Genomic DNA, 144,179 nt, shown 5'->3' with positions numbered 1-144,179 from the left:
ATGCAATATTCTATGTGAGTTGCACCAAGGCCATATAGGGTGGGACTCTTAGCTCTTTACTCCATGATGTGATGCTTTGCTATTGGCTGACCAAAGTTCCACTGGCTATTACTGAGGCCATATCTTAATTAAATGTCAGGTTCTGTTTTCTGCTCACTGCCATCCCTAAGTATCTTTCCACGTTACTGCTTTCCAGGTTTGTCCCAGCTAGAATACTTTGCACTTTTCCAATTGGAATCTCCTTTTTTTTAATTTTGCACATAGGTATTATTGATTACTTGAGTTACATGAACACTCTCCATTACCTCCCTCTTAACCTTCTCATTGTCAAGGCTTCATCACCAAGTCTTATCCAGTTTTGAACTCAGGAGGTGTTTAAGTGGAGACTATTTAATACAAACATCACACAAGGCATTCCATGATCGAATCCAGAACTCTTCTCTCCACACTACTGGGGCATCCAGGTCTTGATATCCCCTTTTGGTAATTTCCTTCCTTCAATCTTGCTGGGCAATGAAATGAATGAGAAGATCATCTCTGCCAATATTAGCTTCATCTCTGTTCCCAGGAAAGTGAAGTCTTTTTAGAATTAGTGTTGTATTGTCTTCTTCTGCAGTGTTGTTTGTTCCCATGTTGACTACTTTCAGCATCCTGGTCATGAGGACTCTTGTCCCATCACCTGGAAGGCAGTGTATCCACTTGTTCTCTTTATTCAAACTACAGTTTTCTATGGAATTGACTATCCATATTTCTTCCCTAATTTTCTTTCTTTTTGGTAACTCCTGTTCAGTGTTTGCACCATTACATGTGATTGTACCACTGACCTCTCTCCATATTTTCTCAGTCTGCCTGTTCTATGTTTTGCCCAGGTTAGAATAATATCACTTGTAAATATCCAGGTTGAATATCTCCAGATACAGTTTCTTTTTTTCCTAGCTCTGCAAGCTCAAGAATTGGCCTTCTCCTCCCATGTCAATAAGTCGTTCTGCTGCCTCTGTCTATACCATGTTCTCCCATTCAGCACAGTCAGTGCAATTAATTCAGCTCACGCCGTGGCTCACAGGTGCTCCAGTTTAAGTGGGCTGGGGTTCAGATGAAGTTAGAAATGGTTAGCTCAAGATAATGTTTTCTTAGTTTCAAACCGTTCTCTGCAAAACATTCAGGGCTTGACTCTGATACCTTGAGTCTCAATGAGTCTCTTTGTATGTGAGCATCTCTTTGGGGCTGGGTATTAATTCTTATTATTATTATTATTATTGCCTTCAATTTACAAGGATAATGAGATTATATGTTCATAGCTGCTGAAGTAAGGGTGCTGATGCACATCCTGGCTTGAAGTGGTTTCCATTATATACAGACTTTACAGTTTACTTCAATGGCTCTCAGCACCCCCACTACACAAATTGTTCCAGCACCCTTGACCATTTTATTCTGGGAGTATGATGCAGTACTGAACTGATAGTAACTGTCAGAGATAGCAGGGAGAGGAACAGAACTAAGATGAGCATGAGAACAAAGCTTCACTTTTTTTTTTCCAGCGAAGGAAATTGGTGGAATGACAGCATGTAGGGCTCTAATCTGAAGCCTGAAATAGCACTTTTCATAGTCTTTGTGTGTCTCTATATAATATATCTATTCAAACCTTGTTTCAGAGATTAAGAGAGTGCTTTCTTCTCTTTGGAGCTCTATTTTGTAATACTTTAGCTGACAGCAGTTGGGGAGGGTGAGATATTTTTGTTAGCCTCAAACAACTTGCCGAGTGCTTTTAGGTTGGAGTGCTGTGCTGTTTTATTGGAGCTGACACTAATTAGGGTAAATAGAGAAAATTCTGATTTTGGATCCATAAAATGAAGTGAGTAAGTGACTTTAATTTGGAGTCACAATATATAGAGGACAAAGCACAACACAGGAAAAAGTTGGTCCGACAGACACTCCTGATTTTCTTCCTCAGCGGTCTCTGTAAATATTGTGCAGTCTCTGCAAATATTGGTCTAACCTGAGCAAAAGCAGCACGTTAGGTGCTTTCTCGCCTGTTGGATTTTGTGCTGTATCTGCTGTCTTTGGGAAACTGTTCAACAAAAAGAAACTCTGTGGTAAAAGAATGACCACTTCCCACAGAGATCCAAAAAGGCTACATTTAAATGTATGTATGTAACCATTAATATTATTTGTTTGTTTGTTCTGAGGTAGCTCCAGGGCCCCAGTCATGGGCAGGGACCCCATTGTGCTAGGTGCTGTACAAACACAAAAAGATGGACCCTATCCCTAAAAGGGTACAATTTAAGGCAAGGCAAGATAAGACAAGTGCCTAACGGCTTAAGGCACCCAACTCCTATTGACTTTCAATGGGAGTGAGTTGGGCACCTAACTCTGTTAAGCTCTCTTGATAATTTCACTCTACAACTTTATGAGAAAACAGGTGGCTACAACAAATGTGCCCAGAGTAAAACTGAGACACTACTGGTAGGCATGAAAAGCTGATGTCACAGCACAGCAGCGGCCTAACTACTGCCAAGTTGTTTGTAGTCGTCACCGTGCAGGAGGGCTTTGATGGCAAGATATGATAGTTCAGATGCTGAGCTTAGTTACACCATTGTAAACCCACTGCCATTAGTGGAGTTACTCCTGATTGACACTGATGTGGCTGACTGATGTGGCTGAATCTGGCCTTGCTGTGCCTAAGGTGGGTTATAATGAGACTGGAGCACACATCCAAACGGACTTGCTCATATGAAGAGATGTGAGGAACGTTTGTAATGAAATATGCAACTGTTTACAGTTCACAGTTTGTCACAGCCCATTGCAAATTCTTTTTCAAAGAAAATTTTGCAAAGGCACATTAAGCAAAAATGACCCATTTTTCTGATTAAAAAATGACTTGACAAACAGGCCTCTTTCTGAGTGAGACTATGTGGAATTGAGCCCATTTTTCAAAGGAAGATGCTTTGTGAATTGAAACCATGTGAAAATTGACACTGCCCCAAGACTCTGTGGTAAAAGTAGCCAAGTTGTCAAAATCATGAATAAACAGAAATATGGAGTGCTTCAGAGAAATGCATAAAGGCCCCCAATTCAGGAAAGCATTTAAGCACATGCTTAACGTTAATCATGTGTTTACGTAATTTGACTTCTTTGGGATTTAGGCATCTGCTCAGGAGCAATTTTGAATAGGGGTGCTTCCTTAAATTAGGGATTAAGGTGCTAATGGTTCACAAAAGACTATACACAGCCAGAGGGGAATAAAATTCATCATTCCATTTAAGTACTGAGCCTGTTGTCAGAATAGCTTGTTTGTGCCAATGACCTATTCTCTCTCTGTCTTTCACTCTTGTACACAAAATACCAGTCAGTCCTTTGTAAAATCTACAAGCTTCATGCCCCAGTAACGGCTTTGCTTATGGTACTTAAGATGAGCGATTCGTTTGGAAGGAAAACTAAAGAAGATCCTTTTTTTTTTTTTCCCCCTGCTGCCCTACATTTCTTCCTGACTTTGAAATACTCTCTTGATCTTAGTGTAACTAGCTTTGCACTGGTCTTGGAACTTGGCATACTTCCTAAATATAAAAACCATGCCCCTTTAGCCTCGTTGATTCCCCAAAAATCAATGTACAGCCCTTGATCCTACATAATTTTGTGCACTCAACGCCCAGGAGAGTGTGAAGTGCCCAAGAAACAGCAAAGCCAAGAAAAGCTGCACTTTTCTTGCTATTTAGTGGTGGTTGTGTGACTTAACAGTGACATCCAGTGGTCAGTGGGGTTAGTCAGTCATAGTCATGACAAAGAAAACACACCTGACATGCTTTTTTCTGTTTAAAAGTAGTGGGCTGCCTTTATGTCAGTATCTTCTCACCTGTCTGTAAGCAATGCTCACCTCCACATATAGCCCTAAGTGAGATCAGCTGAGATCAGCTGAAAGATCTCTTAGCTGAAAGATAACATAAAACTGTGTCACGTGAACTTCCATTTTATACCCTGGCATACAGAATAATTTAAAAACCACCCTGTTTTTCTTCAGCTTTGTATAGTTGCAGCATCACTAATATTATTCATAATTAAACTGCTAAAATATAGAAATATATCCAAAACATATTAAACATTAAAGTAGAGAAACTTTTCCTTCCAATAGATATTATGCTAAACACAAAAATAAGCAGTTTTCATCTCAAGTTTAACATTACAGGCATATTTTAACATGGTAATTTGGCTTTCAGAAAAAACCCTCTCACTGTGAAGTTTAATATACCACATGAAGAAGCTTGTCATTTCATATTTATATTCAGATCTGAGCCTTCACAGCTCCTACTGTTGTTCTGCAGCATTTCACTGGAGATGTTCTGATGGTCTTTTTCAAAACAATCTCTAGGAGAAACAGCATGGGAACTTGCAAACAAATGAAAAGCTTCCTAAATGCATGGCTTTGGGTTTATTTTGAAGCATGAGTTGGATGTGTGGGTTTCCTAAATGTTAATGACGCTAAAGCTTGAAGGGTGAAATGTTTGGTCAATGTAGTGTAGACCTTCTTACCATTCTGTTCACTTGCTATAAACAGTGAAGTAAGTATCTTAGATCTTGGAAACCCCTGAGGTTTGGAGAAGTTTGGACCCATGTCCTCTGGGCAGGTTCAAGTAATGCTGAGAAACCTACAGCCTCAAGAGGCCACCCACCTGGAACAGGTGCAAATCCCTGTCCCATGGGGAGGGAGGTAGGAGTGACTTTGTGATGACAAGGATCTGTAGAAAGAACCACTTGATCCCTCTCTGGAAGGATGTCGGCCTCTTGATCTTGGCCCTGGGTGGGACACATCTTAGGTTCCATCCTCCCTGCCTTACTTGAAGGGAGATTTCCATCTGTTACTCCCATAACTCCCTCCACAAACACACACCAGATCTGGGCATCTTTCAAATGGCCCGTCTAATTCCCACCCCTTCTCTTAGCTGACATGGCAAAGGAAGAAAGTGCAGGGGACGCACGCTGAATCCTGGGCACTGCCACAGGGTGGGGAAACCATGGGGCTTTGCGAGACACTCATCTGACTTTGCCAGTCCAGATCTGAATTTTACAACTAGCCCGATCTCACTAGCTATCCTGGACCTGAAACCCTGCCTCTTAGAATTGGCAACATGAGCTCCTCTTCACTATAAATTCAGTGAGCTCTGTCAGATCACTGAAGCACCTAAACTTCCTGACCTGCCCCTCTTTAAGACGGATGTCACAGACAGTCCAATTACCCGCTCAGTTGTCAAGCTTCACAGGAGGCTTTTCTTTTTCATGGAAATATGGAAGTGTTAGAATATTTTTAGCTGCTGTTGCTCTACAAAATGCCTTTCATCCTTTTGGCATGATAAGGTCCTTTCACACTCTTTTTAGGTGAAAGCTGTATTTCATGATCTTTTATCCACCCAAACTGCAAAGCAACTTTTATAATTCCAGCAAGAGAGAGGCTGGGAGGCCTTTATAAGTATACATGACTCCTGCTGATTACTGTAGAATTCTTATCATGAAAAGATTTTGACTGCTCCTTCCTCCTCTTTTCTTTAGGCTCACCTAGAGAGGCAGCTGTGGTATCATGGATGAAGCAGCAGTCTGGGTGTCAGGAGCTCTAGGTTCTAGTTCTGCCACTGACTAATTGCAGACCTTGGGTAAGCCTCTGTGCTTCTGTCTGTGAAATGGGAGGAACACGGCTTGGCCACCTGTGTAAAGTACTGTGGGCTAGCCTGGCTCCTTCCTATCTGCCCTGAGAAGGGGACAACACATAGTTATGCTGCCCTAGGAGCACAGCAGATTTTCTCCCATCTTTTCCTGATGCTGTTTATTGCCTGTTCCACCCAGCTCAGCTGCACTGGTTAGCATGATCGGGGGACAGAGTGCTCCTGATTACCCACTCGCCACACTTGCATGGAGTGGCCCTTTGGCAGCTGCTCTCACCTCCCCAATGTTGGGGTAGCCCACTGAATGGAGTAAAGGAAATACCCAATGATTCCTTAATTCCCTGCGTGGGCCAGCTCACAGCTGAGCCCTATGGACTCTATGGATGTAAAGTGCTATATACATGCAAAGAATTATTGCTCATCGCTCTCATCCATCTAGCTATCTGTTTTTCCATTGTGCCCATCGTTCTGGGGTCTGAGCACAGCAACCCGCTATTAACAAAACTTCCTCACCTCAGCGGCTCTCAGAAATCCTAACATTGTTCAAGTTGATTCATAATGTGCTTTCAATTATTTCAAACTCCTCTTCAGAGCCCTCGACAGGATGTAATATGTAGATGTAAGTTAGCTGTAGGGACATGTGAAAAGGTGCCTGTTTATCAGGCAAGGAAAGACAACTGCCAGGTAAAAAGCTGAGCCAGCAAATTGATCAGGTAAACAACTGGGTCAGCAAACTAATCTGAGGGCTAGGCAGAAAAGTGTTTGTACAACTTACAATGAACAACTTTGTGACAGTGTCTTTGAGGTGAGCACCTGAATGTGGCTGGGCACTTGCGTTTAACCCTATGCTGTGCCCTCTTTCGGTGGACTGGTCACTCACTGAAGCAACAAATAAATGACCTATTTCTTCAGCTCCAGAGTCTGTCTGTGGACCTGTGCATTGGGTGGCAGGGAAAGAACTGGTCAACCCCCTACTAAAATCTGCATTTATCCCAAGGTTACTGCACCCAGATCCAGTTCAAGGGAAAGCAAGCACTTCCAAATGACAAGTCAATGGCTAACACAAGCTAACAGACAGATAGCCATAATATTTTGTTTAAAAGGTAACATATTTTCATAGTTTGTAGATGCTAATTATCATGAACACTGTCAGATGGTTCAGCAAATTGAAACTGACAACATCAACCTGTTCGAGCCGTTTAAAATCTCTCCAGGATTGTAAGAGACCTTGCCAGCCACACAGTGTTGGCATCCCCTGTAGTAAAACCATCTTGCTTCTTATTAATGACTGGCTTTACAAATTAACAGATTTTCTTAACCCGTAACATCCCATCAGAGTAGCCACTAATGGCACACAGTGCATGTAAGAGAATCGGAGAGGTTTAAAAAAAGAAAAGAGAGAGACACACTTTCACCCTAGTGCAAACTTGATAAAGAGAAGGTCTGAATAAAAAATGAATAGGGCCAGAGTCACACAGCTGGGATACCAGCTTAGAGCTAGATATCTCGATATCCCACCATCATCAAAGTTCGGAGATGTCGTGTGGAACAGGGTGGCTTGCCCTGGGGCTGAGCACATGGGTATAAGACAACCCTGGTTACATAGTGAGCCTGAAAGAAATCAGAGGTTCCAATATAACGGCAGCAGGAAGCTGCAGGGAGGGAGGGTGGTTGATAGAGGTAGCTGAGACTGCCAGAGGCAGGAGATGAGCAGTGATCTAAGTAGTGCTAGGACAGGAGACTGGATGGAGCTGGAGCTGAGGAGAATCTCTGTGTGTATTTTGAGACATTTTGGGGTTCTGTTTTGGACAAGCTCTATCACTACTTTAAGGAAGATTGAATTAAAGGACTTTGGACTGAGAAGGCAACCTGAAAATGCCATGCATTTATAAAGGGCCCCTGCTGAAGGGGAAGTAGACACAGGTGGTGACCATAGTACCACACTGTGATTCAGGATTCTGGTTAAGCCGATTATGGAGAGGGGGTCAAATTTTCAAAAGCACCAAAGTGACTTAAGAATCTAAGTCCCATTTTCAAAACCGGAGTCTCAGTTCCAATGACTTTCAGAGAGACAGTGGCAATTTCCTGCACTATGCTTGGAAAACCTGACTGAATAATGTTTAAGTATCTTTGGAGTCATAGTCCTAGAATGTAAGGCCAGTAGGGACCACCAGACCACCCAATCCGATTTCCCTTATATCACGGACCACCAACTCCACCGAGTACACACGTACTAAACCCAACAGTAGAAATGAGGCCAAAGTAAATGAGACTTACAGGAGACTAGACTATTAGGTGCCACAGGCAGAAAATTGGAGGAGCTCAAGTGCCACTGTACTCGAGGCCCCAGTCATGTCAGGGGAATATTTAAATGGGCTGTACCCAGATAATCCTGACAAGTGACCTGCACCCCCACCTACTGCCAACGAACAAGGTCACTGCCAATCTGACCTGGGGGCCCATTGTATTAAATGCAATGCTTATATGTTATTGTGGTCCTGGGTGATCAAAGGACTGTATCGACTTTGGGGACAATATGTGTGAAGTGGAATTTCTGGGAAACATCTAAGGGAAGGTGAATGCAAATGCCCTCCACTGGTAAGTCACAAACCCAAACTTTTAAAGCTACACCCTGTCTGCTGATTACCTCTTCCTCAGGGTTGGAGATCGGAGGCCCAAGCAATATAAACACTGGCTGATCTGCACAGTCTGGGTGCTTGTTCTGAGCTGAGGCTGTTATGAACTTGTAGCCACAGAAAAACCCCACGGTGGGGTTTGAAGGCCTGACTCCTACTAGAGCACCTGCCAGGCGATCTCTGGTAAGCTTATTTGCATGTGTCTGGGGTCTGCATTTGTTTTAATGTTTTCTCCGTAACGTGCTTGCTCAGAAAGAGCTGTGCAGTGACCTAACTACTGGCAATTACACTGTTCATCGCTTTGGCAGAGAAAGCAACACACTGACACTGGCCCCTTTAGCCAGTCTGGCTTGTGGGAATATCACTGTGTAGGCAGGGAACTGGAAAAGCCCTGGTCAGGAGGGAGGGAGAAGTCACGGCTGGGAGGCAGGAGCCTCGAAGTGGGTGCCTTTGGTGAACCAAGGAGGAGGACTATGGGTACAGTTGCTCTGCACTGTGACACTGAGCACTACTATAAAATAATCTCTCGTCATCAGATAGACCATCTCTAGTCAAAATTAATGTAGTTCCCCCCTCCCCTTTGCTTCTTTGAAGATATCCTAGGAATAACTGGATGGTTGGATGGATGGATTACAGACAGGCAGACTTTGTTTAAAACAGCAGTGAAAGAATATCAACAAGACAGGTTAAAAGCATGGGGCTGAATGCTGCCATCAATTAAGTCAAGAGCAAAACTCATTCCGTACTTTGCCTTCTCATTGCTCTCCTTTCCCTTTCCCATCTGTCTGGGGGCTGGTTTTTTGTTTTTTTTACTTTTTCTCCTTCATGCTGTAGCAGCCGTGCTTAATATTGAATAAAGCAGATTAGCTTGAGAAATTATAGGGGGTAATTAATTCAGGTAGCAAACACCTGGCAGATACTTTTTTCAGGCACAATAAGCACAGAAACCTAGTGGAGCTGCACCGTAGCCAAAGGGCATTCTGATTCCTGCCATCTGTAATGTAGCAGGGCTGGGGAATATTTCCCCAGAATAGCAGCTTTGTTCCTTCAGTAACCCCAGTAACTTCATGTTAGTGTCTCCCAAGCAAAGCCAGTGCTTTGTGAGTGTCACAGCCTGTTTATACTACTTTACCTTTTATTTATGGAATCTCGTTTGCTCTCCTGGGCTGATATAAGCCAGGCTGACATTACTGACTGGAGATTTATTGTGCAGCTTTATATACGCTTTAATTAGATCTCCATTCGTCTCTTTTTTCTGACAGTTATATAAGAAATCACTCATCAGGTGCAAAACCATACGGGAATTAATGCATGTTTTAAATGCATTGTGACACTCAAGGTGAAATTAAGGGACTTCAATTACTCAGGGAGTGTCCACCTGCTGTCAAGCCTATATTTAGGTTTTTGCACATCAAAGTTCAGTCCCTTTAGTTTAAATAAAAATACTTGATTCCACCCAGGCACGCGCCGGCTCTAGGAATACCACTGCTGATCTGTTCCGCATTAGTTCTAGTGTTGAGACATCGAGCAACCAAACCCAAGGAGTTACATGAAAATTAACACTTTTAGAAGGAATTGTTGGGTTTTTTTGTCACTTCAATTTTGGTTTTATTAGGCTTCCTGACAGCTCCAATGTCTGGTGTCAATGGTGGTTGAAATACAGTACTATTATATCATTGTCACTTCAATTTTCGCATTCTGTTTCTATTAGAAATCTAACTGATTAGGTGTTTAACTTTCCGGCTCTGCCAGCCGGAGCAGGAAAATACAATAACCCCCCTTCTTTCTATCATAAGGTCTAGAGAGGGGGAAATGTTCTTTGCTGGGAGAAGAGTCACTTTTAACTCTTGGTTTGTATTTATTTGTGGTGGTTTGTTGACTGAACCGGGTCTCCAATGTAATGTGCCAATTGCAAAGAGGTTCCCTTCACACATGGGTTTGTGGAGATGACGGATTTCTGTCCCAGCTTATCTTGGGGAATATTGTAGTTATTGACTGATGATTATTATTTGTATTACGGTGGTGCCTACAGGCACCAGCCCACGCAAGGGCCCCACTGGGCTGCAGGCTGTTCAAGGACATAGTAAGAAACATACCCCACAAGGGTTGCAGGCTGAATGCAAAATTCCTACTTACTCTCCAAGCACAGGAGGGTAAAAATTGTAAGATGCCCCTTTGTTTCCTCTGTGCTAGCTACCCAATCACAGGTCAGTACAAGGGAGGGGAGCAGCCAGTGCAGGGCTGTTCCTCTCAGGGCTGTCTCCAGGTACCAGCGCAGGAAGCAAGTGCTTGGGGCGGCCAATGAAAAGGGCACGTCTGGGTCTTCGGAGGCAATTCGGCGGCGGGTCCCTCAGTCCCTCTCGGAGGGAAGGACCCACTGCCGAATTGCCACCAACGAATGAAGCAGCATGGTAGAGCTGCCACCGAAGTGCTGCTGATCGCGGCTTTATTTATTTATTTATAGATATTTTTCTGCTTCACTGCTTGGGGCAGCAAAAAAGCTGGAGCCGGCCCTGCTTCCCCTCTCCACTTCCATGCAGGGGAGAAGGCGGGGGAGGAACGGGGGCAGTGGTTCTGTTCTGCCTGTAGCGTGCTGGCCAGCACAGGTGAGCCTGCATGGAGGAGAAGGAAGCAACCTAGGGGAGGTATCAAGGTGTCTCAGAGTACTTCCCCCACCTGCAGCTAAGGTGGACAAGGGACCAGATTGAAACTCTGTCAGTCACAGTCTTGGTCTGCTCCTAGCACTGCCCATTACTCAGGGTCTGTGGCAGCCGAACCCTCAATAGACAAGGTAGATGGGGGTCTGAGGCAAAGACAAATTAAGTGACTTGCCCACTGTCACATAGGTAGTCTGTGGCAGAGTCAAGGATTTAACCCATATCACCCGAACCCCAGTTGAGTGGCTTAAATCACAAAGCCAGCCTTCCTCTCAGCATAAACATTATATGTAAACAGGCAAGGAAAAGAATGCAGAAGCTCCGCTGCAGTCTCGTAAGCGAGGTCCTATGCTACAGACTAGGGTTGTGATTCCCCTGCCCGTGTACACATGCTTGTGCTAGCTCTCCCTGAGGTGGTGCAAGTATAAACAGAAGTGTGGCTGCAGCAGCACTGGTCGTGGCAGCGGAGGTATGGCTGAGCTGTGCCGTGCACGGACCCACTCGTTTCAGGTGGGTATGTAGATGACACGGCTGAGCCACGCTTCTGCTGCCACTACCAGTGCTACCATGGCTAGCCTACTATTTATACTCTCCCTAGTTTGATAAGAGCAAGTGCATATGTGTACCCGAGCAGGGAATCACAGCCTACTCGCAATGTAGCCTTAGCAAGAGAGACTCTCTGATTCTTGGTGTGATGAGGAAGACATACCCAGCCTTTGAAACAAAGAAGAAGCATTGTCTACTGGTCTTCAAACCCAGGTCTATCGAATATAACTGGATCCGCTTATTATTATAAGCGGTGTCATAGTGCTTCTTATAGCTAAGGTGGCCTGACACTTACCATGATATGCCTCTGTTTTCAGTTGCTTATAACTTCACCAGACTTAAACCATTCAGACTGAAATTTTCCCGTCTGAGAGTGTCTGCCTCAGGCTGAATTTTTTTGTGATGTTTCAGTTAAAATCATTCAGCCATTTCCATGACCAAGTTTAGGGTACATTGTTGTGCCCTTTATCTTGTTTTGTCCATGTTTTTTTGTAAAAATCAACCTTATAACTGTTGATTGAGAAGCTGTAGGGACTTGAAATTTGGCAGAGGGTCTCCCTGGCTTCAGGGATGTTCCGTTTGCTCTTCCCATGAAAAAAAAATTCAAATTCAACCCAATTGTAAGCCTCTTTTTTAAAAATTGCTCATGCTAAGTACACACTTATTAGAGATGTGCTGCTAAATTTTGTGAAGATTCCGTGCATGCTGCATATGCTCCATCCCCACACAGTTCCTGTGTGCCTGCAGGACAACACATGCACCGTTCTGCGGCTACAAAGGCTGAATAGGACTTTCACTGCAATTAGCATTATTTATTTGTATTACCGTAGTGCCTAAGAGCCCCAGTCATGACCTAGGACCCCATTGTGCAAGGTGCTGTATGAACACATAACAGAAAGATAGTCCCTGCCCCAAAGAGGTTACAATCTAATTATGAGACAAAAACCAACAGATTAGACAGACAGACCAACAGGCAAGTACAATGAAACAATGAGGCGATATTGGTCAGCATAATAAGCAGTGGTGTCACACAGCAAGAGCCTACCTGTTGTCATGGTTTTTGTCGGTTTCCTGGCAAAGGACAGTTTTAAGGAGGGGTTTGAAGGAGGATAATACTTTTACAGTTGTTTACCAAAATCTTCTCCTAAGCATTAGGGGCAACATGGGAGAAAAAACAAAGGTGCTTGTTTGAAATTTTAACAAGCTGGCAATGGAGGCTAACATTCTGAGCCGATGTGAGCTCAGAGTCCACCTTTCCATGCTGAACGAGATACGATAGGTAGTCTGGGGATAGGTCGTGAAGGGCCTTGAAAGTGAAAACTAGTAACTTATGTTCGATGTAACAGAGAAGAGGAAACCAGTGAAAGGATGCAAAGAGAGGGGTGACATGGTCAAAGTGATGGGCTAAGAGCCAGGGGGCAGGGAGTGCTGGGCACAGAAACTCAGAGCAGAGAGAATCTCTCTCCTGTGCATCCCCAGGTAGCATAGAGGAGGAAACAGCCTTGCTCAAATGCAGAGGGATAAGAAACAGGGAAGGGAGGGGAGCATGAGGTCACAAAGCGAGGGGGTTATTAACCTGCAATGGAGAGAGATTAGAAGCAAGAGTTGTTGCCATCCTGTAGAATGAGGCAGGGTTCCTGTGGACAAATTAATATATGATCTTGTAATTAGACATATCGCATCTACACAAGGAGACGTGAATGAAGGTTGCAGGGGCAATTTTTTGAGTTTTAACGTTACAGTGCTTGGCATTGCAGTCTGTCTGTTTGCAACCAACTGATCCCACAGCACTCTGCCACATCTTGTCTTCGTCTTGCAAGAGAAATGGAGCCACTTCTGGAATGGAAAGCAACAGCTTACAGCACGCAGCAGTACTACACAACAGAGTGTATCCAACAACAGCTGAAGTATGATCCTCATCAAAGCAATCATTTTCCTTCATGGAGAAGAATGAGAGAAAACAGGTTAGCGGAGGAACATTTTTAATAATTACTGGGAAATAGATGGCTTATCATAAAATATATTTGAAAAATAGTACAAAAATGCACATGACAATTGGTGGATTTCTTTTTTCTCCCTTCAGGAATAAATGTACAGTATAACTCATTCACAGCTTTACCATTTGATATGGTAGTTACCAAGGTAACAATGCTTCTTTGAAAGGAAGATTAACTAGGTGCATGAATTTTGCATATATCACCAGCATGCAAAACTTCTAGTGCCTTAGCAATTTTCTCACTACCTTTTGCTTCCTTTCCTTCATTTCCACTTCTCATGTCCTTCTCTTCACAGCTGTTACATACAGATCTGTAGTCACTTATCCCTCTTCTCCTCATCGGTTTAACTGACCAGCTACCCTCACCTAGTGCCAGAGTCTCACGGGGCATTTGTGCAGGAAGGGTGATAATAAATCAGAGAACTTAATTGTAATGGTTGGGACTAGAATAAAACCTATGTGGTGCTCAGCAATTATGAAAAATCAGACCACTTATTTAGATGCCTAAATGTGGGCTTAGGGGCTTAATTTTATCCTCCCTTTTTGAAACTCTTGGCTATTGGGGCCTGATTTCCAGAGTTGTGACAAACCTACCATTCTAGCTGAAGACAGTGATAAATGTGGGTGCTCAGCACCTCTCCAATGGGTTGGATTGGGAAGCCTTTACTTACACTGAGTAGTACCTTACTCCTCATCTAGTCCCATTGGAATCAACAGAACCACTCGTCAAATAAAGAGCTACTCTTTACACGTCAGAAGAGTACAACAATCTGGACCAAAAATCAAGACCTAGGTCTCTAAACTTGGGCTCTCAAAACGCACACCGATGCTTACATGAACACTACCCCAAAAAAGTTTGCAAGTAAAGCCTCAACCCTGCAAAAACTCTCTCACACTTAACTTTGCACAGTGTGAATAGTTCCATTAAAGTCAATGGGATCACACAGAGTGCATTAAGTTAACTATGTGGATCAGTGTTGAGACGAGGGCCTGATTTAAGACAAAACTAATAATTATTTATTATTAAATCAAAAAAATGCTTAGTCCATCAAAGCTGTCATATGCCCACAACTGTAACTTGTGGCCTTCAAGATCCTACAGCTCTGGTTAGTTTAATTCACGGTATTTTCTGTCTCTGTGAACCATTTGCTTCAAGCTCTGCATGAGCCACATTGGCCGTGGATTACCTGCATATGGACTGTAAGAATTTCTGGACTTTGCATTGTACTCTGAGCCTTATTCACAAAGAATATAACTGACCACTTGCAATTTATTGCTATTATTCTTTCTTTTGCATCCCCATCGCATGAGGCACTATGGAGAACACAGAAGTCACCGTCCCTCCCCTGAAGAGCTGACAGTCCTTACATGGCTCCTCACCGATGCTTTGGATGATGCACGAAAAAGCCAGTTTGACAACAATAACAAAATTGTTCAAACCTCAGTGCGCAGCTGTGATCGGTAAGAATGTGCACAAAGTGTCACCCTAACAAGTATGCGTGGATAGAGAGAAACGTTTCCATTCTTTCCTATTGCACTCTCTCCAAATTAGAATATATTTACAGCCAGTACCTCAGTCATGAATGTCAAAAATAGATAATATAGGCAGTGCTGTTGTAGCCATGATGATTCTGGGATATTAGAGAGACAAGGTAGGTGAGCTAATATCTGTCCAGTTAAATACTACAAGATGTACATATTTTATTCCACAAGCAGTCCATGTGTCTAGAAGTGATTGGCAGGAGACCTGTCTCCTTCTGATGCAGAGGAATCAGCTTAATCCTGAAGGTGACGTGATGCCCGCTTAACAGACCCCCGTGTTGCTTCACATTAGAAGCAACGCTCATCGCTTTACAGTTACGGCAGGGTTATTTTTAAAAGATTACTGCACACTTTTTAAAAATGTGTTGGACCTTCTTACCTGCTGTGCTTCATTTCCAAAAAAACCAAAGCTACAATTTATCTTAACGGAGAAAGATGTTCTTTTATCTCTGCACCACGCTGCCCACGTTTTGTTAAAAACCACAGACATCTGAGGGGGGAACCAATACCTGAGAGTCCCTTTAAGTGACTGACCTATAAATGGTGCGGTGTGCCTTTGATTTCTTTAAGCCCTGAGTTTTGGCCACCACTAGTCATGCCCAACTGTGAGATTAATGTGTCAAAATTACTGGCATGCTGTTCTGATCGTTTCACTGAGCTATAGAAGTCTCTAGGTAGAGCTGGAGAATATCCAATAGAGATAAAAGAAAGTATCAGACTAGTTTGAATTTGAAGTTCCATGCTTGAGATGTCCACACTGAAGCCCTCAGAATCACTAGGGCAGTTCTCTTGGCCTGACCCATGTTCTGCAAGATTAATGTATTTGAAAAGGCCAGATAAATGAGAGGAAGTTGCTGGCAGGGCATATCTGTGAGGAACCCTCAGTTTAGGAAGTCATTCTCCCTCTTGATCCAGCCACAGCCCAGATTTGCTAATCTTCCAGGCATGCTTCTCTTCTCTAAGGCTGTTGAGAAGAAGGGTGGACAGAGCACTGGTATGCCTGCGGGCAATCTTTTTGTATTATTTTGTGATTTTAATTTATGGGCTAGGCACCAATTCAGTTAAGTCCCATTAAACTAATTGGACTTAATCACAGTTTAAAAGTTAAGGTGTTTCCGTACTTTCTTGAATACGGATGCTCTTAATTGTGCTTACATGCTTTTGTCAATCGGGGCCCCAGAGCATGCATACATTTTTGAAATCTGAATGAATGAATAAATATGATATCTCAAGGACAAGCAGATTCTCTCTAGACATTTCTTTCTTGTGTCCACATTGTCCTTCCCTCTGTTTTAACAAGAGAAGGCAAATTATGTCTCATTTTCCTCTGTCACGCCCTTGATCTGGGTAAAGCCCACTATCCATGTGATGGGGAAAACACTCTTAGACCAAAATCTGCTTTGAGTTATACTAACATGGACTAGTGCAAGCAACTGGATTACAGCTGACATGTTGACATTCAAAACCAGAGAGGACACTGCTATGAAGCTTTAGATTTGAAACAACAAATAGAAAGAAAACTGGCACAATATCACATGTGCATGAAACCACAACGAAAACACGTTCATGCAAGGCAAGCATGCTTGAACTTAGACTGGACCGATCTTTCAGCATAATGGCAGATACCTTAATTAAAGCCTAAGCAGTAGTTTTAGATTGATCCTCTTATTCAACCTAAAGATGTCATCAGCCGTTGACTATGCTGAAAGTGGTCATGGAAAGTAGCAGCCTTTTCACCTTCAATTAATACTGCCACTCTGGAAACTCTAAAGATCATCCATAGAATGGATGATAACTTTTTAAAACCTTGTAAGGTTTTTCCTTCTGTCTGCAGATTTCTCATATTAAAATAAATGTTCAAATACCATTGAGATTGCGATAAACCAGTAAGAGTTGGTCAGTTCAGTGCTAAATCTGAAGCTCCCTTTTTCTTGTCCCACTATGTGCAAGCATTACGTAATGAATAACCTCATTCACAGATCTGAAATAGTTCACCTAGTATACAAGCAGACAAGAAGAATATTAGCTGAAGGCAGCCTGCCTGCCGTGCTTGGGGTGGCAAAAAAGCTAGAGGTGCCCCTGACTATTCGTGGTTCTATCAGGGATGCTCTGTGTTGCGTCTCTTTTGGGACTTTGATATGGTGCTGCATCAGCCATCCAGCCATTCTTTCTCAGAGCTTGGGTTTCCAAGGAGCAGTAACTCATGTTGCTGTGCATTGATTTATTGCATGCTGGTTGTGGTGCACTACGGTGGTATAAAGTCAAGTCAAGGAGCCTGACACACATGCTAACTACAAGATTTTATGACCCTTAGAACGTCTATGTGACCTCAAGTTATACTGAACTGTGTCAAAGATGCTCACAGAACCTGAGCATTTGGGTAGCACTGGAGTTAAGTCATCTCTGAATTGATCCACTTTCTAAATCAATTCAACATGACTTGAGATTCGTAATTATTTTTATTATATGCAAACTGACAAAGCAAAACCACACTGCTATATTCTTCTCACCTCACCCTCACTAACAGGTACTCCATCACCAAGCACACGAAGGAAATCCTGTTCAGCCTGAGCTCATGATGCAGCGATTCAATTCTGAACGTTATGTTCCAGTTCTCCTCTCTCTCCCACACTGGCAGGTCAGTCTGATGTGGGTTTGCTCTTTGTTGCAAACTGTCACACATGAGGAAGGAAACTCTGAGGGGTTCTGAAGAGCATCTGGGGAGATCTTGTTTGTCAGAGTTAGTCTGCTAGCAGATCTCAAAAGTACCAACTTCATTGTCAGACTGAATCAGTGTAATCTAACATCTTTTGTGTTAAGCCATCTTGCTCAGCTAAAATTGACTAAATATTGTTCTTAGACATAAAGACATTGCGATGTTTTTCTATCCATCACATACTTGTTTATTGCTTAAAAGCTCCAGATTTTCCATTCAGTTCCAAAACAACCCTCTACTGTAAATATGCATCCATCATTATCACATGGCGTTGATTTTGGTCCAAGCTTCTAGCTTGCCCAATCCACCCATTACAAATGCTCTTTGCTTCTCAATGGTATTGGCACCATTTTCTACACAGTTAAACTGACCAAAGCTTAACAGCCACATTGGCTGATACAGCCAATCTGCAAAAGGCAGTTCAAAATCAGTAAGATAATTTATTTCAGTGGACACTAAACAGTTGTTTTGAAATTGCCCCAGATTAGATCAAATGTATTTTCCACTTTATTAATATATGGTAATACTCGGGCTCTTCTTTCTGTCTGACTGAATTTCAGTCTGCCTATATGTTGTATATTCATGTGCACATGTTCCTTTATTTTTATCAACAGCCTGTTTTGCAGGAGTTTTCAAAGATAAAAATACAAAAGCAGCACAAAGAGCAAGATGAGAGAGTAATTCTTTGTGATCTGCTTGTATTCATTAATTAATCCAGGGATCGGCAACCTTCGGAATGTGACTCAGCAGAGTAAGCCCCCTGGCAGGTCGGGCCGGTTTGTTTACCTGCCCCATCTGCAGGTTCGGCCGATCGTGGCTCTCACTGGCCACAGTTCGCCGCTCCAGGCCAATGGGAGCTGCAAGAAGCCACAGCCAGCACATCCCTCAGCCCGCATCGCTTCTCACCACCCCCATTGGCCTGGATCTGCGTGCCGAAGGTTGACGATCCCTGAATTAATCAAACAGCTTTGTCTGTAAAGACAATTCTGCAGGAAACTTCTGGACAGGGTGAATGAAATATAACTGTGTGCAGAGGGCCAGCAAAAGGCCTGTTAGATTACATAGGTTCCACATAAACCTGAAGCTTTCATGTGGGATGCAAGTGGCCCACCCACATTGTCCTGGCTCTCTGCACAGGGGTGAATTTCACACAGTGTGATTGCTCAGATACTGTGGTGATGAGCACTAAGAGTCTGTATAGTACAGAATTATGATCACCAAAAAAAATAATCCTGCCTCACTGAGATAATGACAAAGTCCAGGACAGTCTAATGAGGAAAAGGTTCACAAGCTCTGAAAAGGGTAAATGCATGGGCTTTGCTACTTTGGCCCCCTTCTAGTTGTGATCTTAGACAAAACACGTGCATGAAATAGAAATACTAGTTGAAATCAGTGGAAGGTTTTTAATAGGAGCCATATCACATTTAATAGGAGCCCTAGTACATTTGTGTCAGACTTAAGAAGCAAAGACCTCAAAGGAAAGATGAGAAGAGAATAAGGTTGCCAACTTTCTAATCCTACAAAACTGAACCTTCTAGCCCCGCCCCCTCCCCAAGGCCTGCCTTGCCCCCCCTGTGCACTACATTCCCCCTCCCTTGGTGGCTCACTCTCCCCCACCCTGATTCACTTTCACTGGGCTAGGGCAGGGGGTTGGAGTGCCGGAGGGCTCTTACTGGGGCTAGAGGCTCTGGAGTGGGGCCAGAAATGAGGGGTTCTGGATGTGGGCTGGGGCTCCAGGCTGGGACAGGGGATTGGTGAGGGCTCTGGGGGTGAAAGCTGTGGGGTGGATCTGGGGATGAAGGGTTCAGGGTGTGGGAGGGGGCTCTGGGCTGGGGCAGGGGGTTGGAGTGTGCGACAGGTTAAGGGATCCATCTGTGGGTGCAGGCTCTGGGGTGAAGCCAGGGATATGGGGTTTGGAGTGCAGGAGGGGGCTCTGGGTTTGGGGGTGCTCAGGGCTGGGACAGGGGGTTGGGGCTTGGGGTTGGGGCATGGGCTTACCTCTGGTGGCTCCTTGTCAGCAATGCAGCAAGGGGACTAAAGCAGGCTTCTTGCCTGTCATGGCACTGTGGACCGAGCTGTGCCCCAGAAGTGGTCAGCAGGTCTGGCTCCTAGGCAGAGGCACGGAAGGTGGCTCTGCGCGCTGCTCTCACCCGCAGGCATCGCCAGCGCAGATCCCATTGGCTAGGGAGCCAGACCTGCTGGCCACTTCCGGAGCGCAGCATGGAGCCAGGATGGGTAGGGATTAGCCTGCCTTAGCTCCGCAGCACCACCAGCCAGACTTTTAATGGCCTGGTCGGTGGTGCTGACTGGAGCCACCAGGTGTCATAACCTATTCCCAGATTTGGACCTTAGCGTCCAAAATATAGGGGTTAGCATGAAAACCTCCAAGCTTAGTTACCAGCTTGGACCTGGTAAAGCTGCCACCACCCAAAAAATTAGAGTGTTTTGGGCCACTCTGGTCCCCCAAAAAACCTTCCCTGGGGACCCCAAGACCCAAATTCCTTGAGTCTCACAACAAAGGGGAATAAACCATTTCCCTTCCCTTCTCCCTTCCAGGTGTTCCCTCCCTGGGTTCCTGGAGAGATACACAGAAGCAAGCTCCGTGAATCTAAACAGAGGGATTCCACCCTCTCTATTTCCAATCCTGGAAACAGAAGTATTTCCCTCTTCATCCAGAGGGTATGCAAAGTCAGGCTAGTAAATCTAACACACACAGATTTCCCCCTGACTTCTTCCTCCCACCAATTCCCTGGTGAGCTACAGACTCAATTCCCTGGAGTTCCCCACCAAAGAAAAACTCCAACAGGTCTTAAAAAGAAAGCTTTATATAAAAAGAAAGAAAAAATACATAAAAATGGTCTCTCTGTATTAAGGTGACAAATACAGGGTCAATTGCTTAAAAGAAATATGAATAAACAGCCTTATTCAAAAAGAATACAATTCAAAATACTCCAGCAACTACACACATGTAAATACAAAATAAAAACCATATAAATCACTATCTTATCTTTTGTACTTACAACTGGGAAACAGAAGATTAGAAAAGCAGGAGACAGAAATCCTCTCATAGCTGAGAGAGAGTACAGGCAGAAGACAAAAACAAAGAACTCAGACACAAACTTCCCTCCACCCAGATTTGAAAAAGTCTTGTTTACTGATTGGTCCTCTGGTCAGGTGTTTCAGGTTACTCCTTTCCAGGTAAAAGAACATTAACCCTTAGCTATCTGTTTATGACACCAGGGTCCCTTTTCGACCGGGTGTTCTGGGCAAAAACCAGACACCTGGTCACCCTAAAAGAGAAGCCCCCTCAGAGTGGTCAAGGCAATGGTGGCTCATGCTGCTTCTGTTGCCCAGCACCAAAACATAGGGGGTTGCAGACAGGGTTTTATCCCTTCAGAGAAGAGCTACTGCTGCATGTGGTTGGCCCAGTGGCATCTGTGTTTGGTCTGCCACTTGCTTCTTGAGTTTGAATTTAGGGGGTGGGGATCATGTCTTATAGCACTCACACACAGTAGCACACTAAAGGCAAATCACACAGGGAGACGTTAAGGCCAGAGTATCTGCTTGTGATGTGGTATACAGGGCCCACTGAGGCCCTCCTCTGAAGGTCCTATCACATCTCGCCCCAGAAAAGGAGCAGTGAAGGTGGGTCCTCCAGGCCTGCCTAGAAAGGCTGCAGGGAATCAGCAAATCAGAGCCCAGAAGGCTCAGTTAAAAGGAGCTGCAGGGCCTGAGCAGCTCCATTCCTGGCTTGGACCAGAGGAGTAAGGAAAGGTTCTCCTTGCTGGAAGATGGGTTCTAGTGGCATTTGCTGAGGAAAGAAAGGAGTTGAGAACTTGAGCCTGGAGGTAAGGGTGAAGCAGAAGGGGTTATGGGTAGGGCCCTACCAGATTCACAATCCATTTTGGTCAATTTCATGATCATAGGATTTTAAAAATAGTGAATGTCATGCTTTCAGATATTTAAATCTGAAATTTCATGGTGTTGTAACTGATGGGGTCCTGACCCAAAAGAGGATGGGGGGGCAGTTCAGAAGTAAGGATGGCATGGGATGGTATTGCCTCTCTTACTTTTGCACTGCTGGTGGTGGGGTGCTGCCTTCAGAGCTGGGCACCTAGCCAGCAGCCACCGCTCTCCAGCTGCCAGCTCTGAAGGTAGTGTAGAAGTAAGGGTGTCAATACCACAACCCTCCCGTACAATAACCTTACACACACACACACACCCAAAGTCCTGTTTTGGATCAGGACCCCCAGTTTGAGAAATGCCGGTCTCTCCTATGAAATCTGTATAGTATAGGGTAAAAGTATACAAAAGACCAGATTTCTCGGTCACTTGTTGAGCCTTTGTTACCCCGGAAGGGGTTCTGTCATGTGCTTGACTGTGTGTGACTTTGCCATAGGCCTGAGCCACTGAAAACCCACCTTAGGAGGGCAACAGCTGACAGGATTTTCTCACAAGTGTTACGCATGCCCTGTCACAAGGCTTTAGCAATGAATGTCCTTGTGACTGAGAGTTTCTGCTATAATCTTAATGTTATTAGAACTCTGGGTCAAACTCTGCTCTCAAGAAGACCAGAGCAACTTCCGTGTCTTGACTAGGCTGGCACTGTTTTTGCAAGAAAAGCCAGCTCATGTCCACAGCTGAATCCCCACCTCCCGTGTCTTCTAGACCCACTCTTTGCTAGTGGTGGCCTCTTGCCACACAGAGATCCAAAGATCTCAGAGTATCAGAGGGTAGCCGTGTTAGTCTGGATCAGTAAAAGCAGCAAAGAATCCTGTGGCACCTTATAGACTAACAGACGTTTTGGAGCATGAGCTTTCGTCGGTGAATACCCACTTCTTCAGATGCATGTAATGGAAATATCCAGGGGCAGGTATATATATGTGTGCTAGCAAGCAAGCTAGAGATAACGAGGTCAGTTCAATCAGGGAGGATGAGGCCCTGTTCTAGCAGTTGAGGTGTGAAAACCAAGAGAGGAGAAACTGGTTCTGTAATTGGCAAGCCATTCACAGTCTTTGTTCCTGGAGAGATACACAGAAGCAAGCTCCGTGAATCTAAACAGAGGGATTCCACCCTCTCTATTTCCAATCCTGGAAACAGAAGTATTTCCCTCTTCATCCAGAGGGTATGCAAAGTCAGGCTAGTAAATCTAACACACACAGATTTCCCCCTGACTTCTTCCTCCCACCAATTCCCTGGTGAGCTACAGACTCAATTCCCTGGAGTTCCCCACCAAAGAAAAACTCCAACAGGTCTTAAAAAGAAAGCTTTATATAAAAAGAAAGAAAAAATACATAAAAATGGTCTCTCTGTATTAAGGTGACAAATACAGGGTCAATTGCTTAAAAGAAATATGAATAAACAGCCTTATTCAAAAAGAATACAATTCAAAATACTCCAGCAACTACACACATGTAAATACAAAATAAAAACCATATAAATCACTATCTTATCTTTTGTACTTACAACTGGGAAACAGAAGATTAGAAAAGCAGGAGACAGAAATCCTCTCATAGCTGAGAGAGAGTACAGGCAGAAGACAAAAACAAAGAACTCAGACACAAACTTCCCTCCACCCAGATTTGAAAAAGTCTTGTTTACTGATTGGTCCTCTGGTCAGGTGTTTCAGGTTACTCCTTTCCAGGTAAAAGAACTTCTTTCATCTGCAAATTTGACACCATCAGCTCAGGATTGAACAAAGACTGTGAATGGCTTGCCAATTACAGAACCAGTTTCTCCTCTCTTGGTTTTCACACCTCAACTGCTAGAACAGGGCCTCATCCTCCCTGATTGAACTGACCTCGTTATCTCTAGCTTGCTTGCTAGCACACATATATATACCTGCCCCTGGATATTTCCATTACATGCATCTGAAGAAGTGGGTATTCACCCATGAAAGCTCATGCTCCAAAACGTCTGTTAGTCTATAAGGTGCCACAAAGATCTCAGAGTTTGCTAATAACACAAATGCATGATCTGTGATGTAACTAAAAAATGCGGGAGCATATAGATATGCATTTTGCCTACAGTAACTCTGCTATCTATTGACAGGCACAGCAGGCAGCGTTGCTCAGCTACTCTGCAAAGTTCAAATACAAGTTCTTGGCCATGATAATTCACAGAGATAAAGAGAAATCAAATAGAGCAGCTTTAGGAAATTACAACCGCATCTCCATTGTTTGACTTCCATAACCTCTATTTCCAGCCATCAAATTCTTAAATGAGGGAAGCTTCATTTTGTTTTTTTAACAGTCTGACTTTTAGATCATTGAGTATGGAGGGACTATTTGGTTCTTAGACCATAATGGCGAGATTGATTGCCCATTCCTTGCAGGCCCATATATTACATAATCAATTGGATATGCTCAAGCACCTTTTTAACCAGCACTTTGATCATAACTACGTGAGTTCTTTATGCTACATCTTCTTTTAAAAATTCAACTTATGAGTAAATAGAAATGATAACATCATTTGCACAATAATTAATATACAGGTGGCATGAGTTGTTCATGAGTGATTAACAGGAAGTAATGTCTTTTCCTATGTAGTTAAATGGCTCGTGAAATGGCATGTGGATGAATTGAGAGTCGCAAACGTAGAGGGATGTGAGCAATTTCCTAAATGCAATATTGATTTTAAAGATTAACAATATTTTCAAAGCTTGTGTATGTCAAAGAGTTTTAGTCGGATGCCCAATTATCTAGTTATGTAACTAGAATAAAGACTGAAATAAAAATCTGAGTTGGAATAAATGTCCCCTTTGTCACTCTCTGCTCCTGTTTGAAGCTCTGGGAATCCTGCAATTCTCAGCACCTTTTGATAGTCATCATGCAATAAAACCCATGTTGAATTAGTGGATTTTATTCCTCTCTTAGGACCTGCACATTTTTTCTTTGCTTTAATGTTCAGACCAAAACGCTTACCACATAATAACGGGAACTTGAGTAAGATACAAAGTGCATAATTGGAAAAAAAAATGCTAACTTCTTCCCAAGTAGCAGCTCGGGCAAAAAGAATCTGACTAAAATTTAAGATTTATGGATTGTATCATACCTTGAACAGGTGCATCTGAAATGTCAGAAAGTCAAAGAGCTTGTACATAATACTAAAAACACTACTGGGAAAATACTAAATGTCCAAGTGTAGCGGGGTGGTTACCCGCTCCTGCCCTGAAGGGCTTAAAACAGCCCAGGAGAGGGCTGTGGCTGGGGCAAGAAGCCTGGGTTGATTGGGGCATGGCCACAGCTGAGCCTACTTTCCCAAATCAACCCAGACTTCTTGCCTCAGCCACAGCCCTCTCCTGGCCTGTTTTAAGCCCTTCATGGAAGGAGCGGGTAACCACCTCGCTACACCAAGGAAAAAAATTGGTTAGATAAATCAGTAATTGATTAGTAACTAGACCGTGAGTTTGTTGGAGCAAAGACTGTGCCTTCTTCTTTGTTTTGTATAGTGCTGAGCATGCTAACAATATTCAAATACAACCCAATTCTTACTCCACGAGTCATCAGAGAAATCTGCTGGGGACTATTCATATAGTACGGTATTAATCAATATGAGTAGATTCATGGATTCCAAGGCCAGAAGGGACATTGTGATCACCTAGTCTGACCACCTGAGAAACACAGGCCATAGAACTTCCCCAAAATAATTCCTAGAGCAGATCATTTATAGATTCATAGATTCTAGGGTCAGAAGGGACCAATGTGATCATCTAGTCCGACCCCCTGCACAAAGCAGGCCATTTAGAATAATAGCCAATAATTTCAAAATTGTCAGGGATATAGTGTCTACCACAACTGCTGGTAAATTGTTCCTATGGTTAATTATTCTCACTGTTAAAAATGTACATCTTTTTTCAGTCTGAATTTGTCTAGCTTCGGCTTGCAACCATTGGATCGTGATATACATTTCTCTGCTAAATTATTAAATATGTGTTCCCCATGTACATATGTATAGACTGTAATCAAGTCGTTCCTTAAACTTCTCTTTGTTAAGATAAATGGATAGACTCAAGAGCTCAATCACTGTAAATAGACTCCTCTAATCATTCTCGTGGCTCTTCTCTGAGCCCTCTCCACTTTAGCATCATCCTTCTTGAACTGTGGACACCAGAACTGGACATAATATTCCAGCAGTGATTGCACTATTGCCAAGTATAGAAGTAAAATAACTTCTCTACTGCTACTCAGAATTCTCCTGTTTATGTAGTCCAGAATCGCATTAGCTCTTTTGGTAACACCGGCACATTGGGAGTTCATGTTCAGGTGAGTATCCGACATGACCCCCAAATCTTTTTCAGAATCACTGCTTCCCAGAATTGAGCCCCCCATCCTGTAAGTAGTCTTTTTATTTCTAGATGTGTACATTTACGTTTAGCCAAATTAAAATGCATGCTGTTTGCTTGCACCCAGTTTACCAAGCAATCCAGATCGTGTTGAATCAGTGGCCTGTCCTCATCATTATTTACCATTCTCCCAATTTTCGTGTCATCTGAAAACTTTATCGGTGATGATTTTATTATTTCTTCCAGGTCATTGATAAAAATGTTAAATAGCGTAGGACCAAGAACCAGCACCCCACTGAAACACACCCACTCCGTGAAGATTCTCCATTTACAATTACATTTTGAGACCTATCAATTAGCCAGATTTTAATCCATTTAGTGTGTGCCATTTTAATTTGGTCATTCTAGTTTTTTATTCAAAATGCTATGTAGTACCAAGTAAAATGCCTTACAGAAGTCTTGTAATCTCATCAAAAAAATATTGTTAATTTGACAAGATTGATTTTCCATACACTCATATTGATTTGCTTTAATTACCTTACCCTCTTTTAATTCTTTATTAATGGAGTCCTGCATCAGCTGCTGTATTATCTTGCCAGAGACAGATGTCAGACTGACAGGCCTATGATTACCAGGGTCATCCTGTTTACCCTTTTTAAAAATTGATGAGAAATGTTAGCTTCTTGCAGTCTTCTGGAACTTCCCTAGTGCTCCAAAACTTATTGAAAATCAGCATTAATGGTACAGCAATCTCCTCAGCCAGCTCTTTTAAAACTCTTGGATGCAATTTATCTGAACCTGCTGATTTTAAAACATCTAAATTTAATTGCTTCTGTTTAACATTCTCCAGGGATACTGTGGTAGAAAAAGTGGAAGAATCAAGCCCATAATTAATAACCAATCTATGTATAAGCATACATCTATTGCCCTCTTCTCTATCTCCTTAAGATCAGTATTACCCTCAATCCCTCTTATTAAACTGCTTCCAGAATTGCATCAGTCTCAATGGCTATCTTACAACAGGAGTATAATTGTGCTATTGTCTCATTGACTATGGAGCAACTATTTGGTTCTTATACTGGGGAAAAACATGTGTGAAGAGATGGCTGTTGCATCGCACTCTGTAGCTGGATAGACTGGAGCTCATCCAGATGTTCTTTTATCCTCAGAGTAACTTATTCTAGGAATGCATTGCAGGTTTATACAATAGATGCATACATGAAAAAGTGTATATTATTGCAAATAGACTCTTGGCTCTGCCACAGTGAGGAGCTAAGGAATAGATAGCTGTGTGTTCTCAATCAAATGCTGAAAAGCTTGGTCTCTTCACACTAGGGTCTCCTTTCTGTGGGTCTTGCTGCTGCTTAAATGTCATTCAGACTTTTCCCCCTTTCATGATTTTTTTCAGTGTGGGAGTGTTCACTGATTTTTCTACCTGATAGTTAAAAGCCAAAATCTACTATCTGTGCTCCGTGGAGTGGCAGCTTACCCCACAAGTACGGAGAACACTGAGGTTGCTCTCAGAGAAAGACGCCACTCACTACAAAGGAGGCAGATGGGGAACCTAAATAAATTGTGTGCTCATTAAAATCAAAAGTAGAGTGAGCTATCTGTGTCTTCTGCCACCATATTGTGCTGCAGGCCTGCTCCTTCCTCCATGAGCTACAGGGATCAGATGAGAAGGAAGCTTTTCTCCAGTTTTGTGTCTTCTAAGTGAGCACCTAGTTGGATTCTGAAGTTGTTTTATAGTAGAAGGTTGTAAAACTTGAGGTCATAGGCTATCTATATTTAATCTTTCCCAAGAAAACCCCATTTGTATGGGCAGCCTGCTGCCACCTCCTCTCTTCTTTTTGTGCAAATCAGCATCAGCGGTATCTCTTCATGCTAGGAAAGCTGTGAAGCAGCCTCTTTCCCAGTAGCTATTGTTGTATGGCTCAGTCAGTAACAGCTATCACAATATACAGCCTGCAATGCTTCTCTCCTTCGGAGCTCATGTCACCACCTCTGAGGTGTGCTCTTCTAATTTGTGTGGTGAACTCCAGTTGATGGTGCCAAGTCGATTCCTACCTCTAAGAATTCTAGACTTTCATGCAAGTGAGAATTCCAGCTGCTTCTGAGGCTGATTTTTAGGATGCACATATAAAATAACAGCACTTTGCATTTCTAAAGTTCCTTCCAACTTAGGATTTCAAAGGCCTTCTTGAACATTTATGAATTCAGTCTTGCTGGCCAGACGGGAAGTGTTATCCTCATTTTACAGATAAGGAGACCAAAGCATGAAGAGGTTGAAGGACTTGTAGATGTCATCGGAAGTCTGTAGCAGAGCTCAAACAAAACTCAGGTCCCTTGTTTCTCAGCCCTGTGACTTACTCAACCCAAAGGAAAATGGTTCCTCTAAACATGGCCCTTAACTTGGAGCTTTGGGGAGAAAGACCAGGGAACTTTCTCTGACTTTGTTTCACTTCTCCATACAAGCACTGGATGTCTTCAAAGTTCTGCACAAACAACAGTTAATCCTTGCAGCACTCCACTAGTCAAGGTAAGTGACTTCTCCCAATTGTGCAAGTGGAGAAACTAAGACAAGTGCCTAATTCTGCACACAGAGGAGATCCCCCATGTGCATTTCTTCCCACTTCCATTGAAAAGAGGGGCGGAGCTGTCTCTGTGGCTTCACCTGCACCCAGGGTCTGAGAGGAAATCCCAGGCTCCAGACCATGCAGCAGTCCCTCCATGTGTTCCATGGTCTATACTGAGGGGGAGGAGTGGAGACTTCCTAGGCTGGGGAGAGGCATGGAAAGGGCCTGGGGTGGAAACCAGGAGCATGCACATGATTGCCCAGCCCCATGCTCCATGGAACTCAGAGGAGATAATGCCATCCAAGAACATATTATCTTTTCTATATAGCTCTCCTTTGGGAGCCCTGGTTCCCAGGGACCTGGTGGAGGAAAGACTGCAGCAGCTAGAGCCATTACAGAGGCACATGGGCTGTGTGAGAATGAGCCTGACCTTCTTGTTCCCTCGTGACCACAAGTGTCTATCAAGCTCGGGGGCGGCCCATGGTATTTTCTGCAGGGGTTACAGCCTCCTCCCTGCAGCGGGACAATAGGAGAGATGTCCGCATGACTATCTTGTGGAGATTTCCTCTCAGAGCCCCCTCCTGTAGGTTTTCCCAGTGTGGAGGAGAGGGAGGATCAGATCTGGGGAGGGGACTGAATGGAGGGGACTGAATGACATTCCCTAAGCCACACAGCTGTGTCATTCACCGTTTTTTCATGCCTTCTTATCAATATTATCCACCTGAGCTTTACTTTTTCCACTGTAGTTTGTCACTGCAGCCATCCGGAGAGAGAGGAATAGATAGGCATAGGGAATAAAGATATCAAGCTAGGATGAAACGAGCAGCTATATATAGACCACAGGCTAACCCCTTCTCAAAATAAAGTCCTTAAGGTGGGTTTATTTTCATGAGACAGAAGAAATGACAACTAAAGCTGGTTAAAATTTTCCAAATTTCAAAGTTTTCGTTTTTCATCAAAACTTCACGTTTTGATTTTTAAAAAATCTGGATGATTTCAGGTGTAGAGCTGGTTGACATTTTTCAAGTTTTAATGAAGAATGTTGAAATTTAGCATTTCAATTAGAACAAAAAATGGGGAGGATCAATTTTTTTTCATGCAAATTTTCTACCAGCTCTAGTTGCAACTTACATAGTGGTTTATCATGTGAAAGGAGGAGATGGGCAGGTAACTGGATTTGATTAAAGATTGTGAATGACATGCTGGTCTCATTGAAATCAGTGGCAAAACTCTCATATAATGGGGTCAGAATTTCACCCTGTGTGAGCTGGTGTCAAATACAAGCACAAGGGCTACAAACTTCCACTGAGAGGATATACATTGAAGAGGAATTTCTTGAAATGGAGAATAGTTTGTGTGTGGAACAAACTGACCTGTTCAGAAATAGGGAAAATTTGTTTAAAACAAATCATTTTGTAAAGGAATTTAGCAAATATTTGGAAGGAAAGTATATTGTAAGAATGACTCCAGGAAGGAACCAAGTATGATTTTTTTGGCATCTTTCCAAATTATGATGATGATGATATGATTTTGCATATTTATAAAGCCTTTCATTTGAGGATCTCACAATGCTTAATTATGGCTCACAATACCACTTTGATGTTATTAAGTATAGTTTAATAAATATGTAAACTGAGATAATGAGATTAAATGATCTAAGATCATAGAGTAAATCAGTAGTAGAGTCAAAGTTAATCCCTGAGGCTCCTCACTAAATCCCGCTGTTTTCTTAACTCCTAAATTGTGGTATTTATCATTAATAGTGGTAGTAGTACTAGAATAAAAGCATTATGTAGCATGTAAAGACCCAAGATCACAAGTCTACTGCGCTAGGCACTGTACAGATACAGAATCCTAGAAATATAGGGCAGGAAGGGACTTGAAGAAGTTAAAGTCCAGCCCCCTGCATGGAGGCAGGACCAGGTAAACCTAGACCATCTCTGACAGGTGTTTGTCTAACCTGTTCTTACAAGCTTCCAAATGCTGGATATTCCACAACCTCCTTCAGAAGTCTATTCCAGAGCTTAACCACCCTTATAGCTAGAAAATTTTTCCTAATATCTACCCTAAATCTCTCTTGCTGCAGGCTAAGTCCATGACTTCTTGTCCTGCCTTCAGTGAACATGGAAAACAATTGATCATAGTCCTCTTTATAACATCCCTTAACATATTTAAAGAGGGTTATCAGATCCCCCGCCAACCCCAGTCTTCTTTTCTCAAAACTAAATGTGCCCAGTTTTTTAACTTTCCTCATAAGTCAGGTTTTCTAAATATTTTCTCACTTTTGTTGCTCCCCTCTGGATTCCCTTCAATTTGTCCACTTCTTTCCAGAAGTGCAGTGCCCAGAACTGGACACAGTACTGCAGCTCAGGCCTCACCAGTACCAAGTAGAGGGGGACAATTGTGCTATGTGAAGCAGCCCAATATGTGGTAAGAGACAGTCCCTGCCCCAAGCAATCTAAATAGATAAGGCAAATAAAGGGCAGGAGAAAGCAAGTATTATCCCCATTTTACAGAAGAAGAACTGAGGCACTGAGAGACTTAAGAGGCTTGTCCACAGTTAGTCTGTGGCAGAGTGATAAATTGACCTCTGATTTCCTGAGTCACAGTTTAATGCCTTAAGCACAAGGCCATCCTTCTTTCCTTATGCTGCTTTTAGTTTAAAGAGTACAGAACAGTGATTATCTCCTCCCCTCCATCCCCCCCAAAGGATGAGTCTGATACTACATTAAAATCAGATTTTGTATGCATGAGCTACAGCCTTGTGCAAAGTGATCCTCACCGCATACTTGTCACTCTTTAATTGTGCTGCTTTTTTCTAACTTGTTGCAAGACTGCATGAAAATAGATGTATGACAGTAAAAGTCTACTAAGTAAATGGACATTGTGCTAAATGAGTTATTTCTTTGCTGCTATTATCTCTAAGTCATCATAGATTATTCAGACTGTGGGCTTTTAGAATCATAAGTGGCTAAGATCATTTTTCAGCTCATCATCCCATTACCTGTAATGAGAAAATACTTCCAAATGTGAAGATTACTCTTCCAAAAGATCCCTAGTGAATGATTCCACCAACATTAACAATATTTTTTTAACTCCTGTCTTGCTGCACGAAAGGGACATAGAGAAACTAAACTGCCCAAAATTCTGAGTCCTAAAAAAGATTTTGAAACATTCAGTGTCTCTACATTTAATATCCTTCTCCTATGGCAGGAAACTACCTTCACTTCTGCACTTCAATCCTAAAATCATTCTCTGTGTTTGCATCTCATTAGCTGCATTTCTGCAGCATGTAAACTCTGTTCCTCATGCTGAACCCAGCTTTCTGACTGGAACACAGTAAAGCCTTTTAAAACTCCATTTCATTATTTTTAGTCGACCCTGTTTTACCCTGGTTTTCATTTCCATTTCATCAAGGCCCAGTTTTATTGTTTCTCCAGCCGCCAAGAATTTCTTCTTGCATGCTCAATACAATGACAGTACACAAAAAGTGTCACTAATTATCATGTGTTTCCTCTTCTGTCCTTTCCTTTTTCACCGTGTCAGTGGTTGATTTCCTCATTGGATATTTCTACACTTCAGCTAGGAGCATGCTTCCCAGCACAGGTAAACAGACATGCTAGCGTAGTCTGCAGTAGCACAGGCAGCAGCTCAGGTTAGCTGAGGACAAACCCATGGCTAGCCCAAGCCATTGAGCATGCTACCCCTGGCTACACTGTCATGCTAGCTCAAGCAGAACTAGCCTGTTGTCTGTCTACTCACACTGGGAAGCGCAGTCTGATCTGTAATGTAGACGCACACCCATCGTGTGGGTAGAATTATTTGATTTACTTATTGGGCTGCACATTTTGAACATGGAATCCATCTAATGTACAGTTTCATGGGGCATTTTTCACAGAATGCAAGCCTTAAAACTCCAATTCTTACAGGGGATTCCGGCCTTGCATTTTAGGGTGACCAGATGTCCCGATTTTATGTGGACAGTCCCAATTTTTTGTTCTATTTTTATATAGGCTCCTATTACCCCCCACCCCAATTTTTCACACTTGCTGTCTCGTCACTCTACTTGCATTCCACTGAATGACACAGAGTTCCTGTAAAATATACAGTCCCTTCCTGCAGGGCAGATGGAAATTTAAGACACCAGTCCTGGGGTCTAACCTCAACCTGAAGAATTTTTTCTCTTCTTCCTGGGCTGGGTTTCATTTTGTTTCTAGAAAAGAAACATGGTTTTGTGGTTCAAAAGAGGACTGGGAGTCAGGAAACCTCTGTTCTATTATTGGTTCTGCTTCATACTTCCTGCATGACCTTGGGCGTCATTTAGCACCAGATTCTTCCACTCTCATTCACAGTAAGTAGCACCTTTCTCCACTGATATCAGTGGGACTACTCATGAAATTAGGTACTACTCAACTTGATCGGGGGGGGGGGGGGGTGCAAAATCTGGCCCTTAATACCTGTGCCTGGGGTTCTAGATCTTTAAACCATGGACAATATTTTAAAACATAGTTGCCAACATGTCAAAAATGTTGTCTGTGGTAATTCTCCATCTCTGTCTGTCAATGACTTTTTTTCCTCCTAACTACCTTTATGAAAAGAAGATTTAGGCTCCTAAAGCAGTTAGTCATTGTGACACTGAGCACAGCGACTCCTAAATATCTTTAAAAATCTGAATATGAAGTATGTCTTGCTCCAGTGGGAGAAATGCTTGATTTTGTCCACTCACATTACAAGTGTAAATATAAATTATTTTGCGACGACAGATGTCCTTTCTAGACCCTAGACTGACTTGGCATGAGAAACCCTTTTTTAAGGATATGCTTGCTGCATAGAATGACATTGCAGACCCTGAGAAACTTGATGCAATGGAACACATTCTCCACTGGTGTCAAGCAAAGGTTCTCTTTTGAACTAAAAGTGTTGTCTAACCCAAGATGCTACTGTATCATTTCCAAGATGTTCCCAGAGGATGCTTAGACAATACAGCCTGCTCCATGTTTTTCTTCTCGAAGACACAGCACTTTAGGGTTGCCAGTCAAGTTTGTTATGAAATGCAAAACACTTTAGAAATTACTATGCTAGTGTTTACCAAATCCAGCACAGAAAGCAACATATTCATATAAAAACCCATTTACATGAATTGAACATATATTATCTTTTCCCCATTTAAAACTAGTAGTCAGGAAGATTCATATGTGCCTTTGGTTCTAAGTTACCTTTGATCCTTTAAGACAAGTTCCAGGTAACACGCACGTAAGTCATAAAACACACATAAAGAGAAGAGTTACTATCCCCAGTTTCTGGCAGTCTTTTCCAGCCAAGACAAAGGGTTATGGTGTTTAGCAATGCATTTTTAGTTTTGGTGCACTCTCTCAATGAAAGATCATGTATGGAGCTAGGCAAACTATTTGGTGCATGCAATATTATTTGGTGGATTTAAACTTTGTTTTCTCCATTTGGAATGTGACTTGAAACAGCTCATAATTTTTGTGAATTAATTAGTTAATTAGTAAATAAATCTGAGCGGCTCTTCATTTAAGGACAAATTGTGATACTCTTTATCACACTACATAGTACCTTATACCTTGAGTATCCCCACCTGTGGAGTAAGGTACTATACACAATGTAAGTGAGCTATGACAATCCAGCCCTTCATTCTTTTCTAGCCAGAATTTGCTATTCAAGCTGTGTGATTGGTCACCTGACACTGTATTTTTTTCTTTTCCCTGTTGGATGACCTGACTTTAATATATTATACTTCTGCTTCCATTGGAAAATTAATTTTGTTTCACCATAAACTTAATAGTCTCTTGTTGAACAAATTTTGGCTACAAGCCCAAAATTCACTTGCTATGAACATTCACTTAAATGAAAAGTTGCTTGTATGAGCAAAGTAGATGGAACGACAACTGAGATTTAATGCGGGGGACAGATTATCTCACAGCTGCATCCTGCAAGGTTCTTGCATGTGCCTCTGAAACACCTGGAGCTGGCCACCATCAGGGACAGGATATTGGAGTAAATGGACCTCTGGACTGATTCAGCCTGGTAATTCTTATGGTCCTGAAGTGGAATGTGATTCAGAATTTGTAAAAATGTTCATAGATACTTGTTTCCACTGTTTGCCCAGCCATGATTCTATACAGGCATTCAAACATAGGCCCATCTCAGCTAGTGCAGCTCATTTGACTTCAATGAAACTATGGGTGACAGTTCACACCAACTGAGGATCTGGTCCATAGCATCCATGCACAGGCGCACGCTAAAACATACTATGGTAAGAGATTCATAAAGTGTCAAGTTTAGTGTTAAAATGATATTGAATTATTGGTAAATGTCAGTCTCTTTCGACTTCATGTCATGCTATCATTTTGTTTCTCTTCTTTGAAATCATTCTGTCTCCCCCATCATCTTAAACTTGAGAAATGGGGGACTGTGTTCCAACTTCAGACATTAATTTACTTCTGCTGCCTGTGATATAGTCTCCTTATCACTTCAGAATTTTCTTAATTTTTATTTCAAAACTAAAATGCCCCCCCCCAAAAAAAAATCACCATCAAAGCAAGTATTCAAGAAGCTATTAGTAAGTTTGGCCCTTTCTTCTCTCCGTGTGCCATCTTTTATAATGGTGTCATTTCCCTCGGTCATTGTGTGGCATCAAATCTATTCATAAACAATATATCACACAATATTAAATCTATGTTGCTTCATCAGTTACACCAAAATTGGTTGTAGAAGTTGTAACAATCTTTTTAAACAATGCCTGAAGTTGGGTCAGAACCTGAAAGTTTTTACAAGAGCTCTAGAACTTCATTTTGATCACTGTACAAAAAAAAAAAGGTCCTGATATTGTATTTTGGGAAGCCCAAAGGGAATACAGGATTGGGCCAAAACCAAATAACTTGGGGAGTGTAAGTATACTTTTAATAGCTCTAATCAAGAAATGGTTCTTTTGGTTCCCATGAAAAATGTAAATGAAAACAAAAAAGTTTCACTTTTGTTGAAAAACTGAAAATCCAAAACCTAAACATTTTCAGTTTCCAGCAAAAAATTTTTTTGCTTTGATTTTCCAGTGCAACCCCCACCACCCCAAAAATATTTTTCTTTAATCATACTAGGACTCTGCTTGTGGAAATGTCCATTTTGACAAAAAAGGCCATTTTTCATACAAAAACATTTCAATTAAAATGTTTAACTAGCTTTGTCATAGACTCATGGATTCTGAGGTCAGAAGAGACTATTATGACCATCTAGTCTGACCTTCTGTATAACACAGGCCACAGAACTTCCCCAAAATAATTTCTAGAACATCTCTTTTAGCAAAATATCCAATCTAGATTTAAGAATGGTCAGTTATAGAAAATTCACCATGATGCTTGGTAAATTGTTCCAGTGGTTAATTACTCTCACCTTTAAAAATTTCCACCTTACTTACTTATGTCTGAATTACACTTCAGCCTCCAAAACATTGGTTTTATACCTTTTCTCGGCTAGACTGAAGATCCACGATTAAATATTTTTTCCCCATGTACATACTTATAGACAGGGCCCCACTAAATTCACAGCCATGAAAACACATCACAGATGCCCATGAAATTTTGTGTGCTTTTACCCTATACAGATTTCATGGAGAAGACCAGTGTTTCTCAAATAGGGGGTCCTGACCCAAAAGGGAGTTGCAGGGGGGTTGCAAGGCTATCTTAGGGAGGTTGTGGTACTGCCACCCTTACTTCTGCACCGCTTTCAGAGCTATGCGGCCAGAAAGTGGCAGCTGCTGAAGGAAGGCCCAGCTCTGCAAGCAGCAGTGCAGAAGTAAGGGTGGCAATACTGTACCATACCATCCTTAGATCTGCACTGCTGCTGGCAGCAGCTCTGCCTACAGAGCTGGGCTCCTGGCTGCCAGCAGCAGCGCAGACATAAGGATATCAGTACCTCAACCCCCCCCCAATAACTTTGTGACCCACAACTCCTTTTTGGGTCAGGAGCCCTACAATTACAACACTGTGAAATTTCAGATTTAAATAGCTGAAATCATGAAATTTACTATTTTTAAAATCCCAGGACTGTGACATTTACCAAAATGGACCATGAATTTGGTAGAGCACTACTTATAGACTGTAACTAAGTCACTCCTTAATCTTCTTGTCATAAACCGATAGTAGGAATTAATAGAACAGAAGTACTTTATATCTCTTTTGCCTGTAAAGGGTTAACAAAATTGGTGAGCCTGGCTGTCACCTGACCAGAGGACCAATCAGGGGACAGGATACTTTCAAATCTTGAGGGAGGGAAGTTTTTGTGTGTGCTGTTAGTTTTTGGTGGTGGTTCTCTCTGGGTTCTGAGAGTGACCAGATGTGCAACCAGGTTTCTCTCCAATCTCTCTGATACAGTCTCTTATATGTCCAGAATAGTGAGTACTAGATAGATAAGGGGAGTTAAGCTTATGTTTGTTTTCTTTATTTGCAAATGTGTATTTGGCTGGAAGGAGTTCAAATTTGTATTTTGCTGAAAGGATTTTCTTCGTACTTGTATACTTAGGCTGGGAGGGTATTCCCAGTGTCTATAGCTGAAAGACCCTGTACCTATTCCATTTTAAATTTACAAAGATAATTTTTACTGTTTTTTTTTCTTTAATTAAAAGCTTTTCTTGTTTAAAAAACTGATTTTTTTTTTTATTCTGGTGAGACCCCAGGGGACTGGGTCTGGATTCACCAGGGACTTGGCGGGGAGAAAGGAGGGAAGGGGGAAGAGAGAGGTTGATTTCTCTCTGTTTTAGGATTACTTTCTCTCTCAGGGAGAGTCTGGGAGGGGGAGATTCAAGGAGTTTGAATCACAGTAATCTTCCAGGGTAACCCAGGGAGGGGAAGCCTGGGAGAGGCAACAGTGAGGGAAAGGGTTTTCTTTCCTTGTGTTAAGATCCAGAGGGACTGGGTCTTGGGGTTCCCCGGGCAAGGTTTGGGGGGGGACCAGAGTTTACCAGGCACTGGAATTCCTGGTTGGTGGCAGCGCTAGAGGTCCTAAGCTGGTAATCAAGCTTAGAGGAATTCATGCTGGTATCCCATCTTTTGGACGCTAAGGTTCAGAGTGGGGAATTATACTATGACACTTCTCTTTAAGCCAAAATAGATTGAGCTCTTTGAATCTATCACTATATGGCATTTTTTCTAATATTCAAGTCATTTGTGTGTCTCTCCTCTGAACCATCTCCAATTTAGCAACTTCTTTCTTGAATTGTGGGCACCAGAACTGGACACAGTATTCCAGCAGTGGTCACACCAGTGCCAAATATAGAGGTAAAATAAACTCTCTACTCCTACTCAAGATTCCTATGTTTATGCATCCCAGGCTAGCATTAGCTCATTTGACCATAGAGTCACACCAAGAGCTCATGTTCAGTTGATTATCCACCCATGATGCCCAAATCTTTTTCAGAGTCACTGCTTCCCAGAATAGAGTCCCCATCCTGTAAGTATGGTCTACAGTCTTTTTCCCTAGCTGTATAAATTTACACTTAGACATATTAAAATGCATATTATTTGCTTGTGCCTAGTTTGCTAACCCAGTCAGATAGCTCTAAATTATTTACCATTCCTCCAATTTTTTTTTGGTCATCTGCAAACTTTCAACAATATTATATTTTTCTTCCAGGTCTTTGATAAAAATGTTAAATGGTGCAGGGGCAAAAATTGATCCCTGCAGTACCCCTTTGGAAATATGTGCTCAGTGATAATTCCCCATTTATAATTGCATTTTGAGCTCTCTCCATTAGCCAGTTTTTAATCTATTTAATGTCGTTGTAGTTTTTTAATCAAAATGTTGTGCAGTAGCAAGTGAAATGCCTTACAAAAATCTACATGTATTAAGTCAACACTATTACCTTCGTCGACCAAACTTATAATCTCATCAAAAAAAGATTGCAAGTTAATTTGACAAGATCTATTTTCCATAATCCTAGGCTGAGTTGCCTTAATTACATTACTCTCCTTTAATCCTTTATTAATTGAGTCCTGAGCTGCTTCTTTATCTTGCCCAAGATTGATGTCGGGCTGACAGGTCTATAATTACCTGGGCCATCTCATTTACCCTTTTTAAAAATTGGCACAACATTAACTTTCTTCCAATTCCCTAGTGCTCCAAGACTTACTGAAAATCTGCTATTATCCACCTAATAGGCAGTACCATTGTCAGGATTCTTTTTGTTCTTAATTTAAAAACAAAAACAAAAAAAACAACCTCTCCTTTTTATTCCCCTTAACTCTGCTGGCCATAGAGTGCTCCTTGTGTCCCTTTGCTTCCCTTATCAAATTTCTACAATTCCTATGTTGTGATTTATATTTGTTGTTATCAGCTTATCCTTTCTTCCTTCCCTCCCGCACCTTGACTTCCTCTTTAAACCAGGTTGGATTTTTAAACAGTATGGCCTTCTTTCTTGAATGTGGCTTTGGGGGCATCTAGTAAGGTGTTTTTAAATGATTCCAGATGTTGTTCATATTTTTTTGGATTAACTTTTTCCTCTCAGTTGATTTGACTCATAATTATTTTCAGCTTTGTGAAATTGGCCCTATAAAAGCACTAAGTGTGATCAAGTCATGATCACTTGTACCTAAACTACCATTAATTTTTAGTTCTGTGATCAGTTCCTCTTTACCTGTTAAGATAAGGACTAATAAAGAATTCCCTCATTTTGGCTGCAACTCTTTTTGAGTTAGGAAATTGTGATCTATAATGTTTAGAAATTCAAAGGATGTTTTATTGCTGGCAGCATGAGACCTCCAGCATATGTCACTCAAATTGAAATCTCTCATGATCACACAGCTTTTTTTCCTACACACTGTAGATAGGTGCATAAAGAGGTGGTTATTCTGTTCCCTCGTGTGATTCAGTGGTCTGTAGCAGACACCAACTAATACCCCATCTTGTGATTTATCAGTTAGGACATTGATCTATAAACATTCGGATTATTTTTTTGAGTTATCAGTGACTCAGAAACAGATACTGCTATTTTTGACAGAGTGCCTCTCCCCCTCCCCTTTTGTCCACTTGATCCTTTCTAAACAGATTATAATAATCATGAATTTAAACATTCCAGAAGTATGAATCACCCCACTGGCTTTCAGTAATACCCAGTAGATCCAATTTATGCTCACAAATGAGTGATTCCAAGCTCCTAGCACTGGTGTATAGGCAATTCACGAATTTTTTCTCTTCATGTCCTTTGGTGCCTTGATTAACTGTGTTCTCAACATCTCAGTTTTGTGCTGAGTGCTCATATCTTCCCTCTTTTTACAGTCCCCTTTCTATACTTCTTTAACGCCTTCCTGACTACTCCAGCCAGCCTATCCTGAGGACCCTGTCTACTGAGGTGGAGATTATTAGAGCACAGTTTAAACCATACATTGCTCTTTGTTTTGGCAAATCTGTATTTGCCAACCTGGCTATAATAAGCAGGATTCCTTATATAGGCATCCTCCACACATGATCAGAGTTCAACGCATACTCCTGATAATATTTTGGCTACTGCTGTTATTATTCTATCCTATGAATGCAGAAAGCTCTATATTGACTATGCATTTGGGGAGGCTTAGGTACAGTGTCTGTTCCATTCAGCATATGAAATAGCTAGTGCTCATGAAACATGCCCCAGAAACAATGGTTTTAAGCAAAACTCTGAAAACCCTGGTGGGTGGGACTAAGACCTCACACTTCCACTCATACAGCTCTCCTTTTCAAAACCCTTGAATGCTGTCCATATGCCTTTCAGAGCTCATTATAACCCCAGCACCATTGTCGTTTTGAAGCAGAGGCCATTACCAGCCTCTCAAATGCATGTGATGTTCTGCTTTTTTATATAACTTACAGTCAGACACAAGATTGACACTGAGGCCCTATAGACTAACGGCCAAATCCTGCCCTTTGGATGTAGACATGGGCAACTCCAATTTGGGTCAGCTCATTTGCTGATGGGAGTTCTATGAATGCATCATTGAAAGCTCACTGAAATCAATGGGAGTCTTCATGGACTTCAGTGGCCTTTGAATCAGGCCCTAAATGAATTTTCCCACTATATAAAAATGATTTAGTTTATAATTGTATAATAAAGTGTACAACATAGAAAAAATAGATCCTGGATTTTTCTTCTTGAATAAAATACATCTTACTGAATAGTAAGATTCTATGTATTATTTCATCAAATTTTACAGACATATAATAGATGACAGACATAAGTGAAAACACAAATCACTGGGTGCTACTAACTAGAATATAGTCCTGTCATGTCCTATCAAAGAATCCTTTCAAACTATTTAATGTAGTCTTGAGTGGGTTTTTTTTCTTCCAACGCACATTAGATACTTAGGGTGATTTCAAAATGTAAAATAAATAAATAAATTAACAACCTTGGGTAGCATTTGAGACAATTCCATTTTGCTTTTATTGTGCCATGAAGGTTACACAAATAAAGTAAATTATGGACTAAAAAAAAAAAGAGCAACTGGTACAACTATCTGTGTTTTTTTTCTAAAGAAATTTAATAACTTTAGGAAGCTGTAAAACCTGGCAGGCATTGTCTTATGAACATTATCCAATAATGTAACATAAAACGTTACAGGAAGAATATCTCCATCATAAAGATGATTTTATATTGATTTCCCCCCTTTCATTGTTTAAGAGTAGCAAAAAAAAGGCAAAGATTGTTTACTCAGTACAGCTACAATGCCAACATGTACTGCCAAAATCTGTAATTGTCACTCTTCCAGTGGGACTAGCGGATTTAGAAATGTTTATATATTATCAAAATTAGGTTTCAAAATGAGCTATGGTATCTATAAAAAAGGGACAATATTATTTCAGAGAAACTAATTGGAAACTTGTTTTTGACTCAAGTAGTTATTTCCATTATGGTGAGCTGGAAGTATATGAAATTCACCTTTATCTTTCTCAGACTGGTGTCTGACGTTATTTATTCAAACTGAAATTAAAACCTGACAAAATCCCAGTGAGGCATTTCATACCAGTTAAAGATTATTCTTCCGGAAAAGAACTTTTGCTCAAAAATTTCATTATGTTGTTACAATTGTATTTATTAAAAAAATGTAATATTTAAGTCAAAGCTATCTGGTCTTTATTATATATTTTCTTAAAGCTGAGATTTTATTCCCCCCATGAAAAAAAAAGTTTATAGAAGGAGGTAAGCTAAATTATCAGCACACCTCAACATAATCTAGAATAAAGTGTGGTAATGCAAGTAAAACTCTCACTGCTTCCAGTAGCAGTGAGTGCCTCAGTTTCCCCCATGTGAGTTATTCTCACATAGCAGAGTGGAATCTCTGAGTTTTAATTTGCAATCTCTCCCCTCTGGATAGGGTTTGTTTTCTTGGAAGAAGAGAGCCATAGTTCCACCTCTAAACCTGTAGACCTCCACCAGTCTACCACTGGGAAGGAACTTCCATCTGAGGTCTCTCTTCTCCATATTGTTGCCCCCTCACTTCATGTTTCTGCCCATGGACAGTGCTTAACCCCAGGAGCCATTCCTACCATGGAAGAAGGGGTGTTCTTCCATGTGGAAGAGGATGCTGTACAACTGGAGACTTGTCTGTATTAACTCCTGAGGCTTTACCCCACAGGCTTATGTAAAGAATCTTCTAGACCCTAGCTTCCTCCTCCCTGTGGACTGAAATCTCAGCAGTCACCTGCAGAAAGATTATCTGAAGAAGCACAATCTACTTTATACAGTAACTTACCTTCCAAATGGTAGTGAAACTGCTAATTATTACTATTGTGGAAGAATAACACAGTCTTCACTCTTAAGTTGGTTGCATCATGTCAGAGACAGTTTATTCTCAAGCAATATTGCAAGGGGGAGAGTCGCAATGGCAGGTCTCCCAAAAGATAAACTATTAGGGCAAGCATTTATACCTCTTGTTACATACAGTAATGATCAACAACTGCATTTTGTTTATACATATTCCTTCCTGCTATCTTACTTTTCTCAGCAGTTCTTGCTATAGTCTATGTTCCACTCTTATCTAACACAAGGTTAACCCTCTCTTACAGTTCTTTTCCGCTCACCCAAGCCCTGCCTGGAAGTCTCGCGTTATTAGTTGCTAGAGTTAACCTGACACTTGCTCTTCTTAGAAGACTAAGATGTCTGTGCTTTTTTCCCACTTCCACACCCTGCTTTGCCCCTTCACCCCCTGCCCTGCTGTTCCTCCATATCTGCCCCCGGCGAGGCACATCCCGCTCCCAGAGCTGTTTGCTGAAGCAGCCCCTGGTTGGAACCCTTAGCTCACCAACAGCCTGGCTGGCAGGCTCCTTTCTTCCCCCACTGCCTCTGGCTGGGCCAGTACCCTGGGAAAGCCCAGGATCCTCTGGCCCAGGGTTCTGGCCAGGAGGAGCCAAGCCCTGCATGTGCCAAAGCCCCACACAGGGCAGCCTCTCCACCCCTCAGCTAAGCTCTGGAGTGGTGGGGGGGAAGCAATTTCCAGCCTATTCATTCCCCAACCCTGCAGGCTCCACAGCAGCCTCCCCAGCAGGGGCTTAGCACCCTCTTCACCTGCCCCCCAACCCTGGGTCGTGACCCCAGGAAACCTGAGGTTGCTTCATCCCCTAGGCACCCTCCCCTGCTGAGCCACTTCTCTGGCCAGGTTTGCTCAAGCCCCTGCAGTCAGGTTCCCTAGGCCCTGGTGCACAATGCATCCTTAGGGCTTAACCCCTTCCTGCCGCGCTGTAGCCTAGGGACAGGAAGCGGCTGGGTTATGTCAGTAGCCAGCAGCCACCTGGAGGTGTTAGCTGCCTTTCCACACTGTGCAGGGAGGAAGGGACAAGCTGCTTCCAGCCACAGGAGGGGACTGCAAAGACACAGGTCAGGTCATTCCTTCTCCTTTTTTGCCCCCTGTGGCTGGAAGCAGCTCTAGTCCCTTCCCTCCCACACAGTGCTGAAAGGCTCCTGCTGGCCACATTCTTGTATGAACCCTGTCAGAAATCTGGGGGGGGGCATGTGACCCCATGTGCCCCAATACGTGTTGCTATGGGGAGAGGCGGCGCCAGGTACCAGAAGAGGCGGGTCCATCCTGGGGGCCCAGACAGGCATGAAGGGCAGAGAGCGCCAGGCAGGGAGAGTCAGGTCGGTTGGTCACCCCCACTGTGTGAGAGAGGTGTACAGGAGTGTGTGTGTGTCACCTCTTCCTGTGTGAACCCTAAAGCCTTAAAGATAAGATGGTAAATAAAAAGAATCCAACTACGCAATATTTATTTTTAACAGAGGCTCAGCCAACTTGATGATAATTTGAACATTAGAACTGCATAGTTCTGATTGATTGCTGTTGAACTCGCTTGAATATGAGTAATTTTACCAGGTGTCCCGTATTCAGCATAGGAAAATATGGTCACCCTAGATATGTGTCTCTCTCAGAGTGGGATTTGCCAGGTTGGGGACAGTCACCACAAGGTTCCTGGCTGCTGCAGCTTTTTCTGTCCCTCCCTGTGCCATGACCCTGCTGGACCTGCAGTGTTGTTCATGGGAGGCGAACGTAATCCAGGACTGCACATTCAGCCCAACAAGGACTTTTGGCTACCTCTGTCTCCTCCATAGGTTTGCATAGGAGAGGAATGTAGCAGGTTCTGAGTTTGTATATGTAATGGTTAAAAAAGAGCATTGAGTTTAATAAATTAGTGGCTGGCTGTAATGACCTGCAACCTATACGCATTTATTATGTGAATTTAGAGTGGTCACATCAGAGCTGACCTTTGGGGCCTGCAGGCCAAGGAAACCAACCTCAGCATAAGGCTCTAATCGTGGGTGGTGGAAGTCAATTTTTCGGCCCTTTTCCTTCATATATAACTGTTTCCTGTTGCAATAGCTAAAGATATTTAAAGGGGTAAGATCATGGATGAGTCTGAGATCCTCCTGCGTTTCAGAGGTGCTAGCTAGTTTTCACATTTGGGAGATTGTTTTACCTAAGTGTAAAATGATAATTACATGGGCAGAGGGTTGTCGATGATTTCTCCCTCTTCTCCCCTTAATTTGAGCGCACAAAACTTAATTGCAGTCTGAGATAATTTCTAGAATTCTGCTAATCCCCCGTTTTAGTTGCAGGGCACTGAATACTAATGTGATACTCTCACAAAAGGATAAATCCTGAATCCATTGATATCAGTGAGTTTTTTGCCTGGACTTCAGTGGGAGCAGGATTCAATTTAGATTCTCTTAACTATTTACGTGTGAATGAGTGAGCTGGTTTAGATAAATGAAGAGCCATCATGAACCTTCTCTCAGAACAGAAGCAAAACTTTCTTGGATGTTCTGAAAAGTTGGGAAAACTTCCCCCTCCTCCTCCCAAACCACTCTGCACTTCCTGATTCAGGACACCACAAAAGAGGCTTTTCTTTTTGTGAAATTCCCAGTCCAGCTCCACTGCCTAACTAATTTTAACAAACAAAATCAAAAGAAGTATATTTAAAAAACAAGAGAGGCATAACAAAAATAGTGCCATCCCTAGAGCAGTGTCTTCTCACTTTCAGTTGTCTCTCTGCCTTCCCTAACTTCCATCCCTTCACCAAACTCTGGTGTCAACCCACATTGCATTAAATATCTAATTTAGAACCAAATCTATGACTGTCTTAGTCCTCTGAGTACGCCTAGTGAGGTCACACCGGGAGACAGAGAGATATAGTGGACTAGCTACAGGGATCCTGAAGTTTTGCCCTTGACTTCAGTGTGTGCAAGATCTAGCATCAGGATGGGGACAGGGCTTTGATTTGAACCTCTTATATTGACTTACTGTGTGATCTTGGGCAAATTCTTTTACCTCTCTTCTTCAGTGTTCCTCTCTATGAAATAGGGGGAAAGCTACTCTCATTGTAAAGTAATTGGAGATCTATAGATACAAAGTACTATGTAATTGGTAAGGGGTGTTATTTGTCTGAGTAGGGTGAGCAGGATTTAACCCTTAAATTGTAATGTACATGTGGTAGGCATCTTGCCTTCATGTATTCATAATATATAAACACACTCATGCATACATATAGTCAAAGATAATTACTAATATTTCTAGCCCAACCAGATTACCTGAAATCTCACAAGAAAACCTACTTAGGCTTTCCACAACTTTGCAAATTTGGATAAGGATACAAGCAGTGACATTTATCTGATGTGAATGAAACCTCCAAACTTTTTGAATTTCAGTGATCATTGACATTTAAACAGTGGTTTGGCAATTTCTACTATTTAATACAGAAAGGAGAACCAGATCAGCTGCAAATTCTGTAGACTGTTTCCAAATAGTGCCCCCCATAGTAATTATTTAGAATGCAATAAAAATGCTGTTCGAATTAAAAAGATTAATTTACAACTCATGGCATGAGAAAATAGGTATATAAACCCAGATTTATCTGTCTGGATTGGTTCCCTCAGCCATGGTTCATAGTTCTTTGGCTTTAGCCAATTCTCCTTGGACCTTCAAAATGTGGAAGCAGAGATGCTCTGAGATTCCTAATGAAAGAATTTTAATGTCACAAGAAATGTCATTAAAACCACTCATTCTTTTAATAAGATTCTTCTTTGGAGAATGGGTTTCCAGCCTCTTGCAGCAGTGTTCCATAGAATATCTACAGTTAAGATTTGTGCCAGTGTCTGTATTACAAAATCTATTTCTCAAGGGTTTATAATTATAACATGCTGGGGGGAAAAATTACTGCTGACTGAAAATGAGTATACAGTGCCTCAGACTGGGAGGAAATCAATTTTAAGTTTAAAGAATCCAAAAATAATAAGGTCTGTGATTTTTATATCCTTTTCTCTGTGGTTCTGTAACTCAGTAAAAAAAAAATCACTTTGTAGAATAAAATGTCACACATTTGTTTAAAAAACAGATTAGAGAGAAAAATAAATAAGATACTGATTTTTAAGTGGCTACTGAATATTGCAAGAAAATAATGTAAAGATGAAATTTCCCTATAGAACCTTAATATACAAATCTTGCTTTAAACAGATATCATGATATATACCTTAAGGACACAGTGGTGATGTGGTTCACAAGCATATAAGACTACTCCAAGCAACCATGGAAATGGAGGATAGTATGTCCTATGTGAAACTTCTTACATTTCAGCTGCTTAGATGAGGGATAAAGAAAGTAGAGTTTCTTCTATTGCTTCCCAGCAGTGAAGAAGTGAGGAGGGAAGAAGCAGAGATGAATGAAGATGCAGAGAGCCACAGAGCTATGACACCATAACATTGCATTGCAGTATATCTGCTTTGTGACACTGCCTAGTCATAATACAAAATTGTATAGTGTTACAACATCACTACGATACAACCGTTGCGACATAACGTGCCAAGATGTTGTAGCTCTCTCCATTTTATATTGACTGAAGAGAGAACAGAATCTGCCCATGTGTTTCTAATAAAGACATCAATAACTGCACTTCAAACTACTAAAAGCTCCAGTTAATGCAAATATCACGATACCCTACAGTATTTAGCCTTTAGGTTTTAATTTATATCAATAAGAACAATAATGCTGCTGCTAAACTGCAGTATTGATGAAACAAAGACCAGCAAAAATACAAGAAGAGACAATGGAAAAAAGGAACTGCGTAAATTGCAGTGCAATATTTTTAATTTTATTTTGAATGTAAATCAAGTCAGTTTAATCCAATTAAGTATTATTCATTCTGCAGGTGTCAGCTCTTCCCCATCAGACAAAATGTTCTACTTTTCAATACAATATCCTACTTTTGTCTCACATTGACGGAGTCATTTTTCACACTGCACAGTGGGATTTAGGAGCTGATATTATACCATTGTACAAAGAACAACTAATATCATGTTTAAAAAAAGATACTCATTTTCTTTCGTTGCTGTTAATCATAGGAGATTTTGATGTATTTGCCAGTTATTTCAGAAGGTTTCTGTACATCTTCAGTTCTTCCAGGAACACAGAAGACCAACTCTATTTCCCAGCTTTGGAAATCATGCTTGGAGCTGTGATTCTTAAACCACTGACCCCCGGTAAGCCTGATCCAAAACCCAATGAAGTTTATCTGAGACTTTACTTTGTCTTCCATGGGCTTTGGAACAAGGTGTATATTTGCAGTTGGTTCCTCGCCAGAGTGAGTTGATTAATAACTGATGGTATGGAGTCCCCACAATTAAAAAAATTGTTTCAGCTCTCCATATTCTCTAAACATCTAGGTTTGTATAAGGTCACCCATCACCAGGGTATCTGGGACTTTCATCAAGGAAATTATCTGTTCAGCCTTTCTGGAGGTTCATACGGTTGACTTTATTTCTGTCCATGCATTGTATTTAATTAGTTTCTGTGTTTGTAATTTACCTTTCATGCTTGCTATTTAATGTGGCATCTTATATCAATAAACCATTGACAATCTGAATAATGTTTTGCATGTATTCTATTCTATTCAGGTTCTTATTCTGTGCCTGCCACCATGCTCTCTAAGAGCCTTCCAGAAGTGAATTAAGTGACATGAGTATCAGTTGTCTTGTGTGTTTCTCTTCCCCTCACCCCCACTTGTATTTCTGGTAGAGGGTGTATATTTTAATTAATTTTTATGTTCATTTCTATATAGTACATTTATGACTTTTCAGTGAAAGCATGTGCTCTACAGTGTAAGTCAATTCTGTCTTCAATGGTTTTGTGTTACATTACACAATGAAAATATACACTTTTTCATTTCCATTAAATGACTAAACAAATTATTTAAAAAGAAACCTCAAGGTGTGACACATGGCTAGAAAAGGTTAAACTGCAAAATAAAGGGTATTTCTGCAAAATAAATAACCCTCAAAAGACATGTGGGGAGATAATGTCTTATTGTTTATTTAGGTATGTATGAGTACGGTCAACTGATGTAATCAACAGTCCCTGTCTTTACTGTATTCTGATCATTCAGAGATCAAAAGAACATCCTAGCATTTAAATGAATTGTAAACATGGGATATCTCTGTATTCATCACTCTTTGAGATGTATAGCAATCTGTGAATGGTGGAGGAACAAGCAAATTGCCTTATGTTAATTCTGTAGCTAAGTACCAGTGATGGACCTCCTTCAAAGTCATGCTAATTATCTTTTGAACTATAATTTGTCAAAAAGGACATGAAATTGGATAAAAGATCCTTGAGTCCTGATTCTGTTATCTTAGATCTGCTTAGGCTTCATCAGGGGAAGTCTGAGTCACAAGATTGAGATCCCAGTTATGCTGGTATGCCCTGAATATGATATTTGCACATTGGTCTATAACCCATTAACTGAATTCTAAAGGAATTCTTTACAACTACAAAGCTCACCATCTCTGTTCTGAATCTGAACCTCAGTGAACTGAACTCATGTCTGTATGTATATTGATCTTTTAACCATTCTCTCTCTCTCTCTCTCTCTTCTGTTTTTTAACACATTTTAGTTTAGTTAATAAGAATTGGCTGTAGCGTGTATTTGGGTATGATCTGGAATATTCAACAACCTGGGAGGTAATGTGTCAGATCCTTTGGGGTTGGTAGAATCTTTTCTTTTATATGATGAAATAAGATTTTCAGGAATCTTCATCACATTTGACTTAGGTACCTGGGTGGAGGCCTGAGGCTGAATCACTTTAAGGGAACTGTGTTGTTTGGACTTCTGAGTAACTAGTAAGGTAATAAAGCAGCTGTTTTATGCTAGCTTGGTAAATCTAAGTATTGGAATATCCACCAGCTTTATGGGGATTGTCTGTCCCTTTGTTTGCAGTTCACCATAATTGGGTGAGCATAGCTGGCCCCCTCTGGGACCCTGGTCCCACAAGGGAACAATCACAAATGTATTTTACTCCTCCTTGAACTTTGAATGTTAGTGTTGCCAATTTAGGTCCCATTTGAAATGAAAATATATATCGTATGTGCGTGGGCATAAGGGAGAATATGCACAGCAGAAATTCAGGTTTATTCCTAAATCCAAAAGAAACTCAGCACACAAGCCATTCTTATGCACGGTGTGGGAGGATCATTGCTATATGGGTGTAGGTGGGCTCTAATGAACAGCATTACCGTACAACACCATGCATAATGACGGAAGAGTGTACTAGAATGGTGAATGATTGCACTGATAAACCTCCGTGGTGTTTTATACTGATTTGCTTGTTGCTCAGGAGCTTTTAAAAGACGGTTGCTATGACAGGCCTGAAGCTCAGAAAGGAGCTGTTGGGTTATGGAGGTGTTTCAGGATCAATATATCGGACACATTCTCAGCATTATTTTTTCAGACTTAGAGCTGGACTTGCAATTCAGTGCTATCAGGGTTACAACAAAAAAGTTGAATGTGTGCGGACGTCTCTGTGTTTATGGAGATACTAACCTTCACCTGCAAACTTATTCAACTATGACCTCATAAATCCACCTTTCAGGCCAAATTCAGCCCTGCTGTAAGGTTGCAAGGTTCCAGTGAAACCAAAGGCTTACACCACGGCTACATTTAATCCTTTCATAGCTAGTCCAGTAAAGAAACCTTCATTTATAAAGCAACACTGATAGATCATGCCATGTTTGTCAGGGGTGATGGAAAGTTCAAGTTCCAAAGAACAGAAAGTTGATCACTTATGATATTCTCACTATCCTCTGACCATGCTATGTCTGTCGGCAAGCAGAAGAAAAACTTTTCCTTTACTTGGAGCCATTTGCCATTTTTTGAGGACATTTCATTCCTAATCTGGGTTCAAACCAAATGGCAAGAGCCTAGACAGTTACTGTGATCTGCACCACCATGAGACAGACCCAGGAACCAACCTCAATTGCGCAGGATGAGAGATGCAGAATGAGATTCTCATCCCTTGGTATAGTTTGGTATAGACACAACATGTTTTACAATGAAGGAACCTAATTGACTGCTGTTTATCTCTTCTCTTATAGTTTGACCTGTTCTCTTTAAATGTCATAAACTGAGTAATCCTGTTTGCCTAACAGGAAAAACCCTTCATCATCATTGTTTTGCCTCCTAGCTTGGCAGTTGTGAGAACAAAACATATATGCAGACATGCCAAGATAAAGTCATGTGATAGCCCACCCACAAGCGCATGTTGTGATCAATGATTGAAGAACAAAGTTGAAACAGAAGAATTTGGAAAAACTAACTTTTCATAAGGTTTGTTCATCAGTCACGCATCACTCATTGGCCAGAACCAACTTCCACCCCATACTGAAGGTGTCTGGGCCCTAGCTCTATAGCTCAGGAGTTACCACATTGGTCTCATAAACCAGGAATCCCAAATTCAAATCTCACTGAGGCCTGGGTAGCGGTTTCTGGCCTGTAGTCTTGTCACTCATTCAACAGACACTCTTCCTGAACTGAATAAGTATTTGTTCCTGCTTCTCTCTTCTTTCCTAGTGCAGATCCAGAGCATCTCAGCCAGCCCTTCTTCATATTCTTTCTCACATTATTCCATTGCTTTCATTCCCTCTTCAGATGCTGAGTTCTGTTAGCTGGTACTGCTGAGGGTCACTGCGGTTCTTCTTTTCTCCTATACAGTGCAACTCTGAGCCAGTAAAAAAGGGCTTTCTCATAGTTTTGTAATGAAAAAATAACTTGGGCCTCAAAAGTTTAGCTACCTTCAGATGTATTTCACCTAAATGTCTGAACTTTTTTAGGGCTTATCTAAATAGAATGGAGCTTTGAGCATTTGTCCAGCAGCAGACAGGGCTTGTAAAACTGTGTGATAAATGTAAGCCTCCCTCTCTCCAAGACTACTGTGGGGAAAAGTTAAGTTAAAAATGATTTTTCAGTCCCTAGAAAGACAGACAGAAAAGGTTATTTAGGTTAATGGTCTTATATGTGTAAAAATTATTTGGGCTTATTAACATTCATGAATTGCTTATTAGCTTCCGTGAAAAAAGATGAGTTGTACCTTCAGACACCTTCATTTGAAATCTACAAGATGCTAATCACAACAATTCATAGCCAAAATGTTCAAAATTCTTGCTCTTTTTCATACCCCTAAATCCAGACTGAAGTCAATAGAAATTGTGGGTACGGTGATCAGTACTTCTGAAAAGCAGGCCACTTACTTAAGTGCTTTGTTGTAGATTTGGGGATCTGGATTTTCAAACCTGTCTGCCTAAAGTTAGTCACCTAACTCTGTATTTAGGCATCTAAATAAGTGGGCTGATTTTTTTGGAAAGTGTGTTGAGCACCTACAACTGTGATTACCTGAAACAAGAGCTATGGCTGCTCAAAATATTTGAAAATCAAATACTGAGTAATGTGTCTTAGTATGGATTTCAGGGCCTAACTTCAAGTGCTTGAGTGTTCAAATTTTGGCCCAACTTTCATTTACGGGGTTAAATGAAACTCATATTTTCAGAGAAATCAAGCTTTTCTGGACCTTCCTTTTAAAAATCCAGCTGAGTTTAATAATATATTCATATTCAGAGGCTTCGTCGCAGTGGGTTTGCGTTTGTCACGGCACCTCAATTTTTCTAATGAGCTGCTAATGAGAGGTCAATTACTTATGCAAATTAGGAAAACAGTCACTGAGGGGTTGCTGTTTTAAGAGGTGAAGTAGACTATCTCATAATGTTATGATATAAATCATTCTAGTTTTAATGAATGTTTTACCCTTTTTTGTCACAGCTTATTTCCTATTACTGACAAGGGTTTACAGATTATTCTGAAGACACATGAAAATGACTACCCTTGACTACATATTACTTTGTTATGAATTATTTACTAATAAATACAGTAAAATACCATACCATCCACTGATATCATTAAAAGTTGGTTCATATACCAATATCCCATTGTGCTGTCCTTCATGGATTAGCAACACAGGTGTTAGAAACACAGGTTTTGCCACATTGGATCAGAGCAGTGATCCATCATCTAGCCCAGTATCCTGCCTCCAGGAGTTACCACTGTTGATACTTCAATGGAAAGTTTACACACCCATAATGTAGCTGGCTAGCTGTGCAGTGTTCTAAATTGGTGATTGGAAAGTTTCTTCCTGGCCCATGAATGGATCCGCTTATCCATACTTGTAACAGCTAGTAGCTAACAGCAGAGTTTCAGTTGGAGGGGGAGATTGTAGGGGGGATTCTTTTTTTTCCTTTTTTTTTTCTCCTCTTGCAGTAGGGACTAGGAAGAGAAGACAATCGTGGCTACCGAGGCAGCATTAGGAGTGAACTAAGGAGTAGAGGAGACAAAGAACTTGATTAGATGCAGAAGTTGTGAGATGTATGTATCCTTGAATGGATATCTGATGGAAGGTACAGACGCATGAAATGTCACATGGCAGAGAGGATCCGAGGATTAGAGATGGAGCTGGGAACGATGAAGGAACGCATACGGGGAACTGAAGGTATAATGCAGGAGAGATGAGAGACAACTCAAGACTTGTGAACACCTGACAAACAAAAGGACCCGGAGGGTGGGTTGCCAGGAGAGGAGAGTGATCCATGGAAAAATGTGACCATGAGGATAAGGCAGAGGAAGAGACTGGCTAGTGGAAGTGAAATAGAATTGAGTAACAGGTTTGCTGCACTGGGGAACAAGGAGGAGAAATAGGGAGAAGACAGGGTGGCAAAGAAGAAAAGAAGGGAAGCCAGTCCCTGCAGAAGGGAATAAGGGACCATGGAGATAGTCAGGGATCGGAGCCAAAGGAAATGAGGATGATGTTCACAGGACTGTGACAGAGAACATAAGACAAATTCTCAACAACACCAGGAAGAGAGAGGTATTTGATCGGGGGCTCCATACTAAGAAGAATCAACAGGACTGTCACTGGACAAGATCAAGAGAACAGAAGAGTGTGCTATCTGCCGGGAGCAAGGATACAAGATGTGGACAGGAGGCTGAAAAGGATCCTAGTGGGAATGGGGAAGAATTCACTGACTGTGCTGAATGTCAGGATGAAAGACACGGCTAGATTCCCACTGGTATGGATCAAGGATGATTATGCAAGGCAAGAAGTGAAAGGTCAGGTGATCTTCAGCAGAATACTTCCAGACCCTGAAGAGAGAGAGGATAAAGGTGTGCCAAGATAATGAAGATCATCAGATGGCTCAAGGATTGGTGCTATGAGGAAGTTTTGGGGATGATCGACAGCTGGAAGGCATTCACATAAAGAAAACTCTTCTCGACTCATGGATTCCACTTGAGTACCTTGACTACCAGCTGCAAAAAAGGCAAATGTGATCCTAGGATGTATCAGGTGAGGCATTTCCAGTAGAGAGAGAGAAGTATTAATGCCATTCTACAATGCACTGATAAAGTCTCATCTGGAATACTGTGTACAATACTGGTCAACCATGTTCAAGAAAGATTAATTCAAACTGGAACAGGTGCAGAGAAGAACTACTGATCAAGGGAATGGAGGGCTCATCTTATGAGAAGAGACTGGAAGAGCTTGGCTTGTTTAGCCCAGCAAAAAGAAGGCTGATAGGGGATATAATTGCTCTTTATAAATACATCAGGAAAGTAAACAGCAGGGAGGGTAATGAGATATTTAAGCTATTAAAGGACAATGTTGGCACAAGAACAAATGGGTATAAACTGACTATGACCAAATTCAGGCTGGAAATTAGAAAGTTTCCAATCATCAGAGGAGTGAGGTTCTAGAACAGTCTCCCAATGGGAGTTGCGGGGAAAAACAACTTAATTAGCTTTAAAAGAGAGCTGTACAAATTTATGAATGGAATTGTATGATGGGGTTGCTTTTGAGGGTAGGAAGCAGGGCTTTGCCTTCCTCGGGATCCCCTTTGGTATGTGTCTCATATTCCTACAGCTCATGCTTCAGAGCTTCAAATAGTCACCTGCAAGAGTCAGAAAGGGACTTCCCTCACCCTGCCCAGTGTATTCTAGGGTTTATTTGGTTTTCTTCCTCTGAAGTTTTAGGGATGGCCACAGCTGGAGATTGGCCAGTTTTCTGAGATAGCACCAAGAATTCTCTCTCTCCCATACTTAGCTGGCTGGTTCTTGCCCACATGCTCAGGGTGTCATAAACAGATAGCTAAGGGTTAATGTCTCTTTCACCTGGAAAGAAGTAACCTGAAACACCTGACCAGAGGACCAATCAGAAAACAAGAATTTTTCAAATCTGGGTGGAGGGAAGTTTGTGTCTGAGTCCTTTGTCTTGTATCTGTCCCTCTCGGCTATGGAAAGGATTTTTCTATTTCCTGCTTTCTAATCTTCTGTTTCCCAGTTGTAAGTACAAAAAGATAGGTTTGGTTTTTTGTAGTTACATGTGTGTAGTTGCTGAAGCGCTTTGAATTGTATTCTTTTTAAATAAGGTTGTTTATTCATATTTCTTTTAAGCAATTGACCCTGTATTTGTCCCCTAATACAGAGAGACCATTTTTATGTACTTTTTCTTTCTTTTTATATAAAGCTTTCTTTTTAAGACCTGTTGGAGTTTTTCTTTAGTGGGGGACTCCAGAGAATTGAGTCTGTGCTCACCAGGGAATTGGTGGGAGAAAGAAGTCAGGGGGAAATCTGTGTGTGTTAGATTTACTAGCCTGACTTTGCATACCCTCTGGGTGAAGAGGGAAGTACTTCTGTTTCCAGGACTGGAAATAGAGAGGGTGGAATCCCTCTGTTTAAATTCACGGAGCTTGCTTCTGTGTATCTCTCCAGGAACACCTGGAGGGGGGAAGGGAAAAGGTTTATTTCCCTTTGTTGTGAGACTCAAGGGATTTGGGTCTTGGGGTCCCCAGGGAAGGTTTTTGGGGGGACCAGAGTGCCCCAAAACACTCTAATTTTTTGGGTGGTGGCAGCTTTACCAGGTCCAAGCTGGTAACTAAGCTTGGAGGTTTTCATGCTAACCCCCATATTTTGGACGCTAAGGTCCAAATCTGGGACTAGGTTATAATACAGGGTCTAACTGATCACCAGATGTGGGCTCAAAGGAATTATCCCCCAGGTCACATTGGCAGTGAACTTGGGGGTGGGGAGGATTGCCTTGCTCTGCAGCATGAGATGCCGGTCACTTGGCTGGATTATCTGGGTAATCTCACAATCAATTACTTGCCATTGCAGGTCCTTGGGCTGGTGCACCTCAGTCCCTCCTACTGTCTGCCCATGGCACATAATAGTTTAATTCCTGTGAGCTGTAATACTTTTGGTCTAATTTTGATGGTTTGGTTTAATATGCAGGTGCTGGGTGGGGTTGGTGGATGATGATATACAGGAGGTCAAACTAGATGATCTGGTGGTTCCTTCTGGCCTTAAACTCTGTGACTCTACGTTGCAATGATCAATGGTCATAAAACAATCTACCTGCAGCATATCAGTCTATGACCTCCAATCTCAGTGAATTCCACTGTAACCATTTTAGCAAAAGACCTGCCAGGACATAAGGCATATAAGAAGTTTGAAGTTAAATGTCACCATTGGCTTGATAAAAGTAGTGGTTTAATGATACAAATGCTTTCTTATGTACTTATGGATTTATGTAGCATGCTTCATCCAAAGATTCATAAAAGTAGGCAAGTATCTCATTTGACATAGTGAAACTGAGGCAAAAACAGCTTAATGGAATAACTAAGATTACGTTGCAAGTTAGTGACTGACTTGGGTTTACAGCTCAGAGGTCTAATTTACCACCGTGTTATTCTAACATAAGCAATTACATCAGATAAACCTGAAGTAACATAGGTATGAATAAGGCCAAGGTTTCTAGACAGCCACTCCCTGCTCTAATCAGTATCTCCCCTACATACATTGTTCTGCTGCCACTGGTCTTACATTAAAGACGAGCATGTTTGTTGTTTGATTTGCAGACTATGTGATTGTGGAATGCTGATTTAAATCAGGTCAGGGAGAAATATACTGTGCAGGGGCTTGGAAGCAAACAGCTAGCCATATGGAGAACATGTGTGACCATTCATGAGAGTAAAAAACATCTGCATCGCATGGACATGAGATTCTTTGCATCAAAAATGATGAGCCTTCTACCTGGACTTGGATAGCTGGTTCAGGACTGGGCGCACTCTGGGAGGTGCTCAATAACCTCAAGTCTGGCTGAAGTCAAAGGAATTTGGGGATGTTCAGAAGCTCATGGCTCATCATTTTGGTGCAGAGAAATCCACTCCCATGTGGTGAAATAGACCTCTCTGACTGATTTATAGCATGATCTTGAGTAAATCCCTTAAACACTTTATCTCTGTTTTTCCATGTAAAATATGATACTTGCCTACCTTTATAATTGCCTTGTAATGTTTGGCTGAAGCTTGCTATGTAGACGAAGGATTGTTGAACGATTAGGATGCTCACTTTAGATTCAGGAGACAGGAGTTTGATTCTCAGCTTTGCACAAGCTTCTGGTGTGACCTTGGGCAAGGAGTTTGCACAAGTCTCTCTGGCTCAGATCCTTAAAAGTATTTAGGCACCTAACTTCCATTAAACTGGGCATATGGGCCTCAGTTCCCTACCTGTAAAATTGGGATAATAGTACTTGCCTATCCTGTTGGAGGATGAATCCAATTAAGATGGTAAGGTGCTCAGATACTATGTGGAATCCATATAAGTACCGTATATAGACCAGGCCTATGATATGTTAAAGGAGTAGGTTTGAATCTGGTGTACTTTCCGTTTGTGTCATAATCTCTACATTATTTTCCAATGCTTTTTTGAAGTAGTGGCAAAAGGCTGAGTACACACAGCGAATTAGAGCTGCTTTTTCTACTTTAAAATTATCCGCTAGTTTGCTGTATCAAAAAGCTGTCTCTTTAAACAAATCACACTGTTAAAAATGCCAAGTTATAATTCAGCAACTAACTCAAACAATGACAATTTAATCGATCAGGACCAACCCTCCTGAGGAAAAAAATACAAAAAGCCTCCAACTTTTCATGCAATGATGCAACGTGAGTAGCTGAAACTATTAAAAGGTTCAATTGTTCTGGAACAAGCTTCCAGCATCAATGTTAAAGTCATGGGAGCCATTTATTGACCTTGGAAATTGCAAACCATCACCATTTCTTTTGGATTGCATTTTTGTACTTAACAAATGGGTTGTGGTGTTTTCCTTTTTCTTTTTTAATTGTGATTATGGCAAAGCCAGGAAGCTTAAGCCCTCTAGCTATTTTTCAAGGAAAGCAAAGAGACTGGCATTACATAAAGGCTTTTGGCTCTAGGCGCCAGCATCAGAAGACAGGCAAGTCATTGCAACATGGGACCAAACTTCTAGGCTTGTCTACATACCAAAGGAATAACAGACATCTGGAGCACTTCCAGTGTAGGAGGGGCGTTGAAATTAGGGAGGCAAACTGCTATTATGAGGCTGTTGCTATCCGTAAGCAGAAAGGAATTACTGTACTTGTTATACATAAATAGCCTCCCTGCCGTTTGGGCTGACAAACACTTTAGAAAAACTGTCGTTTCCCAGATTGAGAACAGATGTTTCCTCAGATTAACAACATCTCTTTGTCATTTTGAAACACTTTGCCGTATTTTGTTCCAAGGTGTATTCTAAATTCATGACTCTTCACTCTATATTTTGAGGCACAAGGTTTTGAAAATGCATTCAGAGGGAAACACAGATTCGACATAAGCAACAGGAACATGAAACTGTACATACGAGTCTATTGCCGCAAAAATGTTTCAGTTTAACTCCTATATAGGACTTAGCACTGCATACCGTGTGCACCCCAAACTCCCACTGCCATCACAGGAGTTTAGAGTGCACAGAGGAACGCAGGAGCTTGGTGTAAGATAATCAGATGTATATGTGTGAAAACTGCCATGTCAGCCAACACCCAGGATTTGAACTGGGGACTTCACAAACTAAAAGCATGAGTTCAAGCTAACCATTCAAACAAAGAGCTATAACAGACCTAATACTCTGCTGATTCAGAACAAAGCAAATTGCATACTGACCACTGAATTACACGTGCATGCATCAAAGGCTAATAATATTTTAACAAATCTCTGGCCACCTAGGACCTTCAGAGGTGTTAGAATGCTATACCAGCGGTTTGCTCAGAATTTCATGTCATATCTGTGAGAGAGAGAGAGAGAGCAGCTCTTCCCCTTTCAAAACACAGCACTCTACCCCTAAAGCTGAAAGAAAACTCATTTAGCTGCTATTTCTCTATAGAGCTTAGGATACACAAATAAGCAGTAGTATTGCATTCAGTGGAGGGCAGTAGTATGCAACCTACAGCCCATTACATCATCTTTCACAGTTTTCAAACTCACCACCAACACCTACCGCTGTCTCATTTGCTTGTTCTTAGACACACTTTGACGGGGTGTACTAGCCCTACTCCTTGCTGGCGGCATCACCAGCCCAAAGGAAAAGTATCACTGGGAAAGAGGGGCAGTAGTTTAGACCTCTGAGCACTGCCTAAAAAGGCCCCTCAGGCTCTGAAACCAGCAGAACTAACAAGATTTAGACATCCAGTGGCTAGAAAGGCCAAGAAAAGGCAGTAGCCAATCAGGATGCAGTAGGTGAAATTTTAAAAAAGTGCTTAAATCTTCTTAAGGGGAGTGTTAGGTGAAGTTGGGACAGTAGTGTCCTTGTTCTGAACCTAGACCTGGGCTTAACAAACTGACTGCATCTTCAGTTATACCATAGGACAAACTATTTATTTGTTGTGGAGTTTAAAAGCCCAGGTGGTCATTTCAATCAACTATTGAATTTCAATTAACTATTATATGGCTAGCCAGGGGCTTGCTGCACAAGGATCTTAGCACCTGGCGAGTACCTGGTATTATCCCTAATTACAATATAGTTGAGGATTTTGGCACAAATTAATGACCTAGCTGCCATACGTTAAGGGGCTTGTTTTTAGAGAAATAATCAGTTTAAAATATTCTGATGCCTTTAAAAGGCAACTCAGAATCCAAAGGTAGTTCAAAAGGAATCCTAGTAAATTCAAAGGCCAGTACAATGCTTGAAATAGGTATAGTGTGCTAGAATTACAATCATTCTGGAAGTATAAATGCACTTTTTAAAGGAGAGAAATAATATTAGCAAGTAGGTAACCTTTGCGCTATCTAAAACTGGAACCCAGTTGGCATGAAATCAGTTCACAAAGATCATTTAAGAACTATTTCACATTGTTTAAAGAGAAACTGCTCTTTAAATAATGTTAATTAAAACTTTGATTTAACTTTGATATTCACTGAAGAAAAGGACCTTCTGTCTCCTAGGAAATAACATCTTTGATCTGTCCGTTTAATGTAGCATCTTTGATGATTTAGGTTTTCTCTCCCCTGTGCTGTTTTGTAGGTTGAAAGCAGAGTTGCAATTTTAGCTGCCAGAAGGGGGCGGGTCCACTCAGAATCCCATCCCATCATTAGAGCCACTTCTTTTAATTCTTTCATTTAGACTAACCTCATATCATCAGAGGTTGAAGTGCTAGAGCCAGATTCTGCTCTCCTTGACATAAGTGTAAATTGTGAAGAGCTCCACTGAAATCAATGGAATGTTTAATCAGTGTAATACACAGCATGATCTTGCCCAAAATATCTGTCTAGCCTCCTCACCATCCAATTGAGGGATATAGATGCTCAGAGATGCAATCTAAAATTTTTCTTTGATGCTCTTTTACTGCCCAAGTAGATCATATGTTGAGGCACCCTTTTTACAATCTCTGCCTCTCCAGAAAAACATAACATCTACCATACTGTATTGACTACAAAACAGAGTGCTTTAGACTTGAACATATTGGGCCAGATCTTCATTTGATGTAAATCATTATACAACTACTTACACAAGCTGGGGCTCAGGTAAAACCAGTGGATGGTGGTGTGGAGGGGCACCAACACAGTGGGAGCTCTGGAATGGCACAACTGTCCTGGAGCTCCCCATTGGGCTGGCATCATGGCCCTGAAACCGCCCTACCCCACAAGGGGTGCAAGCAAAGAACAATCCCTGTCCTTAGGAGACTGCAAAGCCTGATGTTCTGGCTGGCCATGTATGAGAATGGGGTCAGATTTAAGGTGAGAAAGTTGCTCATCTTCCCCACCATTCCCATCCCTTAGCACATCTGCAGTTGATAACAGATTTAAAGGACAACCCAGTGGTGTAAATTATAGTACAATTGGCACCACCATGGTCCCCATGGCATCAACAAAGTGATATGTGCATCAACTGCATACAGAAAGGATGCTACCAAAGGAGCAGGGTTCATTGATCAGTGGGCATGGGCACAGGAATTCTAGCAAAGCAATAGCTCTACTACCAATAAGGTTTCGACCAGCTTTCTGTTTAAAGCTTGACTGTTCTAAGTGCTCTAAAACTGTATGGTTAAACGGATTGCCTTGAAATTTGGTGTGCCTCATGGCGCTGTGACGTAAGGCCAGTGATCCAAATTTGGGACCATTTGATCAAGGGGTCCCAGGATACAGCTGCCAGGGAAAAAACAGCTTGCATTCTGACAAAGTTTTGTTGCTCACAGATAGAGATCAACCCAGGGGTCAGATCATTGCACCAGGGTTTCAAATACCCAACAGTGCAAGGTACCTATGATAGCTAGAGCAATTTCCTGCAATATCTTTGTTGATCTTACTATATTAAATGTATGTATCATTGTGGGTCAGGGATTGTATGTAATTTCTCCCATAGAATTAAGAACTGGGGGTGGGGGAAGGGGGAGTGCTTAGGCAAATTCACTCAGGTTGTAACATCCCCAGAGAAGTATCACTACCTGGAAAGGCTCAGGTATACCAGTTCAAACTGGATTCCCCAGAGACTAACAGACAAAGAAAGAATTTTGGATAAATAGCCTGAGTTTAAACTGATACATGGCCTTCTTTCTGGTCCAGCAAATGGACAGGACTTTCTGTCCATAGGGGGCCTCAATCATTCCTGGGAGGTATTGGAAGGACTTTGGCCTACTGAGACCCCATAAGACTGATGGGTGACCTCTGGTAAGGTTTTGCATGCATGTAGGAAATCTTATTGTTTTTAATATGTTTTCTCTGTAATGCTTTCACCTTAAGAATAAATATACTTGCTTCTAAAAAGCTGTGTGGTAACTTATAACTGCTGGCAATTACATTGTTTGTAGCCTTCAAAGAAAAAGCGAAGCACAGATGACGGCCTGGTTAAGCAGTCTGGCTTGCTGGGAATAACACAGTGTAGGCAGGGAACTGTGCAGCCCAGAAAAAAAGCCCAGTCAGGAAGGAGAGAGATGTGGGTCTCGACCAAAGAGAGATGATGTTGAGGAGCCAGCGGCCTGGAGTGGCTGCCCTTAAGGGACCATGGAGGCGGGGGGAGAGGAGGATAAATTAAAATGTTCTTTGAAAAAGAGTTTGCTTCTTCAGCTAGGCACGCTAAGGCTTGTGGGTCCATTTGTAGCACGCTAAGGCTTGTGGGTCCATTTGTAATCCTAATGGAGTACACTGAGTATATGCAGAGAGACAGGCTAACTGTCTGGAAAATTATCACCGTTAGAACTTGGGTGGCTCTGAGGGGACTCTAACAATTATTAAAACTAAATAGCATCCCAGGTACTGTGAGGTTTGAATCCAGCTCCGGGCAGAAATCTCAAGTTTTTTTTAAAAAAATAGGAATATTGCTCCAATCTGCCTCTGTCACATAAGAATTCTTATTTGGGGAAATGTAATCTGAGTACAGCAGAATGTTGAGAAGGTGCTAAAACTGTGTTTTGAAAAAAAAAACTACATAAACAAATGCTGGCTGGGAGGGGAGGGTACTTGGGGTGGGAGAGTAGGTGGGAATAGAGGGAAAGGGACTAGGAGCTATGGGGATGGAAAAAGGAGGGGGACTAAGGAATGTGGGAGGGGAGGGGTGGAACAACAGGAATGGAGAAATGGGAGTGAATCACAGGAGGACTCGGGAAGAATAGGGACAGAGACACCTGTCCGACTCACGTTCCCCAGCCATGTATGTGCCACGCTCTATGGGCACCCCATGGACAGCTGTGTGACCTCCCCTTTCCCTGCACCCTGCATGTGCGCCAGGTTCTGGAGGGGTCTTACCTATCTCGGAGGGTCTGAGCCCCTCCCCTATGTGACCTGGGATCTGTAGGTCCCTGTCCCCAAGGTGTGTAAGCCTCTCCATACCCCTACCCATGTATGTCCCAGGCTCTGAGGCTCTCCAGTCCATCTATGTGGGTCTGGAGCCCCCCCTCCCCCCAGTATACCATCTCTGTGCCCCTCACATGAGCCAGGTTTGGTGGGGTTGCTGTCCTGAGGTCTCTGAGCCCAACTCTCCAGGATTGCCCTGGAGTCTCCAGGAATTAAAGATTAATCTTTAATTAAAGATTGTGCCATGGGATGAAACCTCCAGGAATATGTCCAACCCAAATCAGCAACCCTATCCCTCTTTATGTGAGGTAGGATCTAGGGGGGTGTCTCCCCACCTCACATAGTGCCTGAATTCTGCTCCCATATCTATGGCAGGCTCTGGGGGGCCCCACATCTCTATGGGATGAGACACCCCCCACCCACGTGAGCCAGGCTCAGGGCAGTTTGCTGGGGGAGGAAGGAATCTGAGCCCCTCTCCCTACCCCTGCCGGGGGGGGCGGGGTGTCTCCCCGTGTCTGAGCCCCACTCCCTGTCCCCGTGCATAAGCCAGGCTCTGGGGGGCCCTGCCCCTCTATGGGATGTGACCCCCCCGCCGCGTGTCGCGGGCCTCTTCCGCTTTGAAACACCGCCGTCCCGGTGCAAGCGGCTCCAGGCCAGTGGGGCGCGCTGGGCTGGGCTGAGCCAGGCGCGTCCCTGCTTCGCCTGCCGCTCCAGTCCGGCCGCAGAGGCCCCTGGGCGGAAATCTGGTCCTGCCCACCTCGCCAGCTCCCGGCCCGTGTGCGTGGCTGCCGGCCCGGCTTCTGCAGCAGGAGAGGGCGGGGATCGAGCGGGGCCTGCCCGCGGCCCAGGCCCGGCACCGCAATGGCCGGGGAGGTGAAGACCAAGCTGTCCAAGAACCTGCTGCGCATGAAGGTGAGAGGCGGCGGCTCGGCTCGGCTCGGCCGCCGGCGGGGGAGGCCGCTAGCGCGGGGCAGCAGCAGCAGGCCGCTGGGTGGGCCGCCGCTGGGAGCCCGGGCGGGTTGGGGGCGGATCGGAGTGAGCGATGTCAGGTCGCGGGTGGGGCAGCCTACCCCCGGGGGAGGGGAGAGCTGGGGCCCGGGGGCAGAGAGTGGGGGATGCGGAGGAGATGGGGGTTATGGCGGGAGCTGGGGGCCCGGGGGCAGAGAGTGGGGGGGAGGAATGGGGGTTATGGCGGGAGCTGGGGGCCCTGGGACAGAGAGTGGGGGGGGAATGGAGTGGGGAGGGGATGGGGGCCCTGGGGCGAGCTGGGGGCCCTGGGGCAGGGAGTGGGGGGGTGTATGGGGCGAGCTACCGCTTGTGTATGGGGTGGGAAGGGGATGGGGGTTATGGCGGGAGCTGGGGGCCCTGGGGCAGGGAGTGGGGGGGTATATGGGGCGAGCTACCGCTTGTGTATGGGGTGGGAAGGGGATGAGGGTTATGGCGGGAGCTGGGGGCCCTGGGGCAGAGAGTGAGGGGGTGTATGGGGCGAGCTACCGCTTGTTTATGGGGTGGGAAGGGGATGAGGGTTATGGGGAGAGTTGGGGGCCCTGGGGCAAAGAGTGAGGGGGTATATGGGGCGAGCTACCACTTGTGTATGGTGTGGAAAGGGGATGGGGGTTATGGGGAGAGTTGGGGGCCCTGGGGCAGAGAGTGAGGGGGTATATGGGGTGAGCTGCCGCTTGTGTATGGGGTAGGGAGGGGATGAGGGTTATGGGGAGAGTTGGGGGCCCTGGGGCAGAGAGTGGGGGGGTGTATGGGGCAAGCTGCTGCTTGTGTATGGGGTGGGAAGGGGATGGGGGTTATGTCAAGAGCTGGGGGCCCTGGGGCAGAGAGTAGGGGGTGTATGGGGCGGGTTGCCGCTTGTTTATGGGATGGGGAGGGGATGAGGGTTATGGGGAGAGTTGGGGGCCCTGGGGTAGAGAGTGAGGGGGCGTATGGGGCGAGCTGTCGCTTGTGTATGTGGTGGGAAGGGGATGCGGGTTATGGGGAGAGCTGGGGGCCCTGGGGCAGGGAGTGGGGGGTGCATGGAGAGAGCTGCCCCTTGTGTATGGGGTGGAGAGGTGGCCGGGATGGGGGTTGTGGGGAGAGCTGGGGCTTAGAATGGGGGGGGGTTGGGGTCGGGTATTGGGGATGTATGGAGCAAGATACCCCCTGGGGAGGGTTTGGCAGCAGCAGGGAATGGGGAGAGCTGGGAGCTGTCAGGGAGGGAGTGAGGGGAATTGGGATCAGGTGGGGGGGGCTAAGGGATAAGCTGTCCCCCTAGATAGGGAGTGGGGGTGGTGGTTCCCAGGTGGAGAGGTGATTGGGGGAGCCTACCCTGGTGGCAGAGCTGGGGCTGTGGGCTTAGGGAGCAAGGCTTGGGGGTGGTGACTGAATGTCTGGATTTTATAGGGACAGTCCCAATTTTTTAAGCTTTTTCTTACATAGGCAACTGTTACCCCCACCCCCTGCCCCAATTCTTCATGCTTGCTGTTTGGTCACCCTTGTGCCCCCTGGGTGGATTGTGGGACTGTAAGGCAAAGGCCTGGCATGTAGGGATGGAGTAGGGGGTGGTATTTAGGAGGCTTGGAGGGGAGGAAGGGCTAGTTGCACTGGGGTTTGGGGCTCATGGGAAGAGATTTGGGAAGATTCTGTATATGACATGAGACCTGTTGGGATGACAAAGGGAAAGATTGCCCTCCCATGTTGGGGTGGGGGGTGGTCACAAGGGGTCGCAGAGCCAGAAAAAGATTTTGTTTTAAATTGACCTATGCCCCGAGGTACACACATTAAGCTTTGTTTTACCAAAACTACTGCTCCCACATTATGATAAACGCCCCACCCCCACACACATACTGTGAAAGGATTGGGGAGTCACAGAAAGGAGACTATTCCCAGGGGTGGTGCAGATGGGGAAGAATGCCTCTTCAGGGTAGCAGGGGAGATGACCTTGGCCGTGGGGAAGCTGAAGTAGTTAGGGCTCTCCAGAGATGAGAGGATAGGGAGTAGGGCATTGGAATTGGGGGGCTGGCATGGATGCTGAGGGTGAGGAGCTGAGGATTTATGTGTCTGCCTAGGCATTTGTACATTGCTGCTTGCTATTGTACTTGGAAGTATGGGGGGAGGGTATAAAAGACTAAATGGGGCTAAGCGATATGGGGGGGTTGGGAAGCTGAGGGCATCTGGGGGCTTGGAAGGACATGGAGAAGAGCATGTTTGAAGGGAGACTAAACGCATGCAGAACTAGATCATAAAGTGGCTTTTGCAGTGTAAACAGGGAAGAGACATGGCATTATAACCAGCACTCCCTTCTCTGCTACAAGCTCTTCCACACCCAGACCAGCCTGCTCGGACACAAGGCTTGAATCAAGGTGCTGTTTCTGGAATTAGGGCCCTTGTCCTGAGTCAGTGCAAAGGGACCCATGTCATCAAGCTTGTAGGAGGCATAGACACCAGTGGTGTATATAAACTAAGCCAATGTATAAAATAAGCCACAGGGTGCTAAGCTTATTTGCGTAGATAAAAATGTGTAAATACAGTATAAACCAAAAACCTATTGTAAGAATTCTGTAGTAAATATGTAGTGTGGGAAAACCCTGTGTGAAAACAGTGGTCAAATAATATAATGAGAGATGAGGATTAAATGTTCCTTGAGATTTTGAGTGGATGGAAGGGGAGATGGACTCAGAGTGTCTGTTACTGTTGCATGATTCAGGATCCAAGCCTGGGGTCCTCATCTAGGTGGAAATTTGCCTGATTTGGGATTGGGTCCTGTACCGTAAATGAGACCCTGGCGCAGCAAATTAATGGATGAGCCATAAGTCATGGGTAAAAAATACCTGGCAAGGGACGTGCATGTAGAAACCTAGGGTTAACCACGACGATCTAATATGGGTTTAAACACAACTGTCCTTGTCTGCACTAAAGGCAAAATTGTATTTTAATTTTATTAGTTAACATGTTTTCTACCACAGTACATTTTCGCCAGGATAAACAAGGCCACACTTTTAAATTTGCCTTGTCTTGTTGTTGTCATTTCAAATTATGTTCCTCTTCGCCTCACTAACTGACTTAAATATTTCTTGGATGCATGTGGCCATGTTGATCCTAGGATATTAGACAGACATGGTCAGGATGAGGTAATATCTTTTATTGGATCAACTTCTGTTGATGAGATAGATGAGCTTTCAAGCTACATCTGAAGAAAAGCTTTGAAAGCGTCTCTCTCTCACCAGTAGAAGTTGATTCAATAAAAGATATTATGCACCCAGCTTGTCTCTTTACATTTTTCTTATTTGTTTTGGTTTATAAGGTCATTTATGTCCTTGTTAAGAATTTTTAAAGATATATATCATTGACCCTTTAAGGAAAAGTTAGTATCAGGTAATTCTGGCTTCGCTTGCTCTCTTCATCAGTTCTCCAGCTTTCTCAGATGTTCATTGTTAGCGCTCTAGAAATATACTAAACAAGAGGGCACTGGCAATGATGGCATTGGAAGGTTTGGCTAAAAAAAATCCATAGTTCTTCTGTGGTAACTACTAAACTGATGACATTAAGTTCCACTTTGTAGTTGTACTACAAACACTAGAAAAAATCGCTGTGCTAACCCCCTAGTGAAATGGCATTTATAACACTGCCTTGAGTACCACGGTATCTTCACTTGTAGCCAAACATCTAACTCCTTAGACTCCCATAAGAAGTCTCCAGTGGTTTTATGAACTATAGGGTTCCTGCTGTTTTGATCCAGGAACATACTGTGAACTGCCTTCCTTATTTCAGCAAAATCTTGCATTAGCAAAACTGGGATTTCTTTGCTGAAAACCATCTGGAAATTCCTTTCTTCCCATGAGCTATCTGTGCTGGCCTCTTTATCATGATCATAAATGTTCAAACTCTTTTTCTTTATATTTTTAATTTAAAATACTCCCTTTGCTTGCCTCATTGGGTTGACCTGGCTTGACTTGAAATATTTCCTAGCCTTGGATTTTGTTGTGCACTTAATTTTTCTGGCCAGGCTTCCTTTGACTGCTAGAAGAATATCCTATAATGGTGTTAACTTAGACCATTGTCATCATCCTCCCCTACCCCCACTCTTTTCCCAACTCATAAATGTAGTAGCATGAGAGAGGGATATTAATAAAGTACCAACCTAGCCATCGCCCTTGGAATTGTGAATCTAGCATCAAGTCCAAAGTGAAATTAGTCTCAGCTCAGTGGCTAATGGACTCTGGTTCATGTCGTGTAATGCAACACATAATTCACTAGAGTACACACTGGCATGATTGATGCTCTCTCTGTTTCTGCAGAACAACACAGAAGCCGTATCGCCATTAATTTTTTAAAAATATAAATATTTAATAAATATTTATAACTTAATATAGCAGAGCCTTCATAGCTTGTTTGCTTCTTTTTAGTTGTGCCGTTCCTCTTTTAGCTTGGTATTTGGGACCTTAGCCCTTCAAAGTACTAAGTGAAATGAGTTTTGCAATCTCAGTTCAATCCTCAGTTGTAGCAGAGTTCACTTTCCATAAAGGTAGCAGAATAATTAGCACAATTACAAGTCGCTGCTCACCAAAGACTTAAATCTGTGTTTCTATGGAGGCTAAACTTTGACCCAAAAAAACACTCAGCATGTTTTATGTGCTTTGCAATTATTGCAATCTGTATTTTTTTTATCATTTTAAATGTAAGTGACCAGATATTTTTATTCAAGAGATCTCCTAGGTCATTTGTTCTTAGGAACGTAATCAATAAAAATGAACATTAATTGAATGCTTATAATAAAATTTCTCTCATTGAGATTCCAGTTTCCTTGATTAACATGTTTTTCCACAGAGTCCCTCATTTTACTCACTTCTGAGAAAATCTAGATACTGTAATTTTAAATGGAAGGCTATGACATGTTTTTGAATTCTTTCAGAATCTAAACTTTATTTAGTTAAGAAACTCACACAGTATGGGTACATATAGCAGTGAAAATGAGATGGCTTATCACTTTTCAGACTATGCTATAGAATTAATATATAAATTAAAAAAAAATACACAATGTTTTCTATAGCCTGAAAAGTGATAAACCAACCTTTAATTTCTGATTGTCCATTTATATATATATTTGTATGGGGGCGGGGAAGTAGTGGCACATTCCAATTTCCATCCACAAGCCAAGCTCTGTCTACTTGGGACACCAAAATGATTTGTCACAATAGATTGTGCAGACGTTTGAAATAGGGTCATGCATGCTCTGCTGTGCTTTGCTAGCATCTTCTCTGGTAAGGTTTGGATGTTCTCATGGTTAATGCCAGATAAAGGTGTAAGCGTGATAGGGATGTGCCTAAGGGCTTGTCTAAATACAGGTTGTACTGCTTTATTAGTGCAGTTAGAGGTACACCTGTCTCCCCTTCCCCTCCTCCTACTCCCCCTACCCCCCCCCACACCCACTAGGAATGCAGTTATACTTAGGGCTCTACCAAATTCATGGCTGTGAAAAATCTCTCCAGTGATATCTGGCTATTGCAGGGGAGGGGCAGGGCGAGGGGTGCTGCACTCGGGGGTTCCTACCATGCGCTGGGCTAGGGAGGGGCGAGACTTTCTCTTTCCCTGCAGTGGCTCCCACCGCTCCCTTACTGTGGCATGAGGAGGTTCCCGGAAATGGGTCTAAACCAGCCCTGGGAGAATCTCTTCCCCTGGTCCTCCCTGGCCTAGCAGCAGGAGCCTGGCACATGGTAGGAGCTCCGGGTTGGGGTGCTCCCGGCCCTGCCACTCCCCGGCTCCAAGCCAAGAACTTGAGGTTTAAGGGGACTATGAGCTGGCGGGAGGGGGAAGGGGACCACAGCACCCCCCAACCATGGGCCCTGGCCAGCCCTAACCCCCCGCAAAAGTGATGACCCCCACATGTCCTGTGTTCTTCACCCCTACCCCCTTCCCCCTGACATACACAGTAGCTTTGTGATCCCCCCACCCCGCCACAACACTCTTTTGAGTTGGGACACACATGGTTACAACACATGAAATTTCAGATGTAAACATCTGAAACCGTGAAATTGACTATTTCTAAAATCCTCTGACTGGGAAATTTACCAAAAAGGACTGTGAATTTGGTAGGGCCCTAATTATACTGGTATAAATGTGCTTATACCAATATAACTTATTCCCCTTCGGGAAGGGGAATAAGCTATAACAGTATAACTGCATTCACACCAGGGCTGGTATCGGTATTCCTGTGGATAAAAAAATCACATTCCCTAACAGACATATTTATGCTAGTACAAAAGCTGTCTGTAGACCAGGTCTGAGGCCCCAACTCCAATCATGGTGATGTCAAACCCTAAGCATTAATTTAAAAATAAATGTTTATAGCCTTTCTAGTTGTGGAGAAGTGAAGCTTCAATGTTTGGTCACTGAAATAGTTAACACTGACTTTTAATTATCAGAGGGGTAGCTGTGTTAGTCTGGATCTGTAAAAGCAGCAAAGAATCCTGTGGCAAGAATTTCTTTCAGAAAACAGGACTCCGCTGGCCATCACATACAGTCCCCAGCTAAAACCTCTCCAACACATCATCAGGGATCTACAACCCATCCTGGACAATGATCCTACACTTTCACAGGCCTTGGGTGGCAGGCCAGTCCTCGCCCACAGGTGACCTGCCAACCTGAAACATATTCTCACCAGTAACTGCACACCGCACCATAGTAACTCGAGCTCAGGAACCAATCCATGCAACAAACCTCGATGCCAACTCTTCCCACATATCTACACCAACGACACCATCACAGGACCTAACCAGATCAGCCACACCATCACCGGTTCATTCACCTGCACGTCCACCAATGTAACATACGCCAACATATGCCAGCAATGCCCCTCTGCTATGTACATCAGCCAAACTGGACAGTCGCTACGGAAAAGAATAAACGGACACAAATCAGATATTAGGAATGGCAATATACAAAAACCTGTAGGAGAACACTTCAACCTCCCTGGCCACACTATAGCAGACCTTAAGGTGGTCATCCTGCAGCAAAAAAACTTCAGGACAAGACTTCAAAGAGAAACTCCTGAGCTTCAGTTCATCTGCAAATTTGACACCATCAGCTCAGGATTAAACAAAGACTGTGAATGGTTTACCAATTACAAAACCAGTTTCTCCTCCCTTGGTTTTCACACCTTGACTGCTAGAACAGGGCCTCATCCTCCCTGATTGAACTACCTCATTGTCTCTAGCTTACCTGCATATATATACCTGCCCCTGCAAATTTCCACTACATGCGTCTGACGAAGTGGGTATTCACCCACGAAAGCTCATGCTCCAAAATGTCTGTTAGTCTATAAGGTGCCACAGGATTCTTTGCTGCTTTGACTTTTAATTGTACTCAGTGGGCACCTGAGTTAACACTTCATGGAGATGAAATGGGCAGCTCAAACTTCAAGCTATTGTTCCAGTCTCTCTGTGAACTCCTCAAACAGCATTGCATTACGCCATATCTATACTACGGTCATAGTGTAGCCACTTTCTACAGTTTTCCCATTGTTGTAGTTAATCCACCTCTCTGAGTGGCATCTACGTAGAGGGGTAAGTCAGCTTAACCGTAGCACTCAGCAGTGTGAATATTTCTTTAACAGTGTAGCTAGGTCTACACTAAAAAAGTTAGGTTGACCCATTTATGTGTCTCATGGGTGTGAAAAATCCACGCCTATAAATGATGTAGGTAAACCGACCTAATCCCTGGTGCAGAGACCGCTAAATCGATGGAAGAATTTTTCCATCAACCTAGCTACTGCTTCTTGGGAGGTAGATTAACTGCAACAACAGGAAAACCTCAGTGGTTTGAACATTGGCCTGCTAAACCCAGGGTTGTGAGTTCAATCCTTGAGGGGGCTATTTAGGGATCTGGGGCAAAAATCTGTCTGGGGATTGGTTCTGCTCAGAGCAGAGGGTTGGACTAGATGACCTCCTGAGGTCCCTTCCAACCCTGATATTCATAGAATCATAGATTATTAGGGTTGGAAGGGACCTCAGGAGATCATCTAGTCCAACCCCCTGCTCAAAGCAGGACCAATCCCCAACCGGCCCCCTCAAGGTTTGAACTCACAACCCTGGGTTTAGTAGGCCAATGCTCAAACCACTGAGCTATCCCTCCCCCCAATCCTTATTCTGTGGTTCGATGCTCTCACTGTAGTGAGTGGCTATGCTGAAGCACTCTAGTGGTGCAGATGCAGCTGGGCTGCTGCAGTGGTTTAAGTACAGACATAGCCTAATTTTGAAGTGAAAACCAGGTCTAACATTGACATAAAGGCTCACTTTGCAGCCTTGTGGGCTAGAGACTAACTTTATTTTTATTTTTAATGAAATCTGAGAATCTGGAGGACAAGGGGGTGCCCTCAAAAGAATAGAGTAAAAAAAACAAACGCTAACCTGGCCTAAGCCAGGTCCAGTTCGTCCTGACCTCTTTATGTGGTGGAGTGTAATCATTTGGCATCCAGTATGCAGCAACAGCTTTGAAATCATTAAATTTTCCTCAGTCCTTTGCCAAACCTCCAGGAATTGCAGGATGGTAATATGCCAAGGAAGTCAAAACTATCTCGGATATTACTAGAGTGCTGGTCACCTGGGTATGTAAGTGGCGATGCAACTGAATTGTAACATTGCAGTTGTTTCTGTCTGTACATTGGCAATTGCCCTAACGTTGAGCTGACTTTTAAGAGAGTCAGGCAAAACTTCTGAACTCTTCATGAAATACTGTATGAACAATCAATGTCAGGCAACCTATTAAATAATTGTAACTTACATATGGGAAAAAGAAACTTTATGCAGAAAAATCTTTGTGCATGTTTCTTTCAGTTCATGCAGAGGGGATTGGATTCAGAAACCAAAAAACAACTAGAAGAGGAGGAAAAGAAGATAATCAGTGAAGAGCACTGGTATCTGGATTTACCAGAACTCAAGGAAAAGGAGTAAGTTTGTCATATTTTTGCATTACGTATATCAACTATCTGGGAGGCAAAGCAAAGTGTTGTGTATTAATCCTTTTCTGTACCAGAAATACCTCAAGAATAGTAGTAACTCTTAGTGACCAGTAGACATTAGTAAAATAGATTGGTAGGTGTCGCATACTTATGCAGAATTTTATTCTAAGGAACCACTCTCAAGGTTTGACCTACTTCCCTTTATTTTTTTTCCTTCATCTGTATGTTTTCCTAGCATCAGTGTAATTATTTTCTTTTTAGTGACCAGGTGATTTAATGCTGCTTTTGCTTTTTAAAAAAAAAAATGGCTGAAACCATATAAATTAGACCCCAATCTTGCAATCAAGTCCATGAGAGATAATCTGACTTCAGCATGGAGCTCCACTGATTTCATTAAGGTTTCATGCGGGTATAGGAGTCAATCCATGAATATCCAGTTGCAGAATTCCTAATGGACATGCAACAATAAGGAAAATATCTTCTAGTAAGGGCACAAACTTCCATTCCTGCTTTCTGAAGAAGTGCTATAAACAGTAAGAAAACTGTTTTAAAAATATGTTTATTTTGTCCTTTAAAAGGGGAAATTTTTTTAACAAGAGAGAGTCTCTTCTTAACATCTGGAGTTCAGAGAATTAATTACATGTGATTAAAGTGAATAAGGTTACTGATATTTAGTATTTTACTTGTGCAGGGTGGGGATGAAGGGGTGGAACGCTTCTGTAGTACACGTATGTGATAATTCCTGAGGGCAGACTTCTTTTTGTTTCTTGTTTTGTTCATTAAAAGAGAAAAGAAAATCTTTGAAGAGAGAGAGAACTACATGATTTTATTTCCTACCAGTCTCTGCTAAGGCCAGCTCTACACTAGAAATTTGCTGGTATAAAAATGTCACCTAAGGGTGTGAGGTTTTGTGTGTTTGGTTTTTTGAGGGTTTTTGTTTGTGGGGTTTTTTTTTGTTGGATGAGTTTTTCAGGTGGGAGGGGAATTGGTGAGGGGCAACATTTTGTATAGCGGCAAACTTTTTCAAACATAGATCTGGCCTAAGACACTTAATTTTTTTGGTTTTGGTTTTGCTTTTTCTTGCCTTTGGTTATTGTGACTATGTTAAGACACACTGTTCAGACAAATACTTGTTTTGTTTGTTGTGCAGGAGTTTTATAATAGAAGAGAGAAGCTTTATGCCATGTGAAGACCTACTTTATGGCAGAATGTCCTTTAAAGGGTTCAATCCAGAAATTGAGGTACTGTCAAGTGTTCTACTTCTGTTAGGGTCATGTAGTGTATGTACCCCACACTGGCCCAGCAACCAAAGGGTTAATACAGGCACTGCCAGCCACTGCTGATTGGAAGCTTCACAGCAGCTGGGAGGGTTAACAGGGCTGGGAAGCAGATGGTTGGAGTGGCTACCAGAGGAGTGAGCAGGCTGGAGAAAGGAGCTCAGGCAGCAAGCTACTAAGGAGCTGCCCTGAGGCAACATCCCAGGAGGTGATGAATGGACCAATAAGCTGGAGAGCCTGCAGAGACCCAGGGGAAGGTAGGAAGATGCTCAGGGCACTGTCAGAGTTGAAGAGCCCTGATCCTGCTTACTTAACTTGAGGGCCCTGAGCTGGAACCCGGTGGAGTGGGTAGGGAATAAAGAAAGAGTTTTCAGACCCCTGGGCACCAGGAATAGACATACAGCCCCACTGGGGGCTGCACTACGCTTGGCCAGAGGGCATCGCACCAATGCACTGCCTCAGTAATGAAGAAAAACTATAAATTGGAATTAGATCTCAATGTGACTTCCATTAAAATCAAGAAGTGTCTTTCTGTTGACTTCAGTGAGAGTGAACTGAGCTTTATATACTTTGTAGCACGAAGTGGATTATTGCCTAAGTGTGTCCAATCTTTGTGCTTCTAATTTCAGCTCCGCTAGGTAGGATGAAAATGGTAATTGCCACCTCAACTCCCCTTCTTCCTCCTATTCAACATTCCTATTGCTGTTCAGCAAAATCAGCTGCTCTTTTAACTAGATTGTTGATACACAGTCATAAATTCATGTGCTGATACCTCTCTCTGTGCTCGCACTTGTTTTCAACCTTAGAAGTGGAGCTGTTTGATTGCAGGAATTTGAAAATAAATTAAAATGCAGGCAAAGCATACTGAAGGATTTTATGAAACTTTTGCAATTCTGCACTGAAAACACAACATTGTGGGGAGTATTTACTCTTGGTCACACTGCCTAATAAGAGCCTAGATACTGGATTAGTATTTAAGAGACTTGTTCCTGGTTCTGCCTTTCGTTTGCCCTGTGACCTTGGTACAAGTCTCCCTACACCTCTGTGCTTGATTTATCCAGCTGTGAAAGGAGGTCCTAATAATTAAAAAAAATCCGTGGATGAAAAGTGGTATATTCACTTGTGTGGTGTATGTTTGATCCATTTGAACAAATGGAGCCTTTCACCTCTGAGGTACTTTTACCCAGGTCAAGAGAGATGAAATCTGTCTGGGGCTATGAAATGAGTCTTTCCAGTCCCAGATTGACACATGTCCATGTCGCACTCTAGCGTCCGTTGGCACCCATGGTATTTATCTCAGCTGAATTCCCATCCTCCACTGAGAGATGGCTCCAGATTAGCAATAAGACATACAAGCAAGTGATATGGAGGAGTTCATGCTGTTTGCTGGTCTTCTGTCACTGCAGTGCTTTCTGCAGGCGCTGTCTATAAAATGTATTTCTACATTGTGATTCAAACCAAGATTTTGGAAATAAAAACTGCTATTTCTGGTAAATATCTGGCTTTTTCCCCCCCATATGTCAACAGCTCAATAGTTGCATGATTCCTATACATTTTTCTCCCCTCAGAGAACAAAGCCTCCATGTTCTGTACACTGCTCAGCAAAACAACTGCCCAGTCTCACTGCTCTCCCACCTTTCATCCAGTCTGGATCTTTAGTCATCATATTGCAGCTTAATTTAATAAAATAAAATAAATACCTGCAAATTCTCAGCCCCGTTTCCTGGAAACTACTCCTGTGAATAAGGTCTTGCAGAATCATGCCTTTAAAATAAAAACTCTTTTGAGCAGAGGTGTCTTTAACTTCTATTCAACGTCACACACGTCTATGATGCTATAATAGTAACAATAACATTGCCATTAATCTGTGTCTTGCAGATAAATAACTGCCTAAAATGAAAAGTTACTGATGCTGAATTCAGATCTAATGTGATTTAGGGGGAATTATGATTACTGTCTCGCCATGGTTGGCATTTTCACTGGCTTTTTTTTTAATGCAAGTAGTATTTTATTGTAAAGCTTTTCAGACATTCTCCCTGCTAAATAAACATTTTCAAGTAGTTTAGTTCCTAAATTTGACTCACCCTTAAGACCTGGGAACTATATACACTAGATTATACTTGACAGTGAAAAAACAGATCTGCTACATAACTTTTTTAAAAGATTTATCCACTGTTTTTGTAGAACCTACGATCAATAGTGCATTGCCACTTAAGTGCCAATAATTGTAAAAAGTGCTAAGAAAACCTAGTCCCAGATTCTAAGCACCCATGCTGGTGTGCAAACAAAAAATAAGTTGTGTTTGTATTAGAACAATTTTAAGATGCAGGAAAATTTTAACAAAATTCATTATTTGAAGTTTTGTAAGGGCTGGGTCATGAGCTGTTTTCAGGGCCATGCTGGGTTGTAGGGGGACAAAGACGCTCCCCTACACAAGCTATCTGAATCACTGTGGAGGTGGGGTAACAGAGGAGGAACTAAGCACCACCAGGTACAGCACTGGTGGAAATCACCACCACTACCAGCCCATGGAGCAAGGGGGAAGCAGCCAGTCACAGTTCATTCCCTTTTTTTCTCCCAGCAAAGCACGGCTATGTGTTCCCTTTTATTCACAGTTCATGGTAAATCCATGACCTAGCCCTCGGTTTATACTACAAACATAGGAAATCAGCTTCAGTTAAAACTCTGGGGGGGAAAGAGTCCTGCATGTCCGTTTTAAAAATGAGTTTCTTATCAGTAATATCTACATAATTGAAATTCTGTGAAAGAGTTAACTGTTAGACTTATTTCCCATTTCATTTTCAGAAGTTAATGATCCAAATGAACGCTAGGTACAAGAAAGAAGAAATTGAAGCAGATGATACAGCTGAGGCTGATGTATCAGATGAAGAAATGGCCAGAAGGTAATTTATGTTTTATGGCATAGTTAAAATTACCAAGATGATGTGTTGCTGCACTCTCATCAGAGTGTTTATAAAAGAGCAAACTTTTGTGTTGTGCACAAGATTTTTTTAAATAAGAATTTTGAAGATCGTGTTCAGTGGAATAGCTTCATTACGTCCTGGGGAAGTAACTTGGGGCCATTTTCTACCCTCTGCTACACCTTTGTATTCTCTACTCTGTCCCATACTGTGTGACAGAAGGCAAAACTGGCCCCTTAATACATTGATATCTTGATACAGGCAGTAGCTGTATCTCTTACAGGGTGCTGTAAGAGGAGTGACATTGGCAGTCCTCTGTTGCACCACAGATTTGTATTGCTGATAGGATTTATGACTTGCTATGCACTAGTTTGCTTTGATTTTATGAATAATAGTGATTGATGTATTAATTTAAATATCTTAACAGATATGAAACCTTAGTGGGAACTATCAGGAAGAAATTCTTGAAAAAGAGAGACCAGCGTGTGCTACAGGATGAAGATGAGAACAGTAACATGAGACCTAGCAAAGCTAAGAAAATGTTCTTAAAACCCCAGGATTGATGTGAACTGCACAACTGAAGCTAATATAAATGTTATCTACAGGGTGGAGTAACATGAACTGGGCAGTGTTTATTTTCCACCAAATAATGTGAGAGATGTTTGTAAATCTAAGTCTATTCTGATTGAAATTTCTGCTGTCCTCATGAGAAACATACTTTCAAAGTGGAGGCGTATTTAATGGATGTCATACATCCTTTCCCGTCTGAGCGCGTTGTACTGACCATGAGGCTCTAAGCCCATTAGCTGTGTAAATGTTGTGCATAAGTAAGATGGCTATCCCGTGTGTTTGAGAGCAACAATCTTTACGTTTTATGATGGTAATTGAACGCAAGTATTTCAACTAAAGATGAGCTATGGCCAATCTTATAAAGCAATTCTGCTTTCAGTGCTTTTTTTACTGTATAAGTTGAAACCCCTTATACTTTTTAAATTGAAAGAAATAGTCTGCAGAAACTTACATGTTTCTTTAAGCAATCTAAAAATAAGTTGAAAAAGGAACAGAGAGATTAAATCCATTTAGTTGAATTTTATTTTTTTTATAAAATCTATTTAAAGAGAAGTTTTTGTAATAGAAGCATTTTTTTCTAGAATAAGCTAAATATTTATACTGGGTGATGTTTTCACTTTGACACTTATAAATCATGATCTGCTCAATCTCTCACGTCCAAAAAAAAATGTTTGATGTTCCTTTGGTTGTGGTTTTCTTTTCTGGCAAAAATTTTCCAATCTTATAAACAAGCTCTGTGATGGCAGGATAATGACCGCTTCAGAAACACATCTTAAAGCTGAATAAAAACTTTTAAAAGACTTTTGTGTCTGATTATTGTGGTTCAGGTAATGTAATATAAACCCGGAGACTTAACATAGCCTGTGAGATGTTTAGTGTATTGTTTGATAGTGTTTAGATTTAGGCCCAGATTTTTAAATGTATTTAGACATTAATGCACACAACATTGCAATACCAACTGATTTAGGACCCTAAATCTAATTTTCAAAAGGGCTTTAGAGGTTGACAGTCAATGGGATTTAGGCTCGTAAATGCCTACATTCCTTTTGAGAATGAAATTTAGGATCCTAAATCAATTAAGCATTTCAACTCTGAGCACAGCAAAACCTCAATACCTTTAAAAAACTAGGCCTTAAGGACATGCCCCAAAATATTAGTTGAGTTGAAATGCCTTTTTTAGTTAGAAAGTAATGAAGCAGTTGGAAGCATTGTTGCACAAAGAGGCAGTACTGGCCTTCCATCAATTGGTGCTCTGGGCATGTTGAAATTTGTTGTCAGCATGTGTCAGATCTAAAATTATAGCAGTTTTCTGTATCCTACCCTTCAGCAAGAAATATGCTCTGTTATTTTATTTCCCTGGCTAGTTGTCCAGGATGCTGGCTGTCTTGAGAAAGGAGGGATTTCAAGGAGTTAGCTAAATTGAAGCAAGTAGTGGCCGTTCCATCACAGACACGAGTCGTTTTTTCTTTTCTTTTCTTTTCTTTTTGGAACAGCTCAGTGAAGCAAGACACGAAACTCAATTATATAAAGTAAGAGGCCGTACATCTACAGTAGTTTGCATGTATGATATATGGACTATAATCCATATATCAAAAGCACCTCATTAGATATTCAAGATGGATCACACGTGGAAAGAGAAATACACTTTTAACCTAGTAAGGGAGCTTCATAAAGGTGGAAGGTCTATGATTCATGATCTCATATAGGTTTTCAGAGCTAATTAAATGCTACTGGTTCAATTACTTAAAACTTGACTATATATAATCATCAATTGAACAAAAGTTAATGATCGCAAGACATTTTTCTTCCCAAATGTGACCTGAACTACAAATTGATTTATTGTTGCTCATCACAAGAAAAACTCATAATATATCCCATTATTCTTTCTTGCTTATTACTAGGAAATGACTACCCTGTTATATGAATAAATTTCTTTGGCGATGACAGGATTTCTGAATAATATTGCTAGGTATTTTGGGGAAACTATATTCTAGTGAGACACTAGTGACCACTAGATGTCACTAAAATTTTGCTTGGGCTTCAGGATTCTTGAACTGATGACGTTCTGTTGCTTTCACATAATCTTTTCTAATAGTTCCTTTGATTGAATAATTATTTGAGGCATGCATATAACAAAAAGAGCATTAATCTTTACACAGAGGCTTCTCTGCACAGAGAATGTATGCAGAGAGGACATCTGTGTCCTCCATTCCAAGGCAAAATAGCTGCCTGTGATTGGGAGAAAAAAAACAGCTCTGTAGTCAGATATCTCAGTCCTGGAGTGTACGCTGCATTGCATGTGTTTGTGTGGAAGGTTTTGAAGGTGAAGTGACATGAATTTCAACAGCTTCACAGAAAACTTACGTTCTGTTACTGGAGGGTTATAAGAAAATGCGTAACCCCACTACAATTATTAGCAGTGTATAATCCTTAAAGGTTGGTGCCCTACTGGCCAGAAGTTTGATTGAACAGCTTTTGATGATGGCTAGCTGAACTCTTCAAATGCAACTTTAAAAGCAGCTGCTGAGATTAGGGCAACCTACTTATTCACTCAGCTATCTTGGAGCATCAAGTGTATTGTAGAATCAGCAAAATCTAAGTGCCTAGTAGAAGTTGCAAAAGTGCCTAGATTCTTGTGAAAATCCCAGAAGGTGTCTCTCTGGTGCCTATCTGCATCTTTAAGTGCCTAGATATCTTTAAAAATCTGATCCTAGGCTCCCAAGTCATCTAGGTGTGTTACAGAATTTCTCTATACATCATTCCTTACTATAACTAGACCACTATGGAGGCTTAAGTTTAGACACAAAATGCTCATGATGCAAATCTACATTTAACCAAGCATTCTTGCCTTTATTACAAACTCAAAAATAGACCCATTGTTGTGGACAGTTTTGTTAAGCTGTGATTTTTAAAGCATAAATGGGCCTATTTCTCAATCAAAGAGGACCCCTTTTCGATTGAAGATGTAATTTGGATTTTAGAATGAGCATTTTTAGTTTGGAAGTAGCTGTTTTCTCAAGCTTGCAAATAAAGCAAAGTTTGAAGGAGGGAGGTGCATAAAACAGCAGAATTGTTTGTGGTGTGAAATGAATAATGTGTGGATTTGGCACAACTCTGACCAAGAATGAGACCCGGGGTGATGGTTGCAGTCTACAGCAGCTGGCATTCATGCGCTCACTGAGAGTTCATAGCAGTCAGAATAGTTTAAACTTTGTCTTCAGACATCTAGAACTATTTGTCCTGTCCTCTTTGAGAGTGATCTCTTAGGTCCAGTATCAGAGGGGTAGCCGTGTTAGTCTGGATCTGTAAAAGCAGCAAAGAATCCTGTGGCACCTTATAGACTAACAGACGTTTTGGAGCATGAGCTTTCATGGGTGAATGACATGCATCCAACGAAGTGGGTATTCACCCACGAAAGCTCATACTCCAAAACGTCTCTTAGTCTATAAGGTGCCACAGGATTCTTTGCTGCTTTTAGGTCCAGATTCATCATCTGTCTAATACTGCATTGCACGAGGAAAGCATATATCATTAGCAATCATCACTCTTCCTGAAGTGTCCTATTTGAGGTACACTGGCTGAGAGGAACCAGAGAAGGAATTCAGGAAAACTACAAAATTAGTTGGCAAGTCATCGGTTTCTTTTGCTGCTTAGTGTTAACAAAGAAACTGAGGCAGGAAACAATTTTGTTTTTATTCACCCTCTGTTTGGATGAGCTAGTCAGTCAATGCATTCAGCATCATTGAGAATGGATTAACAGCTTATCTAGCATGCTGTAAATAATTAAATTGTACTTCTCGGGATCCAATAGTATAATAGAAAACAAGCCAACCTGTGTTTTTATCTTTTTCTGTTTTTCCCCTCCAGAAGAGGCATTAAAACTTGGTGGTTTCCTTTTATGTTTGCTAGCTGTTGCCTGTGCAGTTTGATGAAATGAAGTGTGCAAGAGAAAATCTCTCAAAAATGATTAAATGATTTGTCTGAAATAATAATGCAACAATTGAGCTAGTTCTCTCTTTCCTCTCTGTGGTGCCAGTTGGGTTGAAATTTTTACCACTGCTATAGTTGCCAATGCTGGGAATAGATGAGGACTGCACAACTTCCCTTCTCTTCCCTTCTTCCTATCTTGTCTCTTTTGATCTAATTGATGCTGGACCTTAAAAGCCATAGCGGCAGAGTCTAGCTGAAGTGAGTGCTCGTCCTGTATCTTACCTCCACTGATCCAAGAGCTGATTAAACTTTGTTCCTTGTTGTTTTTTTAATTGCTTTTTCCAGTGGTGAAATGAAGCTTGAACTGGTTTTCTCCTGTTACTCACAGTTCTTTTCTGAAAGACACTCCACATACAATTGTTAATGGATGGTATTTTCCTTTGGGCTTTGGGCATATGTAATGGGCAGTTAGATTGAGATTATTCAGAGCCATCTATGGGTTTTGAACACCCAGCTCCCATTAATTTTACAATTATTCAGATCTCAGCCTGAAAGCAAAGTTGTCTTGTCTTCCTGTAAATCAAGATACCGTGCTTGCCTAATTCCAGATACATTTTGAACGTGCTGGGATATGGTTTTAGCAGTGTTGGTGCCATGTGACTTGCAACAGGCTGCAGCTAAAACGCTGCACAATAGTTTGGAGTCTCATTAAACTAGCCTGAAAGAGAGATGGTCCACTTTAACTTTAAAATGTATCACGGGGGAAAGGTGTCAGCTGAATTGCCCTGTAGACATAAGATCCCGTGTTTATCCGCATAACAGGAGTATAAATCTCTCCTATGCCTCCTGCCAGATCCTTTTAGGAATTAATCATTCCTTTCCCTTTCCCTGTGGGAAGGCACCTATCACAAGGCGTCCCTAATGGTATGAGGCTGTGGTTTGGTGACTCTTCTATTTAATACCATTCTTAGGCCTAGTTATCTGTCTTTCAAGAGGTTTGGGGTATAGTGTTCACAGCTAAACAACTACTATATTTATCAACTCTAAGAGAATTTGCCAGGCTGAAAAACTGATCTTTAGCAGGTGTAAATCAGCAGAGCTCCATTTGACCTGACACTGTAAAGCCAGGACCTGGTAATAATTGTCAAGTCTGGGGCAAAAATCTCTGTGGGAGAGTTGTTATAAATGATCGTGCAGAGGGTGGGTGGGGTGAGGACTGACCCATATGGAGCTCTACAGGGAATAGGCCCTTAGTAGACAGCAGGAGCAGTTAGGTGGCAGCAGAAGCAGAGGTGCCTATGGAGGTGACACAGGAGGATGGAATAACCAGGATGTCAAAGGCTACATTAAAGCCAACCAGAAAAGGAGCCATTATCAGCATAAAGGAGGCTACGTAGAAGAGAAGGGTTTCTGTACTATGGATTGTGAGCACCAGATGAAAATTCCTCCCAGCTAAAGAGAAAGTGGTGAGTTTTATTTGAAACACTTAGTACTTATCTGATATTTGGTGAATAAAAACTTAATTACAATTGATACTTATAAAGACTGTTGTTTTCATTGATTTTTAATATATTTTTGTATTTCATGAGAGTTTTGCATAAATCATGTTAGAACAAGGAAGCTATCCACTGAAAAGAAAATGTCTTGATTCTCTTCTTTAGCCTGCTATAGTTAAAAGCAACATGTAAGATTATCATCAGGAAAAACGACTAGAGAATTATTTTTCTAAGTGGTCTACTCTGTTAACTTTGTTTTGACACTGTTTCCCCTGCACAGTCAGTTTCTCTGTTTTTATGAGTCTTTCACATAGCATCATGACAGAGAGAAACATTTTTAGAATAGGAAACTGCAATTGCAAAACCACAGATATTAGAAGAGGGGACTCGTTAGTTAGACAAGGAGTTTCTTTAAATAGACTTGATTCAGTTGGATGCTTTTTATGCTCGTCACCTTGATAACATTCCCAGTTGTATCTGTCATTAAGGAATTTCAATTTGTGGCCATGTGGAATGGAAGTGGGCACAATAGAGAAACAAGTTTGGGCACCATATTACAATTTATCCTTTAGACAGGATGTGAATTAGTACCACTACAAAAGCATCCTAAGAAAAATGTGGACATACTAAACATAATTAACGTGTGTGGTTTGTTGTAGTAATCACAGAGAGAAATTGGATAATACTTTGCACTTGTAAGTCTGGGGACCTTAAAGTCCCCTACATACATGAATGAATTATTCCTCCTAACACACCCTGGAGGTGGGAAGTATATTATCCCCATTTTACAGATGGGGAAATGGTGTTGAGTGCTTGGTACTTCTAAATCCACAGTTCAGACCTAAATAAGTGGTCTGATCTTCAGGTGTCTAAATTTAAGCAGCCAAGTTTGGAAATTTCAGCCAGTGTGATTTCCCTAATGGTCACAGAGCATATATATGTCAGTAGCAGAAAAACTCCAGTACTCCTCGCCCAGTTGTGTTCTTACGCCACTAGAAAACTTTTCCTCCCTGGACCACATGTGCTCTCAGATCTTCATCCAGCCTCAAACCAGTCTCTAAATTTGTGCCCACAAAAGTGTGTGGGGGCTCCATTCATTCTCTCAGTGGTAACTAATCAACATGGACTCTGAAGTGCCTTTTTTTCTGAACTTGAGTTCTCATTTTAACCTGGTATTAACAGATTTTAGGTCATTTATTGAATGTCATATTAAACAGACTGTGAAAGATGCTGCAATTGCATAGAATTATTGTATGTTTTATGCACTACACTAAATCACGTACAATCCTTTGAGGTTAATTGGGACAAATTTTCTCTCTAATGTGATGCTGAATTTATCTTTCAGTGTCTTCTCCACCTCTTCATCTTTAAGATTAGTGAATTCTACCAGATCTGTGTTGTCCTTGTAGTTGTAAGTTGTCTCAATGAGTGTCCACCCAATTAAAGCTTGAAACCCATCAGTGGTCTGGAGGCTGCAGATTGACTTCTTTGTAAACAGGGAATCTGGAGATGTCTGAAGATATGTACATAGGAACTGGAAATCTCTGATTGTTCGTGGCTCAAGACTGAACAAGTAAATTTTCCTGCACTCACTCCTTTCCAGAAGATCAGAATTAGAGAAGCTTTGGTTGGGAACGTATTGTTTCCTTCTTGTTTTCTCAAAGTACCAAGTCCCATTGTTTTCTGTGAAGCGAAAGATGCCAGGAGTCTGAGGCTGGTCTTTCCCAGAAATAAGTTCCATTGGTTGCCAAATTTGATAGGATACACCAAAGCCTCCATCCAGGATATAGGTTCTATCATCAATATCCACTTTTAGCAGAAGGTGGGTCATGTGGGAAGCATATGTGTTTTGGTGCAGGTTGTATATATATGCTCCTAAAAGAGTGGTGTCATATCCCAGTGTTTTCAGCACCCAAGTTGGTTGTGTTCCATCCACCATCCACCATGCTTCTTCCTTACAATTTTGTTGTAAACCTGGTCTAAATCCAAGGTAATGATTTCCCCACAAAGGATGCTGAGATTTTCAAATGGAACAGCTCGGATGTGGTGCTGGAAGATTGCAGTTAAGGTTTCCAAATCATGTTTTTCATGGGAGCCTTTGTATCCAATTCTTGCTAAATATTTTTCGATGTACATATTGCCTGTAAAGGAAGTAATATTAACAAAAAGTTCATTATTTATGATGATATGAAGGGATTTCTTGTTGAGTTCGGCTAGTACAGATGCTAGGATCTACTGAACCCCAACAGAGTAGTATTGAAAAGAAAACCGATTCTTGTAGTAGAGAAAGGCAGGAGTAATGATAGGGCATGGATATTGGGATCTGAGTTTTGGTCCAGAGCCATCTCTTGACAAGGGTGGACACAATAGAGCAATTACCCCCTTGTGTGCACAGGCATATGTAAGGAAGATTTTTGGTATCTACGTTAGGTCAGTGTGATACCAGGACTCAGTCAAAATAGAACACAATTAAGAAACATTAACTGGTTTTTTAATAAGACAGTTCTCATGTCCATATTATCATCTGAAGAAATGATGAAGGAAGCAGTGTTATCTAGTGGTTAGAGCAGGCACTTAGGAGTCAGGAGTCCTTGGTTCTGTTCTTGAGTCTATGTTTGAGATCATAAGTAATCCACTCATTTTCTGTATGCCTCAGTTTCTTCATCTGTAAAATGATCTAATCCCATCTAGTTTGATACAGTCGTGACACTTTGGTGTTGGAATTAGGATTCTCAGAAGAGGCAGGTAAACTCCCAGAAAGACAAAGACCATAGCCTCTGTTCTCAGCCGTGCTCTCTCTCACGTAGGTGCAGATGAAGGGGGTAGTGGGCTGTTAGCATTCCAGTATCAGACAGCTGCAGTGAGATAAGCCTAGCTATCCACTAGCCAGGAATTGCTGGAGCACAGCACAGTGCAGTCATGTTCTTTCCCCAAACTGGAAAAGCTCACCACACAACCTCTGTGATAACAGCAGCAAGAGGTGGTATAGGAACCCATTACCTGGTTTTATGGCACCCAAGGATTCTCCTACACCAGAAAAATCCTCCGCTGGGGAGAACTGGTCCATATCTGTCCCTTTGAACCAGGCTTTCTCAATCCTACTAAGCACCCCCAGCTGGCATACAAAAGATCTGGACCAGTTCCATTATGTCTTCTTGAGTCTTTTGTGCATATGAAAAGGGAGCAAGATTCAGCCTATACCAAGCAAGCAAGTTTGAACAGCCCAAATAACTGCTCACTGTCAGCATTTCTGCATAGGAATTATTCATCTTGTTTTCCTGCCTTGCTGTGCAACTGAGAAGTCATGCATTGGAATGTTCTGACTCTTCTCAATGGCTTGCTGCAGTCCCAACATTCCAAGGGGGAGAGACAGCAAGTGTCTGTATGTTGCTCCGTTTGAAAGTGGGACCTGTGCACAAAATGCTTTGAAGGTTTTCTTACCGCCTGTCCCCTTGCTAGGAACACAAACCATTCCGAGCACTTCGTGTTGCTTCAAAGGTTTAATTTCTTGACAACTTGTAAACTTCCCTTGAAATATTTCTGTGTACACAATGAGAGCTCTATGGTAAGCTGATGTTTTGACTGTTAGTACCATTCTGTCAACTCAAGGAATCAATCTACTGCATTGAGATAAACTCATCAGGGAGCTGCTGAGTGTTTACTGCCAGATGAAATTTCTCAGGATGAATCATAAAATGGTTTTCAGTGACAGATTCATGCTATGCGTGGTATAGGCAACACGTGCTGGCCAAAGTTAGTAGAGAGTCCCAGCATTAGCAATGTGATGCAATCAACCTCGGCTGAAAGGAGTTTAGTGTTCAGGTACGTTTAAGTAACACCAGAAAATGGCCAAGAAAAGGATCGCGAGAGCAGCTGCTGTGAAAACTCTCAGAACCTACTAGAGTTGGAATGGTTTACAACATATGTTCTGATTTCTGCAGTAGGGACACCTTTGACTGTCCAGTGGAGATGTAACTATCCTACTCAATCAATTTCTGATCATTAAATAGTGAAAATAGGTCACACCAATATAAAGTAGGCCCTCTGGGTAATGTAAAACCTCTCTGCAGCTCCATGCTGTAACTGAACTGCATAAACTCTTAGGAGGAGCAGACTACAGTTATTTTGAGTGTGGAGCTAGTAGAAAGTTTTGGATAAAAACCAGAATATTTGAGAGATGATTTCACAGCTCTGTTGACCACAATTATACAGAGAAAATAATCAACAAAAGAAATTTTGAGGCCTGTCAGAAGTCTAGGAATGCCGATGCACATGCAAAAATGTGTGGGCATTGATGCACTATCTTTGCACATTCAGTTACCATGACTGTACACACTATCACAGTAAATCCATTTGCAAATGATCCACCATGCATCTAACTATTATTAACCCATTGTTCCCAGAAAATGGACCATTTTGCAGTAAGGAAAGCAAAGTCTGATAACTTCATTTTTTTTAAGTTATTTTTAAAAGATTGTCGTGAATTCTTACCCCTTTTCATATGAACTCTATTATTGGCTAGTTTATTTGTCTTTGCTTCCTTTATTAAGAATCTACTGCGTATGCAAAATTTAAAAATAACAAAAGAATTAATAATTTCTGGGAACAGGCTGTAGAATCTGGAACAAGTTTAGATGAATAGGTATGGTGCTAAAAATAAGAGAGAAAAAGCCAATACATATTTCTATTATTGTTTTGCCACTTTTGAGAGATGGCATTAAACCAACATGGCTGTGTTTTGTTTCCATTTCTGCACCATTTTTCATGCACCATTTTTTACAAACCTTAGTCCTATGTACGTTTGGATTGCATGTTTCTCCAGGACCTTAAGTGTACACAAAGAATTTGGTTTTAAAAAGGAGCTTACCTGGGAAAATGACCCAGCAACAATTGTATCAGGTTTTGCACCCGTTTGGGGTTTTTGTTTGTTTCTTTTTGGATCAGTAAATCAGGAACAGCCACGGATTGCAAGTCTTCCCCTCTACAAGCTTCTTTTTCTAACTAATACACATCTGCCTCAGGGCTGTTCAGTATTAGATCTTAAAATCCAAGAGAGGGCAGAGTCCATGAAATGAGTGCACATATTTGGATTTCATTGATCCATGAGCTAATTAAACTTTGTATCTTCCTTTTAAGAGATTTGTTTTGTTTTTTTTCCCACTAGTTAAAACCAGAATGAACTAGATTTTCAGTCCTCTCCCCTCAAAAAAATTCCATAGACATTCCTCTATAGCTGGATGATGTATTTTCTCTTGAACAGCAAACAATAACCACGGGAATTAGGAAAGCCAGTCTTCTCTTTCTTCTTAGTAAACTGAGTATATTGTCCAGGTGGTGCAGGGTCAATTTTCAAAGGACCAAGTACACAGAACCATTCTTCACTAACAGAAGTTCTTTTTTTTGGAATGTTTTTAAAACTTTCATTGCACTTGTCATAACCTTAGGGTTGCTGTTCCAGTTCCGGGCCTGGGACTGGAGATGCTGTGGCTGTTTCAGTGGTAGGCATGGAATCCGGGTCCACTACCTCTGTCTGGGTCTCTGGTAACACAGACGGGGCCTCTGTGGATGGCTCAGGAACAGGAATGGGTCTGGAAGCTTGCCTGGTTTGGCTACGGGTAACCATTCCCACTCTCTTGGCCTGCCTCACCTGGTTGGCCAAGTCTTCCCCCAGTAGCATGGGGATAGGATAATTGTCATAGACTGCAAAAGTCCACATTCCTGACCAGCCTTTGTACTGGACAGGCAGTTGAGCTGTAGGCAAGTCTACAGCTTGTGACATGAAGGGGTAAATTGTCACTTTGGCCTTTGGGTTGATGAATTTGGGGTCAACGAAGGATTGGTGGATAGCTGACACTTGTGCCCCCGTGTCTCTCCACGCACTAACCTTCTTTCCGCCCACTCTCAAATTTTCCCTTCGCTCCAAGGGTATTTGAGAGGCATCCGGGCCTGGGGATCTTTGGGGTGATGGTGGTGTAATGAATTGCACTCGCATGGTGTTCTTTGGACAGTTGGCCTTGATATGTCCCAGTTCATTACACTTAAAGCATCTTCCATCTGATGGGTCACTGGGCCGAGGTGAGTTACTGGAGACTGGTGAGGTGGAAGGGTAGGGTGTCTGTGGCTTTACTTGGGTGGTATGTGGGGTCTTTGGCTGTCCTCAGTTGTAGGGTTTATGGTCTGTGTGCCCCATGGGGTAATCGTTCCCCTTGACAGTAGCTTTCTTGCTTTCTGCCAGTTCCATCCATTTGGCTCCAATCTCCCCCGCCTCAGCGAGATCTTTGGGTTTTCCATCTTGTATGTACCGTGTGATGTCTTCAGGAACACCATCCAAGAACTGCTCCATTTGTATGAGGAGGTGCAGTTCTTCCAAGGTTTGAACGTTGTTTCCTGTTATCCAGGCCTCATAGTTTTTTGCAATGTAGTAGGCGTGTTTGGGAAATGACACCTCTGGTTTCCACTTTTGGGTTCTGAAGCGCCGACGGGCATGATCTGGGGTTATCACCATTCTGTATCTGGCCTTGGTTTGAAAAAGTTTGTAATCATTCATTTGCTGCTTAGGCATTTCAGCTGCCACCTCTGCTAAAGGTCCACTGAGTTGTGGCCTTAATTCTACCATGTACTGGTCTTCGGGGATGCTGTACCCAAGACAGGCTCTTTCAAAATTTTCCAAGAAGGCCTCGGTGTCATCCCCTGCCTTGTAGGTGGGAAATTTCCTGTGCTGTGGAGCAATAATTGGCGCCGAGTTGTTAGGGTTGGCTGGCACATGCAGCCCAGCTTTTGCCAAGTCCAGTTCATGTTTTCTCTGTTTTTCCTTCTCTTCATTCTCTTTTTGTTGTTTTTCCATTTCTCGGCGGTGGGCCGCCTCTTCTTCTGCTTGTTTCCTCCGGTAGGCCACCTCTTCTTCTTCTAGTTTTCTTTTGTGTGCTGCCTCTTTGATTTGTTCTTCTCTTTCTTTCATCTCCATCTCTTTTTGTTTTATTTCCAGCTGTCGCCTGTGTTCAGCTTCTCTGATTTGTTCTTCAGCCTCCATTTTTGTCTTGGTAGACATGGTTCCTGTTTTCTTGTGTTGGGGTGCCCTCCGGTGTTTATCTTCTGAACTGCAGGTTCTTCTTCGAGTGATTGCTCATATCCATTCCAGTTAGGTGTACGCGCCGCGCGTGCACATTCGTCGGAAAACTTTTACCCTAGCCACTCAGTGGGCCGGCAGGTCGCCCCCTAGAGTGGCGCCACCATGGCGCTCCATATATACTCCTGCCGGCCCACCCGCTCCTCAGTTCCTTCTTACCGCCCGTGTCGGTCGTTGGAACAGTGGAGCGCGGCTTAGCTGACCTCCACTTCCCTAGCTACTCGTTTTCTCGTATATAATTATGCAGTTATAACACTTTTATATATGTATATTTGTATGGTTATACGTTTTTCCTTTGCTAACATGGTTAGTTTAGTTAGCGGGGTTCAGGAAGTAGCCCTTCCATGAGCCCAGTGCCGGAGCCATGCATGGCTCACCAGATTTTCAAAAGGGGCCCGGCTTACCAGAAGCCGCGGCCGAAGAGAGATCTACATGACTCCTGTTTGAAGAATCACACTTGACAGATAAGTGCCCCATTTGCAAGGCTTTTAAGCCGAGAACAAAAAGGTGCGGGACTTTCACTTGCCCCTCCACCTTGGGCGCGGAGCGATGTTCAAGCGGCGGGCAGAAGCGCCTCCTCGGCACCGGACCCCGCCGGTACCACCAAGGCCTCCCGGCACCGACCGTCGCCGGCACCGATGTCGACTCGGCACCGTTCCCTTCTTCCGAGGTCGAGAGAGTCTACGATTCCTGCTGGTGCCTGGCGGCTCCCCGGCACGCGCCGTGGTTGAGCCCCCTGCTCCCGCTACTTCCGTGCCACCTGCATCGCAGCCAGAGAGCTCGCCTCAGTTGCGTTATCCGGCCTGCAGAGGCACCGATGACTTCGGCTCCGTCGATTCCAGTCCCCCAGGACCAGGGAATCCGGTGCCTGGCAGCTCCCCGGCTCGCGCCGTGGTAGAGCTTACTGCTCCTGCTGCTTCTGTGTCAGCTGCACCACAGCTAGACAGCTCGTCTAAGATGGCTCGCCCGGCGCCGACGACGTCGGCACCGTCGATCCCGGTCCCACGAGGGCCGTAGAATCCGGTGCCTGACGGCTCCCCGGCACGCGCCGTGGTTGAGCGTATTGCTCCTGCTGCTTCCGTGCCAGCGGCACCGCAGCCAGAGAGCTCGTCTAGTCGGATCGCCATGCGCTGACACCTACTACGGCACCGATGACGTCGTCACCGTCGATCCCGGTCCCATAAGGGCCGTAGAATCCGGTGCCTGACGGCTCCCCGGCACGCGCCGTGGTTGAGCGTATTGCTCCTGCTGCTTCCGTGCCAGCGGCACCGCAGCCAGAGAGCTCGTCTAGTCGGATCGCCCGGCGCCGACGCCTGCTCCGGCACCGATGACGTCGTCACCGTCGATCCCGGTCCCACAAGGGCCGTGGAATCCGGTGCCTGACGGCTCCCCGGCACGCGCCGTGGTTGAGCGTTTGCTCCGGCTGCTTCCGTGCCAACGGCACCGCAGCCTGAGGGCTCGTCTACGTCGGATCGCCCGGCACCGACACCTGCTGCGGCACCGATGGCGTCGGCACCGTCGATCCCGGTCCCACACGGGCCGTAGAATCCGGTGCCTGACGGCTCCCCGGCACGCGCCGTGGTTGAGCGTATTGCTCCGGCTGCTTCCGTGCCAACGGCACCGCAGCCAGAGCTCGTCTACGTTGGATCGCCCGGCACCGACACCTGCTGCGGCACCGATGACGTCGGCACCGTCGATCCCGGTCCCGCAAGGGCCATAGTATCCGGTGCCTGACAGCTCCCCGGCGCGCGCCGTGGTCGAGCTACTTCTCCGGCTGCTTCCGTGCCCACGGCACCGCGGCCAGAGGGCTAGTCTAAGTCGGATCGCCCGGCACCGACACCTGCTTCGGCACCGTCGATCCCGGTCCCGCAAGGGCCGTAGAATCCGGTGTCCGACGGCTCCCCGGCACGCGCCGTGGTTGAGCGTATTACTCCCGCTGCTTCAGTGCGGACGGCACCCCAGCCAGACGGCTTATCTAACTCGGTTCTCCCGGCACCGGCACCTACCGAAGCTCTGATGACCTCGGTACCATGGATCCCGGCCCCACGAGGGCCGTCGAATCCGGTGCCTGACAGCTCCCCAGTACGCACTGTGGTTGAGCCTGCTGTTCCCTGCGCGCCGGAGATGTTACCAACGGCGAGGGCTCTCAGTGCCATGACGGAGTCAGTGCTGCCTGACCCGGGCACCGCCGGTACGGGTAATACAGTCTCTTCAAGGGACTGTCCCCTGTCAGTACAGCAGAGCGGCACCGTCTATGATCACGGTCCCGCAGACGCGCCAAGTCCTGTCGGCACACCGGACACCACTGGCAGTCCCGGTACTGTTTTCCTCGGTACGGGTCACACTCACTGCACCGGTCGGTATCCCGTTCGCCGACCCGCTATCGGCACCGTTCCGACATCTGGCACCGGGGCAGGTACCTTGACTCCTGTAGCTCTTCTCCGAGCCTCGAGATCTCGGTCGACCTCCCGACACCGTTCTGGTTGCGGGTCTGGATCTCGTTCCAGGTACCGATACGCCTCCCGATGCCGGTCCCCGGTGCCGAGTTGGGCAAGGTCCGAGTGAGTCAGGGACTCGGCCCGTGCCCTCTTTTAGTACCTCCATGGCCGTCCGGACACGCATCCGTGTCACCCCATATGCGCGGATTTTATGCTCAGGACCACGATCCTGATATCATGGCCAGCGGGCGCCAGCCCCGAAGCGGAAAGAGCCTTGGCGAATGCAAGGTGTATTCTGCAGGGGCCCTGCGCCTCTGGGGTGCGAAGCAACAAGCCTTGCTTAGCTGCGATACTTATAGCACCTGGGTGGAGGAGTTTCTCCCTCGAACCTCCCACCTAGAGTTCGCTGCCGTCTTGGAGGACGGGGGAAAGGATTTACCCTTTGTTGGTAAAGGCATCTTCGCGGCAGAGACAGCCCCAGACTGCGAAGCCTGCTGGACAATAGGGTCCTAATGCGTCTCAGCATGTATACGCCTGCGACCAAACGCAGGCCTTTATGGCCCCAGCCGCCATACTCTGTGCCTAGCCAGAGGCAGAACTCTGGAAAACGGCAAGGCCAAGGTGGTCGCAGACAAACGTCAGGCCCCCTAAAAAGCCAAAGTCGAGGTCCCTCGCAATTACCACTGGGACCAAAGACGGACCTTCCAAGGTTCACCGGAGGGCGGTGTACCAGTCGCAGGACGGGATCCTGATCCCGCTTTCTCCTGGCATGGCCCCAGTTACTTTTAGGTCGCTGGGTCCTGCGCACGATGGAGCATAGGTACCACCTTAAAATTGCTCCAGCCCTGTCCCCCTTCAGCGGACAAAAGGGGCTAGCGGTTTTACTCCCGTTATGCCCTAGTCCCCCACTCGACCACAGGTCAGACCTTCCTGGTCCTGCATGGACTCAACCGGTTTGGGATAAGGTTGAAGTTCTGCATGGTATCCCTGGGAACCATTATTCCATCCTTGCCTCCGGGGGGCTACTATGCCGCCCTGGATAGGAAGGACGCGTACTTTTGCAATGCCATCTTCCCTCCGCATGGGAGATGCCTCCGCTTTATAGCCAGCGGTGAATACTCCCGGTTTACGGCCATAGTCGCCGCCTACCGTAGCTATGTCGGATATGCGTTTTTCCGTATTGGGACGATTCGCTTATCCGAGGAGACTCTGCCACACAACCCACTCAGCCGTGGGCATCGTCACGGTCTTATTCACAGATCAAGGCCTGATGATTACTATAGAGCAATCCACTCTGGTTCCCACGCAGAGGTTGGGCTTCCTAGGGGCTATCTTGGTCTCCTACCTAGCCGGAGCCTGCTTATCGCAACTGCGGTTTTAGGCGATGGCATCAATCATCTGAGGTCTGAAGGCTTTCCCAACGACCTCAGCTCGTTCTTGTCTCAGTCTCCTGGGTCCATGGTTGCCCGCAAGTTTGTAACCAAACACGCCAAGCTCCGCCTCCGTCCTCTCCAAGTCTGGCCCACCTCGGCGTACCGCTTGGACAGGGAGCCAATGGTCATGGTAGTCACCGTTCCCTCGAACGCCTTAGGCTCCCTAGAGTGGTGGCTAACCCCCTCCTTGGTGTGGACAGGATGCGGTTTCATCCGCCCCAGCCCTCACTGCCCCTGACGGCGGACGCATCATCTCTCTGCTCGAGTGCTCATGGTCACCTCCGAGCTTAAGGCCTTCGGTCTTCTAGAGAGCTGGCATTCCTCATTAATGCCCCAAAAATCAGAGTAGTCCGCCTGGCATGCCAGGGGTTCCAGCGGCAGCTGCGAGGCCGTTGTATCTCGGTGTTTACAGCCAACACAATGGCCAGGTGCTTCATAAGCATTCAGGGGGGACATAGTCCTCCCCCCTTTTTTGTCAGGAGGCCATCCATTTCCGGGTCTTTTGCATGGCCCGCTCGATGGAGCTGGCGACGTCCTTTCTCCCAGGCGTTCGGAACGTCTTATCTCTTTGACTCAGCAGGTCTTTCCTGTCTTACGAGTCATCACTCTGCCCCATGTGAGGCGTCCCGCTTTCCGGAAGTGGAAATGGTTCCTCACACAGACCTGTTCGCTCACCGCGAGTGCAGGAAATGCCAGGTGTTCTGCTCCTTCCAAGGTCTCTCCTCGGAATCGATCTTGGACGCATTCCTGATACCGTGGAACGGCCAACTGCATTATGCCTTCCCGCTGTTCCCACTGGTTCGTTACGTCCTGCTCAAATTCCGCAGGGGCGGAGCGTGCGTCATCATGATCACTCCAGAGTGGTCCAGGCAGCACTGACATACCACGTTGCTCGGCCTGTCAGCCCAGACCTCATCACTCAGGGCAATGACAGGCTTCGTCACTCGGACCTGCAGCCTCTTCGCCTCACGGTGGCTCCTGCGTACCTGAGTCGGGGTGACAGGCAGCCTTCCACCTGGTCAACGTACCGAGCCAGGTGGAAGCGTTTCCTTTACAGCTGCAGTACGCTCGATCTTGCTCCTGCTGAGGTCTCGATCCCCTCTATTTGGCCTGCCTCTGGCCTTCAGCGGCAGGATCTGGCGGTATCATCGCTGAGGATATTCTCAGCAGCCATCCCTACCTTCCAGCAGGCTAAGATGGACGTTCAGTGTCCCACGCTCTATGGGTTCGAGGTCCCTCAAGGGCTTGGAGCGCTTGCACCCTCGGGTGCGCCGCCCAGCCCCGCCCTGGGGCCTCAACCTAGTCTTGGCCAGACGGGTCTCTGAGATCAGAGCTCTTACGAAGGTTCCACAAAGACAAGGTGCAGTTGTGACCGCACCCGGCTTTCCTCCCTAAGGTGTTTTGGCCTTTCATGTTACCCACAGCTCAACGCAATGGGCATAACCTTTGCACTCCTTGGACATCTGTGGAGTGCTCGCATTATCTTGTGCTGACAGAATCATTTCCTAAGGTGCCCCAGCTCTGCCCCGGTAGCGGGCCAAAGGGAGGGCTTGCTTGTTTTCCTCTCAGAGGATCTCATCTTGGGTGATGGCGGACATCCCCACTTGTTCTGATTTGGCTCATATTTCACCAAGCCACATCACCGTGCATTCTACCAGGGCTCAGGCTTCATCTGCCGCCTTGCTGGCTCGTGTTTCTACCCACGAGACCTGTCGCGAAGCTCCATTGGTCCTCGGTCCTTACCTTTGCTTCGCAGTATGCTCTGGTTCAGCAGTCAAGAGAGGCTGTAGCCTCTGGCTCGGCAGTTTTATTCTGCCACATTTCACTCCGACCCCACCGCCTTTGTAAGGCTTGGGATTCACCTAACTGGAATGGATATGAGCAATCACTCGAAGAAGAAAAGACGGTTACTCACCTTTGTAACTGTTGTTCTTCGAGATGTGTTGCTCATATCCATTCCGCACCCGCCCTCCTTCCCCACTGTCGGAGTAGCCGGCAAGAAGGAACTGAGGAGCGGGTGGGCCGGCAGGAGTATATATGGAGCGCCATGGTGGCGCCACTCTAGGGGGCGACCTGCCGGCCCACTGAGTGGCTAGGGTAAAAGTTTTCCGACGAATGTGCACGCGCGGCGCGTACACCTAACTGGAATGGATATGAGCAACACATCTCGAAGAACAACAGTTACAAAGGTGAGTAACCGTCTTTTCTCTGTTGCCTCCTGAAGTCTGCCTAGCAACAGTGCCTTTAGCTAATCTTCAATGTTAAGTAAACCTGAAAAATCACTTTATTTGCATTTATATAGTGCTGGACTCTCAATGGGAGTGCTATTGTGTGACAAAAGACTCTTATTAGCACCTTAATGACTTCTTGCTTAACATGCAAGCCACAAACTGCCAGAGAGAGCAGAAAAAAAAATTCTCTCTGGTTCCCTTTTAAAACCAAACTGTTTCTCTCTGCTAAAAAGCCCTTAGCAGAGAAAAGAAAAATATAATATTCCTACTGGCTTCTGGATTCTGTCTATCTCCCACCGCTGCTACACCATGTCATAACCTTAGTCCCAGATTTGGACCTTAGCGTCCAAAATATGGGGGTTAGCATGAAAACCTCCAAGCTTAGCTACCAGCTTGGACTTGGTACTTGCTGCCACCACCCAAAAAATTAGAGTGTTTTGGGGCACTCTGGTCCCCCTGAAAAACCTTCCCTGGGGACCCCAAGACCCAAATCCCTTGAGTCTCACAACAAAGGGAAATAATCCTTTTTCCCTTCCCCCCTCCAGGTGCTCCTGGAGAGATACACAGACACAAGCTCTGTGAATCCAAACAGAGTGACTCCTCCTCTCCGTTTCCAGTCCTGGAAACAAAAGCACTTTCCTATTCCCCCAGAGGGAATGCAAAATCAGGCTAGCAAATCCAACACACACACAGATCTCCCCTGATTTCTTCCTCTCACCAATTCCCTGGTGAGTACAGACTCAATTTCCCTGAAGTAAAGAAAAACTCCAACAGGTCTTAAAAGAAAGAAAATACATACAAATGGTCTCTCTGTATTAAAGTGACAAAATACAGGGTCGATTGCGTAAAAGAATATTGAATAAACAGCCTTATTCAAAAAGAATACAAATCAAAGCACTCCAGCACTTATATTCATGCAAATACCAAAGAAAAGAAACAATATAACTTACTATCTGATCTCTTTGTCCTTACACTTAGAAACAGAAGACTAGAAAGTAGAAACTACTTCTCCAAAGCTCAGAGAAAGCAGGCAGCCAGAAAACAAAGACTCAGACACAAAATTCCCTCCACCCAAAGTTGAAAAAATCCGGTTTCCTGATTGGTCCTCTGGTCAGGTGCTTCAGGTGAAAGAGACATTAACCCTTAGCTATCTGTTTATGACAGCACTGACTGGATGTTTTATAGATAAACAGTGAATACCATGACAAATACATCTTAAACACAATTTTATGTATATATGAGAAAAAATAAGTCGTGTATTTCAATAATAATACTTGGCACTTTCCATTGCCAAAGTGTTGTACAGACCTTAATTAATTCTATCTCTGTGGAACAGATATTATCCCCATTTACAGAAGGCGAAAGTGAGGCAAAAAGATTGCTTCATCCTACAAAATGCAGGGCATGTTGGCCCTGATCCAGCAAAACACTTAAGTATGTGCTTAGCATTAAGCACATGAACATTTCCATTGACACCAAATGCTTAAAGTTAAACAGATGGTGGAGTGCTGTGCTAGATCAGGGTTATCATCAGCACCTTGCCACGATCAAGCCCTAAGTGATTTGGCAAAGGCTACGCAGTGCCTCATTGGCAAAGCAGGAATTAGAACTCAGGAAAACTTGGCTCCAGACTTTTAGACCATGCTGTTTGTCAAAGGTCCCAAATCTGCCTAGAACACTGAGACCTGACCAAGTGTGTAGCAGAGCCCGGGAAAGAATCTGGTACTTGGAAGATCTTGCAACCCCAAAGATACTGCATGGGGTTGCAATATCTGTTACATTCCCCCCAATTATGCAATCCTAGCTAAACCCACAATACTACATAAACTTAATGTATTTCAAGAGTATTGCAAGAAATGTCCATTTTATAGCTGGCTGAAAATTAGGCATAAAGAGGTGAAGGGTCACATTTTCAAAGGTGGCATCTAATTCTGATTGCCTCTATTTTAGATACCATGGGCCTGATTTTTCAGGAGCATCCTGAGCTCCTGTTTCCTTCTTTACAGTTGTAGGTGCTCAAAGACTTAGAAAATCAGGCCCTTGGCATTCAAAGTTGGGCACCCAAAATTATAGAGCATTTTTGAAAATATGACCCAATGTAAATTGCCCACTGTTTCTGATAAGGAAATGGAATTCAGGACTTCCAACTAGTTTTCAGTGTCATTTAATCACCTCCTACACTGTGGTGTGTTCTGACTAAGTCATAACCTCTCCTGGGTGGTGTTGTGGACTGCTGAAGAAAGACATCTGCTCAGCTATCAATTCCAGTCTGTTCAAGGATGTGAATAATTCATAAAAATGTACTAAGGAGGAGATGGAGAATTATACTGAAAATATTAGGACTTTTGTGATACAGCTTCACCTTTAATTTTGCACTAGAGTTTGGCCACCCACTTTAAAAAAAAAAAAAGGAATACCAGAATGAAAACAAGATCCACAGAAGAGGAACAAAAATTAATAGAAAGATAAGGCAATTTCCATATTAAGAGATTAAAAGGACTAGGAGGATTTGGTTCGAAAAGGGGAAGAAGATTAAGAAAAGACATGATACCAGTACATTAAAATTAGTAAATGCTATAGTTATGTTTATTGTGAATTTATTTGCTCAAGTTGGCAGTCAGTTTAGCATTTTTAATGTTAATTTTATGAAAGGTTTTACCTTGAGGTTATAAAAGCTCTATCTAGCATAGTTGTTTTGAATTAGATAATATCCACTGTGACAGACTGACAATATCCTGCACAAAGTCTTATGGAATTAAGATAAGTTTTATTGAGTGAGGTAAAATTTTACTGAATTAGCACCTGTGTGGTACATTGTATTAAACTGTGACTGTGTATGTGATGTTGTATATACCTTCTCTGACAGGGAGTGGGGATGCCAATGAACATCCCCCATTATCAGCCTTTGAAGCTTCTTCCCCTGCCCCAAGGAAAAATGCATATACTCTAAATACTCCAGACACCAACAGAGAGAAAATATTTTTATATAAAAGCCTAGGATTTAACCTGAGTCAGGGCTTTCTCCCTGACAGGCCAAATGGACAGGACTCCTGGTCCACAGAGGACCCCAATCCTTAGGGGAGGGTTGGAAGGACTGAGGCCATAAGACTGGGTTGTGTTCTGAGCTGAACTGTGATGAACATGTAACCAAAAGGCTGCGCCTAGGGTGAGGGAGTTCAAGTACTTATCCTGTCAGCACCCATGTTAGAGCTGGGGTGAACTCTGGTAAGCTTCTTTGCATGCGCGCAGGTTCTTTTATTGTTTTTGTATGTTCTCTCTGTAATGCTCTTTACCTTCAGACTAAAGTAGGCTTGCTTAGAAAACTGTGTGGTACTTATATCTGTAGCAGTCACTCTTTCAGTCTCTGAAGAGAAAGCAAGCAGCTCTGTTGAGGCAGACTTGGAAATACCCAGGGCCAGGGCCTCTGTGTCCTCTAGAAAGGCATTGTTGAGCAGTTGAGAGATTTTCAGAAAAGAAACAACTCTAAGCCCCCACTGCCTTTTTTTTAGATTTACACAACTCTGGGTTAGTTCCTAACCCCATTACACCCCATCCTCAACTGTCACTTCTTAATTGTTCATTTACTTGAGCGACGTCTTTTCTGTTCACCTTGTCCACCAGTGACTCCTATGAGCCACGGTCACCTCCCTCCTCTACAGGGTGGACAATGAGAGGCCCTCATGCTCATCAGTCTTCCTCATGAGCAGTTGGTTTTCACGTCCATGTGAAGTTCCAGGCTTTTAACCCATCAGTGATCTAGAGGCTGCTTTCTAAACAGGGAATTTGGAGATGCCTGAGTGTACATGTTTAGCCGTTGAAAATAATTTATAGTCTGTGACAGTGAATGAATATGTTTTCCTGACCTCTTTTGCTTCCAGATTATCAAGTTAGAAAAGCTTTGGTTGGGATTGTATTGCTTCCTTTGGATTTTCTCAAACTACTAGATCCCACTCTCTTCTGTGAAGTGAAAGACGACAGGAGTCTTAGGCTAGTCCTTTGCAGAAAGCAGCACCATTTGCTGTCACGTTTGACAGCGAGCACCAAAGCCACCATCAACTATATAGTATTTGCAACCAAAAGCCACCGTCAGCAGAATGATTCATGTAAGGAGTATATATTTGTTCTGTTAGATCATGAGTGTTTCCTCCAAGGATAGAGTCAACCGTGAAAGACCCAAAATAAAAGCTGATTATTTTCCAGGCACCATCCACCACATTTCTTGCTCACAGTCTTCTTGTAAATAGGTTCTATATCCAACTCGATGATTTCTCCACAGCATATGTTGAGATTTTCAAATGGAACAGCTCAAATGTAGTGCTAAAAAATTGCAGTTAAGGTTTCCAAGTCCACTTTTTTGTAGGAACCTTCTTAGGAAATTCTTGTGAAATATTCTCTGATGTTCATTTTTCCTGCATGAGTGAAACCACTCGTTATAGTTGTGCTGATCTCAAAGGATTCACCCGTTTTTGTAACACTGGTTGCCTGACCTGCAAATTTCCCCTTTACCCTTGACTCTAGTGTTTTGAAAGAAAGCTAAGCCCATGCAGGAGGTAAGAACAAAACTGAAACACTAGATTGGCAGGTGTTGCCTGTTTTAGAAACACGTATTTACAAGGCATTCTCAAAATAGAGATAAGGTTAGGAGCTGATGAGAATTGTGCACCACCTTCTCAGCAAACTTCTACAAGTAGGGACCATCTTTTTATTGTTTTTGTACCATGCCTGACTCAGTAGGGTCCTGGTCCGTAACTGGGGTTCCTATTGCTATTGCAATAAAAATAATAATAATTAGTTACTGATCCCTTCTCTCATCCAAACTCTGAATGGATTTGTGGTGTTTGCACTTTTTTCGATTTAATTTAACATTTTTCTGTGACACGATTTTTTCCAGAGCCGTTCAGCAATCTGTTATAGATTATTTTACTTTCAGTAAGAACTGTGGTCACCTTAGGAAAAAAAGTTCTTTTCTCTTCCAGAAAAACTTGCCAAGAATCTGTTGATTAGAATAAGGGCAAAGTAAACACCTCCCAGCTATGTCCATTACACTAACTGCACTGTGTGAATTATAACCAAATTTCATACACAGAATCAGCAACTCAGAGCTGTGCTCCTGCAGCTCCGAAATCCAGCAGGAGTTTTATAGTACTTGGTTGATGTTTTGTTGAGTATATTGTCACACCTACACTATGAGTCTCTGCAGTGTGCATGCATGAAACAGCCCGGTAGCTGAATACACACTCGGGACTGATTTGTACGACATAGAACAAAATGTTTCTGAACAGTAAAATGCTGTATTGCTTAAAGAAATATAAAATGGATTGCTTGGCTTGCCACGTGTATTATTAGCCTGTCTTGCAAAACTGCATTTCTCCAGCTACACTGCATGCACGTTGTGCAGTGAGATTAATGCTGAAGCCTATCACATTACTGGAGCGCAAATGGGCTAGAATGTGATCTAATGACAGCTTATGTGTTGGCACATTGTTCCAGCAAATTTACTATTGTCAGAGAGTGCTTGCAAATGATATCATGCCTTTTGGAGCTAACGGCGGGGAAAAGGAAGCACCACTTGTTTCTCAAAAGATGTTGACTGAGTGGAGAAAACCCAGAGAAGAGTAACACAAAGGAGAGGGTTGGGAGAAGTGACTACTGAGGAAAGATTAGGAGCATTAAATATGGACTGTTTGCCTCAGCAGCAATGAACAGGGAGAAGCCCATGCGTACTTGAAGGTTGTCAGCATTGAGGAGGAAAAGGAACGATTCAGCATAACAAAGGTTGCGGGCGGGGGCGTTGACTAGCAGGAATATAAATTAATATATGGAAAATGTATACTTAGCAGGACAAACGTCCTGATAGTGAGATGTCTCAGGCTATGGAATAGTCTTCCAAGTGAAGTAGTTGAAACTACATCTCTGGGCATATTTAAAGCTACTAAACTTGTGTTAATCTAAATAGAGAGATGAGTGGGGTTTTCAAAAGTCTCAACATTGGCATTGCTCCAATGGAAGTCAGGGAGAGCTTCTCCATGCACTCCCAGGAGAGTGGAGTTAGGCTAATGCTGAGCACTTTTGAAAATCTCACTCCAGGTGTACAGTTGGGAATAATGCTATCTTGGCAGGAAAGTAGACCAGATGATCTAACAGGCCTCTTCATCTGTAGCCTGTACCAGCCTGATGTCAGCTATTGGTTTCCTAGCAGCGTAACTCAAAGGAGGAGCAGGAGAGGGGGAAAATTATCACCTCAGAATAGCCAAAGCGATCACAAAAAATGTGGCAGCGCCTCTTTGACACCACTTCCTGCGTTGCCACCCTTTCTCTCCCTCCCTTTGTTTGAGGAGGGGGGCATTCTGCCACACCCCCTCAGCTATCCAGAGCTGCAGCATTGTCGCTTCACAGTCAGTCCCCAGGATGCTCTAGGACTCTGCAGAGAGTCTGTTATTTCTGTTCAGATTTTTGGTCCAATATTCATCTCTGTGTCATAAACAGATAGCTAAGGGTTAATGTCTCTTTCACCTGAAGCACCTGACCAGAGGACCAATCAGGAAACCGGATTTTTTCAACTTTGGGTGGAGGGAAGTGTGTGTCTAAGTCTTTGTTGTCTGGCTGCCTGCTTTCTCTGAGCTTTGGAGAAGTAGTTTCTTTTTTCTAATCTTCTGTTTCTAAGTGTAAGGACAAAGAGATCAGATAGTAAGTTATATGGTTTCTTTTCTTTGGTATTTGCATGAATATAAGTGCTGGAGTGCTTTGATTTGTATTCTTTTTGAATAAGGCTGTTTATTCAATATTCTTTTAAGCAATCGACCCTGTATTTTGTCACCTTAATACAGAGAGACCAATTGTATGTATTTTTTCTTTCTTTTTATATAAAGCTTTCTTTTAAGACCTGTTGGAGTTTTTCTTTACTTCAGGGAAATTGAGTCTGTACTCACCAGGGAATTGGTGGGAGGAAGAAATCAGGGGGGGGAGATCTGTGTGTGTTGGATTTGCTAGCCTGATTTTGCATTCCCTCTGGGTGAAGAGGAAAGTACTTTTGTTTCCAGGACTGGGAACAGAGAGGGGGAGTCACTCTGTGTAGTTTCACAGAGCTTGTGTCTGTGTATCTCTCCAGGAGCACCTGGAGGGGGGAAGGGAAAAAGGATTATTTCCCTTTGTTGTGAGACTCAAGGGATTTGGGTCTTGGGGTCCCCAGGGAAGGCTTTTCAGGGGGACCAGAGTGCCCCAAAACACTCTAATTTTTTGGGTGGTGGCAGCAAGTACCAGGTCCAAGCTGGTAACTAAGCTTGGAGGTTTTCATGCTAACCCCCATATTTTGGACGCTAAGGTCCAAATCTGGGACTAAGGTTATGATAGGGGGGCATTCTGCCACACCCCCTCAGCTATCCAGAGCTGCAGCATTGTCGCTTCACAGTCAGTCCCCAGGATGCTCTAGGACTCTGCAGAGAGTCTGTTATTTCTGTTCAGATTTTTGGTCCAATATTCATCTCTGGGTAGAAATGTCCACTCACTATGAATAGGCTGAGCTGTTCCAGACAGAACCTGGTAAATCTGGTTGGCCTGATGGGCCTGAATTGTTTTTTTAATGTGTGGCACCTACTTGAGTTTTACTTTGTTCAAGAAGCTATAAGTTCCCTGCTGGATCAGAGGTAGCTTTGGGGAAGAGATTTGATTCTACCTCTTAGTCAATAGTATTGGACTTAGGCTCTGCAGGTTACCTGCATATGTTGTCACTCATCCCGGAGCCATTAGCCGTAGTGCCATGGCCCAGTTGCAAGGAAGGATGGAGCTAGATGTAAACCCACACACCTACACAATCTTGCCAAACACAAGGGCGCACTGTGCTAGCCGATTAAAGACTGGCTTCATGAGTGTAGACAGGCAGAAAACATATAAGCCATGTGTCTTTCATTTTAAATTTCCTAGGGCAAGTGTCCCTTCTTGTGACAGGCTGGATTGCTCTGTGCAACTGTTCTCACCACATTACTGATCATACCGAAATGAGAGCAAGCCCTGGTATACTAGGTAGTCTCTGTGTTACCAGTTTGTGTTCTAAACCTGGATTGCCAAAAGTATAGGCCCTGAATCTGATCGCACTCATTTATTTTTGTTCCCACCACAGCAGGATTTCATTCAGCATTCATGGGATCAGCTAGCAAGATTCACACATTAATTCTCTCTCTCTGCAAACTTCCCTGGGAATATCTGTATCTTCTCATAATTAGAATGAATAGTAAGAAATAATTCCTCACTGCCAACATGCATGAAAAACTTGCAAAGTATGAGTCTCTTGCATGCAACTCAACTGTTCATTTGATGTAAAGTTGCATTGCTTCTGAGATTGGAGCTAATTTTTATCCACTGCCATTGGACATGCTTAATTTAAGTCTCAAATGTTTTAGCTTAAAAACACATAAACTTGATACTTTTACTTAGAAAAGTGTGGCTGCTGCCTTGCAACACATTTCACTCCGTTTATTTTTAAAACTTAAACTTCCCCAAAATGAATAGCAGAAGTAGGTGCAAGCACTGGAATGCTGCAGCCACACAAAAAAAAGTCATTTCTGTACGCCATTGAATGTATCTAACAGATTAAGTTAAGAATAAGACACCTACGCAATCTCCTGTAAACTTGCAGTGTCAGGCTTTCTCCTCTGGCTCTCTCCAAAGTTCCCTGAAAATATTTGCATTGGAAACTCCTGCTCTTAAAGGTGCAGGCCCCTTTTTACCATATAGCAGAACTGAGTGTTTCACTCTCTGGCAGAGCCATTTAGGGAAAGAGGGGTAGTGTCCTCTTGTGTGTTATACATTATTATTAATAATAGTTTGGTTTACTTGTACTGTCATAGCTCCTAGGACCCCTAGTCATGGCCTAGGACCCACTTGTGCTAGATGCTGTACAAACACAACAAAAGGTTCACAGTCTAAATATGTTTAAACTTTCAGCTTTGCACATTGGATCACCGTTTCTTTTGAGGACAGAAGCTCTCTAGCAATCCAAAGAGCGAGTACAGCACAGGCATCACCAGGGTAAATTTTCCTTATGCAATGTTCCAAAGTGCCCCCACAAACCTGCCCTCCAGGGCCAATCAGTCAGAGTAGTTCTGTCTCCATGGATTTCCAGTCCTTAGCCCCCCTGCTCAGTACTCCACAAGCCCCCATGACTGTGATGGTGGTGTTTGCATGGAAGACACCTGCCCAGACTGAGATGGAGAGCTGCCAATTCATTCCACTAAAGTCACTGATCTGCAGACAGGCTGGGCAACTTTTGAATGGGCAGTGTAGTGGTGAGGAGTTCTTGTATCCCTATATCAAGCCTTGGAGGCACCTTTGTTCATTCAATGGAAGGGGGGTTCTATTCCCAGCCAGCCCCTGAGGGTACATCTACTCAGCCGGCAGCAGCCCATGGCAGCGACCCTCCCAGGCCAACTCGACAGACACAGACTCAGGCTCCTGCTACAGCATTAACAGCTGTAAGAGACCGTGCTTTTATGTTGCACCTCGGGCTGGTGCTCAGGGTCTGAAGCCTAGGGATGGGGGTGGACTTCAGCTTTGGAACTCCAGCCCAAGCCTCAATGTCTACACAGCATTTTTCAGCACCATAGCGTGAGCCCACGTCCGTCACCCTGGGCTCAGCGGTTCACTGCTGTGGATGATGTAGTAAGCGTACCCTGAATTATCTGAGCCCATGTGGTTGCTCTGCCTTTAAGACTCCAACAGCTGAGATAACATTAAGAAAAGACCAAACCGTTGACATGTGAGAATGTGGGTTTGCTGAATGACCCAGGCTTGGCCCAGTGATCTCATCAGCTCCTCTCTGAGTATGTTGAGCAATAAGTCCGGAACAGTGGACACCGAAACGAAGTATTTAGCTGTGTAACAGGCCACAGGTTGCAGGGAGAGTGACTGGGGGAAGAGTCAGCTAAGGATATGTCTGCATTGCAGTCCTGGGGTGTGATTGCAGCTCATGTAGACATACCCAGACTAGCTCTAATCTAGCTAGCTTGGGTTCTGGAGGCATGGCCTGCCATGGCTTCACAGCTGGATTTCAGCTTGGGCACGTTTGCCTGAGCTGCCATCACATCTTGTGGTGGTAGGCAGACAAAACTACACAGGATCATTTCAGGGGGCAAGGCAAAGATGCTACATTTATTATGATAACAATTTGATCTATAACCACTAGCTAATACCTTCATACTTACACACACACCCCAAATATTCTGCAGCTGCTGCATAGTTACCAGTCCTGAACATAGCTTGAGTCTGTGGCTTGATTTTGCAGCTTAGGTTCATAGCTTGTGGTGACTAACTGGCCAGGAAAGCCAGGCACAAGAAAGGGTTGGGTCTGCCCTCCCATGCTGGCAGCAGAACGTTACCCTCCAAAGTCTTCCATCTCACCCATCCTTTTTTGTAGGCTTTAGTTTGAATCCAGAGTCTATAGGTCTTGCTGTGTCACACTGTCTCTGGGTTTGATGTGATTGATCACCCATCAATTGCGGACATGACTTTCAGCCTCAGACCTGGCTTTGATCTTCCTTCCATTGTACTTTTGTTCTTTTCTTTTTAGGGTGACCTTTTTTTACTTTGTTAGGGCTGTTGTCTGCATTTTCAGCTGTTGGTGTTTGAACTCTATTTCATCAGGACAGGCTGGTGCTGGAGGTTGATTTAATCATCCATACATACCTCATTCACACATCTAAACTAATAAGATTACAGCAGGGTTTTGCAAAAACGAAGGTTGCGGTAAGTTTTACAAAATGGAGTAAGCGTTGTAAAATGGAGTTTGAATTACAATATGGCAAACAGTGAACAGACGTAGACAAGTGTAGTGAATGGCACACAGTGAACAGAAGTTACAATACTGAAACAGTGCAAGTCTCAGTGATTTAATCAGGAATTGGATTGACAGTGAAACTTACAAGGGCAACTGGCTGAACAGCTTTGGCTCTTAACAAGCATCTTAACCGTCAATTAGCCAGTTATTGGGGTAACCAGTTTTGTGAATGAATGTTGTTTCATTCATAAAACTTTACTTATGAAGTTACATTAATAAAGTGAACAATTTAAAACAATTTCATGCATTAGTTCTACAGTGGCTGTGGAGATACCCTAAGAGATTGGTCCTTTTGGTTCCCTTTGCTAAAGCTGTTTTTGCAGGGTTTTGACACACTGGAAATATCTGTATGACTGTGTAGAAATCTTATGTCTGACTTGGTTTCCTCATTCAGGTTTATACTGCAGCCTGACCAGTTGCATAGAGTTAAATCAAAACAGACTGTAAAGGGGGGTTGTTAAGGAACCCAGGAACAGTAAAACAATGACACAGATAAGACAGTCTCTGAGGTGCCCACTTAAAGGAGTTAAGACAACAAGAGCTTGGCCATCAATTGGGGAAAGAAGCTGGAACCATCCAGCTTAAGATGTTTTTCTCTTCCCAGGGCTAAGACTGAGTTCAAAAGACCCTCAGGGGTTAAAAGCTGCCCTAGCAGAAAGGGAGAGAGGGGGAATACAGTGCAGGGATACAGAGTCAGCAGGGAGGCTGACAGACAGTCCTGAGAGCCAGGGTCTGCAGCTAGCTAGCTGTAACGTGGTACTCAGAGAGAATAGGGGACACTGAGGCTTAGTCATGTCTACCTCAGGGCTGGAGGGGAGTGCCAAGCATAGGTAAAACAGTATGTGTATAGGTATCTCTGTTATTTTTTAAATCTACTCTCAGCTCTGTGTACTGTTTGGGCAAATAAATCATATTTTGATTTAGAGAAATGGCTTCTGTGTCACTGCACAGTGTTACTGGCTCCCAAAGGAGAGCTCTGGCAGGATCAAGCCCACAGGGAGCTGCTGGTATCATGGTATACCAGGAAGGTATAATCCAGAGAGCCAGTCAGAAAGTGGTTGGATTGCACTGCAGACTCCTGCCCCAAGGAGGTGTGGAGGCCTGGGCCTGTCACTTGGAAGGGGTGCACTCAGGGGACTGGGCAAGGCTCTCAGAAGGAGCAGCTTACTTAGGTACTGTGACAGGAGGAGGGTCTGGAACTGCCCCTTCTCGGCCATCATATGAATAGCCCCTTCTCGGCCATCACTCCAGCCCAGGTGTGGGGAACCACATTAGCTGGTGGACTGGCTCACCACAAATTTCCGCATCACACTGGCTTGTGTCGAGCTGGCATGAAGTCCTGGCCCACCCTGTCCAGAGTACTATGCCTACTCCTAAGAAACCTTTCCCACCCACCCCTCAGACACATGGAAGTGCAGCGGTTCCCGCAAGCTGAGGGCATGCCATGGTGCGAGTACTGCTGAGTGAATTCACCGTAAGTGTGTGTAACTTCCCAGGTGCCCCTTGGCCAGCTAAGATGACCAGGTGGGTTCTGCCAGCACATAATCCCCAGACGTCAGTATTTCTGTGAGTAACATGTTATCTGCATGCATTATTTTGGTCGCTTGTAAATATGGGATATTTGGCCTCGTAGTTTCCTCCAGCACTTCTGGACTGAGCATCAGGCCTGTCAAACTGCTCCATCCAGTTTGGGGTGCTGAGGCTGTGTTGCCTGTATTTCCCCCATTCTTTGGAAACCCTAACATTTCCCATGTGTTGTTCAAACCATAGTTCCAACATGCCCACAATAACTTACGTATGTGCCAGAGGAGAGGAGCACTCTGCAGCCCAGTCTTTCAGGTAGCCCTCAGGCCCGCTGTAGTGTATCCATTTTCTATGTGGCCTATTGACTAGGATGCTATTCTGAGACTGAAGAGACCTGACTTCAAATCCTTGCTGTGCCACAGCCCCTCTGTGTAACTTAGACAAGTCACTTAGGCCCAGATCCTGAAAGGTATTAGGTTTCTAATTTCCATTGAAATCCTGAATACCATTGAGGATCTAGGCTTTAGTCTCTCTCTCTTTTTTTGTATGGGGGGAGATATACCTATCTGATAGAACCGGAAGGGATCTCGAAAGGTCATCAAGTCCAGCCCCCTGCCTTAACTAGTAGGACCAAGTACTGATTTTGCCCCAGATCCCTAAGTGACCCCCTCAAGGATTGAACTCACAACCCCTGGGTTTAGCAGGCCAATATTCAAACCACTGAGTTATCCCTCCCTCTCCCCACCTCACTTCCTCCTCTGTAAAATGGGGATAATAGTGCTTTCCTAGATATGGGATGCTTGTAAGGATAAATACATTAAAGATAAGACAGTTATGAGGGTGATATACGTACTTAAGATAGCTAGAGCTGATGTCTCTAATATTATGATGTGTGATGGGATACCCATGTTACTAGCTAGGCCCTGCAAGAATTTCATCTGGAGATCGGGACACCCTGCACTGTGCCTGTTTCTATGGTGATTCACTGTATGTTCTTGCTTTAGAATTTCATTTCCTCTTGTGGCAAGACGAGGGAAGGCATGAGCAGTTGTAAATAACCACCGCGTGTGTGCAGCCAAACTGACTGAATTCGTCATGTGAGAGTCTGGGGGCACTTGAATGTCGCAGCGGATGGTGCAGCAGGAATTTATTCTGTCTACGTGGAACACTTCACATTTCTGTTCCTTTAATCACCTTTAACTGATCTCAGCCCATTTTTGGGGACTGCTCAGCATTTTAATCATATCGTTCAAATGACACCACTGATGGACGGATGGAAAAATACCTGTTAGCTGAGTAAGTCAATTTCCCTGGAAGGAAAGGATACAATCTCCTGATAGAGGCCCTATCTGATAGTAAACTGATATTAAGCTTGATTTTAATGCAAAAGCTTCTTTTTAATAATTCATCATCAACAACCAGAATATTAAATGACTTTTTACGTGAAAAGGAATCTTGGCTGTTGGTCAATAAAACCAACAGAACACGGGTCACTTCCTGTGCCCCTCACATATGGAAGCAATCCCATTAACTCATGTATCAACTCCGTGTATGACTAAGATTTTGTAAGCCAGCAGCCCATTATTAACCAGTGCATACAATGGGTACAACCACGCACATCACACAACAAAATGGGCCTCAGATATTTTATTGTACAAGGCTGGTCTTCATAAAATATTTCTGAACATACAAATAATCATGACAAACAGAACAGTCTTTATGCATGTTTAGTTAACTTGGGCAGGGGAATAACAGCCCTTCCCAAGTCTCAGTGATAAGAGTAGGATCAACTGGTAGGTTGATTAAAAAGAAATGACCAAGTTCTTCCTGAGGGAGAGTAAAAGTCATTAGTATGATGACTAATCATCATAATATGATGAGTAGAAATCATATGCATTTCAAGGGGATGGTGGGTTACAGAAAGACCATGGCTGGGTCAGGATTATAAATGCAAAAATATTTGGTCCGTGCCTCAAAAATTGTTCCCTAGAATTGCCCGTTTGTGGTTATATTATGTGGATGCTGCAGATTTTGTGAGGAGCCACAAATGGGGCAGGAAATTCCTACCCCATGCTGCAGTTGTGTTCATCCATGGCAATTTTGATAGTTGCAAATAGTCAGTCCATAAGTACTAATCCCAGTATATCACAGGTGTGCAGCTATGTGACTACATAATGAAAGACCCTTTTCCTAATGCAATTGCGAAAGAGGGTACATGTAGGGTGACTGGGACAACCTGAACTCTGAATGTCCTAGCATCTCTGGCTATTAAATTTCAGCTATAATGTAGCATTTCTTTAGAGCCTGGGTATGTTTTGCTCTACATGGCAGTGCAGGGGAGCAAGGAGGCATAAGGGTATTCCTGGCAGGGCCTCCTCACTTTGCCTTCTGGAAAGGGCAGCTCCATGGGGTTAAACTTGCCTTCAGCCCACACACCCAACCCCACCCTATGTACCAGCCAGATCAGTGGAGCCCACACAGAGTGGAAAGTACTCTGCTATTGGCATAAGCTTGGAAGACTTAATTTATCAGTTGATGCCAGGGGAGAAGCAGGGAAGAAATTGTAGCTCCAAGAGTCACAATTTCTTTGCTGGGGTAGCACTGCTACATGCCACACCTTGTTTTATGCAAGGCAGACAGTGACAGCCTAGCCTTTCATTTTTTGCAATAATTGGATGCTGGGAAAGAGATTCTATTTGATGTAGCTGTAGCAAATTATATTCTGGCCAATAAACTAAACCATAGACAATCTGCTGTTGTTAACTGGGATGAGTTTATGATCTAGCATTACTCTGAATTTGTCTTTCACTGTTTTTTCCACCTCCTCATCTGTAAGTATCGTGGTTTCCACCAGATCCATGTTCTCCTTGTAATTGTATTTAACCTTTGTGAGTTTCCACCCAACTAAAGCCCACAGGCCATCAGTGGTCTGGAGGCTGCAGATGGACTTTGCTACGAACAGAGAATCTGGAGATGTCTGGAGGTACACATTCTGGGGCCTGAAATCTTCTATCTCTCTTGGCTCAAGGGTAAACAGGTACACTTTCTTACATGCATTTTTTTCCAGATTATTGGAATTAGAGAAGCTTTGGTTGGGATTGTATTGCTTCCTTTTGATTTTCTCAAAGTACCAAATCCCATTGTCTTCCGTGAAGCGAAAGATGCCGGGAACCTGGGACTGGTCTTTCCCAGAAATCAGCTCCATTGGCTGCCACATTTGATAGACCATTCCAAAGCCGCCATCTACTATGTATGCTTTCCCATCCAGGACTACCTTTAGCAACAGGTGATTAATATGATGATTATAATCATTTTCTTCTGGGCTGTAAACTTTTGCTCCTATAATGGTGGTGTCATATCCCAGCGTTTTCAGAACCCAGTATAAGAGATGGTTGTTTTCCATGCACCAGCCACCACGTTTCTTCCTCACTATTTTATCATAAACTGGTTCTAAGTCTAACTCGATGGTTTCCCCGCAGTGGATGCTGAGGTTTTCAAAAGGAACAGCCCTGATGTGATGCTGGAATATTGCAGTCAAGGTCTCCAAATCTGGGTTTTTGTAGGAGCCATTATAAGAAATTCTGGTGAAATATTCCGTGATGTTCATGTTACCTGTATGGTGAGCAAACGAACAATTGTGTGTGTTTGAAATTCTTAGATGAGTGTCAACATCCATCATAGGAGCAGAACCTCTTTACACTCTGATTGTTTAAAATGACTAAGCCCCTTTCAGAAGACAAGGAGACGAGTTTGTTTGTTTTACCATTGTGCCTAGTGACTTCAGGTGTCCTAGGCACTCCAAGTACACATTTTAAGAGGTACTTCCTGTCCAGAAGAGCTTACTATCTAAATAGACCAGTCAGACAAAGGAAGTGGTATTGTTCCCATTTTTCAGGTGGGATATTGAGTCAGGGAGAAAACTGTGGCCCAGATTATCAAAGATATTTAGGTGCATACCTCAGGGAGAGTTAGATGCCTGAATACCTTTGAGGATCTGGGTTTAAAGAACTCACTCAAGGTCATAGTGGGAGCCAGAAACCCAGCACTCCTGAGCCCTGATCCAGTTTTTTAACTGTGAGGCCAGCCTTCTCGGCACTGCTTGGTTAAATATTTCCTGTGCTATTCACACTGGTTGGCAGAGGGCACTCGTCCCACTGTCTTCTGCTCTTAGTGCTGACAGGAGCTAGAAGCAGATTAGCACTCCTGGTGCTGTGGGCTTTCAGTGAGTTTGGCAGCTCCATTCTCCTCTCGTTAGCAGGGGTGAATGGGAGGGGCTCGTTTTCTGCCTCTTACTCACCACCATCCCTGGTGGCTCAGCTCCCCAGCTTTATGCCTCACTGGTCTAAGTGAGGTGTTAGGAGCAGGCAGCAGATGCTCACTTTCCAAAAGAAGGAAATCAAGGACTATGACAGAGCATCATCTCCACCATGGAATTTTCCCCTCCCACTACATAATGTGAGATACAGCAGGGAGGATAGGTTGCCCTTATTCTCCCTACTTGCTTTTCCTTCTCACAATCTTCAGAGGCAACCAGCAGGCCCTGTGCCTGGAAGTCAATGGTCAGGAATGGGCAAGTAGATCTACAACCCCTTTACCGGTCAACAGCAGGACCTGGCTCTTTCTGTCTGCACCGTTGTTCCTGACTCTTAGAAACCCTGGGGCCTGAGTGGGAATGCAAATGCACTGGAATTAGGGAATGCGCCACCCATCAATTCAACGTACTCTGGGGTCTCCCAAACTTCAGTGTACAAAGGGCAGTGTGGCCAACGAGACCAGGTTCTCCTTTCCACTGCTAGGGAAATGAAAGACAAGCCAACCAACAACAGCTGCAGATCAAACCAAGGTGCGCAGGCTAGCTGGCTGTTCCCAGAATATAATGTCCTGGGTGGGCACAGATCACTACTCAAGATCACAGCTCACGGTAAGTAATGTAGGAGAGAAGCCAGGACCTGGTGGAGAAAACCCAGAGGATTGATGACCCTTTGGGAAGGGAACAGGGATTTTGATATGGACAAATAGGCTAATAGTTATACCCAGAGGACCAAAGAGTTAAAACTATCAAACATCAGCCTACTCTGAGGATCAGATTCAGTATGACTGGTCAGAGCACAGATGATTAATCCAAGAGGCCTCAAACATTCTCAGGTACCTTCTGTGCCTTAAGATAAAGGTGTCCGAAGCCCAAGGGATAAAAGTCCCATTGTGCTGCTCTCTAGGTAGCACTTCCTCCTTGGTTTATATGATTTGTGTATTTAAAACTTACTACACTAAGGATATAAGAAGTATTCAATTGGGATAAAGTTATCAGGACGCAGTACTGAAAACCCCACAAAAACCCCATCATATGAAAGAAATGGGGGAAAATACCCCAAATATAAAACAATATTGCTCCCAATTAGGACAATATGCAGGCAGGGTCAGAAATGTTCCCAGCTGGTGCTGTTCAGAACATATAGAAATGTAAATTGTAGCTATCCCAGTATTGTCAACCCCAAAGGTTCAAATAACAGGCCCCCAAAATCACATGATTGGCTTAAAAATCACAAAATTTTAAAAAATAATAAATTTGGGTTCTTTTTATTTACGTTCTGGAACTGGTGCATTTAGGGGTCACATTTTCAAGCTTTTCCACAGCAACCAGGAGGGCTAGAAAAAAGATTTTTTTTTTAAATGAGATCTGAGATTGTCAATAACCTGATTCCAGCTTTGAAATTTTTAAGAAAACCACAAAATATCACAAGAGTTGTCAACACTGCTATCTTCAGTTCCTTTTGTTTCTTTTTTGGTAGAAGTAAAGACAGTATTTTAAATGATTTTTCTGCTTTAAGGGAAATCTTACTGTGTTGTTGCTACTCTAATTTTAAATGTGTTGAAAGTATGTTGGCTTTGAAAACAAAATAAAACGTATTATTGCTTACAACTATCAGGACCAGGCATAACATCAGAAGTGTCTGAATCTGTCCATCTGGCATGGTTATTTCTGGGTCACCTTTCACACTGGCATCTGAACCAAGCCAGATGATGTGAATGTGTATTCCGGCTGAGGCTGATAATTGAGAGAATAAGCCAGTAAGTCTGTTACACTGACACAAGAGAAGTCAAGTCTGAAATTGGCTGAACATTCCCTCTCAATTCTTATGCCGTGTAGCCATTTCAGGCAACGTTTGAATGCACATTTATGACTAAATCAGCCACAAAGATTCTGGGTTTAAAAGATGTCTTACCTGTAAAAACAGTTCAATCACAGGTGTACCAGTTTTCACTTTCTTGCTTCTTTAGGCACTAACCCGTCTGGCCCAGTTTTCAGTCCTTTATGTGGTGAAGTTGGGAACAGAGAACAGTCCTCCAGCTTCTCTTGAGAGAAACGCTTTCTTTCATCCGGTCACTTTCACTCTCTTCTGTAACTGATCAAAGTCAGAGGAGGGAGGAGTTCAGCTGTAGTGAGCTAGCAAATTTTAGTTGCACTAATTGGTTGTCAGGGATAGGGAGATGGGGATAGGGAGAGTTATTTGTTTCAATAACATTATAATATTGGAGGGTGGTACTTTTTTCAGGATATTAGGCAGCTAAGTGTTGATCAGGAATTTAGGGCTGAAAGTTTGTGAACAGTTGATCTGAGAAGATTTTCAGTTTGATATGTCACAAGAATGACAAGATTCTAGCACTGTTGAATACAAATACAACCCCTAGTGCTGATTGGGCAGCAAACCCAAATTCTTGTACTGTAGCGGTTGTCAGACTCTACCGGTGTGGTGCTCTGCTCTGTCCAATGTTGATAACAGTCAGCTGTGTGTTCCCTCTGTGTGCTGCCTCAGCTCTGCGCAAATAGCTGACACAACAGACTCCAAGACAACCCCCGATGACCTCAGACTCTGATAAGACACGAAGGCACCCGGCCAGGTTTTTTGTCAAATGAAACACAGTCTCTAGCTCCCCGAATCAAACGTCAACAGTTCTGCTAGTACATATGTGCTCCCTGACAATGGACACAGCTGTCAGTGGCGGGACACTCCACTGCCCCCTAGGCTGGACAAAGACACCGCCCCAAGGATGCATTCTTGTACACAGGTACAAACAAGTCACACCTCATTCCTTACATATTGAGGTGCAACCCCTCTACGTAGCAAGGTACAACCCCTCTGCATAGCAAGGTGCCGCTTCTTACCATGTCCATGTCAGTTAGAACAAAACAACTCCATCCATCATAGTACCCTTTTGCCCTGTCTTTAGGTGGGTTCACTTGTTCTTTGTTATCTGTGTGTGTAATGTGCAAGTATTGGAGTATTCTAGTATCATCCTGGCATATGTTTGTATCTCTAGTGTCCAGTACCTTTTAGGTATATGTATTTTTGCAACATCAGCCCTTTCCTTGCCAGCTTCTTCAAGCAGGGCCTGCCTCGGGCTCACAGCTTAACTTTGCTTTATGTTAGCAAAGTCTTGACCATTACTTTAGTTCAGGCCTTAGGCCTCATACTGGGCCTCTGATAAGGATTTATGTTTCAGGGCCTCATCTTACTACAGTAGTTTAGTGTCTAATTTGTTATCCCTTGTCTCTGCTACATTTCTTTGTGGATTACAGTAGATTTTGCAGAATACAAATTCTTTGGGGCTGTGTCTTCTTGGATGTTTGAACCATGTCAAGCGTTACGGGACTCTAATAGTGACTGGAGCCTCTGGATGCTACATAAGAATTAAAGAACAACTACTGCTATGTAGCATTCCCCCTGTCACTGAGTATAACTCATATTGCTTTCCACCTAAGGAGTAGTGTGAATCTTTCTAAGCTAAATCTCATTTTGCTATTTTCCTCCCAAGCCTCAGCTATTTCTAGATTCTTTTGTATTAATTCTCTGTGCTCAGCAACATCCTAATTTAATATCAACAAAACATTTCACTAAACTGCTGAATGTGCAGATAAATAAGTTCAGGCACAAATCTCTGTGGTAACCCGCTGCACAACCTGTCACACATCTCAGTACTTTGCTGCTCTTTGTCATTGCCATCTGTGGATGGTCTTTCACCCCATGTGACTGTGCTCAGGTCCAAGCCACGTTATCATCAAGGGAACAGGTGGCCTGACATAGGCAGACATCCCCTGGAAAGCTCCATGTTTGTAAGCAGACAAAAATAATTGTCTGGATTGCAACACTTAACAGATTTCACTGTCCAGGTTAGATCCTGTCGTACTTACAGAGTCAGAACCCAGTGTTTTACTGTAGAGCAAGCCAAACCCCAAGCAATCAGACAGCAATGTCCTCTAAGCATTCTTCTGCTTTTTAAATCTCGCTAGGAATTTCCCCATTTGGGGTGTTGTAGGAACGTGAGGGACTGATAGCACTAACTAGAGCCAGGCTCGGTGCCAGTCCAACACCTAAGGGAACCCATTTCCCACAACACAGTCTTTAACTGCTTCCTCCTTGCAGAACATTCTTGATGTCAGGGGAGATCTCCTCACACATTTCCCCTTCCATCCCTCCTCTGAGCCTTATGAAAAGCCTAGCAAACTTAGTGGGTCTTTCCACTGATTTCAATGGGCATTGGATCATGCCCTGAAAGAACCTGCTTCCCAGTGATATTCTAACTCAGAGGGAAAGGCTGACTGCAGCTCTCAACAGCAACTTCCCTTCATCAGCTAGAAAGTGTCATTCGGGAGCAGCACAAGGTGCTTGCTCCTTCCCCCAGGTCAGAAGCCACTGGCTCTGCAGGGCTGGGAAGAGGCTCAGGAATGGGTTCAAGAGGTGCATGCTGACCCCTCATATGGCAGCTGAGCTCCTGGGCAGCAGGCCCACTGCTGGCGGTGGGGACTATTTTTTCGCAGGGTAACCCCCCTGCTCAGTGTTGCGCTCTGTGTCCCTCTAGCAGTGGCTAGGCATGAGAGCGATGAGCCTGCTGCAGCACTGGCTTACAGAGAGAGGTCTTCTAGCTGAAGTAGAGGCTTATTCAAAGAACCAGAGGTGCCCAGGTACGAGCCCTTCTGCTGATGGCCCAGCTGGGCCCAGGTCATTACACAGGCTAAGTAGAACAGACTCACCACTCTGAAGTGAACAGAGCACCCTCTGATTCTTTACTAAGGATGATCCAGTCCTGCATTCCTTGAATACCTGAAACTTCTATTGCCCTCCGAGCAGTTTGGGTGGATAAGGGATGGCAGAGCGGGTCTGTGGCAGCCCCCGTGAAGGCATTAGGATTCAGTCACCACTGTGGGTCTTAAACAGGATGCTATTTTACCCCCTTGGGGGGTTAAAATGACAGCAAGCACCCCTGGCTCAATGCAGAAGGATACAGCTGAGTCTTATGAGTCCAAAGAGGTCCAAGTTCAGACTCTGTCACTGCCATGTGTGTCCTAGTGCAGGTCTTCTCAGCCCCAAATGCAGGGAGAGTACTCTCCTGCCTGGGATTTCAAACTGACATGCAGTTTGGGGGAATTAAAGCACAATCACTATTTTTAACAACCTGGCATTATAGAGACCGTGAAACTGTTCTATACATTGATATTTGTCTTCTCATGAAATTGTACAGCTCTAGCTATTTATACAGATACATTTAATAAATAGGCAATTGCAAATCTTTGCTACGTTAAATTTCTCCAATTTCTCTTCTTGGGGATAGGCAGGTGATCTGGTGTTTCTCTGACCACAGAGAACTCTCTATTAACCACATTCTCCTGTATTTCAGGCTGAAAAAACATGTTGTTTTAGATCATTCACATTAACCAGGCCTGATTGTAATCATTCACTGCATTCTTAAGAATTTGCAAGCCTGTTTTCAATAAATTATAGGGTTGGTCACGTTATTACATCCATCAGCATTTTAATTCATTCTCTTAACAATTTTAATAATCGAATTCTGAATACTGTATGATTAAAATGTTCTCTACCGGCAACATATTCTACTGCTACTGCTGGTACCACTGTGAAATCTTAATGGTCACTAGATGTCACTATAATTTTACTTTGTCTTCAAGCGTAACAGAGTGATGAAATTCTTGTGCACTCTGATAGGCTTATGTCAAAGGCTCCGTAAAAAAAACATTATTAGTGATCAGAAAACTGTTCCAAATATAAAGTTTACAGAAAAAAAAGTTGTCTCTAGTGGTGTTGTAGCCACGTTGGTCCCAGCATATTAGAGAGAGGTGAGATAATATCTTTATTGGACCAATAATTGTTAGTGAAACAGACAAGCTTTCCAGCTATACAGAGCTCTTCTTCAGGTCTGGCAAAGGAACTCAGACCTAAACACTTGTCTTTGGTTGAGCTATTACCAGTAGTTTTGAGGTTGAGTTGATGTGCAAGGAACTATCAATTTTTTTTTTTTAAAAAGAGCCTCAGTGGGGAACTTGATAGCCCAGATTTTCAATGTTTCAATTTCTCAGACCCAGAATATGACTGGACACAATTTACTTTTTTCTAATGTACTTATACCCCTTGTGAGTACTTACCATTCTGATCCTGATGGTTCCTATATATCTCAGGGTTAGCTATGGGACTTCGGACTTGTGCTGTAGAAACTGCTTGTATTTGAAAAGACGTCTGCTTAAGTAGCAAAGTTCAAGAGACTAAACTGCTGTGTCACTTTTGTCAACACATACGTTGTATCCCTTATCACAAAGCTCCACTCCTTCCCAGCCGCCCTCCACCTCTTCCCAGCCTCTTTCCACCCTCTCCCCCAAGCGCGCCCTGTCCATACTCCTCTCCCTCCATCCTAGCGCCCCCCGCAAACAGCTGCTCCATGGCATGCAGGAGGAACTGGGAGGGAGGAGGAGGAGTTGATCAGTGTGGGTCGCAGGCGGACATGAGATAGAGGGAGCACCCGCTCTCTGATCTGAACACTAGACCACACTGCCTCTCGAATGGTCCAAGGAACTAGTAAAAAAGTATTTCCCTGTCATCATTAGCAGTAGTGGTCAGGCACAAGGTTTGTAGGGCTGTGACAGAGTTGGTGCAGGGGACAGTTCTTGAGCCACCAGCAGATACAAAGGAGGAGAATAAAAAGAGCAGCCCCTAGGATGCCCATGGTGTGAGGAGCTGTGGGCCGAAACCAAGCTATAGAGATGACCACCGCCCACCAGCAGTGATTTCTATGGGTGAAGAATGAGTGGGCTCCACAAGCGGGACCTGGAGGATTACTAAGGGAGCCCCATGAGGTAGCACCTCCAATAAGAGGGAAAGAAAACACCTTCCTGTCAGGTAAGCGGGGAGATGTGTGACAGAGTGCTGGGAAACAGCACTCTGGGCACTGCAACAACAGCAGTTGCTCTGGAGTAGCCCTGATTAGGAAGAGCTGTGCTTAATTCATGGATTGGGATGGGCTGAGGAGAGTTAGCTAGTTAGCCCTTTACCCAAGAGGTAGAAAAGGCCATGTGTGGATTTATTCTCATATAAACCCAAAGAAAAGGGGAACTCTGAGCTATTGTTTAGTAGTATTCAGTTGCTGAACCAAACTATAATATTCATGGACATTGGCAAAACCCACCGAAGAGTATTTAATAAACAAATGGTGATCTCCTATATGCAATTTCCCAGTATAAGGGACAAAGAAAAAGACTTGGATGAGAGACTAATTGTAGATGGTAACTAATCCCCAGCACACTGATTCAGTCAGCAAATGCAGGAGTGGCATGTTAGGGGTTAAATTTGATAGACAAATGTGTGCTGTCATTTATTTGTATTTAGAAATGGCAACAAAGAAGTATTATTAAGGAATAGTTGATACAGGGTTTAATGCTGAAATTGAAAGAAAGACCTACATTTTATAAGGCTCAGAAAACCTCTGGGTGAGCGTTGAGAGGTTCAAATTAGTGCTTTGTTTCCTTTCTGATGATTAGTTTACAGGTTTATGCTGCCTGCTGGAACCCTTATCTATTCTTTGAAAAGAGCAATAAATTGCGTGAAAGGAGGACAGCCAGACAGCCTTCTTTCATCCTGGAAACGATCCCAGCTGTGAAGCTCACAGGGAAGAATTTATCCTGGGGTTCAACCCTCTTGGGTTGTTTTTGTTTCCACCTTTTTTAAGTTGTACAGATTCCAATCATTAAGAACCTAAAGGGATTGATACCTTTCCAAGATCATAATATTGCACTGGTAATTGGTACAATATGAAATATGTGACAACCACAAAGTAAATGCCCACTGTAGACGTCTCATGCACTTACCAGACTCCTGGTAAGATGTAAATCAATATAAAAGTTTTTGGTGAAGTCCTCAAGATTTTCAAGTTGGGAACCACTAGCTTAAGTGTAATTTTTATCATCTTTGTAAAACAAAAAACCAATAGCCCAAAGAGAGATCGTCATGGTTATATGAGAAATCAAATTGACAACAAATATTCTTTTGTATGATTATATCTGAAGTTCTGAGTATAGTGCTGTGGATTCAATTTAACTAAATATCCAAGTTAAAATAGTTACAAATTTAATTGAAGTTAGTTATTATTGTTTTAAGAATTGTAATAAAGTTGTTTAGTATCAGTGAGATGCTGAGTTATATATACATGCTTTTCCATATGGGAATGTCCTTTAACAATTAACTGGAGTTATGTTTTAGTATTAGAAAATAGTATTAATTCTAATCAAGTTGTTTATTGTATTAATTTTGGTTAATAAATAAGTATTTAATTTGAAATGATAAAAAGCATTTTAGTGTTTGGCATAGGAATGGTAATTTGACAGTGAACTCTGGAAGTTATCTAATGTGGAACAAAATTGGGTATAAAATTTCCCATATTGGAGGCTGGAATAAATACACTCACCTGGAATTAAAATTAGTTTTAAGATTAAAGGAACTTTTAAGAATATAGTACTATTCAGTACACTATTACAGCTTCTTGTTGAATATAATAATTAGAATTAAGGGAAAACAAAATTAAAGTAGTAATAATTCAGTTTCTATTACATTTTCAATGATCATTGAGGGTTCTAGATTCTAAAAGGAACTAAAGGTTTGTCGACACCGGAAATGCTTCAGCAGCCCAACTGCAATGCTGTAGTTGTGCCACTGTAGGACTTCAGTATAGACACTACATATGCTGATGGGAAGAGTTCCCCATCAACATATGTAATCTACCTCCTCGAGAGGCAGTAGCTAAGTCAATGGACAAATTCTTCTGTTGACCATCAGCTGTCTACACTGGGATTCAGATCAGCTTAACCATGTCACTCAAGGGTGTAGATTTTCCAGTGTAGACCAGGCCTAAGAATATGCCAAAAGACAGACCCTTGTGAGATTGTGATGGCATCAACTGAATGATGGGAAAGAATGCATAATACCTGACTTGTTTATGTGATAAAATTTATCACCTGTAGTCTGAAGGAGGATCATCCCCAAAATTTGCATTGTTGAGTGGTAAGTGTCAACATTAGAAACAGATCCTAAAGGGTGTGAGCCAAATCTATCAGTGCAACTGAATGGAAAACATATTCATAAAAAGCAGATTCTACCACAGGTTGGTAGAGGAGCAGCCTCACCTGAAAATCCTGAGCAAAGAATCGTGTTGTTCTGGACCTAGAAAGCTTTTCCCACTTCCTTTAGCAGTGCTCCTGAAGGGTCAACTTTCTCACCCTAAAAGAGAGGAATTTCTTTAACTGAAAGGAGCAAAGAATCCTGTGGCACCTTATAGACTAACAGACGTTTTGGAGCATGAGCTTTCGTGGGTGAATATTCTATAAGGTGCCACAGGATTCTTTGCTGCTTTTACTGATCCAGACTAACATGGCTACCCCTCTGATTCTTTAACTGAGTCCTTCATAGACAAAACATAAGGAAGATTTGGGAAAAAAAACTTTGCTAGAGGAAGGACAATCCAGCGGTTGGTTAGGCTGTTAGCCTGGGATTCAGAAGACCTGTGTTTAATTCTCTGCTCCACCAAAGAGTGGGTAAATCATTTAGAGGTACATCTATGCTGCAATAAAACACCTGGGGCACTGAGTCTCAAAGCATGTATCAGCTGACTTGGGCTGGCGGGGCTCAGTCTTCACAGCTTAAAATTGCAGTATAAACAATCAGGCTCACTCCAGCCTAAGCCTGAATAACTATATTGCGGTGTAGATTCCCACAGCCCGAGCTATAGGGAAGTGAAAAGCTCTAGCACTCAGTGCCAACAGTCCAGAGTTAAAGGGTTCATTTCCATTCTCTCTGATAGTTTAATTGTTAATCTGCAGCCATTCCAGGCAAAATCCAAAGACTAAAGATTTGCAGGAATGCTCATAGTACCAAACAGGAGCTTCTGTGACCTTTATGCACAACTGGCACAAGCTCCTGCAAGAGCAGCAAAATACTCCAATAGATTCTTGCAGCACATTCAAAGTTCATGGCATTCAAGCCTAATTTTCAAATCCAGCCTCCATGTGCAAAGCAATTGTGCGCATCGGTATGTACCCAAATACATACACACTCTGGCATGATGTCCAATTACTTTTGTGTGTACATAATGTGAGTTCACGTGTGTAGGTATGCAAGCATGCTAGATTGTGCACACATAAAAGTGCGCCAAGTGTGTGCCCCACCATTGAAAATCAGGCAGTTAAATGTCATCCTTTAAATCTGCATCTCTGCTAACCTGACAACCAGAGTAGGAATTAGTGCTAATTGGGTTGATGTATGTGTGAGCAACATGGGCATGTGTCCATTGGAGGCAGAAGTGGGATCAGGCAGCATCCCAAGACACTTCACCTAGACTAATAAACAGCCAGCATATCCAATCACCACCAATCTGGAGCACGGCAAAGTCAATATATCCGAGAATTGAATGTTTCTGTGTTTAATGGCAAACCACCCCGAGTCAGCTGGCCCAGCAGGGTATTAAAATATGCTGTTAAAATGATGTATGAATCCCTACACTGGATCAGTTCTTAAATTGATTGACACCAGTTGATCTCCACTACTTCTGTTTGTGAATCTGTCCCACTGTGTTTACTCTCCATGGGTCAATTTTTCCGCAGATTTCACTAAAATTGCCGTCACTTACCTCATCCCAGCCATGAATTTGACTATATGTTTCCTGCATTTCTTCTTTCCACAGGTACACAAGAGGGAAATTATTATACCAGCAAAAATCAATCACATGTGCGTTGCCCAAGACAAAGAGCTGTTTGTTTTCTCTTTAGCTGTAAAACTTTCCATCCAGTTCTGCTCTTTAAACTGATCATCTTTGTTCTTTCGTAACACAAGTTAAGCAGGTTCTCTGAGCCTAAGGAAATCTATGTGAGCATTTCATCTAGGTTACTTGCCTGTACAGATTCAATAACAGAAAACTCCTTCGAAGTCAGCTCCGCTTTAATCTCCATTTTGTCCTTGTACGTTGCCATGGCTCTGTTGTAAAGGTGTAATATATGGTATTTGAAATGCCATGGGTGATATAACACCATTGATTATTTTTCAATCAAAGCCTCACCTTTAAAGTCATTGGGAAGTGCTCTTTAAAAATCAGTGGTGTAATATGGCCCATCAGACCCACCATTCTGACCACTAGAGGTATCTGTTCATTCTACATTCCCAAAGGATCCACAGTATCTATCCCTTAGCCTCAGGATATCTATAACCAGCTGTGTCATGGAAGTGACGATTTTTTTTCCCCTAGCGTTATTCTGTTTCTTCTCTTGCAACCAGTACTATTCGTCTCTGGGCAAGAAGTACTGGAGACATCCTTATTTAAAGGATCTTTCCAGTTCCCCTTCTATCGCAAGATCCTTTTAACTACTGAGGCCCTGTTGTCTTTCAAGACAAGTCGAACAAAATAGTCTGTAAAAGCCAAGCTCTTCTGAGCTAAATTCAAATTTGTTTTCATTTGCTCGGTGAAACACAGTGTCTAAGTACAAAAGAAAACGTGCATGGTTCAGAACTTCATTCAAGACCGGCATGTGTAAAAATGATCTCCGCTGATTGCTTTGACTTGCAAATGTTTCCACTCAGAAAAGATGCTTGAGTTTTTGGGAGTCTTCATCAGACACTGGGACTGCCGTCCAGGTGCAATTTGACTACAATAGTATAGAAAGAAATGTGAAACCGCTGACGTATACGATCCATTCTTCTTCCATAAATACAGAAGAGAAAAGGGTTGCTTAGATACTATGTTCCAGTAATTGTACCTGTACATTTCTCACTTTGCTGCCTGCCAGTGATTAGTAATGTTGGTTCAGCTTATTGGTCTATGATCATAGTTTGCATTTGGAGGTAACAATATGGGCTCTTGGGATTAACGTGCTGATTTAAAACAAGCATGTTTACACTTTCAGTCTAATAATAATACATATGTTATATGCACTGGCAAGTGTCCAGACCTTGCCACCACATCCTACGTAACGCCTAGCTGATCTTTTTCTTTCTGGCCTAGATCCTCAGAGGTATTTAGGCACCTAACTCCCACTGAAATCCCTACAGCTCAGACTCTCATCCAGTCCGTCATTATCTCATGTCTTGATTACTGTCATTCTCCCCTCTAGCTTCTTGTTTCCTACACTGCACCCACCCCTCAGTCCGTTAAAATCACAGCTGCTCGGATCACCTTCCTTGACTGAATCACTTCTCTAGCTCCCTGCCATCAGGTGTGAGAGAGAGAACATCTTGCATTCCCTGGTATTGTATGCAACAGTATTTACGCATGGATACAAAGGCAGATAGTAACATCTCTGTGAAAATCATGCAAATCAGTCCATCCCCCCCGTTCCCTCACTCATCCGCCCCACACACACACACACATACGGCAGCCTTAAGCAGAAACTACGCTAGCACAAGCCAGAGCTACCTCTCAGATGATGCTGAAGCAGAGGAAAACCTACATAGGTTCTTCCATGCCACCCATCACTGGCATATCTGACCATGGTCTCTATTTTCCAAAAAGCAATTTTACTATAGTATAAAGGGCGAGGCTCAGGGCCACTCAGCGTCTTCCAGTTGCTTCTGGGCAATTTTCTTAGCTTGAGCTAGGAATCTGGGCGTCAAAATACTGAACCAACTTATGTGGGTGAAAAAGACAAGCTCTCCAGCTCTTCTTCAGGTCTGTGTAAGCTCAAAAGCTTGACTCTTTGGTCCAATACAATTGAGCCAATACAAGATATGACCTCACCCATCTTGTCTACCTAATATCCTGGGACAAACACAACTACAACAACACTGCAAACACCATGAATGGGAGGGACAGGCACACTTCTCTCCCTCTTCAAACCATGGCTTCCTAAAAGCTGGAGTTACAACCATTTCCTTTGTGGGCACAGACAGGGGAAAAGGAGAGTTTTCTAGAACTCCCTTCTTCATGATCAGCACTGCACCGGGTTCTGCCATTTTGGGTTTCAGAGATTCAATGATGGAGTAACCTCTACTTGGAATAGGGTCTCTGTTGGTTTCTACTGATCTCTGTTAGTCCGAAGACTGGTAGCTCTGGGGAAGGGTAACCCATGGATCCTTTGTTCTGTTCCAAAAGCTAAGCGCCAGCTGCTACCAGTAGGACCCAGCAGAAAAGTTTCAAATGTCCACAAAGGGTTATGTTCTTCTAAACCAGGTCTCTAATAAACATGTTGATTTCAATGAGAGCTAGGGACTTAAATACTTTTGAGGGCCTGGGCCCCTGTGTAACCTAGCACAGGCACTAATGGGAGCTAAAGCTAAGCCCCTAACCCTGCTTTAGGTAACTTTTTTATGCAAAGCTGTAAAGGTCTTGCTATTTTTCATTCTTGTTACTTTAAAATGAGTTATTCCACTTGTCTACCTATATTAATCCCAACACTTCAGGTGTCCTGATACACTGGATTATTTTGTTTGTTGCAGTGTTGTTGCAGCTGTGATGGTTCCAGGATATGAGAGAGACAAGCTGGTGGAGGTAATATCTTTTATTGGATCACTTCTGAATCCACTTTGTTTTGCTTTTGACATTCCTATTTGTGATTCAGTATACAGTGGCTTTGTGATCTGTATTCTGTCTGAATGGTCTTTCTATTTATCTATAAAGCTGCCATGCGAATTTAATCTGTTTCTTTGAAGTCGAACCCTTTTCATCTTATAGGTGAGCAGAAGAAAATTGATAGCTTTAAACTCTCTTTGAATTTTGTTGCCCAGCTGGAGGGAAATTAACCCTCTCTTTATAAATCGTGAAGCAGAATTGTCTTCACTGTAAATTTACGCCAGTCTGGAACACTGAACTCCACTTAATGCATAATGTCAAATGTGCAGACAAACTAGAAGATAATGACTACTGTGGAATGAGTATTAGTGATACTATTATCAATTATTATGGCCCTCAAACATTTCCTGTCTCCTTTCCTTAGGATGGTATTTTCAAAAGAATTCAGTTATTGGCCTAACTCTGCTGCCATTAAAATCAATAGGAGTTTTATCACTTACTTCAATGGGAGCATATTTAGGCCAAGGCTGGATGGATTGGAAAATCTCACCCTGGTGACACACTGTGACATTAAGCACAGCCCCAGGGCAGAGGGCTAGGGGCACCAAAGTATCTGGTAATGAATTGCAGCTGGCTCAACCAGTTCAAGCATACCCCAAGTCTTTAATGTCATGAAATGTATCTGGCAAGGTGTCAATGAAAACCTTATGACTCACTGGTTATTAATACCATCGAGTAATGTATACGCAAGCATCTGATGCAAAGTTATGGACACCAACTGAAGTTATAATTCTTAAAATGTGTTTTCCCGTCATGAGGGAATTGCCCCACCTTACACAAAGGAATGTCATTTCTCCACCTGCAAGTTACTTCCAAAGTACTTGGAAAGATAATGAGAATGTATTTACATCCCACATAAACAGACCCAGCAAGCTAACAAGGGGTGAAGGCAATTGTCACGCTATGGGGTGGGGGAAAGGAGATAGGCAATCACATGTCTAATGTTCATTCAGTTGCACAAGAAGGGGCAGAAACTAAATAATTTGCCTTTTAGCAGACAATCCAAGTAGGCGGAGATACAGCAGAACACTCCCTTCAAGACAGACTCCATGTTGCCTAATTCACAGCTGGAAATAGACTATTGTTTGGACATCTCCTTCAGAAGAATCCTCTTCAAGGATTCAGTGGACTATACAAGAAAGGGGCTGAGAAACCTAATGTATCTCTCTTTCACCTAAGAAGACAAGAGTACCAGCCTTTTGACTTTGGAGGATAGATCCTGACCTAGGAGCTCCATCAGCCATATTGATGGAAACGTGGTGAGGATTTTACCTTGAACCAAGTTTAGCTTGCTAATTTTTAGTTAGTAGAAAGCGTTTTATCTATGTTTCTCTTGTAACTATTGCCAACTTTAATCCTTATGCTTGTACTCACCTAACACCTCTCTCCTTGAAATGAAAGCTCACTTGTTTTCCTTTAATCCAAACCAGCCCAGAGCTGCATTTGAACTGAACTGTTTGGTAACTTCAGGTAAAGTAACAAACTGCTGGATGTTGACTCTTTAAAGAGCAGTGAATGTTAACATTCTGCTGATTCTCCGGGACAGGGCCGGACATTTCAGAATACGTGTTTTGGGGAAAATTCTGGGCTGGGGAGAGTGTGAAGTCACCTTACCAGTTGTTAACCATGGCTAGTGGGGACCAGCGGAAATCTGTAGTATTGCAGGCAGGCTTCTGGATCCAAAACATTGGACCGGGCTGCCCAATACACAGACTTAAAGCACATGTTTGTTTCTGACTGTGGACATCCCCAGCAGAGAGCTATAGTGGCAAAGTTTTAAGACCCTTTAAGGTTATAGGGTCAGGGTTGACAGCTCTTCACTGGTCTGGATTGCACCTCAGAATGTAACACACATCACATCAGTGCTATTTCATCTAATGAAGGATCCTAGTGTAACCCCCCATAAATCAGTAGACTTGCCCCCTTGGACCAACTTAAGACCTGGTGTAAGTGGATGTTAACTCCTTGGACTTCACTAGCTCCATGTGTTCTGGCCAAAAAATTAAGAAGAAAAACCACAAAGACTAAATTTCAGACATTGGGGAGGAAAGGAGAATCTTGACAGAGAGCCAGATCCTCTCCTGCTTTCTGGTTGTTTGTACTGCTCAGGTATTGCCACACAGTCAGCAATATGCCCTAATGAGCTGGCTGGAGATTTATGCCTTCTTAGGGAAATCCCCAGGAGGCATAAAGTCAGTATAGCCAGTTCTTATGCCAGCTGCTTCTGCCCCCCTGCATAGCAGACATGTGGGCAGGGTGGGGAAGCTGGGAGTTGGGTCACTGGTGCATGCAGTGCTGCAGCGATCCTGAACCTGATCTAAATACTGCCTGAGCCAACCCCTAGATTGAGCACAGTTTGAGCAGATGTCAGGCTGTGCTCCATGTTCTCTCCGAGGAGAGAATTCTTCCAGATTGGAGCCCGGAATCTGAGTTGGGGAAATAGGAGGGCTGGATTAACTTGTAATTCGTGACATGAGTGTGAAGGATTCACTGGAGAGAACTGAGAAATCATAGCAATGTGCTTTTTTTAAAGCAAAATAATTTTCTCCATTCTTTACAGAGCCATTTGGGTTGCGGGTGGATAAGTAGCAGAAGGAATTACAGGTGGGATGATTCTTCTCTCACTTATCCTTATGCAGGTGCAGAGGAAGGAGGAGCTCCACTGAAGTCAATGGAGCTACACCAGTGTAAATCAGAGAGGGATCTAGCCCTGTATGGTGCCTAGAGGATTTTATCACTATCTATAGGTATCATTTAAATAATTAGTTGATGATAGTAAAGCACTTTGAAGATGACAAGCACTGGATAAGTGCTGGGTATTATTATTTATTATTAGCTGTCAGTGATCACAGGTTTTGAGTTCCTTTCAAACTTTTCTTTTCAAAACTCTGCCCTCCTTCCATCTCTCCTCCGCCTCCCAAGAACTCCTCCTTCTCAGAGTCCGTCATCAAAGATGTGCAGATTATAGAAATGTACTGGTCCATTTTGTTGCTCAGAAGGCCAAACCCATGATGGATGGTTGCAACTGCATCACATCTATCATTTGGTTACATTGCTTGGACTAGTATTGAAACATTTTTCATCAAGATCACTTTTAAAAAGTAGCCAACAGAGAAAAATTAAAGGACTAAACCAAGTTAAATAATAAAAATGAAATCTTGTGTCCTTTTCACGTATCTAAGACTTTTCTTATTGCGTTTTACTGGGAAGGGAGGGGTATTAGTTATTTTTTTAAGAACCAAGAGTAAAATGTTCAAAAATGCCTAAGTGACTTAGGAGCCTACAGGCTTGTCTGCATGAGAAAACCACACTGGTTGAACTAAAGGTTAGGTGTGATTTTTAAACCAATTTAGTTAACACTGTGCAAACCTGTTTGAATGAGTGGCTTATTTTTGTTTCGCTTAAGCTGATTAAGAATCAGCTTAAGCGAAACAAAAATATGCCACTTTTAAACCAAAATGAGTGTCCACGCAGGGGCAGAAAGAAGGACCACATGGGGAGAAAGTCGAGGTGCGTAAACACTTCCCATCAGAGCTGAAGACAGGACAGTGAAGGAATGAAATGGTTAACCTTTTATCTCTACACCCTAGCTGTTACATGCAATTTCTGTGGTATATTCCCCTGTGTTCTCTCATTACTGAGTCATTCAGATGTCAGCAGTGTTTTCTGGATATCCATAGTATGTCTTCAGGGCATTTGTGCTTTTTTTACCATTGGAGTTAATAGGTAGGCAATTGCCTACCCATCCTCGGAAAGTCGTGAGTTCTGAGCAGTACCTTCAGTCACATTAGCAGCACTGGACATATTAATGTTCTCGAGGTCTGTGAGCTCTTGCATGCTTTATATTCATTGGCTTCTTTAAATATTTACATGTATCAGTAATAATTGCAGCTGGCTTTGTATTTACAGCATCTGTCATGCTGTGTTTGTTTTTGTTCTTAGTGGTGCAGTGACTGATGAATTCCCATACTCTTCTCCTCCCCTTGACTAGTGGAGGACGGACTGCTCTGTGACTGTGTTCTTAACGACAGGCTCAGGAGCACTTTGCCTAAAGAATAATTACGGAAGAAAATTACTGTTCTGAATCTTTCCTTTGCCTCCTCTCAGAAGAGTAATGAGGCATAGGTGGTGCATGGGAGGTCATGGGAGGGTCAGTTGACCTCCCAGATTTCTTGGCCTGCCAGCAGCAGGGCTGGAAGAAAGGCTCTGTCCTCCTGCTGGGCCTTCCACCTCCCCAGCATGCTCGACATCCATCCCTGGCAGCAACACCCAGTCGGGGAGCGGAAGGGCAGGACCAGCCTCTTCTCACACTGGCCAGGGGGCTAATACAATTTATTGTGGGGGTACTAAGAGTCATTGAACCAAACTATAAACCTTGTATCTGATGGAAAACACTTCAAACCATGGCATGTGGCAGCATCCCTGCCTCCTCTCTAGCACCTATGACACCAGCCATTCCGGGTTGCTGCTTTGTGCAATGTAGCAGCTGCCTGCGATAGCCCAGTTGGGGAGCCTGACTCCTCTGCTCCCCACCCTGGCTTGGCTGCCAGGGACTGGGGCCAAGCAAGCAGGAGCTTCCCATCCCCACTAGCATGTTTTTGCTTGCTCTGCTTCTGTCTCCGGCAGCCAGGCCAGGGCTGGGAGTGGTGGGAGCAGGCAACTGCCAACTCCCCAGCCGGCAGCAGCCGCCCTGCACAGAGTCTGCGACTTGCAGTGGCCACGAGAAGCAGCTCCATCCTGCTCCCTGCCCATGCCTGACTACCTGGAACAGGGGCTGAATGTGCTGGGGGAGGCTTGGAGGTGCAGCAGGAGAAGGACAGTAACCTGAGGTAACTCTGGTTCTAGACACAGGGTAGGAGGATGCTAGGGAAGGCTCTGGGAGCAGGATCCCTGGCCTCTGCTCAGCCAAGGCCAAGGCAGGCCCCAGCCAAGCCCAGAGGCAAATGCTCCCTGATCCTGTGGACCCAGGAGCCCGTGCAATTGGCTGCCCTGGCTCAGGGAGGTGGGGCTGGAAGTTCCTCCCAGAGGAGACACATTGAGTGGTCACTGGTCCTCCCCTTTACATTGTGCCCCTCCAGTATCAGGAGGCACCCATCGTCCGTGTAATGAGGGAAAGTCTCAGTCCTTGGCAACAGAAGCTGACCCCATAGTCTCAGGAAACACTTCCTAAAACATGCACTTGGTTGTTGTGAAAGTCGCTGGTGTGACAACTGTGCAATCTGAAGTTCTCTGTCAACACCCCAGTAGCAATGCAAGATTCTCCCACAAGGTCAGACCAAAGCGTATCAACAGATCTCTAGCGGTTACAGAGAGCATTTCAGCTTCCAGGCCTGAGCGTAAAACTGGAGTAATGCCACGAGGAATCAGGCCTGGGGATTCTGTGGAGATTGCCACCTTGACTGCTGGCGGTCAGCCACTACTCTGCTGACCATTTTGGGGATGAGGAGACAAGGCCATATAGCTCCAAATCATTCCATTCAACGTCCAATCAGCTGCCAGACAATAACAGAATTGGTCACTACCAACCTAACCATGATTGGCACTGTAGCAATAACCCACATAACACGTGCTGTGGCTGGCTTCTTGCTCTAAGTCAAAAAGTCAAGGTCAAAGAGACGATTACTCCAGTCCAACTTAAATGAGATGTGAAAATGCTTGTTAAGTTATACATGACAGCACCTATCGGTAAGTAACTTGGCTCTGAGAATCAAGATGTGCAGGTGATTTAGGTCACCTGGGTTTGTGGGACTGGAACAAGATGGCTGACTTGCAGGAGATGTACTAAACACACTGAGGAGAGGCAGCTGCCATTAAAAGTGACAGAAAGCTGATACAAGATGGTGATACAACCAGAACATAGACTATGTGTTGGGATATGTCTGGGTTAAGTAGAGACCTGGGAAGCTGCTAATGTGCTGACATGACATTAGGGGACAAAGGGATAAGAAAGCTGGAGGCTTTTGTTTAATAAATAAGTTGCCATATTTTGCCCTTCCCTGTTGCTTGTAAGAATTGATAAGTGTTGCAGCTGCATAAGAAATGTGGGGATCTAAAGGCTACCTTTGGGGTAAAGCAGTGTTATCTCCTCCTCCCTTCCTTTCCCAGCTACATAAACAAGCCCTGGCTTACGGCTCCTTCCTCCCTCCCCTGAGAATTGCTCATGGCCTCTTCCTCCCTCCCCTGAGAATTGCTGACTAGGGAGATTTGTGGCAACAAATTGTTGCAAAGAAATATATTTTCAAAGTAAAATGCCTGTGTAATATGTGTTATGCTGGGCACAATAGCTAGGGTGGGTTTGCTAACAAAATGGGTGTTTTTATTACTTAATAAGGGGTTTGGGGATGTTGTATGTAGGCATGTACATACTAACAAACAAAAAGAATGTGCTGTAGCTAATGCAGGGTTTACTGGACAATTGGGTCCAAGGGAACAAGTATCACAATAAAGAAGCCTGTACTCATATCCACCTCTGGGTCTGAGGCAAAGTTCCAGTGTGTTAACAGAGTGAAGTACAGAGTGCCCCATTGTACTCTTAATAAGTTGTGTCTGGTTGAACTTTAACTCGATGCACACAGTGAGTTAAAGTTTAATCACTTGCAGTTTATCATGGGTGGCTATTAATGCCATGTTTTATCAGCTTCTTATCTCCACAAGCCAGCCTTTCCCTAATGTGAAATACTGATGCAATTAGCAAAGAACATCTATTAGTTAAAGCATTTCAGGTTGGTCCTCAAAGTTTCAGAAGCAGAGCTATTAAAAAGAATTTAAGGCAGAGGCCAAAAACATAGGGTCCTTTTTTCGTTTGCAATCCAGCCTCTTTGTGCACTGCTCTGAGGACACGAAGTGGCTGGAAAGGTAGTAGTTGTCTCCAGTTAGTGATTCGCCCAGCTGGCAAAGCTAGCTCCTACACCACCCCTTTCCACAGACCAGGGGACAGGAAGGGCAGAACACAACCACACTGCTGAGGACCATAGGCAGCCAGCAAAACTTAGAGTAGACCTTAGATGGCTCTAAAGTACCTGGGGACAATATGTTTCTAGTCCCAGAATCAGAGGGCTGCAGGGGGCTTCTTTGCAATGCTTCTTTTCCCAGCTGCAGCCAGAAGATAGGAGTGAGAGAAAAATCTGGCTTACTGTCTTCAAAGATTGTCTGAGTGTGTGGCTTGCTTTCTTCAAGTAGCGCCACTCTTCGTCACATTGCTTTCACTGCCCTTCCCTTTGTTGATTTTGTCCCCAGCTCTCCTCGATGTCCTCCCACAAACACTTCTGCGGACAGGGAGAAGCTACAATAGCCCCAGTAATTTAAGCAAAGCCAATGCCAGTCAGCAGAAAACATTTGCTAATGGACGTAAACTTTGCTTGATGCCTGTTCTGCCAGGAAGAGGATGAAGCCATTGCAAATCTTAATGCCAATGGCTCTCTGGGCCTGGTTTATTGACTTCACCAGCATTTATTTGCTTTGTGGGACAATTAACTTTGTTTCTCAAGCTATTACAATTTTGAGTTTAGCTGAATAATCTTTTATGATGTTGATCTACTTTGTTGACTTGATTATGTTGTTTAGTTTGTTCCCCTCTGATCATAAACTGTTCCCTTGACCGAGCAATAAAATGAAAGCTCTTGTGTCACTGCGGTTTTTTATTTTTCTTCTTTTCTTGTTGGTTAATTCAATTCCCCTGCTCCATGAATGATGATATCCACTTCTTATTAACTGATCAATGAATGTACAGTGCATCCTAGGATTCAGCAGTTGCACCCCCACATATTCATTTTCACCACGCCCGGTGCTTGGTAACAGACACAGTAAAACCAGGCAGATGTTCACTCCAGCACGGCATTTGGAACTGGCTTTCGTTGTTGTTAATAGGTGAATGTTCTGCACTGTTATAAGAGAGCTCAAGCTATGGCTGTCAACTGGCCAGCACAGCCTAGGTAGGGGCAAGAAGCTGCAATCTCTGTCACAGGGAGGCTGGCCCTTTAAAGGGATATTGGCCTCAGCCCCATCTGGGACACAGCCATCTTGCCTCCCCAGCTGGGGAAAATGGGGCATGTGACCCAAACAGACTTCTGGGGTGGATAAGGAAGAGGCCTGGGCAATAAGCGGGGAGACTTTGGAAGAGTCCAGGATAGAAATGCTGAAGGAGATGGACTTCATCTCCAGCTGTTTGATGCGCCGGGAGCGCTGGGAGAGATGGACCAGGTATTGTCAGAGATCAGTCAGCTGAAAGGGGAGGGGAAGGACTGTGGAGTGAATAACAGACTGGCACGTGGCAAAGGAAGAAATAAAGTTTGGACTGAAAAGAGCTTGCCTCAGGGTGGGCAAGGATCTGGGGAGAGGCTGGTCACAGGGTGACTGGCTTTTTGAAGGGAGATGAGTCTCAGTCTCACCTGTTAAGACAGGCAGTGTGCCTCCTCTGGTGAGGGAAATGGATCAAGTGAGTCGATCAGGGAGAGACCTGGAAAGTGATAGAACGGGGAGAGACTTCCACAAAGGCTTGGAGAAGGCATGTGAGGAGACTTTGAGATCCCAGGGAAGAAAAGGTTCCAGCTAGGCAGGTCTGGGAATGGCTGCTCTGGGAGGAGCCGTGAACAAGCCAGAGGAGCCCAGGAGGAGCTGAGAGGAGACGATTCTATGGCCGGAAGGATACTCAGAATGGTGCTCAGACTAAATAATCTAATGATCCCTTCTGGCCTTAAAATCCATGATGAAAAAATATCTCTGGAAAACAGCTGGGAAACGGAGTTGAAAGGGAACATCACTGACTTTACTGGAATAACACCAATGCATTTTTACATGTGCAGACCCCAAAAATACAGGAAGCCTTTCACCTCCCAAGAGCCACTTTCCCACAGGGTGGAGAGATTGACGGCCCAGCCGCAGGAATGGCTCAGGCTGGTTTACTCTGAGTTTTGTTGTTAAGTATATGCGATCTTCTGACTAGGACAACTTGCGTTTCATGCAAACAGCCAGTAGACAAAGTCCCCTTACTACTTCCATACCCTTTCTCTTCCCATGCTGAGAAACCTCCTGTCCCTTAATAAAGGCAGTGCAAGGGGTGCCCTGTGATGCTTTCTTCTCTGCTGAATTGCTGTGAAGTTGCATTGAACAGAATAGTCATGTGTTTGCAGCAGCTTTTGAGCAATGTATTCAGTACTGAAGCATCTGACTTACCACATGGGAAGAGACAGCTCCTTAGAGGAGGCAGAGTCTCATTTTCCCACCGCCTACCCTGTAATTTGCAAAGTACACTTCGCTTTTTATGCCTTGCTGGGATGGTGAGTTTGACTCTGGCTGACAGCAGCTGTAATTGCCCTGTACAAAATAAAGTGAACTGTTGCAAAAGTTTAACTCAATTTGCTTGCTCCCTTTTTGCAGTGTGGTCTGTGTTCCCAGAGATCTATGCAGAGGACACACGAAACAACATGCTATGTTTCTACATGCCAGAGCCCGCAGAAGTCCGACGATCCCCTTGGTGAAGGTGAACGTGAATGTAATCTTTTTGAGAAAATGAACCCTAATTCCCATTTCTTCGTCTCTTTCACACTAGGAGACTTTGCTAGTAATTTTAAACTTTCCTGCTGTTTTGCAAAACAATCAGTTGTGCCATGTTACTAATCTAGTTTAAACTGGCAATTTAAATTAAAGGTGTTACCCAACCTTCCTTCTGCTGGGCCAAAGACATGAAAAAATTGTGAATCTAACTTCTAAAAAGTCAGAGTTATATCTATGTTGGTGCCTAGAGACAACACGTGGGACTTTGGAGACCTGATTCAATGTCCTGCTCTGTCACAGAGGTCCTGTGTGACCTTGGACATGTCGTGGGATTTAGGTGCCATGGGACTTTTGAAACCTAAACACCTTTGAAAATCTGGTCTCTATTTGCCTCAGTTATCCGTCTGCAAAATGGAGATAACAGCATTGCCCTACTTCACAGAGAAATTGTGTGGATAAATACATTACAGATTGTGACGCGCTCAGCTACTATGGGGATGGGGCCAAATAAATATCTAAAATCAACTCCTCTCTCCAGCCAAGCTCCTGAAATTGTTGGGTATAAAGGGAATGTCTATGCTGCAATAAAACACCCTTGGGCTGGCCCGTGTTATCTGATTTGGGCTTGGATTGTGGGACTATAAAATTGCAGTGTAAATGTTCAGGCTCAGGGTGGAGCCTAGGCTCTGGGACCCTGCTCCCTTGCGGGGGTCCCAGAGACTGGGCTCCAGCCCTATCCCAAACATCTACACTACAATGTTATAGACCCGCTGCCCAAGCCCCACGAGCCTGAGTCATCTGACATGGGCCATCCACGGATATTTCACTGCAGTGTATTTTACCCGGGATTCTTTCAACCCAAGCTCTTGGTAACTTTTACTCTGTGTGAAGTGGTGTCAGGAAATAAATCAGGGGAGACACAGCCGTCGGACCAATAGATGGCTGGCACAAACAGGACAACACAAGAGTGCTTTCACTTCAAGTTAAACTTTACTTAGTCTCAAGTGCTTACACATGTCCTCAACAGGTTAATAACACACCCCCAACCCTTGATAATTATCAAAGCTGAGTGTGGCTCTCAAGTAACACAGCAGCAGCCTCCCGGAGGCGAAATCTTCCGCCTGCCAGTGGAGACTGCAAGATGTATCCAGATGGAGAGTCCAGATGAGTCCAATTACCCCAAACGTTTCCCCTTATTTATACTTTAGTAATAGAATGACATGTCCTTTAAGGAAAATTTGTTAAGTAAGCAGTTTCAATGGTGAAGCAAGAGGTTTGTCATGGAGTGTGGGGGAGTCCGGCCCTGCACCCCTCTTCCTGGGACCCACAGTGACTCTTAGCCAGCCAGTAAAACAGAAGGTTTATTGGACAACAGGAACACAGGTTACAGCAGGGCTTGCAGGCACAGTCAGGACCCCTCCATCGAGTCCTTCTGGGCTTTCAGGGTGCTTGGATCCTAGCTAGGATACCCTGAATTCCGCCCACACAGCCTCAAGCCCAAACTCAAACTGCTTCCCTCCTGCCACTCCCTTCCTTTGTTCCCCTTCCCGGGCAAAGGTGTTGACCTTTCCCCTCCCTTACCTAGCTCAGGTTACAGGCTCTGGTATCGTCCATCCCCTAAAGTCCTCCCCTGCTCTCCCATCCCCACACAGGCAGCCCCTACTCCATCACAAGGTTCCTTCTGATTATTGATTAACCAGGTGTGGGTTTTTCCAGAGTTTGCAGCCTTGAGGCTCCAATAAAAATTCCTGGGGCACATCCTGCTCTTCTAAAATGCATGTATCAGCAACTTCAATACAATTCTTATCAGGAAGGGCGTGGGGTCAAGCTGCTCTTTCTGTGGCACCCCAAACTCCCTCCCCTCCTGCCTTGGTCAAGCTGCGACTGCTGAATGGCCAACTTACAGTCTGTTGACTTGGCTTCTTTTAGCAATAAGCCATAGTAGTTTCAGGCACTTTACTGGTTTGCTGGCATCTCCCCATACATCTAGACATACCCTAAGGGCCCTTAAGACACAAAAGAAAATTATTTCACCATTCATACAAATGCTCACAGCCAAAAGCAGAGCAATATAGCAGTGAAAACAAAAATGATCCCGCTTAACCTACATGAGGCATAGAATCCCAGAACCAATATAACAGATCAGGTCTCTATGTGAGAGGAAATAAGCTGATTTGTTACAGAATTACAGAATCAGGGCCACCAGATGGGGGGGACAATTGGGGCAATTTGCCCCGGGCCCCGCAGGGGCCCCCATGAGAGTTTTTCGGGGGCTCTGGAGTGGGGTCCTTCACTCGCTCTGGGGGGCCCGGAAAACTCTCGCAGGACCCGGGCCCCCGGAGCATCTTCCGCTCCCAGTCTTCGCCGGCGGGGAGTCCTTCTGCTCTGGGGCAGAAGGACCCCCTGTCGCTGAATTACCACTGAAGCAGGACCCAACGCTGAAGTGCAGCTGGGTCTTTGGTGGTAAGTGCCCCGAAGACCTGCGGCGGGGGCCCCCCCGCTGCTGAATTACCGCCAAAGACCGGGCTGCTCTTTGGCGGCAGATCCCGCTTCGGCGATAATTCGGCGTTGGGGGGCCCCCACTGCAGGTCTTCGGGGCACTTCGGCAGCAGGGCCTGGAGTGGGAGGACCCCCCGCTGCCAAATTACCGCCAAAGCGGGCCCCCCCCATCACTGAAGACCCCAGGCCCCCAGAATCCTTTGAGCGGCCCTGTACAGAATCCTAGAAGTGTCAAGAGTAGAAGCTGCAGGACCTCCATGGCCTGGTGGCTGGGACTGTTACCTTGCACTCCCCCATCTGTCTGTATTGATTTGTTTTCTTCTGAATGATATTTAGCTTGTAAATTTATAGAGATAGGCACCATTGTTTTGTTCTGTTTTTGTACAGCACCTAGCACAATTAGGGCCTGGTCTATGACCAGTGACACAAACAGTAAATAATAACAAATAGGACTCTGACATGTATTTCATTGTGGCATTCCCAATCCTAGATTCCATTTTTAAGTTGCTTCTTGGGTTAATTTCCTGGGACAACTTTTATTTCTAACCTCTGGTCTAGAAGGCTCAAAAACATAACATAAGAACATAAGAACGGCCATACTGAGTCAGACCAAAGATCCATCTATACCAGTATCCTGTCTTCCAACAGTTGCCAATGCCCCAGAGGGAATGAACAGAACAGGTTATCATCAAGTGATCCACCCCGTCCCCATTCCCAGCTTTTGGAAAACAGAGGCTAAGGACACCATCCCTGCCCATCCTGGCTAATAGCCATTGATGGACCTTCCTCCATGCACTTATCAAGTTCTTTTTTGAACCCTGTTATAGTCAGAGGAATGAGTCTCATGTACCATATTGAAAGCATTCATGATCTGGATCATTGGCACAGCCTCTGGCCAAGTCTAGTCTCCAAAAAAGCATGTGTTCCCATTATAGGATTCATCAATGAGGTTAGGAATGCCCCGGGCGGAAAGAATAGTTTGACAGCCTGTCTGAGTCCTTTTTATTTGGGGAGTGGCATAAATACAGGCAATGTCAAGAAAAGAGAATCCTTTATAACTGGACTGATGGTGAAACATCTATTCTTGGCTATCTCATAAAGACATCTTCACCGCCATCCAACTCTGTGCCATCCTGACTTCTGATTTACTGTGAAGAAATGGCATCCTTTCAGGAAGGAGGAGCAGCAGTGAATTGCAAGGAGAGCTAGTGATATAAGTTCTATCCAAGCTGCCTTTTCAACCACACTTATAAGGCAGGCGATGGACTGCAAGCAAAGCTATAATGTCTCACACTTAAGTGCTGATGAACCTGCCCTTCTAATTGCATAAAACATGTCTTCACAAAACTCGTCACTGGGTTCTGTGCATAAAGTCATAGATTGGACGGTCAGAAGGGACCACTGTGGTCATCTGGTCTGATGTCCTGAATAACACAGGTCATAGAACTGCTCCAAAAAGATGCCTAGAGTAGAGCTCTTAGAAAAATCATCCAACCTTGTTTTCAAAATCGCCCATGATGGCTAATCCACCACAGCCCTGGGTAGATTGTTCCAATGGCTAATTACTCTCACCATTACAAATTTCCACCTTATTTCCAGTCTGAATTTGTCTAGCTTCAACTTCCAGCCATTGCGTCATAATTTTCTAGTACTAGATTGAAGAGCCCATTGTTAAATAGTTGTTCCCCGTGTAGGTGTTTATGGACTATAATCAAGTCACTCCTTAGCCTTCTCTTTGTTAAGCTACCTGGTTTTCTAAGCTCTTTGCTGTACCCATATATGCTTGCCTGTGCATTTTTGACAGTTTCCTCCTGACTTGCATATCAGAAATGCAGGACCTTTGTTAGGTCTGCTTGTAAAGCCAGTTTGCTATGCATCAGCTTTTAATCAGTGTCCCAATGAAATCTAACTCAATCCATCTCCTTTTAAAGCACTGGGTATTAGACACATTTATTCGCTAACAGCAACCCAGTTGCTGTATCTCAGGGGTTCTCAGACTGGGAGTTGGGAATTCTCAGGAGGTTGTGAGGTTATTGCATGGAGTGGGGTCTCAAGCTGTCAGCCTCCACCCCAAACGCCACTTTGCCTCCAGCATTTATAATGGTGTTCAATATATAAACAAGTGTTTTTAATTTATAAGGGAGGGTCGCACTCAGAGGCTTGCTATGTGAAAGGGGTCACCAGTACAATAGTTTGAGACCCACTGCTGTAGCTCAACGAGTTTACCTGAAGACTGGCTGATGGCCAGCCAGCATATTTTTACTTTTCTATTTCCTTAGCTCAGTTACAAATTTTGTGGGGTTAATTTCAGTTCAAACTCATTAAAAGTTTTATTCTCCGGCTGATAGGTATCCTGTACATGTTATCAAAGACCTAGCTGCATCATTAATTGAAATTGGCTCCTACTATTTTTATCTTTTATTCTATACTTAAATATATTCAGAAATATAACCATTCTCTTTAAAAAGAAAGAAAAACCTGTTCACCACATATCAGTTAACCCCAACACCTCACATATTAATGGGAAATATTGCAGACTCAATCCTGCTCCAACTGAAATCAATGGCAAACCTGCCATCGACTTCAAAGAATGCAAGCCCCTCTATTTGCATACAATGTGAATGATACTTCTTTAAAATATTTAAGATTAGGCTTTCTTCTCTTCTAAAATGACACTAAGCAGTTGCTGGAAAGTAGCTGGAGGCTTCCAGGTGGAAGGAGAAACTTGCCTCCATTTTCTAGGCATAATGACCTCTGTCCTCTCCTGCACTTCCTCCTAGGTGAAACCCTCTGGGGAAGGCAGGATAAATCACTCCTCTCCATGACAACTTGCTTGAAGCTGGCAAGCTGTGGCATCTATTGCTAGCACTAGAGTTCCAGACACTAATGATATATCTACAGTGCAGCTGAGGTTTAATTTAGCTGGCTCAGATACCAATAGGAGTGAAGCTTCACAAACCCTGGATACTTCTGTGGGCAGCTGTCCCATGCTGAAGTCCAGGCTAACTGGAATATGTGGCCACTTACTTAGGTGCCTAAATCTGTCTCATCACAACGTTAATTTTTAAAAGCTAACTCCACTGCTTTCCTAGCCAAGATTGCATTATTCTGCCATTGTGAAGCATCCCTGGTTTTGTTTTCCAAGCATTTGAAGGGTTTATTTTCTCCTCACGTAGAAGGGCTAACCCCGAATGTAAGGCCCATTAGAAGAAAAGTTTTCCTTTTTGTCACATTGGCACTCATCAAAAGGGCTGTTCACATAACTGCTGATTCAGGGAGTTGCTTTTTAAAATAGGACTGAGCCCTTTACCCTTTTAGTGGAGTATTTAGTCTCCTAATATTTGGAGAGACAAATATGCTTTGAGAGCAATAAGCCATCATCTTATGGCAGCATTTCACATGCTTTCATTCAAGCCACTTCAAATAGCAAGGTAATAAAGAGTCTCTGTAGAGCGCATTTCATTTTCCGGATGCATCAAGTGATGAACAGTCAAGTTCTCTTATTTTTCAACCAGCTTAATAAGTTTAGTGTCAACGTCTTATGCTTCCTTGTCCACTAAAATGCCCAATCGCAATCCCCCAGCCACCACAATAACAGACTGATTCCATGGTGCTCCAGGAACAGAGCCTGACTCCTTCTGCCTGGATGGTGCCAGCTCTGTAGGGGTTGAGGAACAGAGCCCATCTCCCTCTGCCCATGTCAGGCTGGCTCTGTGGGGATCTGGAACCAAAGCCAGGTTCCCTCTGCCCATATCAGCCAGTTCAGTGAGAAGTTCAAGTAAATTTCTACCAGGATTTTTTTAATGTTGCATCCTGTTAGGCAAATAGACAATTTTTGAAAAGACTTTAGCCAATCAAAAAGAAAGCCATGCTTGTAAGGAAATGTGTGGGTGGGATGTTGCCTGTCCATAATAATTTGTGGCCCACACAAACGTACATTCCTAGCTACTCCAATGATGCTATGGAGTTATAGTGGCATAGTTATGGTGCCGTGGCTAAGGTGTTATACTCCCCCTAATGTAAACATGGCCCTAACTAATGCACTTTGTGATAAATGATTGGGTAAATTAGCATTCTCTAATCACAGAGAATAGTTCCATCTCCTTAATGAACTTGCAATGAGGTGTGGCATATACAGGATTTAGGGTTGCCCAGCCTGGAGTCTCCAGAAATTAAAGATTGTCATATGATGAAATCTCCAGGAATACATCCAACCAAAAATGGCACCCCTAACAGGACTGCATGTTACGACCAATCCTAGGTTGTAGCTGACTCTGTGAATTAAATAAACAAAGGCAAGACAGGATTTATTTGAGCTGGGTTGCAAATGGGTAGAATAGCACCGGGAGGGGAAACTGAACTGCTGTCTTCTCCCAACCTATGGGAAAATAGCCATTGAGATCACCCTAGCACAAGAGCAGTGTGTAAAACAGGTTTTTGGCACTGGTGAGACCTCAGAGGCAACAAGTTCCCAAGCTTCGTGGGAAAATGCCAGCAACATTTTGAAGTAAAGGGATTGTGATTCTTTGATGGTAAAACAATATTCGTGACACTCTAGGGGATCAACACTAATTACTTGACTGAGTTTAAATACGTTGACAACTTTTATTGGCAAACTTTTTAATTGTTGTAAGAGGAATTCATTGCAAGTGCAAACTTGCGTCATGAATAGGAAAGCTGAACTAGGTTCCTTGAAAGTTTCATAAACCTTTTGGGGAAGCCAATGTCTGAAGGGTTTTTGGTTGTTGGGTTGACTGGTGTTTTTTGTTTTGTTTTTTTCTTATTTATTTAGCCATTTGTGAATCTACTGCTTAATCTTTGGGTGTACTTGCAATAAACACAACAGGCTGGATACTGTTCTCAGCTATGCTACTGTAAATCTGGAGTAACTCTGCATTTACTGCTGGAGTTATTTCTGAGTTGTCCTGGAGATCAGACTCAGACCCAAAGACACTAAATGTGAACTAATGCAGTCAACATGACTCTTCTCCATCACACAGAAACACAAAACCCCACCATTGCCCAAACTGCCCTCCTGAAGATCAATAAACTCAGGGTCTGTCAGACCAAAGAGCAGCAAGTTCCGGTGCTCTGCCATCCGAGGTTACACCAGTATAGTACAGTCAGACTGAGCATCCTAGCTGATCCCACCTGCTCTTTGGAACCTGAGTCACTAACATATGCAGGATCCACCCATAAGGGCTTCAGCCAACACCTTGACTTGCCTCTAGAAATGAATCAGAAGCTAGTGCCCTCCCTGCAGCACATCCTCCTGAGAAGCACTGTTAAGCAAACGGGCTGCTACATTGTTGAGCAGCTGAAGTTTGTGTGGCCTTCAGGTGTCACCCAAGCAGCACAAATAGCAGTAATCCAGCCTGGAGCTGACAGAGACAGAGAAAATAGTGAGTCCCACAGGTAAAGTAAAAGCTTGTTCAGTGCTTCATACTGCCACTCTCTGTTGCCTTGCGCCCATTGCGGCTTAAAGCGACCTCTGTATGGTGATAGCCCTTCTTGTCAGTGACGGTAATGCTGCTTATGGTGGAGACATTGCAGCATGGTCAAGTGGCCAAGTCAGGACCAACAGCAAAGGGATCATGTGCTTTCAAAGGCTGGAAAGAAAACAGCTTAAATCCAAGAAAACCAAAGTCTTAGGGATTGATTTTCGCCTATAGAACTTCACTCCTGCAGGAGATAGGAATGACTGACCATTGGACCTCAACACTCATGCAACTTAATGCAAAACTCATTTATCTGATCTAGATATCCCTGAGTACACTCTACACACTGTACACAAGTTCAAGTTCATTCATTCCCTCCATACACACGCCACCGGAAAAAAAGAGAGTGAGAGAATCCTTGTGACCCAGCCGAGCTATTCGCCTCATATGCTGGGAAGAGAGAGCTTGTTATATTTTTTTAATATTGGAAAGGTGTTCAGATACTGTGGTGATTGGGAAGTTATAGAAATTCCTAGACAGAAGATGTCCCTAAGATGCGCTTGGCACA

General features: G+C 43.4%; 3 protein-coding genes, 1 long non-coding RNA gene and 1 pseudogene across 4 annotated transcripts; 2 read left to right on the top strand and 3 right to left on the bottom strand.

Annotated features, from left to right (window-relative positions):
* The first annotated feature begins 63,231 nt into the window (after positions 1-63,231).
* On the top strand, positions 63,232-78,088 carry MPHOSPH6 (M-phase phosphoprotein 6). The gene is made up of 5 exons (XM_030581768.1): positions 63,232-63,488; positions 72,395-72,507; positions 73,670-73,760; positions 76,602-76,699; positions 77,145-78,088. Exons 1-5 carry the CDS (start codon positions 63,438-63,440, stop codon positions 77,278-77,280), a joined length of 489 nt encoding a protein of 162 aa, XP_030437628.1. The 5' UTR covers positions 63,232-63,437; the 3' UTR covers positions 77,281-78,088.
* Positions 78,089-80,701: 2,613 nt separating this feature from the next.
* On the bottom strand, positions 80,702-88,134 carry LOC115660457 (arylamine N-acetyltransferase, pineal gland isozyme NAT-10-like). The gene is given in 2 exon segments (XM_030581916.1): positions 80,702-84,630; positions 84,633-88,134. Coding segments are annotated over 2 exon segments (864 nt in total). The 5' UTR covers positions 84,850-88,134; the 3' UTR covers positions 80,702-83,983.
* An 8,980-nt stretch (positions 88,135-97,114) lies between these two features.
* Positions 97,115-100,345, bottom strand: LOC115660458 (annotated as a pseudogene).
* A 9,580-nt stretch (positions 100,346-109,925) lies between these two features.
* LOC115660455 (arylamine N-acetyltransferase, pineal gland isozyme NAT-3-like) lies at positions 109,926-118,856 on the bottom strand. The gene is made up of 3 exons (XM_030581900.1): positions 118,732-118,856; positions 114,518-114,697; positions 109,926-111,905 (listed from the first exon to the last, which is right to left on the bottom strand). Exon 3 carries the CDS (start codon positions 111,898-111,900, stop codon positions 111,028-111,030), a length of 873 nt encoding a protein of 290 aa, XP_030437760.1. The 5' UTR covers positions 111,901-111,905; positions 114,518-114,697; positions 118,732-118,856; the 3' UTR covers positions 109,926-111,027.
* Positions 118,857-119,000: 144 nt separating this feature from the next.
* LOC115660583 lies at positions 119,001-129,501 on the top strand. The gene is made up of 3 exons (XR_004002845.1): positions 119,001-119,479; positions 126,050-126,101; positions 127,180-129,501. It is a non-coding gene; the product is annotated as an uncharacterized LOC115660583 (long non-coding RNA).
* The last annotated feature ends 14,678 nt before the right edge of the window (positions 129,502-144,179 follow it).

The sequence above is a fragment of the Gopherus evgoodei genome, chromosome 12, assembly GCF_007399415.2.
Source record: "Gopherus evgoodei ecotype Sinaloan lineage chromosome 12, rGopEvg1_v1.p, whole genome shotgun sequence".
Lineage (NCBI taxonomy): Eukaryota > Metazoa > Chordata > Testudines > Testudinidae > Gopherus > Gopherus evgoodei.
Note: the sequence above shows the minus strand (reverse complement) of the source record. Positions and strands in the feature narration are given on the sequence as shown.

Bases quoted from the DNA above. Each gene is read 5' to 3' on its own strand.
- MPHOSPH6 (XM_030581768.1), top strand. From the start codon at position 63,438: ATGGCCGGGGAGGTGAAGACCAAGCTGTCCAAGAACCTGCTGCGCATG. The intron at 63,489-72,394 runs GTGAGAGGCGGC...TGTTTCTTTCAG, and splicing joins AGAACCTGCTGCGCATGAAG to TTCATGCAGAGGGGATTGGA. The intron at 73,761-76,601 runs GTACTGTCAAGT...TTTCATTTTCAG, and splicing joins GGTTCAATCCAGAAATTGAG to AAGTTAATGATCCAAATGAA.
- LOC115660455 (XM_030581900.1), bottom strand. From the start codon at position 111,900: ATGAACATCACGGAATATTTCACCAGAATTTCTTATAATGGCTCCTAC.